At 66.4% G+C, this 132,393-nt stretch overlaps 8 protein-coding genes and 1 long non-coding RNA gene across 16 annotated transcripts in view; 3 read left to right on the forward strand and 6 right to left on the reverse strand.

Annotated features, from left to right (window-relative positions):
• Window positions 1-11,344: 11,344 nt before the first annotated feature.
• Window positions 11,345-24,850, reverse strand: EFNA2 (ephrin A2). The gene is made up of 4 exons (XM_044254723.1): window positions 24,708-24,850; window positions 15,577-15,890; window positions 13,183-13,248; window positions 11,345-12,627 (listed from the first exon to the last, which is right to left on the reverse strand). Exons 1-4 carry the CDS (start codon window positions 24,848-24,850, stop codon window positions 12,506-12,508), a joined length of 645 nt encoding a protein of 214 aa, XP_044110658.1. The 3' UTR covers window positions 11,345-12,505.
• Window positions 24,851-30,071: 5,221 nt separating this feature from the next.
• On the reverse strand, window positions 30,072-32,171 carry FAM174C (family with sequence similarity 174 member C). 2 transcript variants are annotated; one of them, XM_044254731.1, is made up of 3 exons: window positions 31,882-32,171; window positions 31,130-31,246; window positions 30,072-30,443 (listed from the first exon to the last, which is right to left on the reverse strand). In XM_044254731.1, coding segments are annotated over exons 1-3 (408 nt in total). In that variant the 3' UTR covers window positions 30,072-30,442. The 2 variants fall into 2 exon arrangements, with proteins under 2 accessions (XP_044110666.1, XP_044110665.1); XM_044254730.1 differs by lacking the exon at window positions 31,882-32,171 and adding an exon at window positions 31,440-31,874.
• Window positions 32,172-33,018: 847 nt separating this feature from the next.
• Window positions 33,019-37,698, reverse strand: LOC122909966 (cold inducible RNA binding protein). 3 transcript variants are annotated; one of them, XM_044254727.1, is made up of 8 exons: window positions 37,620-37,698; window positions 36,540-36,648; window positions 36,342-36,448; window positions 36,115-36,253; window positions 35,938-36,019; window positions 35,746-35,816; window positions 33,325-33,455; window positions 33,019-33,170 (listed from the first exon to the last, which is right to left on the reverse strand). In XM_044254727.1, exons 2-7 carry the CDS (start codon window positions 36,640-36,642, stop codon window positions 33,451-33,453), a joined length of 507 nt encoding a protein of 168 aa, XP_044110662.1. In that variant the 5' UTR covers window positions 36,643-36,648; window positions 37,620-37,698; the 3' UTR covers window positions 33,019-33,170; window positions 33,325-33,450. The 3 variants fall into 3 exon arrangements, with proteins under 3 accessions (XP_044110662.1, XP_044110661.1, XP_044110663.1); XM_044254726.1 differs by lacking the exons at window positions 33,019-33,170; window positions 33,325-33,455 and adding an exon at window positions 34,609-35,355; XM_044254728.1 differs by lacking the exons at window positions 33,019-33,170; window positions 33,325-33,455; window positions 36,115-36,253 and adding an exon at window positions 34,609-35,355.
• A 4,136-nt stretch (window positions 37,699-41,834) lies between these two features.
• LOC122909973 lies at window positions 41,835-43,579 on the forward strand. The gene is made up of 4 exons (XR_006385202.1): window positions 41,835-41,905; window positions 42,126-42,224; window positions 42,358-42,439; window positions 43,504-43,579. It is a non-coding gene; the product is annotated as an uncharacterized LOC122909973 (long non-coding RNA).
• Window positions 43,580-48,169: 4,590 nt separating this feature from the next.
• Window positions 48,170-54,547, reverse strand: MIDN (midnolin). Of its 2 annotated transcripts, XM_044254717.1 has the most exons (8): window positions 53,918-54,547; window positions 52,783-52,870; window positions 52,536-52,598; window positions 50,458-50,586; window positions 50,058-50,372; window positions 49,763-49,907; window positions 49,250-49,510; window positions 48,170-48,617 (listed from the first exon to the last, which is right to left on the reverse strand). In XM_044254717.1, the coding sequence occupies exons 1-8, from the start codon at window positions 54,148-54,150 to the stop codon at window positions 48,340-48,342; spliced, it is 1,512 nt and encodes a 503-aa protein (XP_044110652.1). In that variant the 5' UTR covers window positions 54,151-54,547; the 3' UTR covers window positions 48,170-48,339. The 2 variants fall into 2 exon arrangements, with proteins under 2 accessions (XP_044110652.1, XP_044110653.1); XM_044254718.1 differs by lacking the exon at window positions 50,458-50,586 and having other exon boundaries at window positions 53,918-54,546.
• A 4,197-nt stretch (window positions 54,548-58,744) lies between these two features.
• On the reverse strand, window positions 58,745-61,063 carry ATP5F1D (ATP synthase F1 subunit delta). The gene is made up of 4 exons (XM_044254729.1): window positions 60,845-61,063; window positions 60,045-60,198; window positions 59,469-59,557; window positions 58,745-59,323 (listed from the first exon to the last, which is right to left on the reverse strand). The coding sequence occupies exons 1-4, from the start codon at window positions 60,983-60,985 to the stop codon at window positions 59,201-59,203; spliced, it is 507 nt and encodes a 168-aa protein (XP_044110664.1). The 5' UTR covers window positions 60,986-61,063; the 3' UTR covers window positions 58,745-59,200.
• Window positions 61,064-65,534: 4,471 nt separating this feature from the next.
• Window positions 65,535-72,281, forward strand: LOC122909971 (CACN subunit beta associated regulatory protein). The gene is made up of 10 exons (XM_044254734.1): window positions 65,535-65,627; window positions 65,715-65,854; window positions 66,082-66,146; window positions 66,477-66,621; window positions 66,864-67,035; window positions 67,232-67,369; window positions 67,853-68,120; window positions 69,248-69,428; window positions 70,309-70,732; window positions 70,820-72,281. The coding sequence occupies exons 1-10, from the start codon at window positions 65,535-65,537 to the stop codon at window positions 71,405-71,407; spliced, it is 2,214 nt and encodes a 737-aa protein (XP_044110669.1). The 3' UTR covers window positions 71,408-72,281.
• A 336-nt stretch (window positions 72,282-72,617) lies between these two features.
• STK11 (serine/threonine kinase 11) lies at window positions 72,618-92,016 on the reverse strand. 4 transcript variants are annotated; one of them, XM_044254710.1, is made up of 11 exons: window positions 91,231-92,016; window positions 82,553-82,636; window positions 81,501-81,590; window positions 80,490-80,622; window positions 80,279-80,415; window positions 79,150-79,277; window positions 77,136-77,193; window positions 76,684-76,880; window positions 74,387-74,551; window positions 73,952-74,169; window positions 73,074-73,158 (listed from the first exon to the last, which is right to left on the reverse strand). In XM_044254710.1, exons 1-10 carry the CDS (start codon window positions 91,518-91,520, stop codon window positions 73,967-73,969), a joined length of 1,485 nt encoding a protein of 494 aa, XP_044110645.1. In that variant the 5' UTR covers window positions 91,521-92,016; the 3' UTR covers window positions 73,074-73,158; window positions 73,952-73,966. The 4 variants fall into 4 exon arrangements, with proteins under 4 accessions (XP_044110644.1, XP_044110645.1, XP_044110646.1 ...); XM_044254709.1 differs by lacking the exon at window positions 74,387-74,551 and having other exon boundaries at window positions 72,618-73,158; window positions 73,952-74,164; XM_044254711.1 differs by lacking the exon at window positions 74,387-74,551.
• Window positions 92,017-102,576: 10,560 nt separating this feature from the next.
• SBNO2 (strawberry notch homolog 2) overlaps window positions 102,577-132,393 on the forward strand; it is a 47,711-nt gene continuing 17,894 nt past the window's right edge. Inside the window, exons 1-4 of the mRNA XM_044254699.1 lie at window positions 102,577-102,697; window positions 115,871-116,062; window positions 121,304-121,377; window positions 121,929-122,040. Of these exons, the coding sequence (XP_044110634.1) occupies window positions 115,943-116,062; window positions 121,304-121,377; window positions 121,929-122,040 (306 nt within the window). The 5' untranslated portion in view covers window positions 102,577-102,697; window positions 115,871-115,942. The remainder of the gene's footprint in view (window positions 102,698-115,870; window positions 116,063-121,303; window positions 121,378-121,928; window positions 122,041-132,393) is intronic.

The raw sequence follows: 132,393 nt of genomic DNA on the forward strand, positions 1-132,393 counted from the left end.
CTCCAGCCCCGGGCTGTCCCCTGCCTCCCAGAGCCTCAGGTCAGATCCAATCCTGGACTGAAATCCATGCCTGTTCTGTCCCCATGGTGACCTCATGTGCAGCAGACGGGGTTAAGGGCTTCTTTCCGCAAGGAACACGGGAATGGGGTCTAGAGTGATGCAGCCTTTCTGGGGTCCAGGGACAGAAAGTGCCCCCCACGTGCGCTTGTGACCCCAAAGGCGGACCCCAGACCTGCGGATAACAGAAGGCCTTCCCGATGAGCTAATCCTACAGCAGGGGGTGAGCGGCTCAGCTGCCTCCCGTGGAAACCAAGAGAATTAAGCCAGAAGCCCCTCGTCAGGCGGTAGGGGAGGGGCTGGCAGAGGCAGGAGGGGTCCCGGAGCAGGCTTGGGGCTTCAGCCGGGGGTGGGTCCTACCCCGAGGCTCTGGGAGGCAGAGAGCAGCTTGAAGACGCCCACTCAGGCCGTCCTCATCTCTGAGGGCCTGGCCCAGGCCCCACCTGGGCACCCCCCAACCTCTCCCTGCCCCTCCCTGGCCTCCACTCCAGCCTAAGCAGCCTGTCCCCAGGCAGCCCCCGCGCGGTGAGACAGCCCTGTCCCCGGCACCACCCTCCCACCTCACCCACCATGGCTCCCCAGTGCCGTCCGCATTAAACTCCAGTCCCCCCGCAGTCCACACAGGCTAGCCTGCCCCCCACAGCTGGACTCCAGCTCCCGCACGTGCAGGGCCCCCGGGCACTGGCGAAGCCGTGTCTCCGTGCACGCCGCCCACCCGGCCCGGCGCGTCGCTGACCTCGCATTTCTGCTGAAGCATCACCTCCTCAGGAGAGCCCACGAGGCCCGCACAGCCCTGGCCCCCGGCCTGAGGACCCCGAGGAGGCCCGCCCGGCCTCCACCTTCCCTCCCTCAGGACCGTGCTCGCAGCCCCCACCCACGGGCTGAGCACCCAGCCTCGGTTTCCCCCCGCTGCCAGACCGGCGGGCTCCTGCCGGCCACAGGTGGCTCAGGGATCGGGAGTCCAGGGTGGACCCTTGCCATGCCCTGGACGCTGTGCCCCCACCCCGCCGTCCAGCCGAGACAGATCTGTCGCATTCCTTATGGCCGCTGCCTGCAGGACACAGGCCCTGCCTGGCTTTGCGCCCCCCTCCAGCCGGCCCAGGCCTGCCTCTCCCCGGCTCCCGCAGCTCGCTCCCAAGCCCCCAGGGTCGTGCCAGTCTCCACCAGCCTCCTCGCTCCACCTAGTGGCGGCCAGAGCCTGGAGCCGCGACGGGCCCCCAGAGGGCTCCCAGGGCACCCCGCAGGGAAAAGTTTCCCGGGGCGCAGGGTGGGGGCGTTGCCAGACCATGACTGCGGCGCCTCGTCCCTGCCCCCGGCTCACCTTGGTCAGGCAATCTCTCCTGACAAGGCGGGGAAACTGAGGCCCAGAGGGACAGGCCGGTGTGCTCCCCAGGTCACACAGAGGGCTGGTGAGTTCCAGTCAAACTCCAGGGACGTGGGATCCCATTTATGTCCCTCCCCCACCTCTGAGAAATGGAAAAAGGCCTGGAGTCGGGACCTGCCACGGGGGGAGGATAGGGGTGAAGGCAGCGGACCGCTGCTAAGGAGTCTACTGTGGGGGGAGGGGCAGTCCACACCACTGTCCTACTGTCCTACTGTCCTACTGTCCTACTGTCCTACTTCAGACTGCGGGACTCCAAACCCCAGCGCCTACCCCGTGTCCCTGGCCAGCAACCTCTTTGCTAGGCTCACTGTTTCTTCATCTATAAAACAGGTGCGATTACAGGGTCTTTGTGAGGTTCCAGGGAGGTGAGGCCAGTGAAGCCCACAGGTCAATGTTGGGTATGCAGTAGGTGCTCAATAGATGTTGGCTGTTCATGATCCCTGGGTGGCACTGCTACCGAGCCTCATCCACCTCCTCCTGCTCCTCTCCTCTCACTGGCTTCCGCCGCGCAGACCTCCTTGTGTTCTTCCCGGCGCCGCGCTCCTGCTGCCCCGGGGCCTTCGCACACGCCGTTCTCCCCGCCAGGAGAGCCCCACATGCCCTCTCACCCCGATGAATCCAGATTTATCCATCTTGCTTCCCACTGTGTCTCTGGCATTCAACATGGGATGGAGGGCACAGCTGGCCCTCCTGAAATGAGGTTGGAGGAAAATAGGGCCGTCCCCAGACAGCCCTTCCCCACCTTCTCAGTCCGTCATTTTGGGGAAACCGAGGCCCGGAAAGGGGCAGCAGCAGTGGAGCCCTCTCATCAGCAGACGGGCTCCGGGATGTAGCAGGGTAGGCTGCGGAAACCGCCGCCTCCCCCTCCCCAACCCTAGGCCCCAAGGAGGGTCGGGCTGCGGAGGCAGAGCCCAGGCCAAATTGAAATTGATTGTGGGGAACAGCTCAGCAGGGTGGAACAGAAGCGTGGCCGCCGGGGAGCGCAGGAGCGCCCGAGCGTGCGAATGCATTCCGGCCGGCGAGGGAGAACGCTTTAGTCTTCAGTGGAAGCTTCTAGCGACGGTCTCCCAGGAGCTGGAGGGTGAGGGGCTGAGTTGCGGCAGCCGGCAGAAGCAAGGACACCCCCTCCCTGGATTCGCTGCTTGCCCCTCGGCCCCGGGAGCACCCTTGTGGCGACACTGTGCACCAGCCCAACACTCATCTCCGCCGCTCTGCGGCCAGCCCTGTGGGGCAGGTGGACACAGAGAGCTACAGCCCAGCTCTGCCCTCGCGTGCATCTTTAAGTGCCTACTGTATGTATGCCTGGCTCTGGCTGGGCTCAGCATGGTTAATGTGGCTCTTCCTGGATCCTTTCTGTGCACTGGGGAGCCGCAGAGAGGACAGAGCTCACCCAAGGAAGGCAAGTGGAGACATGAGCCCAGGCCATGCAGCTCGGGGCACAAAGCTGTCAGCATTTCTTCAGCCCTTGTCCGGGTGGGGAAACAGTGGGAGCTACCGAAGAATCTAGAGCAGGGCAGGTTTCCTGGGGCCTTCTTAGCGGGACCTCGAGGGCCATAGACCCCCATAGCCACCCCTATCACAGAAGGTCCCACCGAGGCACAGAAACCAGGTGCCTTCCCAGTGAGGCCTAGGAACTTCCTGTTTTGAGGCTCAGAGAGGGCAGCTGCTGGCCCATGGCTGCCCAGCCTAGAGGTAGCAGGACCCGCCTTCCCTCAGTCTCTCCTGCGGGCCTCCTCGGGTGGCGACCAGACACGTGGCCAACAGGGCGTCTGTGTTCCCCTGAAGCCTGCGTTCCCTGACCCGGAAGCCCCCCTTGGCGATGGGGCCGGGGGTCACGCCCTGACTGGGCTGTCAGGGCCTCCCCCCCATACGGGCCTCAGCCCAGGATTAGGGGGCCAGGGTCGGGGGTCAACGGTATTTCCCTCGGCCCCTTTCAGGCCCCAAGCGGATCCGTTCTCCCTGCCACCTCTGATTTCCCGGACAAAGGCTCGGGGGAGGGCCTGGGGGATGGGTGGCCAAGCGTCCCTGGGAAAGTCCTGGGAAGGCCTCCACACCCCTGGCCGCCTCTGCCCTCGCAGCCCCCACTGATGCTCTGTAGACACACCCATGCCGCAGACAAGGACACTGAGCCCAGGAAAGGGGCTCAGCCGGCCGCTGCGCAGGAGGCCCCTGGGCGCAGGGTCCCCTAGGGTTCCGTGAGGGTGAGGCTGTGGCTGGCAGGGGGCCCGCGGCTCAGTGGTGGGAGGGGGGCGAGTGGGGGGCGGGCAGCAGACAAAGGAGAGCAGGCTGGGCCCACCGGGGCGCGTTCCGCTCCTCAGCTGCGGTTCCACTTGAGTCCATCCTGGACAGGCTAGATAACCCCTCCCCGACCACTGCTGGGCCGTGACGACTTGAAGAGGCCTGCAGGCCTGACTGATGGCAGGGGGAGGGGGCTGGAGCCCCCCCGCATTTCCCCCCAGCTGCTGGGAATAGCTTCAAGCCATCCCCAGTGGTGACGATGGAGAAACCAAGTCATGGAGGGGCACACACAGCCCCTCACACCACACAGTGAGGCGGGGGCAGCCCAGGGGGGCCCAGACCCTGGGTCGGCCTTGCGGGGACCTCCCCACCTCCACGCAACCTCACCTGGACCCTGGAGGGACTCAGGGGCCGGGGCCCAGGAATCACTCACCTCCTGTTCATTCCCCAGCACCTGGGCGGCAGGTACACACAGGCGGCTGGACCAGAGCCAGACCAGGGGCCCGGGAAGACCCCAGAAGTGGCTGGGTCTGACTGTCCGCCGGACCCGAGCCCTGCTGGGTGGACCGCGCAGTCTCACCTGGCCCTCTGCCCCTCACCCCTGGGTGCCTGGAAGGGTCTCTGTGGGTGAGGGCTGTCATCCCAGGGGGATGGACTCAGAGATCCTGAGTGTGGGATGGGGCAGGGGGCTTGTGGGGGCTGAGCTGGGGAAACTGAGGCCCTAGGGACCTGGGGCAGCGTTCCCACCGTAGATCCTGGGAGGGAGGTCAAGGCCACTGGGGCTAAAGCCTGCCAGGGCTCCCTGCCGCCCTCAGGAGAGACAGACCCCCCCTCTCTGCCGCAACCCCCACGGCCCCAGGCTCCTCTGCGCGATCCTCCGCCTGGCCACGCAGCCGGGCCTCCTCCCAAGCTCCCAGGCGGCTGAGCAAAGTGTGGGCCTGTCCACGGTGACTTCAGCCGGGTCCAGGGACCCTGAAATCCTCGCCTTGGGATCCTTAGGCCAGGGCGGGGGCTCACCAGCAGTTCGGGCCGAAGCCCCTCTTCTGTGGGCTGCGGTCTTTCACCCCATCAAGGCCACCATTGGAGGGGCCCCAGCAGGTGTGCTGGGTCTGGGCCTATCCTGGCCTGTTTCCCCCGGGATAAAACGGTATAAAACGGGCGCCGGTGGCTGCCAGAGAAGACCTCCCTCTGCCTCAAGTCCCGGGCACTGCTCCCCGCAGCCCTCAAGAGACCGCGTCCCCTGTTAATCCAGCCGCCGGCCCCCGCCTCGGTTTCCCCTCCTGGTGGCCTAATCCCTGGATTGTCAGAGGCTGGTTTTACAGACATGGAGAGGCTTTTCGTAATAGCTTTACGGAGCCTTGCCGCCCGGTGATTAGTCGCTCCTTAATTGAAAACTCCCTTCCCACCCCTCCGCCCGCGGGCCAGGCTCTGGAGCAGGGAGGGGGCCTGGGAGCACCGCGCAGCCTCCGGGGGGCCTCCGGGGCCTCCCACATGCTCGAGTGGGGTCTCCCTGGCATCCGGCAGACGGGGGGAGGGGACACTGCGAGGCTGACCCCAGCCCACGAGGGGCCAGGCCAGGACTCAGAACTGTCTGTCCCATGCCCGGCCCCAGGACCACCACCCCAGCCCACCCCACCCGGGCACACAGTGTCCCGGCTTCCAATAAGGGCACGTGACTTGTGCAGGGCCCACCCCCCAGCTGAGGAGCTGGCCTCCCCCAGCCCGGGGCCTACGGACCCCTGGGCTCCTACTCTGCACTCAAGAATGTGGGTGTCCCATTCCTCTTCTCACTTCTTGATCCCGCGTGTCTCCTCTAGTGTCCAGCAGGCTACAGGGCTCAGGGAGTGACAACAGAGAGCCAGTGACGGGTCCCCACCGCTGCCATCGCTGCCGGGTCCCCAACCGGGCGACTTAATTCCACTTGTCCCCAGGATGCGGCCGGGTTATTTACGTGGTGTATATATGTATTTTAATTGAAAGATCTGCCAGCCAGCAGAGCGGACTCCTGCAGTGTCCCACGGCCCCCCTCATCTGAGAGAGGCCGTTCCCCACCAGCGCGCCCCGTATGGGCACTCCCTAAGGAGAGAATAATGGAGAATGAGGCCAACACCCCAGCCTCGCCCGGTTGGTGACAAAGAGCACTTGATTTGGAGTCCATGCACAAAACACACTAACCTGGTCATTCCACACACATTCGGCAAGGGGCACCGACTGTGCCAGCCACTGGGGCCACAGGGAGGGGAACCAAAGGCCCTGGTCTCGTGCGGACACTTCTCCAGCTCATCGAGAACCCGGGCTCCGGGGCCCCACTCTGGGCCACCACAGCCCCATTTTCCAGGAGAGCAAACTGGGTGCCGCGCCGGAACCCAGACCTGCCTGACGCCTGGAGCTGTGCCCTCAGCCGCCGGCAGCGAGGGACCGCTCTGTGCCTCAGTTTCCCCTCCTGGCCACAGTGCCATCTGGAAGTGGAGAGTGGGGGTGGGCGTGAGGAGTGAGGCCAGCCTTGCCCGGGGCCATGAGGACTCCTGAACACTCAGGCCACGGAGGGGAGCCCAGATACTGGGAACCATACCTCTGGCGCCTGGCAGGGGCCGGTGGGCATTCCCAGGCAGGCCCCGCAGAGAGCCCCTCTGAGGGTTCCCCCACGGCAGGAAAATATCAGGCTCTCATTCTGGCTGCTTCGGGCCCAGGAACCCCAGCTCTTGCTGCCTGCTCAGGCGCCCCTTCCCCGCCCCCCAACAGGCCCTCACTGAATCGACCTTACAGGGAACCGGATTCCAGACTCCGGTGTGTTGCGCTTACCGGGGCTGTGAGGTGGGAGGCCCTCCCCACTGGCTGGAGGAAGCACAATCAGGCCCTCCCCCATCCCCCCCATCCCTGCTAAAGGGGGGTCCCCCGCTCAGGCACCGACAGCGGGCTGCCAGCTGGGGGGCCTGGGGCTGGAAGCGCCCCCCACCCCGTTCTGGCCTCGGCTTTGCCACCTGTAAAATGGGTCTCGGGTGGGTTTGGTCCGCGTGCTGATGCAGCACATCACACAAGTGGGGAAACCGAGTCCTCCCCGGGAACGCGGCGCAGAGCGGGGCGGGGGCGGGGCCTCGGGAGGGGTGGGGGTCGCGGCCTCTCCGGGGCTCTGGCCTGGCTCCCGGCGGCCGCAATTGGCTTTAAGCCCTTCGAGCCCGCGGACTGGTGCGAGGGCGGCGGGGCGGGAACCGGGGCCTCTCGCCTCCTCTTCCTCCCCCAGGACGGCTCTCGCGGCGGGGGGCGGTGCGCCTGACCCAGGCCTCGGTTTCCCTCTCATCTGGCCGGGCCGCCCTCGAGGGCTCGTAACCGACGGTTCCGGCGATCGCGGGATCCCGGGGAGGCGTCGTGGCGGGGGTGGGGGGCGGGGGCTCGGGAAGCACCGCCCACGAGGCGCCTCACCACGCCCTCCATCCTCCGTCCGTGCGCCCTGGGGGCTGGCGCTGGAGGGGGCAGAGGGTGGAGCATCCTGGGAAATGGCTCTGGGGCGCCTGTCGGGGATGCTTCTCCCTCGCCCACACTGGGAGTCAGGCCGGCGCCCCCGGGCCCGGAGCGAAAGGCCGCCCCGCCTCGGGTGGGGGTCTGGACTCGAACCCACAGACCTCCAGGGCTCCCAAACCCAAGCGTACATCAGAGTTTCAGGGAGAGGGCAGCCCCAGGGGTCCCCAATAGGGTCCGTCCCCAACAGGAGTCTCCAGCAGGGCCGAACAAATGTTTCCTGGCTGCTGGGGCGGCCGGGGACGGGACCTGGTCCATTCCCTGGGCTGCCCTAGTCCCTCCGGGCAGATCCGAATCCTGATCCCACAGAGGCCTGGGGCTCACCCTGGACCTATCCCAAGCACAAGTGGGGCCTGATGGGGCCTCTATCCTCACCCGCTAGGAGAGGAGCCTACCCCGGCACCCAGTGTCCCCCCCCCAGACTGCACTGTCCATGAGGGCGCCTGGACCCACGGCCCTGGGCCTCTGCGCCTCCGTTTCTGGATCGGGTGGGGTAAGGGGCTAGCAGGGAAGTGGCAACCCTCCTCCCCAGAGTTTCCCCCAATCTCTGGCCTCAGGGGGAGGGGGCTCACCCCAAACCTTGGGGTCTCCACCACTGAGCAGGCAAGCCCTGTGTTCCTGTAAGTGTGCAGAGGGCCCACGGGGGCCACAGGCAGGGGCTCTGCTCTGCCAGGTGACTCCACAGGGAGGGAGGCACCGAGCTGCGCTCCTCCCTGGAGACCACCCAGGTCCTGGTGCTCGTCACCCCAGTCCGCTCCTCCTTGGCTTCCAGTCCTGCCCCGGTGCCTCCCACGGCTCCCCCAGCTCCTCCGCACACCCCTGAGCTCCCCCCACCCATGGCCTCCAGAGAGACTGGGCCACGACTCGCCAGGCTGGCCCTTCAGTCTGGTGGTTGGTGTAGGCCACCTGCCGTAGGTGGGGCATGCAGGCCCCTCCCCCCGGCCACACTCCGCCAGCCGCTGGGGAGGGGGACCAGGAGGGGACAGGAGCCCCTCCCACGGCAGTCCGCCCCGCTGGCCACACCGGCCCAGCTGCGGACACTTCATTTCCGGCTTGCGTGTCATCTTGCTCTGATTTATGGTTCCTTGGGGGCTCCTGGGCTGTGAACTTGCTTTTTAATTGTCCATCTGTGGCCTCCTGGCCACCTGCATCCTGGACCAGGGGCCCCAATACTGTGGCCTCCTTCCGTGGTCCCTAAGTGCCCCCAGTATTGGGCCCGGAGGCCACAAGGGCCCGCAGAGGAGGGAAGGGCCCGGACTGACCGCATACAGGAGAGGTGCCCGAAGTGCCTGCTCAGGGCACTGACCTGGCTGGGAGCGACTCATCTGTCACGTTCTCTCCTTTCTGGTTCCGCAGCTTCTATGCTCCGTCGCCCGTTCACAGCGTTTATGGAGCGCCTACTGTGTACCAGGTGTGCTCTAGGCCCTGACGACGCGGCAGTGACCAGAGAGACAGGGAGGTGCAGGGCTGAGACCGGCAATGGCCCCGTGGCCTTTACTTGCTGTGGAACGCAGGGGCGGTGGGGGCTTCTGGCTGTAGGACTGTAATCGAGGGACTCCAGAGGACCCCCGCAGTCAGCGTGGTCCCCGACAGCCCTGAGGGTGAGGGATGCTGGGCCTTGGGGCTCTTTCTCCAGTGGAGACGGAGAGGGGCCGTGCGGGCTGCGTCTAGGGACAGAGGCCTGACCCCGCTCCTAAGCCAAGACGGCTGCAGACCTGACCAGCTCCGCCAGGACCCCCTCCCCGTAGTGGGGCACTGAGGCAGCGCACACCAGCCTTGGAGCTGGTTCGTGTCGGACCTGCATAGCGACGGCTGAGGCTGGGGTGTGGTCCTCGGGGGCCTCACTGTGCTCAGTGCAGCCTCGGAGGGAGCGGACACCCCACGTGGTGACCGTGGTCCCCAAGGCAGGGGTCTGTGGCTGGCGATGGACGGGGTGGTTCCTGACAGACCCAGCCCCTGCATGCAAGCCCCGGGTTATACAGGGGTGGGGCGGGGGTAGCGTGGCTGTGGGGCTCCTCTGCACATGCGCGAACGCGACTCTGCACGCAGCCGGTGACAGGTCCAAGGGGCGTGTCCCCACTGTGGCCTCTGGGTCCCAGGGCTGACCAGGCAGGCCTGGCCCTGCTCCCCCGGGGGCTCCCAGCCTGCAGGGGAGAGCAGACGAGAACGAGATTCCACTCGAGGCGGGTGGGCTGAGTGGCCCGGAGGCCAGGGAGGCTGAGAGGACATCTGAGTAATCCGAAGGGTCCAGGGCAGACAGCCAAGCAGTGACCCATGGGAACCGTAGACCAGGCAGCGGGAACAGCCTCTGCCAAGACCCTGAGGTGGGAACAAAGCTATTTTTGTACTTATCCACCTGACGTTTCCTTTTATGTTAAAGCTTTGTCTTAAAGGAGTGCCTGGGTGGCTCAGTGGGTTGGGTGTCTACCTTCGACTCAGGTCAGGGTCCTGGGATCGAGCCCCGCATGGAGCTCCCTGCTCAGTGGGGAGCCTGCTTCTCCCTCTGCCTCTGCCCTTTCCTCCATTCCTGCTCCTTCCCTCTAAAAAGTCCCAGGTGCCTGGCTGGCTCAGTGGATTGAGCCTCTGCCTTCCGCTCAGGTCATGGTCTCAGGGTCTTGGGATCGAGCCCCGCATCGGACTCTCTGCCCAGTGGGGAGTCTGCATCCCTTTCCCTCTCTCTCTGCCTGCTTCTCTGTCCCCTTGTGATCTCTGTCTGTGAAATAAATAAATAAAATCTTTAAAAAAAATCGTTATACTAGCTAGCTAGAAACACCTTAAATGTCCATAAATTGGAGAAAGGATAACCAAAATGTGATACAGCCCCACGCTGGGACATCACTTGGCCACCGGCAGCAGTGAGGCTTCCATGCACTGCCCGGGGACAGACGCCGAGCCCATGAGGCGCAGGGAGGGGACCGGACACAGGAGGCCCACGGGGTGTGAGTCCACGCGCGTGACACGTCCCGACCAGGCTCCTCCACGGACAGGAAGGGGGCTCAGGGGGGTCGGGGACTGGGATCTGACAGATGATGGGGAGGGGGTTGCCCTTGGGGGCAGAGAGAATTCTGGATCAGAGGAAGGGCCGGCTGCACAACTTGTGGGTGTACTAACGTTTACGTGGACGGACAGTGTGGTACGGGAACTCAACAACTTTTTTTAGTAAGAAAATTAAAGTCGGTGTTGGGGTCCCACCACGGTCTCGGCGCCGTGTCCCTTGGGTCCCCTCCCCTGCAGCAAGGGGAGGCCTCCGCCCTCTCTGAGCCTCCGGGTCCTCACCATGGATTGGGGGGTCCTTAGGGTCTCCCTCCCCGGTGCTCAGCACAGGTGTCCCTCGGCCACCCCGCAACACTGGGCACGGCAGGTGGGGCACACACAGGGGTCTTTGTGCGGCTCAGTGGGTTCATTAAGAGGCAGGCCCTGTCGCTGGGCTCAGCTCGGCTGAATTAATTAGCTGAGAGCCTTCCCTCCCTGCTAATTGTGCCCAGGAGGCTGCAGTCCTAGCGGGTGGCCCCAAGGGGACAAGCCTCTGAGACGATCCCTGCCCGTTGGCCCTGCTGGGGCGAGGCTGGGGTGAAGGCCACTGGGACCCCACAGCTCCCGACACCTGCCTTTTGCAAAGCCAGAAAGGGATTGAGAGGCAACAGACTGACCCCTACGCGGGCCTGGGCAGTTAGGGAAACTGAGTCACAAAGCAGCAGAGCTTGGTGACGCAGAGGTCAGAGAAGGTGGTTGGATTCTAAAAGAGCCGAGATGAAATCGGGGTTCGCCAATCCCCCCACCCCCGGCGTGGAGCAGGGAGCCGGACGCCTTGACCAGCCCTGGGGTCCCGGCTTCCCCTGTGTGCCTGCTGCGGCCTGGTCTCTTCCCTCCCCCTCCCAGCTGCCCCGAGAGGGGGATGGGGGGTGGGAGGGGGCTCGTTCCCATTTCTCCACAGTGGGGGTGACTGAGGTTCCTGGAGGACAATGAAGAACAGCCGCCTGTGGAGGCTCATCCCAGCCCCTGGCCCCCAAGACCCCCGAGACCCGGCTTTGACGGGCCCCACACATTCCTCGAAGACACCCCTCCCCGGCCCACGCCAGACGCGACCCCACACTGTGCCCCTCCTGCCCCCCAGTCAGGGTCAGTGGCCCCAAGCACACAGGCACACCCTTGAGGTTTATGCTCGTTTTATTATAAAAAAATACAGAATCCAAAGTTGATCGTATCGGAAGGGGAAGCCCCCGCCGCCGGCTCCCGGCGGAGCCGCGCACAGAAGCCGGGTGGCGCCCCGGGGCCGCGCGGTGTAGGTACATAGGATATATAGAAAACACAGGTCAGGAAAGCCGGGTAGAAATAGGAAATCCGTATAAATGCCGTTTGCTTCCTGAAAGGGTCCGGAGTCTCTTTCTGAGTGTGGCCCCCGCATTCTGCGTTGTCCTGTTTTCTCTTATAAACGTAGTTCCTAGCGCCGGGGGAGGGGCTCCGAGGACCGAGCTTACTGGGAAGGCGGCTTCTACTCTAAAAGGCCCCCCCACCCCTGGCCAAACAGAAGTGCCCCCTCCCAGGAAGGGGTAAGAGAAGAAGAAACTCTCCAGGCCGTCCTCGGGAACACAGCAGAAATAAGTCACAGTATGGTTGCGGGGTCTATTTACAGAAAGGTCCTGTCTTCTCGGCCTGGGGGCGAGCTCGGTGAGGCTGCGGGGGGAGGGGCCCAAGCGGTTCTAAGCCTCGGAGGCTGTGACTCTGAAGAGGCCCCCAGCGGCACAGCCCAGATTTCCACTCCGGGCAGGGGTCACCAGGAGCGAGGGTGGGGCAGGGGACGGGGTCTGAGGCGGGTCTGGTTCCTGGACCAGGACCTGCCGGCGGTCGCCACTCACCCCTACGGTCTCAGACCGGCCTGTTCCAGGGCTCCGGGGCGGTCCAGGGTGGGCTCCAGCCCAGACCCGACAGATGGAGTGACCAGACCAGGGGTCTCCAGACCTGTGCCCCAGGGGACTAGGGACCACCCCAACCCCCGTCCACTGTTTCCTTCCCAAAGTCACCGGCAACAGCAAGGAATAAATTAAATTAAAAACTCAAGTGTTTCGGATTCCACCATAAAAGAAAAGCACTGCTGCGAGGTTCTTGGCTTCTCCGGGACTCCAGAAGGGCCCGCCCGTCCAGGCGCCGGCCAGCGACCGGGCCTCTCAGGCCTCGGGGTCTTAGCCACACACCCCCCGGCGCTGGTCGTGGGGCGGCGGGCAGCCCCCAGCCTGGCAGGGGCAGCACCAGTCGTGGGAGAATCGGAGTCTGTCTCTGGTCTCTAGGCCGGGCCGTCCAGGCGGGCCGGGACTAGGAGCCCAGGAGGGTCCACAGCACGGGCACGGCGCCAAGGACGAGCCGGCAGCTCCCCAAGCCGCTGCAGGAGTTGTTGCTGGTGAAGATGGGCTCAGGGGCCTCGTACAGGGTCTCGTCTGGAGGGACACGGAGGCAGATCGGTCATCAGGAGGCCCCGCCCCCCGCCCCCTCCCTAACCAGCTGCACCCCCACACCAGGGCTGATCAGCCTCAGCTGCGCCCGCCCCCCCACCCCGGCTGGGGCGCTTCGGACCGTCTTCACTGGGCAAAGCACAGCAAACAACAGGTGCCAGACCATGCGTGTCCGGCACCTGGGGGACGTCACGAGGGACTGGAGACCCCTCCTCTGTGGATGGGGTTCTGATGGTTCAAGAGTCCAGGACATGGGCCCTTCAGGCAACTCCGCTGATGCTCACTCTTGGGGGAACAGGGCTCTTGGCCTCAGCACAGGGCCAGGTCCTGACCTGTACTCCTGAGGGTCGGAAACGCTGTCCTCATTTACAGATGGGGAAACTGAGGCTTGGGCAGGGGCTGGCGCAGCCATCGCTGAGCTCACAGGACTCCCAGGGCTGTGCTCCGAGCCCTCTGGCCCTGCTGACCACAGAGCGGGTTCTGTGGGTTCAGGACACAAGGGTGGGGGACTGAACCGTGCACGGTGCCCTGAGGACTTACTAGTCGGCCGGACATAAACCTTCAGCCTCAGGCAGGGCCGGTCCACAGCATTGGGAGGCGTGGCAGCTGGAAGAGAGGGAGACGGGGAGCAGGGGACCTCCTGGGGCCACGTCTCATTTCCCACACTGGCAGCTCAACGCCCCCCCCCAAGGCTGTGGGAGGCAACCCCCGGAAAACTCCTGACCATACATCAAAGCCCAAGACACGACGCCCTCTATTTCCCAGAAGTCCTCCTGTGTACTCCCCCTGCCCTTCCCTTTACTGAACCCGGACCCCAGAGAATGGAGGTGTCTGTCTGGTTCCATCTCACCCCACGGCAGCACAGGGAAAGGTTCAAAGGTGACGAACAAAGATGCGTTTGTTTTGAACGGGTCAGCAAAAAAAAAATCAGTATAACCAAATGATTGATCTGGGATCAGATACCTGTTCTCTGGCGCCTGTGGGCAAGTCACCCCCTATCTGGGCCTCATCTGTCACACAGTACGTGCTTTGGAAATGATGGCCTCCATCTGGGAGCCAACAGAAGCCGGTAACCCCTGGGACAGAGGCTGCACTCCCACCTCCCCCCGAGAGGGACCCACACTGCTGAAGGTCACGCGGAGGCAGACGCATGGTCGGGCCTCGTGCCTAACGTCCCATTTTTGCTCCCTGCTTCTTGGCCCACACGAGAGTACTCCGCGGGGGATGGGGATAGTACCTGGCCTCAGCAGAGTCACCACGGAGGGGGGCTTGGGGCCCAGGACAGGGAGGGGGAAGGAGGCCCAAAGGCCAGTGAGGGCCAGTGGGATTCACACATGGGAAGTCTGTTCACGCACACGGACAGCCAGGCCCGCCGCCTGTCCCCCTGGTGGCTGCCTCCTCCGCCCTCCCCCCTAGAAGCCCCTTGTGCTGGGAGATGAAGATAAAAAGGCACGTAATAAAAATAACATTCGTCATAGAGATAGAACGAATAATTACAATAATTATCTTTATGAAACTCCCGTCCTGGAAAGAAAAATGTAATTTTTCTTATATTATGAGGACTTAATTTAAACACCTTTTTCCCCCTTCCTCCACCCGCTTTTTCCGTGAATTAAAAGGAAAAAATCCAAACAGAGCAGAAAGGAAGAATGAGGCTTGTACAGTTTAATTTGACGCAGCGGGAACCAGGGCGGCGAGGGGCGGCCTCTCCCCACAGCCTGGGGGCAGAGCCCCGCTCCTCTTCTGGCTCCCCAGAGGCCCCAAGATGCTGAGCAATGGGGACCCCCATGATACCTTGGTGCTTCAGTGCCTGCCCAGAGGCCTCAGCTGGGTGACAAGGTGGGCACCCAGAGGCTCTCGTGTTGGTGGGGTGTGACGCCCAGACCCCAAGATCCTGGCTAAGGTCCGTGGAGAAGAGCACAGCACAAACTGGACCCAAACCCGGGCTCAGCTCTGCTGTGTTTCCCCCTCCCCAGACCCCACCACCTGGACTTTATGGGGAAGCACACAGAGGCCCCCTGGAAACCGCCCCCCGCCATGGGCAGCAGAGCCAGGGGCAGCCCACCCTCTGCCCCACTGTGGGGCTGTGCGCGCCTGAGGGTCCCAAGCCTTGAAAAGCAGCTTCCAAGGTCCTTGGGGAATCTTGGCCAGGTGGGCCAGATGGGAGACTGGGGGGGGGGGCACCTGGGAAATACCTGCCCAAGCCAGGTGGTGGGGCAGAACACAGGCTCTGTCCTCTCACTGGCTTTGACCATGCTTCCCTGCCCCACCAGATTCCCTGTGCCCGTGTCCCTCACTGCAATGGCAGGGAGCACCCCTGGTCTCGGTATTGGACCAGCCCATGGTGGCCTGGTCCAGAGACTGAGGTCCCAGAAGGGAAGCTGTGGGTTTGGACTCTCAAGGCCTCTCTGAGCCTCAGTTTCCCCATCTGCAAAATGGGGACCCTTGACAGGCCTCTGGGGCTTGCTGGAAGGATACCATTCAAGAGCTTGAGCCCGCGGAGACAAAGGCCAGGGTGGGAGGAGGGGCCCAAGAGGACAGTCCCCCCAGACCCCATCTCCCTGGGTCGGGCCTCTGCCTCCAGCACCCGCGCACAAGCTGCACGCCCTCCCCGCTCCCCCCCGCACTGAGTCAGCACCCCGCCCCCACCCCTGCGCACTCACAGATGTAGCGACCCCCCCCCCGCACTGATCCGCACTGACCGGCCCACCCCCGTACCCCCGCCCCCGCCCCGCCCCACCCCCCCCGCACTGATCCGCACTGACCGGCCCACCCCCGTACCCCCGCCCCTCCCCCGCCGGCCGCCCCGCCCCACCCCCGCACTGATCCGCACTGACCCGGCCCCCATCTCACGTACCCCCGCCCCGCCCCCGCCGGCCGCCCCGCCCCGCCCCGCCCCGCCGGCGGCCCCGCCCCGCCCCGCCCCGCACTCACAGATGTAGTAGTACTCGTGGCCCGGCCGGAACTCGAAGCCCAGCGAGAAGGGCGTGAAGAGCTGGAACTTCTCGGAGAACTTGAGCGGCCCCCCGGGCGCCGCGGGCCGGTTGCACTCCCAGCGCTTGAAGCCGCGCTGCCGGTGGTCGCAGGACGCGTGGCCCTCGCCGTTGACCATGTACAGCACGTAGTGCTCCATGCGCTCGGCCGGCGGCAGCGGCGCCCCGTAGTGCGGGCAGTAGATGTCCAGGTAGTCGTTGATGCTCACCTCCACCGTGTAGCCGCCGCCGTCGTCCGCCGCGCCCGCGTGGAACCTGCGGCCCCGCGGTCCGCGCGGCGGGGCCGGTCGGGGGAGGGGGGGGCCGGAGGGGGGCCGGGTCAGTGCGGGGGGGCCGGGGGCGCGGGGAGAAGTTCCGGGGCTCGAGGCCACGTGCCCACCCCCCACCCCCAGGCCACCGCGGGCGCCCTGCGGTCCGGGCTCGCCCTGGCCTCCCGCCCACCTGCTTGGGGGGTTGGGGCGGTCGCCGGGCCTGCTGGGTGACCGCAGGCCGCGGAGCAGCGGAGCAGTGCGGCGCCGCTGGGACCCCCCTCTCCCGCCCCCCCCCCGGACATCTGGGCCGGTCTGTGGCAAGCTGGGCTGGTGCAAGCTGTTTCCCCCCGTCATGAAATCCGTCTCCAGAAAGACGCTGCTGCCTGACCCCACGCCCCCTCCTCCAGGAAGCTCCCCACACTGCCCCCGACAAGCAGCCCCTTTAGCTTTCCTTCTGCAGATCTGGCTGCCAAGAAGGTACCGGGTGGGGGCGCCTGGGGGCTCAGTGGGTGAAGCCTCTGCCTTCCACTCAGGTCATGATCTCGGGGTCCTGGGATGGAGTCCTACATGGGGGCTCAGCGGGGAGCCTGCTTCCCCCCCTCTCTGCCTGCCTCTCTGCCTACTTGTGATCTCTGTCTGTCCAATAAATAAATAAAATCTTAAAAAAAAGAAGAAGGTGGTACAGGGTGGTGTGCGGACACAAGCTGGGTGTTCTGGGCCCCCGGGGGCTAGTTCTGACCCCTCTCCTAGCCTCAGTGCCCCGTGAAGGACGCCCCCTCCCAGCTCAGATGTGCTCTGGGTTGGACCCCCCAGCCCCAACTCCTTCAGTCCCTTGTGACCCTAGCAAGTCCAAGATCCTCCCTCCAGAGCCCCTAGAATTTGGCCACTGTCCCCTCCAACCTCTTGGTCGTAGCAGCGGCTGCCCCCACCCGACACCTCTGCCCCTCAGCCCTACTTCCCAGCCTTTGCCCTGGAGCTCCCCCTGTCATGCAGCCTGCACCCCTTCCTTGGGGAGCCTCCCCCCACCCCAGCCGGTCAGCTGAGAGGAACAGGAAGCCCCCCCACACCGTCACTGCCTCAGGCTAGAGGGCCAGGAGCCCTTAGATCTCCCTGCTGTGGTCCCCTGGGTCCCTGTCATGTGAGGTGGGACAAGGGGGCCTCCGGAGAGGAGATTAGCACATAAAAGGCCCAAGCTGGGGAGGGTTGGGATGCAGGCTCCAGGCTCCCCGGCTGCCCCTTCTCCCTCTCCGCACAGGCTCGGACGCTGAGCCCCAGTGAGGTCCACGGCAGGGATGGCCTGGTGGCTTGGACTCCAGCTCTGCCGTCCCGGCCGCCCCAGTGCGGGGGACGGGGGAGCAGCGGTGTGGCCCCCATGCCGGGCATGCTGATGAGCACAGCGGGCCCCTGGGGGGGTGGCTGGATTCTCAGGGCACCCTGCGGTCCCTGCGACTGCACCGGGTCGGGGAGAGGGCTCCTACGGCTCCAGCGGTGGGAGTGAGGTGAGCCAGAGACCTCGTTCGCCTGTGCCTCGGTTTCCCAGTCTGCACAAGCGTCTCACGGTGATTTCCAGTCTGTGGCTGAGACGGAGGCTCCAAGAATTCCTGGTCAGAGCGTCGGAGGGAGCAGGTTTGTCACCAACCCCTTCCATGCCCTTGGGGATGTCCAGCAATGGGGAGTTCAGCTCCCCCCACTACAGAGGTGGGCTGGCGTTTACAGACTCAGGGCATAGAGCCCGGAGACTCGGGAAGTGGGGTCTGGTGGGGGCGGCAGAGTTCTGATCAGGCACAAGCCAGCACCCAGCTCGGCCTTGTGGTTCCTTCGCAAAGCCTCAGTTTCTAACTCTGTGCAGTGGGCACGGTCTTTGAGGCTGATGGGGGGATCCCAGGCATGTCCACTGTGGACCCTGCACAGAGGTGGAGCCGCCCTGGGTCAGGGTCAGGCCGCGGCAGGGTGGGCCCGGGGCAGGGCCAGGCAGGACTGCCCTCAGCCGGTCAAGCACGGCTGTCTCCGCCTGGGTCTGTTCTCCAGTTGCTGGGGCACGACCAATGCAGAAGCCCCCGCAGGCTTTTTCAGACCTCACTGTCACTCCTTCCCAGCCCACCGGAAGCCCCACGGATCCGCCCGTCAATGAGGGCCGTGAGCCTGGTGGGCCCGTGCCCAGCCCCGCAGGGGAGGTGCAGAGTACAGAAACCACAGTTGGGGGGGGGCTGCCCGGCAGGGCGTGTAGGGCCGAGCTGCCGTCCTGGGCCTCAGTTTCCCCTCTCCTCCCCGGCATCAGGCAGGGATTGCACACTCAGCCTGAAGAGGACAGCGTAGCTATCCGGGGGGCCCTTCCCAGGAGGGAGGGCGGCCCAAGCCTCAGCAGCTCTCCCCACTCCGCCCCTGCCCGTGCTTTTTCCCACAATGTCTGCCTTCCTCCCCTGCACTGGACCAACGTCCTTGCCCTCTCCCATTTCGTCGTCCAAAAAACGTCCGAAGCGGAGGCTGCTTGCCTGGTTCGGAGTCTGGATGCGTGGGCCCCACCAGGCAGGCCGGGACCGTGGCCTCCCAAAATCCAGGGCTCGCTCTTCCGAATGTAAATCAGACCCTGTGGTCCACTGGCTCACAGCTCCGCGTCGCTCAGAATAAACCCGGACAAACAGCCCTCCCAGGTCATAAGGTCCAGAAGCCCCAGCGTTCCCACCCTGGTTGCCCTGTGATTGCTCCCAGCTCACTCCCTTCTAGCCACACCCACCTTCCGGCTGGCCCTGTCCTGACCCCAGGGCCTTTGCACACGCTGTCCCCACTGCCTGCGCCTTCCACCTCATCACATATCCCATTTCAACGTCATCACACTTTTTACCATCATGCACCCTGCCCTCCTGGGCCATGGGGGTCAGCCTCCCCCTCCACCCCTCCCCGCCGTGCCGCACAGGCTGTGTACACAGCATCTTGACACATGTTCGCTGACCAAACGAAGGCCCGAGACTCAAGGTTTTTGAGGGGCTAGAGTCGTAGGAAGCAGACCCAGTGGGGTGAGGACCCCAGGCAGGGGGGTCCCAGAACCACCCCCACCCAGCCTCTGGCTGCCTAAGTGGACCATTTATTTCCATACCCACCCCCCCGGCTCTAAAATAGCGATGGCCTTGCTGCGTTGGCATTCTGGGTTCCAAGTTGGCGGGCAAACCAGGGGCGGGCGCCTGGCCCCTGCTCAGGGTGGCGCCTGGGCGGGGGAGGGGCCCAACCCCAAAACCAAGCCGGTGCGAGCAAGACAAAGCTTTCATTTTCTCCATTAGTGCAGAAGCTTGATGGGCAAGTGCTCCACGGGAACAGCCGATGGAGACCGCAGTTCTCACTAAGGGGTTAATGACTGCCGCGGGATGGGTTCCCAGACAGAGGGCTCCTGAGGCTTTCAGATCTACACCAACCCCGCCCTACACCACCCCCGCCCCTGCGGCACCTCCACCTGCTCCTGCTCAGTCTGCGGGCTCCACCAGCGCTGTGCACTCCTCCAGGCAGCCCTCCCAGCCCCTGGTGGGCCCAACCCTGCCCCCCCACCTGCCAACCATGGGCCTGCAGCTAATTAGTTTCAATCGGGCCATTGTCAAGTCATTAGACACTAATAGCAAAGCAACTAATTAGGAATCTCACCCAAAATGGGAGCGGGGGCAGGGAGGGCTGCACCATCTCCCCAGACCAGAAACTGAGGCAGGGGTGCGGTGGGCAGGACAGCAAGGCCCTGTGCACCCCTGCTGCACGCGGGACTGTCTCCCTGGTCTGAGCCCAGTCGCAGCTGCCAGCGAAGGGGCCGACAGACGCCTGTCCGGTGTCCTGAGTGGGCAGCAGGGCCGAGGCCCAGGCTGGAACAGGGCCAGCCCCTCTCCCGACTCCCCGCGGGGGGCCCCCAAGACCTCCGCACCCACCCCTAGCTTTCCGAGGGCAGAAGGACATCTCCCCCGTCTGAGACCTGGCCGCCTTCCTCCTAGCGCTGGGGCGCTGAGTGGGGCCTCCGAGAGACTGGGGCCCCGAGGGGACGCAGGGTCCGCCCACGAAAGGCTGAGTCTGGCCTCCCGTGTGCCGGGACAACCCAAAGGGAGAGGTAGAACAATGAGGCAGGGTAGGCACAAGACGTGGGGGCGGGGAGCCACACGGCCAGTCCCGCCTCCGGGCCTGGGTCTCAAGCAGGCCGCAGCCCCGGGGGGGAAGCCGGTCTCGGACACCCCCTGCCCCCCAGGGTGCTCCAGACATGCCTGCCTCTAGGAAGGGGGTCATCGGACGGGGCCACGGATGAGTCCCTCCCTCCCGGCACATGACAGAGTGGGCAGGTCACAAGGGGAGCAGGGCTACAGCGGGGGGGCGGGCAGCTGAGGGGACAACCAGGCTCACGTGGTGGACGGAGCCCCTCGAAGCCACGGTCCCCAGGTCCAGCTGGAAGACCGAAGCACAGCGGCTGAGCCCTCAGCCCTGCGGGACAAGCGTGCAGGCCTGGGGCGAGACCCCGGCCAGGGCTGGCCCCCCAGAGTTCCAAGTCTGGCCAAGGTTGAGACCCCGGCCGCGTCTGTGCTGAGACGCACCCGGCTTTCCGCTGTGGGGGGGCAGGAAGGTGGCTCTGCCCTTCCCCTGGCACGGCGGCCGGCATCGAGGGGCAGGGGACCCGGCCAAGCCTTGCTTTGGATCCAGCTCCAGAAGAGAAAATCCCCCCAAAGTCACACCACGGGGCAAGGCTGGCTGTGTCCCCGCTGCCTGAGGAGGGGAAAGGGGCGTGGGGGGTGTCACGGGGAAAACACGGGTCCAGCTTAGGGGTTGTGGGACGGGCCCCGAGCCTTGGCCTCCCAGACTGCCGTTAGTGCACCTGCTGCCCGGAGACCCAGCCCCGGCCGTGGTCCTGAGGACCCCGCAGGGACGTCCGCTGGGGGGCCCGGGTCGGCGCCCCAGGCAGACGGAGGCTCCAGGCTGTTGCACAAACAGTGTATCCCGGGGCCTCGGCCACGGGTCTCGTTCTTCATCTGCACGCGGGAGCTGCCCATGGCGGTCCACCGTGGGGGGGGGCGGAGGCGGGGGACACAGAGGACCCTTCGCCCGACCCCCGGCAGGTGGGGGTGTCGCAGTGCGGGCCGCCTCACCGAGGACCCCGCCGCCGACCTCTCCGCAGACCCCATCGCCGACCCCTTCACAGACCCCCTGGCGGACGCCGTCCCGCTTTCCTGCTCCTCACCCGCTCTCCGGGCCCCAGTCGCTGTCACTGCGAACGCGGGGCGAGCCCAGAGGAGCTACCTGGGTTTCCCTCTGAGCCCCCGGGGTCACGGCCTCGGCCAGCCCAGCCCCTGGCCCCGCTCCACAGAGGAGAGGGGAGGCTCCCAGCAGCCCCGCCTGCCTCCGGCTCCCTGGGGTTCCCCACGGCACCCCCAGCCCTACGGGGCCCCGCTCGCCAAGCCCTGAACCTGAACGCCAGGCACGCTGACCTCTCTCGAACAAAACAGAAAACCCTCCACGGCCAACCACAGCATCCGCCGGTGGAAGCCGCTCCCCTCTGGAGGCCCGGGCGAGGCTGTGGGGCCGAGGGCCCAGGGACGCCCGGCACCTGCACCCCGGAGAAGACGCTTCTCCAGTTGCCACGCTCCTGTCCGCAGCCCCCCCACGCAGAAGCACCCCGACCCCACTCAGAGGCACATGCGGCCCTCAGTGTGCCCGACCTGCTTGGGGAGGTCGCAGCTCCCAGCCCCGCGGCCGCTGGGGAGGCCGGTCTCCGTCAGGTGGGGCCTCTTGGGGGCGGGGGGTTCCCTGCAGGACGCCAGCCCTGGGCTTCCACGGCCCCTCGCAGCACAGGCAGCCTGCGGCCCCCCAGGACTGACGCACACCCACCCTGGGGAGGACACGGCCAGCTCCTGCGGGACAGAGGGGCCGCCGCGGGGACAGCAAGCCGTGCCGCCTCGGTGTGGACGGTCAGACCCCTCCACGGAGGCTCCGGGACGGCCAGGCCAGGCCGCGCACACAGATACACGTGTGCAGGCATGTGCGCCACACCCAGCCACACCAGACACATGTGTGCGCCCCCCACGGCCCCGAGAGAGACCCACGTGCCCCCAGAGACCACATACATCCCACACGCAGACACGCGTGCAAACACGCCAGAGCCGGGCGCCGTGCACACGGACCACATGCGGCACCCTGCCGCACACGCGGACCTGCCCCTCCTGGGCCCCTGGGACCCCGGCGTGTCCTGGACGAAAACCCGCACCCAGACACGCAGCCCGAGGCCGGGAGGCGCACGGAAGCTCCCCGGCGTGGCACACCAGCCCACGGGAGGGCGCCTGGCCCAGGACCCCCGGCCCCGACCCCCAGCGGCCAGCCCAGGGGCGACCAGGAGGGGTCGGGCCGGCCGGACAGACGGCTGGACAGCCAACCCAGGGGGGTGCCGGGGTCTGGTGACCGGCTGCACCGCAGGGCCCCACCCTGCCACGGCCGAGCCACGGGGTGCGGGGGGCCGTCCGCCGCCGCGGGAGCGCAGGGAACGCGCCGCGCATGGCAGGAGAAGGTCGTTTGGGACGCGGAGCCCCGTCCCTGTACCTGGTGCGGGTGTGAGGCCCAGCCAGGCGAGGGTGGCCGGCCTCCCCACAGCACTGCCCGTGCCTGGCTGCGCCCACTCCCCTCTGAGCACACCCGTCCCTCCGGCTCCTCCACTGACCGCCCGACCCCCACTCCAGTATGCCCAGCCCTCATTCTGACCCCCTTCCTTGCCCGCCTTTTGTGCGTGCCCCTCTCCCTCTCAGGCACGGCCCCCCACCCTGGCCTTGCGTTTCCCCACCTCCACCTGCCACCGCTGCCTGCAGCCCAGCCAGGCCTGTGTCTCGCGTCCCTCCCGGCGGGGCCGCCTCCCACTGCAGGCTCGCTAACCCTGTATCTCTGCTCTGGGCCGTGTCCCTGGGACCTGTGCCTTCGGGAAATCTCCATTCTGGGCGCCGTCGGACCCGAGGCCCAACACCACCCCTCCTCCTGTGTCCGACACACACCTTGTCACTGGCCACGGGTTCCAGGCCAGCCACCCCCGGACGGCAGGCCTCCTCCTGGGGGGTCCTAGACCATCGAGGCCTTTGGTCAGCCGGTCGGAGTGGGGGCTGTCGGGTTCGCCACAGACGGTGTCCGAGCGGCCGGGCAGAGCCAGGCTCCAGGGTGGCCTCCATCCCCCCGCTGGGATCCTGCCCACAGCACCCCGTGGCAGGTGGGGCAGCCCCAAACACTCCCTCCCGTCCCCATCTGAGGCTCCTCATGGGTTTGGTGTTTGGTGTTTGCTAGAACAAAGGACAGGCTATGCCTGGGACGGAGATTCCAAAGCTGAAACCGAAAACTTAGGCCGGGGAAGCCCTGCCTGCTGGGGTCCCCCCCTGCCCACTGGGCTCCCCCGCTCAGCCAAAGGGAAGAGCCTTAATCAAACCCACATGTAACTGGCAGGGCCGGCGGCTCAGGGAACCCGCTCCGTGGTGGCCTGGCTGTCCCTCTGCAGCCCGGGGTCTCTGCCCTCCGCCCCAGGGCCCAACCCCACAGCTGGACAACTGAGGGGGTGTCTGGGTGCGCTCCCTGCCCCCCACAGCAGGACACTGGCTCCCCTTGTCCCAGGGTCTGCCTCAAAGACAGCCCTTTATGCAACTTTCTGCCCGAGGATGGAGAACGCCAGGGGACAGGACCGGGATGGCAGGGACAGTGGGCTCTGGAGAGTGTCTGCCGGCACTCGAAGCAAAGGCAAAGTGACCAGTGGCCCAGGGACAGGAAGCGGGGAGGCTGGCCTCCCCGGCTCCTATGCGCAGCCCCGCCAGCCATGGGAACACAGTGTAGCCAGAAGTGCTGGGGCTGACCCCAAAGCCGTAGGAGCTCCAAGCCCATCTCCCATGGGACCCCCAGTGCACTCCAGCCTCCGAGAGCCAGAGATGGCCCAGAGGCTTCAGCTGATGTCCAGGACATGGTCAGTCACCAGCAAACTTTTCCAACCCTGACTGCAAGGGACTCCTGCTGCCCCCCAAATTGCACTTAGCACTAGACACCGAGGGGGATGTGCAGGACACCTCAGCCAGCCACAGCAGGTTGGACACGAGGTCACCTGGGTCCCCACCGCAGCTCGGCTCCCCTCACCGTGACCTTGAGCCAGCCACTGAGCCACTCTGGGCCTCGGTTTCCCCACCAGCACCAGGCGGACGGGAGAGGATGCTGGGGGCTCCGACTCCCAGACTGCGGCCGGAACCCCATCAGCCTCAGCCTCCCCATCTCTACAAAGCTGGGACCAGGGACCCCCTGGAGTGAAGGCAGTTAGGAGCTGGCGGGGAGGAATACATTAACTTCCCCAAATTCACGTTGGGACCCACAGCAGGACGCACCCACGGGCCCCTCGCCCTGGGGGCCACGGTGCCCCATGTGGCACAGTTTAGGGACAAGGTTCCCCCGGGATCTCCTCCAACTATGACGCCGGCAGGGGCCCCCGAGAGGCCGCAGGATGGGGGACCCCCGAGTCCCGGGAACGGGCTGAGCAGCTCCTGAGGGTGCCGCAGCGGGGGGTGGGGGGTGTCCCCCAACTCCGGGGCCAGCGGCGCTCGGGGTGTGCAGGGCGTCCGGTGGGGCGCGCGGGGCTGGTGGGGATGCACGCGGAGCGGGAGTCCCCCGGACTCCGGGGCGCCGGAACTCCCCGGGGGCTGGCGCGCGGGACCCGGCGCCCCCACTGCCGAGGCGCAGCGCGCGGGGGGCCGCCCCGAGTCGGGGCGGGGAGGCCCGGCCGGGGCGGCGGGAGGGTCGGGCGGCGGCGGGGAGGGGGGGCCCGGGGCGCCGGCGCCGCCTCCCCGCGCGCGGCCGCGCTCACCTGGGGTTGCTGCGGTTCCAGTAGACGGCGTAGCGGTCCGAGTTGGCGCGGGCGGCGTCCTCGGCGCGCGCGAAGGGCGGCGGCGGCGGCAGCGGGAGCAGCAGCAGCAGCAGCGGCAGCAGCGGGCGCTGCGCGGGCGCCATGGCCCCGGTCCGGCCGCCCCGCGCCCGCCTGGCCGCCGCCTGCCAGCCGTCTCCGCCTCCTCCGCCGCCGCCGAGCGGGCGGGCGCGGGGCGGGCGGGAGGAGGGCGCGCCGGCGCTTGGAGATCCGCGGCCGCCCTCGCCGGGGCGCGCGCGACCTCGGGCGCCGAGAAGGCAGGCGGCGGCGGGCGAGGCGCCGGGGTCGCCCCGGGCGCCGGCCCCGGCCGCGCGGACTCTCGCAGCGCGGGCCGCCGCCGCCGCCGCAGCCGCTGGGGAGGGGCCGGGGCTCCGGCCTTTGTCCCGCCCGAGCGCCGGGAGGGCCGCGGGCGCCCCCTCCTGCCGCGCCCCGGCCACGCGGGGGGCTGAGCGCGGGGGTGGGGGGTGCGGGGTGCGGGGGCTCCTGCCTCCAGCGCGCCCGCCAGCCTGGCCGAACCGGGCCGGGCCGGTGGGGCTGCGGGCATCACCCCCGCCCCCGCCCCAGCCCCGCCGGGGTCCTTCCTCGGAGAGGCCGGACTCGGACTCGGAGTGGGCCCGCCTCGTGCCACCCCCGCTCCCCATGATCATTCTCACTAGGACCTGGCCCAGGGTCCCCGAGTTCCTGTCAGTCGGGCCACCAAGGCAGTCTGCAGAGCCTGGCCCCCGGCGAGGGGCAGGAGGCCCAGGGAGGATTCACCCATCTCCCCTCGGTCATTAAACGCAGACCCCATAAACTCCCTGCTCCCCCGAAGTCCAAAGTCCTGGACCACCAAAGCTACTGCCCTGGAGTAGCCAAAGCTACTGCCTCCCTGGGGGACCCCAGGACCACCCCTCATCCTCTCTTGGCCAATGTTTCCTCTTCTGGGAAATGGAACCCAAGTCCCTGCTCCAGCTCCTAAGGGTGCCGGGCAAAAAATAGGGCCGGACACAGGTAGTCTAACCATGCGGCTTGGGGTGGGCGCCAAGCAGCCCCATGTGGGAACCAGGCCAGCAGCAGATTAAGGCGACACACAGGCGAAATCTGTCGGGGGAGGAAGGCAGGGAAGGGGACTTGGGCAGAGGGTACAGCATAAGCAAAGGCCCAGAGTGCCTGGCCTGTTCAGGGGACTCAGAGTCATCGCTCCTGGGCAGCGGACTGCAGGTGAGGAACTGGGGGCCTGTCCATCCACTGCTGTCCTTGGTTACGCCACCGCCCTTCTGTCTGTCGAGGTGCTCTGTTCCCAGGTGCTGGCTGGAAACCGTCATGGCGTCCAGCCGGGTCCCACCGCTCTGGGTTTGTTCCCCGGGCCCAGGCCCGGTGAAGTACAGGGTCCAGGAACCAAGAGCGCTTGAGCTGGAAGTTCCCACGTGAGGGGTTACCACAAGTCCGGAGACTGGCAGAGCAAGCGTCCCCTTGGCCAGGTGGACGGACCCATCCCGGCCATGTACCTCTGGTGCGTCGCTGCTGCACCCCACGTGCGTCCCAGCCCGCGCCCCGGCTGCGGCCTCTCTCCGAGTCTTTCCCTCCCTCTGGCCTTCGGGTTCCCCTCATCCATCAAGGCCTGTCCGTCCCTGCCCCTGACCCCCGGCATGTTCTTGGTCCTCTGCCCTCTGGGGAACTCAGCCGGTCTGTTCTGGGCGTTCTGGCTTCTGGGTTTGTCCTCTTACCTGACTACGGGCACCCAAGTCCCAGGGGTGGCCCCGTGGCTCCAGAGAGCAGGGTGGGAACCTGTCCACAGCCAGTGGCCAGGGCAGGCCCAGCAGGCCCAGAGAAGCCAGAACTGGCTCGCGGTCACCTGGCAGGGCCTTCAAAGACAGCCTCTGGACACCGCGGACTGCGGGCCGGGGGCTGCAGCAGCACAGGCCGGCCTCACCCAGGCTGACGGGTCTGGCTCTCCGGAGAGCACAGGGGGGGTCGCTCCCAGTGGGGAGCTCTCCCCAGGCACAGGTATGGCAGTAGGGCCATAAGCCCCGGGGCCGGGGGGCGGGGCGCGGCATGCCCGGCCCAGTCCAGTGTCCTGCCTGACAAAGAGGGGTCTTCTGGAAGCTCCCTCTGTCCTCCGACTTGATGAGACCTCACAGTTGGGGCTGGGGTCTCTTCCATCAGACCCAGCAGGACTTGGACCCGCAGGGGTGAGGGGAGCTGGGCAGGGCACACCAGGCAGAGGGCACTGCCTGACAGAGGCCCCGCGACAGTGGGTCTGCTCATTTGCATGCAGGGGCCACCAAGGCAAGAACCGCCCGAGCCGCTGTCTGAGCGGATTTGAGCTGAAGCTCTGTTTTTCTTCTGTTCTTGTCTCTCTCTCAAGGTCAGAGCCAGAGCAGGGACAGGAACAAAGGCGTGCGTCCCCCATTCAGCCTCTCTGCGCCCCCGCAGGCAGCTCCTGGAGGAGGGTCCCTGCGGAGGGGAGGGCAGGGCACTCTAGGCCCGGCCCCAGGCAGCGTGGGGGCAGGGGCACAGTGGCTGCTGGGGATTCCTGTCCTGCTGGGGGCCCCTGTGGGCACCTGGGGACCCTGACCCCAGGGCCAGCAGCCGTGTCAGTGTCCAGGTGCCACCGGCCGGGGCAGGAGGGGACGTCAGCTGGGGCCAGGGATCATCCTGGGGTAAGCTTCTTCTGGAGTGAAGAGTCAGAGATCAGGTTCTCTCTGGGGACAGGGATCAGTTTTGGGTTCAAGGCTCAGGCAAGGTCAAAGGTCACTCAGGGTTTGCTGTCAGCCCCAGGCCCAGATCTGGATCTGGGGTCTCTGATGGGGTACGTCCCTGTCCACCTGGTCTTAGAGGTCTGCCCCAGACTTGGGGAGGGTCTTGTCCAGGCCAGGCCCAGACTGCACCCCTGACCCCCACCCCAGTACCCGTCCCCTGCTGCCCACAGGGTGAGTCCCCATGGCTTGGAATCAGCACCCAGTGCCCTTACACCTTCGAAATCTGCAGCGGCAGGGAGAAAGCTAAGGGCTTCCGGGGAAGTTTCTCGGTAAAGAATAGATCAGACCCAAGCTGCCTCCGCCTTGGCTCTAACGGTCTTCAGCGGCCCCGGCTTGGCCAGAGGGAGACCCCTACCAGAGCCAGCAGAGGAGGCCCCTCAGCTCTGGGAAGACACCTGGCCTTGACCCCCGCCAGGGGCCATCAGCCCGGTTCAGCCTGGCTGTGAGACGTCCCTTCGGGAGCGACCAGATGGGGCACTGAGGCTGGGGGCAGGTCCTGTCCTCTGTGAGAGCCCGAGACCCAAACCCGGCCCTTGGCTGTGCCCAGCATGTGTGCCGCTGGTGACAGTGGTGGGTGGTGGGGAACTGAGTGAGGTGTCGGGAGGGGCCTCCAGGGCTCTGGGCAATGGGTCTGTTCACCCCCCCCCCCCGGCGCAGGGACACTGGTGTGTGTATCCACACGCCTGCGCGTGCGTGCCAGAGGTGGAGGGGTGTTCAGAGATCCCCCTCCTGCTCGTCCGCGTGCACACATGGGCCCTGGAGCCGGCAGGCCCTGGGCAGGGACTTTCATCTCCAGCTGACCGGCCCCTCTCCTGGCTTCTAGCCGCTGAGAACTTCCTGCTAATAGTGCATTAACCTTGGCGGGGGCCGCCAATCACTCGGCGCCCACAAGGGGGTGTGGGTGCGCAGGGACACGGCAGCTGATAGGCGTAAGGGCGGGGAAGCTGGCGGGGGCACCCCACCCTGCCCAACTGGGATGGGCACGAGGCGGCCGGGCCTGGGGGGCACATGCAGTGTGTTCCCAGCTCCGGGTGGCAGAGCGGAGGGTCTCTCCTGACCTCATTAGAGTAATTAATGTGCCTTTTGAAGCTTGAAAAACCGCTCCGAGCTGTGGGAAAGGGGCGCAGATCACAGGATGGGAGAGCTGGGGACGGCCTCTGCGTGCCTGTTAAAAATGTGTCCCAGCGGGTCTGATACACGGGGACGGGTGGAAAAGAAGAGCGAGGGGAAGAGACGACGCAGATGGAGAGATACAGACAGGCAGGCGGAGAGTCACAGAGAAAGCCGCACCGGCACAAAATCACAGAGACAGAGACCCGTGGTGGGAACAGATGGAGAAAGAGCCAGGGCCAGAGGAGCAGGGGCTGGGACATCTCCGGGCTGCTCAGGGACACTGGCTATGCTGGACTTTCCCACGGGACCCTCCGTGCAAGACCTTCCCAAAAAAGAGGATGTGAGGAGCAGTCAGGGAGGACTTCCTGGAGGCAGCAGCTGGCCACCAGAGAAGAAAGGGGAAATGTGAGCCCACTTGGGGTGGGGAGGAGGCCAACTGGGATGCCGAGGGAAGCAGACTAGGGACCATCGCAGGAGACGCCGGCTGAAAGGGGGGGGACCAGCTGGCTGTGGTGGAGATGGCTTTTCTGCATGCTGGCAGCAGGCAGGGGTCCGGACTTCACATGGTGGGGCTGGTCAGCCGGCCCGGGACGTGGCCAGGCCCACGGGGCTGGCAGGTCCCAAGCAGGCAGCAGGCTCTGCTCAGGCCCCGGGGATGGGGGACAAGGTGGGGCTCAGGACAAGGCGTGAGAAACGGAGGCCCCAGCAGGCCCTATTTCCCATCTGCACCACAGGCAGTCAGGGAAGACAGGCCGCACCCCCCCAGCCCCCACCCCCGGCACCCAGGCCTGCAGGGAAGAGGTTGCACGGCACAAGGCTGCCACCTGGTGGCAGCGCCTCACAAAGACACAGCTGGGTGGCCACTGGCCAGCCCCTCTCCTCTGACTCTTGGGCATAAACCTAGAGGGTCGGGGGTGTCCGGCCAGAACCGGAATCTGCCCAGAAACCGCAGCTCACAGGGAGAATGAGGCCCACAGAGAAACCCACCAACCTCCTCGCAGGGGACGCTTCCACACGGCCGCTGGGGAAGGGTGCGGCGGGCACGGGGGTCCAAGGCTGCAGAACCTCCAGCCCCCGCACTCCCGCCCCAGGGCTCCTTGGGAAACACCCCCAAACGAGCTGGAGGTGCGAGCGGGGCCGGGCGGGGTACTGGAGAATGGGACTCCGGCTTCAGCCAGCAGAGAGGAGGGAGCCCTTGAACAAGGGCTTTGACCTGAACAGAGTTCTCTCTGGGCCCAGAGACAACGTCCCTGAAGAACCTTGTCCAGGCAGGTGAGGCAGGTCTCCCCCAGCTCACCGTCTACCCTGGGGGACTCACTGGACCCCTCACTGTCACTGTCCGGACAGCTGCGGACAGGTCCACAGAAGCCCGCCTCGGTCACAGACGGGCCCCGGCCACCTGCGCGTTGTCACACAGGGGTGGGCCCTGCACAGAGCAGAGCAGCAGCACGTCCACAACGGCCTTTATTGTCCCCAGCCCCGCGGGAAGACGCCCCCAGACAGGTCCCCCCTGCCGCCCCACCCACCCACCCAGAGTTCGCTGGGGCCGCCCCATCCCCACGGAGCAGGGGGCCAGCACCAGTCACAGTCCTGCCGTTCTCCGGGGCCTCTGATTTCCACCCAGCGTCCGACACGGTCCTGTCTGGGCGAAGGGCCGAGGCGGCTTCGGGCTGAGGTGCGAGCGAGGCAGGACCCGTGCGGGCTCTTGGGAGTCCGTGTCAAAGCCGGCAGGAGGGTCAGAGGGGTGCACCAGATACTGGGAGCAGGGTCCATCGCTGGTCCTCTCCCCGGGGCTTCTGAAACGCCGCCTCCCTGACCGGAGCGTCTGGAGAGGAGGAGCAGACCGTGAGACCCCGCCGTGCCTGGGGTCCATCCTGCAAGGGATGAGCAGAGCCCGCACCTGTCCGGCCCCTCCACTCTGGTCCACCAAGGTCCACCACAATGAGCTGTTGGGCCCTACCAGATGGCCCAGCTCAGGAGGGAGGGGGCCCCCCAGCCACAGAGGATCTCAGACCACACCCACGCCTCCCCTCTGGGCCTGAAAAACCTGAAGGGTCTCCTGGTCTCTTGGCCTCCATGCCTGCACCTCCCACCCCAGCACACTGGGGCTGGGGCTAGGCAGGCCCTCACTCCTGCTTCAGACCGGTTGCGGCCTCTGTGCCCAGTGGGCCCTGATACTCCTCCGGGGCCTGTGGCCGGACGGAGGCCATCCCTGAGCCAGCCCCTCCGCAGTTGCCCACGGTTTCTTCTCCGCCCGGACACTGGGGCCTTCGGGGTCGAGCACAGCCAGCGCCACTGGGGCAAGCACCGCAGCCCGGTGCAGCCTTGGAGAGCTGACTGCGGAGGCCCGGCAGGGGAGCCCTGCTCCGGGGCCACACAGCGCGCAGCCGCAAGGCCAGCCCTGCGATCACAGCGAGGCCTCAGCGGCCCTCAGCCCCCGACCCTCCGACCTGGGCCGCCCCGCTGCCCCGCGACAGGAGCCCCTGGCGCTCGAGGGGAGGCCCGCGCTACCATCTCAGATTCCGCGTCTCAAAAACGACCTCCTCGTCGCTGTCCAGCGATGCCGTCTCCGCGGGGTCGTCGCTGCTGGCCAGCAGGCCATACCTCCGTCTCTGCGGCTTCTTCAACCTGCAAGCAGGCCCAGGCAAGCTCGGGGGCCACGCGCGGGCGCGTCCAGGGCTGGGGTGCTGACACCCCGTCCGGCTTCGCGCCCGCCCCGCGGCCAGACCCCTCCAAGCCGCGCCACGGAGCTGCCTAGTCTGCGCCCTCCCCTCCCGCTCCGCCCGCCACAGGGACTCTCCGTGGCTCCGACGGTCCTCACGGAGGCCCGGATCGGGGAGAGGCCCCGCTCCCGGCCCTCTCGCCACGCGCAGGAAGGGGACACGGCTCCGCGAACGCGGCCCGACCGCCGGGGCCGCGGTCACCGGAGCCCGGGAAGAGCCTGTCCGGGGGGTCTGGGCACGCTCGGCGCCGCGGGCAAACGCCCCCCGTAGGACCCCGCCGGGCTACAGGGCCCGCCGCCCAGCGCGGGGGCGACGCACCGAGGTCCACCACGGACGCGCACCCAGCGGCGCCGCCGGACTGGCAACCGCAAAGGGGCGGGGCCCAGGCCGCCCCCGCCCCGCCCATCCCGCCCCGCCCACGTGACGAGCGCGCGCCGCCAGTCCGCGCCGAGGGGCGGGGCTAGGCGCAGACACGTGAGGCGCCAGGCGCACGACGACTGGCCGCGGCCGGGCGGCGGGGGCGGTGCGCGGCGCACGCACCTGAACGCCCGGATGAGGAAGTAGAGCGCGGCCAGGCCGCTGAGGCCGGTGAGCACGTAGAAGGAACGCAGCAGCGCCGAGCCCGGCGAGCCCGGCGGCCGCGAGTACGTGCTGTTGTGCGGCGAGCCCGGCTGGCTCCCGTTCGTCACGGCGGGCGTTGGCGACGGCGTGGCCTGCGCGGGGCGCGGCGACGGGGGCGCGGCCTCCTCGGCTCCGCACAGCAGCGCCCGCGGCAGCAGCACCAGCAGCACCAGCAGCAGGAGCGGCCGCAGCGGCACGCGCGGCCCCATGGCCCGGCGGAAGCGGTGGCTGCGCCCCGCCTCCGCGAGCAGTTGTCACTCAGTGGCGCGGGGGCGGCGTCAGCCAATGGGCCTTGGGGGCGGGGCCTAACGCCCGCAGAGACCGCCCCCACCGCGCGGCTCCCCGGGTACTCTCGGGCGGGGCCCGCAGGGCGCTGCGCTCGGCCTGCTGCGCGCGCACCTCGGGCTCCCAGGCCCCCAGCCGGCCCGCGCCTCCTCCCTGGGGAAGCGCTCCCCGCACACACGGTGGGACCCAAGCCCACGGCCCGCAACACCGCGTGGGGCAGTGCTCTCCAGGCGCTCGGTCCCGGGACCTGCGGCTGCTCTCTCCCCGGGCAGAGGGTGGGGATCCAGCTGGTGGGGGCACCTCGCTCTCAAGGGCCGCAGGCTACACTGACCGGGCTCTGGGCTCCCTGCCATCCCCCTCCCCACCCCACCGGCAGCTGAGGTGCGCAGAGCTCAGGGCCCAGGGCAGCGCCACCAAGGGTCAGCCTCAGTGCTCTGCACCCCAAGACTGGGGCAGGAGGCAACCAGCCCAAGAAGCAAGCTCCGCCCTGCAGGCAACTCAAAATGGGAGGCTCTGGGGGTCACTGTACCAAGACCCCGGGAGAGCGGTGCCGGCCTCAGACGAGGGGGGCTGGGGACCACCACCACCTGGCACCCTGCCTGCTGAACCCACGAGAACCGCCCAAGGAGACGACCGAGTGAGGAGGTGGTCACTCCTGCTTGGGCTCAGCTTGGGCCCTGAACAAAGGCCAGGAGAAGGTTTCTCTGGCAGACTCCCCCAAGTCCCACTCCACCCCGGGCTCTGCGGCCACACCCCCAAGGCAAACTCAGATTTCCGTGTGGACACACCAGGCCTTTATTCAAATCCAACGTCCAGGTCCCGCTCCCGTCGAGGGAGAGTCCTCGCTGCGGTGCACACTGGCACACGGCTGGTCCTCCCGGCCACGTGCACCCAGCACCTCAGCCTCCCCAGGGATGCACCTGCTGGAAAACAAGAAGCAGGGGGGATAAGGAGGGATCCAGTGGGAAGCCCAACCTCCTGCTGGGGTCACAGTGGGGCAGCTCAGGAGAGAACCCACTGGATGGGCCGGGCACAACCAGGGCCAAGGGGCCTCACCCACCCCAGAAGAACACTTACAGGTACATGGTCAGAGGTAAGCAGCCGTGCCTCTGGCTCTGGCTTCCAGGTGACGGCCCTCCTGGGACATTGACCCCAGGTCATCGCTGTTCTCTGGCCACCCTTTCAAGTCACACTGGCTTCCTTTCAACCTGCCAAAGCAAAGAAGCGTTACGCCCGGTGTCCCCCACCACGGCTTGCATCTGCCCCGTCCCCTCTCCCCCGAAACCATCCACAGCTCCTAGGAGGGTCTCAAGCTAGTCATCAGGGGCATCCTGGCAGCGGCCCCGTCACAGGCTGGCGTGCCCGGGGCGGGCCTGCGCCTTTCCGATGGACCAGGCCACGTGCCGCCCCTCAGCAGAGCCAGCGACCCAACTGGGACGGAGCTGCTTAGAGAAGAGAGTGGGCTCTGGGGAAACTCGTGGTGGCAGCAGACGTCAGAGAACGCTAGTTAGGAGCCTGAATAAGGTCTGGAAAAGACGGTCCTCGGACGAACAAAAATTCCAAAAACCAGGGCGTTCGGTGGCCTCCAATCCTGCTTACGGATCGAACCTCTTCCTGAGGCGTAACTGCCTGGCCGCACGCCTGGCTGCAGGCGGGGAAGGGTCAATGGCCAAAGTCTGACTCTAGTGCAAACTTGATTAAAAAAAAAAGAAAAAAAAAAAAAAGGAAAAAGGAAAAAAAAAAAATGGAAAAGGAAAAACCGTCAAAGGACCATTCCCCAGGTATCTGACTTTACTTCCAAACGAGCTCTCGACGAGAGGAGGGAGGCGGACGCGAGCAAAGGAGTTACCTCGGATTACAGGGCTACTTCCACATAGAGCTAGCCAAGGGGGCAGCTTGCGTCTCAGAGGGTTCTGTTGGGCGCACAACACGTCTGTCCTCCGAGGGGCTGCAGCTTCCATAGGCTAGCGGTGAGAGCTCAGAACTTGTAAAGCAACAGCAGAGCTAGCTAACGAGCCGGTCAGTCTGCGGTCGCCCAGGGACGCTGCCTGCTGCCCGCTCTCTGGCCTGCCTCTGAACTAAGGCGGTCTGGGTCGGCGTCACGTGCCCGAGCGTCCACCGGCCCTGCTGAACTGCTGTTCCCGTCACCCGCCTCCTCGCCTGCACCGGGACCCATGGCAGTCCGCTGTCACACGGGGCCCGGCAAGCAGCCGTCTGCCCTGCCCTCCCTGTCTAGCTCTCCGGGGGCCTCTGGCAGGACGGGCAGACCTCCTCCTCAAACTGCTCTCCGCTCCGTTCCGACCGCCTCGACCCGGAGCAGGGCGTGTGTTGTGCAATGAAAGGGAAATTGTCAGAGCAAGGTTCATTTCAGACGGTCTTTTAATCGGCTTCGTGAAGCCAAAGAAAACTGCGTACAAGAATTCCTTAACCACTTCAAATACAACATCAATAAGATATGCATACGTCTTCCAGTAAAAAAGGACAATATAAATAAACATTTTCAAGAACCTCTCGAGGGACGTCTGCGATCTACTGCGGGTCATACATAGCATAGAAGGGCCGTTCACGCCAGGCCCAGGGCAGCCGGAGCGCCTCTGTGGCTGCCGCAGGACGGGTCCTACCACGCGACACTCAGAAACGTTACACAGAGTTGGAAAAAGCCACAGCGTGCTCAGCTTCCGACAAAAAGCGGATTCAGAGTCCGTTCAATCTTAAGAGAAGAAACCGGGGCGCCCAACTTCAGGGGCCTGACCCCGCTAAAAAGAGGAACAAAAACGGCAACACAAGCCCCAGTGATTTCCTAAAAAACTTATGGCTCCTGGTAGAAACAACAAAGGAGAATCTGAAGTGCTTCTCAAAACGTTTTTAAAACCCTTAAAAACGGACAGCGCTTCCTTCAAAAGAAAGGTCTAGCAAGGAGGCCAGCTGGGGGTCAGAAGCAGTCAGGCTGTGTTTGACAAGATCAGAACCGAGAAGACTACAAAAGTGGGGTACAAGGAGGTATGTTCACTACACATCAACGATTCAGCGAAGCTCCCAAAATCTTTAAATATACAGCCATTGGAAGGACGATCTTGAGCAGGAAGGATTTTTACTCGTTGTGTGTAGCTGAGAACAAGAAGCAGGTACAGTGTGAAAGCACGGAAGCGCGCGACCAGATGCAGCATTCCACTCTCGGATGGGACCTGGAGGGCTGGGCCCTGAGCCTGGGAGTCACCAACCCCCCCCACGGCTGAGGGCAGGGCGGCAGGGCCGGGCGGTGGCACATGCACAGATGCTGCCCGCTCGGGGTGGGGGGGGGCCCTCACTCTCCCTTTCCTCCTCAGTCAGTCTGGCTTTGCAGTAGAGACGGCGGCTGGCACAGAGGCCCAGAAAGCAGTCTTGTCCCTTACGGGCAAGGACAGTGGCAGAGTCTGAGCGTCGCTTGCACGGGGTGCCAAGGCTTACTGAGCCCCCACCGCAGACCCCGCAGCCTGGTGCCCTCGGAGCAGGACTTACCGTAACTGTCGTAGCTGTCTCTGTAGGACCCACCGGAGCTTCGGTCACCATAGCCACCGCCTTGACTCCGGCTGAAAAAAAGACACTTCAGGCCACGCACGCCGCTCCTCCGCCTGCCCGCCCTGCCCCAGCGTCCAGAGGGCAGCCTCGCCCGCCCCCCCCCCCGCCCCCCGGCGGGACCTCAGCCACCACCTGCTGTAGTAGTCTCTGGAGCCTCCGTAGCCCCCACTCCTCGACTCAAACCGGCTCCCCCCGTAGCCTCGGTCCCCTCCTCCTGCAGCCAGAGACAAGGAGGCGGTCAGCCCAGCGCCTACCAGCACCGGCCCACCGGGCTCCCGAGGGCCAAGGCCCTGAGCATGCAGCACTCACCTCTGGAGAACCCGCGGCCCCGGCCTCGGCCCCCTCGGAAGAAGCCCCGGCCCCCCGCGGAGCCACCTCGGTACCCACGGGACCGGTTGTCGGACGACTTGCCGGCCTGGTCTACCCGGATCTGCCGCCCGTCCACCGACTGGAAGCGGAGACGGCGCGGTCAGCGTCCACCCTCCCCGCCGGCTCCGCGCACCCCGACCCGCACCCCGGGGGGCAGCCGCCCTCACCTTCCCGTTCATGGCCATCATGGCGTCCTTGGCGTCGTCGATGTTCTCGAAGGTGACAAAACCAAACCCTCGCGACCGCTGGGTCTCCCTGTCTTTCACGACCACCACTGTGCGCGAGAGACGCGGGGTCTGCGGTCAGCGCCCCCGGCGGCCCCGCCCGCCCCCGGCGCCCGCCCCCGCCCCCGGCGCCCGCCTCACCTTCGGAGATCTGGCCGTACTTGGAGAAGACCTGCTCCAGCGACTGCTCGTTGGTGTCGAAGCTGAGCCCGCCGACGAAAAGCTTGCCTTCGTCCGATGCCATGGCGGCCTGCGGCAAACGCGGTTGAGACCCCGGGACCGCCGGGGGGCGTCACGGGCCCCCAGCCCACCTCGCGCGAACGCCCGTGGCGTGTGGGATGAACGCCGCGACCCTGCGCGCCCGCCTCCGGGGCACGTCGGGACCGCTGGGTTCACGGCGGCCCGCGCCTGCTCTGCGCACAGCCCCGCCCCGCCCCGCCCCGCCCCTCCGGGCTGCGGACTCCCCGCGGGCCGGCGCTGCACCCCGGCCGCCCGGGCTGTCCGGGCCGAGGGCCCCAGGGACGGCGTCGGCCTCCATCGTGAGCGGCTGCGCGCAGCCCGGGCTTCCCCTTCGTGAGCAGGACCATGGGGTGGGGAGGGGCAACGTGCTTGGTCCACTGTGGCGCCCCGTGAAGGCCGGGGGGGCCGGGCACTGGGCGCGGGGGGCGGGGGCCTCCCACGTGGAGCCTGACGTGTGGGGCTGCGGCCCGCTTGGGCCGACTCTTTCCCGGCTGCGAGAAACCCCGCCGAGCAGCGCCGGAAACGGGCCGCGTCTCTCGGACCCTAGTTCGGGGAACTGGGAGGGCGCCGGGCCCGAGCGGCCTTCGCGCGACTCCAACGGGAAACCGGGAGCGGCGGCCCTGGCCACGCATCGTGGCCCCGCCCACCGCCGCGCGCATGCGCCCCGCGCACGCCCTGCGCCACTCCATCCGGGCACCCGGCACTCCCGCCATTTCGCTGGGTGCAGCCTCGCGCTCGCGGCCGCCATTTTGCTGTGGCGTCCCGCTCGCGGAGAGCCGGGCCCGAGGGAAGGACGCTCTCCGGCCACAGCTTGGCCCGGTATCCCGCTGCCCATCGCCGCCGGCGGGGCGGACTCCACCCCGGGCCCGCCCCGGCGCCGCCCCCGCCCAGGGGCGTGCCGCCGCCGTCCCGCCTCCTCCGGCCGGCCGCAGGCCACTTGCCGCCCCGGGCCCGCGGAGCCGGCGCCGCCAGGGCCCTCACCACTGAGTCGGGAAGGTCCCTGACGCCGGCGGGAACAAGGCGCAGCACAACGAGCCAAGCCTCCTAACGCGCGACTGAGGGGGGGCGCCGAGCGCCAAGCCTTATGTACGCCGCCGCGGTTCCCCGCCCACCCCGCCCCGCGCCAGCCAATCCGAGGGCTCGGCAGCCGCAGCCGCACCTCATATTCATGAGGCAGGGGCTGGGCTTGTCCCGGCTCCTCCCCACTCCCGTGCGCGCGGGTACGGGCGCGATAATTGGCGAGGACGCGCCTCGCCCGCAGTCCTCCGCCCACGACCCGGAGGCGGGCCCGGCGCGCGGCGGGGCGGAGCTGACCCACAACCGCGTGCCCGCCCCCTCCTCACCTCCCGGTCTGTGGTCCTGAACAAAGGGGTCTCTGGAGGCCAAGGCCCCAAACCTCCCGGGCATCTCCTGCTGTGGCTCGAACTCAGACTTGCGCTCTGCTCCGGCGGTCGCCGCCAATGCAGCCTTGGCCAAGTCGCTATCCCCACCGGAGCCCCAACTGTCAGTTCACCTGAACCCTGACATCATTCTGATATCCACGCCAAATAACCGGATACCCTGGTACTCCCGGGACCCCACTACTTCATGGAGTGGGCCCCAAAGCCACCCCAGACCCCAAGGCTGAGACAACCCCACGTGTGTGGATCCCAATACTCCCCAAGCTTCCATTTTCTCCTACTTCGTAATTTTGGGGCACCCCAAACGCACGCAACCTCCTTTGCCTACAAACCTCCACCAGCACCCACACCTCCTTCCACCCCAGTCCTGACATCTGCTTGGTGCTGTGCCCACATCCCCACACTCACCTACGCCTCTGTGCATTGCAGCTCCGGAGGGCTGACTGACCCCCTCCTGGGCACCCAGCCCATCACTAGGGCCAGCCCTGCACCCAACATTGGTCTCAACCCTTGGCCTCCCCTCCAGCATGCGTTCCTGCTTCCTGCCCGCACATGGAACAGACTTATCACCCGTGGTGGGGTGAGCAATGCTCTCTTCCTCTCCCGTCTGGGGGTTCCGAGACCTCTGCTGTCAGGAGAACAAGCTTTGCAGGCACCCTCACCTGTAAGATTGCTCTCGGAGAGTCCCAAGGCCACTTGATGGGAGCACCTGTGTGGCCACCATTTGCCCCTGTGCAGGCTTTGGCTTGTGTTGTCTCTGGTGACCCTGGACGCCTCCACGGGATGGAAAAATCTAGTGCAGAACTTGGCCTGCCCACGCCCTGCTCTAGACAGTCTTCAGAGGGTAGACGCCATGCAGAGGACTTGGGAACAGAGGACACCCCCCCCCCGCTTTGTTGCCCACCACAGAGAAGTTCCAGCCCCGCTCCAGACCCCCTCAGACTTGCTGACACTGTCAGGCGGGCCTAGCTGACCAAGTAAGGAACACAGGCAAGGACATGGTCTCCTGTGACAAGATCACTGGGACTTCTCCCCCATTCAGGAGCCCCCACCTGCAGAGAAGCTCCTGACTCATTGCCACCCCGCACACACGTCGCTGCCCCGTGCCACAGCCCTCCCCGTCAGAGGCAGCCCGCTGCTGCGTCAGCCTCTCACGCAGGGTGGTTATTAAAAGGAGCAAAAAGAGACGCCAGCTCTCAGCTCCCTCCGCCTCCCAGGCCGCGTGCAGGGGGGCCGGTGGGCTGGGGCCAGGTCAGCCCAGCCCGCGAGCACTTGCCCGCCACCCTTTTTGGTGGGCTCCCCTAGCAAAGTCAGGTCAAGGGCTCCTGGTTCCAGCCCAGACCTGGTGTCCCCGCAGCCTTGGTGGCCCAGAACCATTCCCTGGCCTAGGCCCCGCCCCCACGGCTCCGCGGCTCGCAGTCTGCCTTCCCCTGGTTTTGTGAAGCGCTCCGTTCATTCATTCTTTCCTTCCACCGGCACGCGCTTATTAAACATTTACTACGAGCCTGTTGCTGCGTCTCCATGTATACCCATGACTGTCCTGGGTGCCCGTCTCAGCAAGGCCCCATGCCTGGGGACACCTGTGGCCAACTCTGCCCGCTCTGGGCGTTGTGCGGGGACTGCGTGCTGGGCCTGTCTCCGTCCCAGCCCGCATCCCTGCGGTTTCCTGCATCTGCTCTTCCGTGGGTGGGGGGCGGCTCTCACACCTTCCTCGCTGTCGCGACCGCTGCGCCACCCTCTCCCCACGGACACGAGGCGGCGCTGCGGCCTCGCTGTCACCCCAGCCAGGGGCTCCGGGTCCCGCCGCGTGCTCCAGCGTGGGACGGGGTCCTCGTCCAGCCCCAAGGCCTGACCCTGCGCCTCTGCCAGCGCGCTGGGAGGGGCGGGTGGCGGAGGGGGCGGGAGGCTGGGTCTCAAAATAGCCGCGGGCAGGGGAGAGGCTGCTATTCGCGGCCTGGACGCGCGGGGCTCGCCGCCTGCCCGGCGGGACGGGGATGAGGCCGGGAGGTCCCCGTCGGCCGCGTCTACAAATCGCCCCTCCACGGAGGGGCGCCCGCCTCCGGGACCACTTCTCCCACAGCGGTCCAGCGGCTCCCGGCCTGGACGCCCCACCCGCGGACGTCGCCATGGAGACGAGGGCGGGGCCATCTCGCTCCCGCGGCGCCCCCTCCGCCTTCCCGCCGGGCCGGGCCTCGGGACGCCGGGTCCTCCCCCGACCCTGGCTAATGACCGGGCGGGAGGCGGTAATGAGCGTCTGGGTCCAGGACGGGCGTTGGCCGGGATGAAAGGCGCGTGGGGGGTGGGGGGGGACGACCCTCGGGCCGCGTAATTATCGCCCCCTCCCGGTCGACCAGGCGGGGGCCGGGACAGTGCACCTGGCGGGCTCCCGGCGGGGGCGCACGAACGGGACCGTCCTGGCAGAGACTCGCTGGCCCGCCTGGCCCAAACCCGCAGGGCCCAGAGCCAGGGTGGGGGAAGCGGAGACTGGATGAGTGTGCGCGTTGCCAGGTGTGGTGCACATGTGTGCTGGCGAGCTGGGAGTCGTGGGTAAACAGACACGGGATGGCAGGGGACCGTGCCTGCGTGGATGCAAAAGTGGGGCTGTGTGTGCCTGGGTATGGAAGTGTGTGGACAGTTCTCCGTCCACAAGACACGAGGGAGGCGTCCATGGACTCCAGAGCGTGTGCATAGGGGACACGGACGTGGGACCAGTGAGGGGCAGGCCTCACAGAGAGGTGGGCACCCCCGCGGTTGGAGGCGGGACTCTTGCCCCTGGGGTGGGCCTTGTGCTTTGTGTCAGCAGTGGCCAGGGTCTTGCAGGGCTGAGGAGAGCTGCAGGAGGCCAGAAGCCCGACAGAGTCAAACTGTCCCCCCCTCCACCCGGATCTGGCTCCTACCTGCAGGAGGTGTGGGCCCTCTCTCGTCTCTGAGGGCCCAGGTGGCTGCTGACCCTGAACACAGGAAGCTCAGCTCTTTGCCACCCTGAAGCGCTAGAAGGGGCTGCCCCTGGCGTCAGTTTCCCTCCTGTTCCTAGGAAGGGGTCTCCGCAGTGGAGAATGTGCAGGACAGGGATGGGCGGAGGCACCCAGTGGAGCCCCCTGTGAGCGAAGGCCCAGGAACACGGAGGCTGGCACCGTCCTGCTCTGGGAGCCCTGGCTCCCACCCCAGGCTTGCAAGGGCCGGGCACTGGATGGTTTGTGGCTGTGAGCACAGGCTGTGAGGTGGGGCCTAGGGGGACCTCAGAGACACGCTGGCCCACCTGTGTGAGGGCAAGTCCTCTGGATGTCACACTCCCAGCCCTCGGGTTTGCACGTTTGCTCTTTTTTGTACTCCGGATGCCCCAGAGGCCCAGACGGTGACCCTGTCCTTTCTGCAGAGTGTCCCGGAGGCGCGTGTGTGGTGGACAAACACACAAGTACATCAAACATGTGCCAGTTGTCTGAGAAACGCCAGACCTTGCACACAAAGACCCCCTCTGTGAGCTCATGAAAACCCTGAGGCTTGCCTTGGGGGGGCCGGGGCCACAGCTTGCTGGATTTTGAGGCTGGAAGGGGCTGAGGTTCACACCTCCTCACCCCTGGCGGGTAGGAGGAACTGTCCCCCACAAGTGTCCTATCCACTCACTTGACCTTGGCCCCACACTCAGGATGGCACTCACACACAGCCTCCCTATGGGCACAGGAAGGGGCAGAAGGACCCCTTCCCGGGGGGCAACACTGGAGCGGCCAGAGGGAGACAGAGCGGCCCCCTCCTGTGGCAGTTGCCAAGGACTCAGGGAAGACAGTTGTGTCCATGTGGCCTGGGCAGCGCCAAGCGTCCGCCGCACAAGTTGCTGGTGTCCCACAACTGTGCTGCTCTTCCTTGAAGGTCAGTGAGGGCTGGGGGCCCTGCTGGGCAGGCTGGTGTGGCCCGGGCCCTCTCAGGGCCTCAGTTGCCCGTCTGAGACGTGGGTGCAGCAGCAGGGATTCCTGGGGTCAGTGAGGCTGACCGGGGACAAGAGCCCCCCAGGAGGCACTTGGGGTTCTCTGCCCTTTCTTCTGTCGCAGGCACACGGGAAATGGTCTGACGCCCATGCCCCTTCTTCCAGGTCCCAGCAGGGATGGAGTGAGTGAGGGCACACACCCCACCTGTCCCCAACCCAGATCAGCAGCTCTCTGCTTCTCTGGCAGGCCTATAGCCACAGACGGTATGGTGGGCTGGAGTGTGTGGCTGGAGCGAAGGGCCGTGTTCTGGGAGGGTGCTGTTGTGGGTGACAAGTCCCTGAGGCTCTGGGTGCCTGCCCTGCCGGGTGTGACTTTCAATTCTGCGGTTTTCTTTAGGGAGGTCTTGGTCCGGCGTGAGAATGGGGGCTCATTGTTTTGAAAATCATAGCGTCGAGGGACTCCGTGGTGGCATCAAAGTGTGAGTGGGGCCGTGTGTGTGTGTGGGGGGGGGCTGCGTACAGCAGAGCCAGGAAGGAGCCTGGCACTCAGGTGGGAATCGGTATCGGGCCCCTAACTGTTGGAGGGTGCAACTCTCCAGAGCGTGGGCGAGACGGCGGGTGGGGGGGGTGGCGTGTGTGGGACGGGAGCCCGTGGGCAGTGTCGGGGGGGTGGGGCGCGGGCGGTCTGCTCGCAGCCAGCTGTCTAGAGCCCTGTTTCCCCCCCAACCCTGCGGGCAGCCCTGCCTACATTCCGGAGGAGGGGATGCCCCCTACAGCCCCTGCCGGCACCCCAACCTCTGACCCAGCCCTAGCCCACTCCCTCCCGCAGCAGCTGGCTCCAGGGAGGGGCAGCCAGGCGGGGGTGGAGGCTGGAATGTGCGCCGGGGGTGATGGAGGGCTCCCCCCTCTGGAGAGGGGGCGGAAGTGGGGGAGGAGTCAGTGGGACAGGGACCCAGATGCCCACAGAGACAGACGGAGACACTGAGGAAGGCCAACAGAGGAGAAGACAACCCGCTGCCTGCAGGAGAGGCAGAAAAGGAAGTAGACAGGGGGCAGAACTAGAGGGGAGAAGGAGAGGCGGCGAGCCAGGGACCGGGACCCGGAGGGAGGGCCGTCACAGGGGCAGTTGCCCCAGGTGACAGCAGCCCCGCCCCCACACCGGAGCTGGCCTGCTCACCCGTCCCGGGTCACACCAGAAGCTGCCTGTCCCCTGCCCTCCCAGGGCTGGGCAGCCGTGGGTGGGGCTGGAGTCAAGACTCCGGGGTTGGGCCCCAGCACCCTTGGCTGTGGCTTGGTAACTCCCATTCCCCAGGCGTCTCGAGAGGCAGGCAGGTCCCACTGTGCCTGGTGGGGGCGGCTGTGCCCAGGCACCCGCCCGGTGCTGGGGCTGCGGGAGCTGGCCCCGACGGGATACCGCTCACTCCTGTCTCCCCACATGGCTCCTTTCCAGAGGCCGGCTCCTCCCCAAGCCAGGCCCTGACCCCGGCCTTTGGCATTTCAAAATCGTGGAGCCAACCCCAATTATCCATTTGGCCACCCCCAGGGGACTCTGGCCTGGAGCAGAAAGCAGTGACCCCAGTGACCTTCTCCTGCTTGCCCACGGCGGTCGCATCAACCAGGAGCACTGTCCACCGGGACCCACGCCTCCAGTCCAGACTCCACAGCTTGGCAGCCACACCAGTGCACAAGACCCGCCCGACCCGCGACTGAGTCTTGCACCTGCCCAGCGGGGGGGCTACCCTTGGACCCGAAGTTCCCCACCTGGCGGGGCCTGCTCCTGCTCCCACCGACCGCTGCCTTCTCCGAGGGGGTCTCCTGATCACAGCAAAACGTGCTCCCGCTAGCCTCCCGCGGCCCCTTTGCTGACCACCTCCGCCGCCTTCGGACAGCGCTTCACCAGGCGCTCCTCGGGCCCGGGCCCGGCCGTCCGGCCACCTGGGTGTTCTGGGCCCTCTTCCCCGGGGACCCGTCTCAATCCCCAGCCACAGATTTGGGGACTCCCCCCTTTCGGGTCCTCGCCTCGGCGTTTTCCTCCCGCCCTTTGTTTCCTCTCCCCCATCTCACTTCGCAGCTGTTACCAATACACCTGCCTGCGCGTCTCCGGGTCGTGGCGCACGCTGTCTCCCACCTAGGGGCACCCCTTCCCTCTTCCAACGCTTGGCAAACTCCTATTTCTTTGGCAAGGCCTCAGGCCGGGGGCGCTCCCCCCCGCCCGGGGGCCGCGTGCTCCCCCAATCCGGAGGTCGCGCCGCCGAGCCGAGGAGGGGGCAGCACACAATGCCGGGACGTGGAAGGAGGGGTGCGAGCGAGCGCGCCGGTGCGGGGGTCCACGTGCGGCGCCCTCCGCTACGCCCCCTCTTCCGTCCGGGCGCTGCGGAGCCGTCAGACCCTCGGCGCGCCTCCCGCCCCCAAGTTTGCAGACGCGCGACCGCAGAAAGGCCCCCCCCCACGCCTCCGCGACGCGCATGCGCCCTCGGCTGGCCCGGGCGCGGTCCCACCCTCCGGCGCGGACGCCACGCTGCCATTGGCGCGCGCGGAAGAACGAACGGCCGGGCCACCAATGAGGCGTCCCCCGGGATGAGGGGGCGGGACCCGAGCCCCCTCCCCGACGCGCGGACGGGGGCGACCGGGGCGCCCTCCCCGCGGTGACGTCAGGCCCGATTCGCGGCGCGTTGCCGTGGAAACCGCGATTCCATTCCTGCGGGTTTCCGGGGGCCACCCCCTCCCATTCAGCTTTTTCCTCAATGGGAGGAGGGGGCGGCGCAGGGCAAACACCGCCCCCTGCGATCTCCGCAGCCCCAGCCGTCGCTGGGCCTCAGTTTACCTTACTTTCGCGTGGCCTAGCTTGCAGCCCCTCTGGCCGCAGCTCCCTTTGGCCGGGCACCTGCCCCCAGCGAGGTGTGTGCGCTGCGCAACCTTCCAGGGGGAAGGAGGCCAAGAGCCCGCAACCCCCACCGTGGTGTTGTCCCCCTACGACCCCAGGGCAGGGCCGCGAACTTTGGACTCCTGAGCTGGGCTCCAGGTAGCGCCCTGAGGGGTGGGTTCCCGGGAGCAGGGCAAGGCCCCCCGCCCTGCCGCGTGCACACACAGCCTGTGATGCAGCCGCCGGTGATTCAGCGGGCGCCTCAGCCGACACCTCCTTCCACACCCCCCACCCAGCCCTGCGGAGTCACCTGGGTACAGCCCTCAGCCCTGACCCCCAGGGGCAGCTGCGTGGGCGGAAGTTTCCACCGGAGGCGTCCCACCCACACCTCCAACCCGTAGCCGTTGACTCTAAGGTCTGGAGGGATCACCCTGACAGGTGGCACCCAACCTTCCTGCTGTGGGCTTGGGATGATTTGGAGGTGACTGGACAGGGAGAGGGGCAGAAGGGCCTTCCGGAGATGTTCCCAGGACACTCCTGGCACAGCACCTGTGTCGCTTACCCCTGGGGTCCCTGGAGCTGGGGCTGGGAGGGCAAGGGCTTGGGCCACCCAAAATCTGCCCAGGAGTGAGTGGTCACCAGTTTGACAATCCTCTAGGGCGACTGATGGTTTCTCCCTGGGCTCGGAGTTTTCTCACCCATTAGATGGGACTGTTAATTAGTTGTAACTTCTAGGTGGCGGGGTTCGGGAACTGAGGAGGTACGGGTGAGGATGCTGGTACTGTCCTCTCTCTGCCCAGCCCCAAAATGGATGACAGGGGGACCCCAGCGGACTGGCCCATGGCCCAGCCTTCAGGAAATGCCAGTTGAGGAAGTCCCCAAGCACAGCAAGGACGCGCAGGAGAGGGGTGTTCCTGCGTAGGGCATGACCGGGACAAAGGCCTGAGGCATGACCGTCAGGGCTGGGAAGCGCTGGAATGCAAGGCCAGGGTGAGGCCAAAGGGGTGAGAGTTCACCCAGGGCTGTGACGGCCAGGCCGGAGGCCTCGAACACAAGCCCCAGGCCCTGGGGAACCACTGATTTCCACTAGACAGCGGGGGGAGGCCCGGTACCCAGGAGAGGGCTCAGGTCAGCGCTCCACCCACGCAGCACCTCCTGCCTGGCCCAGCATTTGAAGCAGGCTCCCAGTCAGTGGCTGGGGACATCGAGGCCCCGAGAGCGTGGTCAGGTAGCCCTGGTGAGAGTCCCAGGGGTCAGTCCCCGGCCCACTTCCCAGAGCCGGGAACGGAGGCCCCACCCACGGCGCGGCTAGCAGGCAGCCCCGTACCCCACACCCTGCAGGACTTCCGGCCTTGAGTACCGGGAAGTGGCCGGCCCCTCCCTCCCCTGCTGGGGCAACTTCCTGCCCGCCCTCACCTCAAGCCGGGGAGGGAACGTGGGAACCATTCTGGGATCAGGCCCCACCCACTCCCCAGCTGCCACTACCTGTCGGTCTCGCGGGGGCCCCCTCTTCAGGGGACACAGCCGCCCGCCGCTCCTAGGCTTTAAGACCACGCATCGTACCTGGGAGCCCCCTCTGTGATGGCCAGGACACCCCCCCCCCCGCCAAGTGGGCAGCACATTCACTCGTTTCATCTTCTGTTTATTACTTGAAATCACGTGTTTGTATAGGTTGAATCTTTCCCAACTTTGTTTTCATACAGGAAACTCAGGCAAGGTGCTTGGACACCCCCCAGCCCGACCCCCGAGGGTGGGTAATGCTTTCTTGGGGGAGCCCTGGTGAGGGCAGAGAGGGACGGGCTGCCTGGGCTCCTGCCTGGGGCCTCCACCCTCAGACCCGCGGAGGCACAGGTGTTATTTAAAAATCGTTTAAAAAACTAAAACAAACAAACAAACAAACAAAACCCGACAAAACGGAACACATTTAAATAGCTATCCAACACAGTTCTTCAAAAACAAACCCACTCCTTTTTTCTCCTTTTTCTTTTTTTTTGGAAAATGAAAACAAACAAAAATCAGTGACCCCTACCCTCTGACCCCTCCCTACCCACCCCCCCCACAAAAAAGTTTACAGAGCTACAATTAACACATGATGTTCACATCTGAAACCATTAACTTTAAACACATAATGGGGGGGGTTCACCTACAATAGGATGAAAGGAGGAACAGGCAGGGGGTGGGGGTGTCTGGAGGACAGAAAGGTGGGGCAAGGACAAGACTTGGGCAGGTGGCAGGGCCTGATCATCTCCATTATCAGTAAAAAATAAGTGAATGAAAAAAAACTCTACCCCCATTGAAATGGCCCCAGTAGAGGGCTTGTCCCTCTGCCCCAGGGCAATCTGGGGGTAAGGGCACGAGTGGGGAGGGTCCAATTTAGACCAGCAGCGAACCCCCCCCCCCCCCCCCGGGGGTTAATGCTACACAGCGTCACCCCTACAGGGGCTTCACAGCTCAGCACCCCCTCCCCTCCTGACTGCCTGGGGGCCCTCCAGACACAGCCCACAGGCCACATCTCTCTCGGGTTGGGCCAGGAAGGAGGGCTGGGGGGGATTTCCCCGTCCCCCAACCATTTCTCTCCCAGTTTCCAAGAGACTCCCAACCACTATTGGCTCAGAAAATTAATAGTCTATAAATACCCCAAGCTCAGAACAAAAAGGGGGTGGGGCGGGGGGAGATGGCACAGTGCGTGGACGCAAAGGCTAGCGGCTGGTCTGTCCCCCTCCCTCCCTTTCCTATTAGGAGAGGGCCCCATACTTCCCCCTGAACCCCAGAGGCAGGCTGGGGTCAGCCTACTGAAGCGCCCCTCCTCTTTTTTTCCTGGAAAAAGAGACCAAGAGAAAAAAAGCACAGGTGTGGAGGAGACCTGGCCGCAGGGGCAGCGCAGCGGGTCTCCGGTGGCTGTGGGGCCTGCCCGCCGCCCTGAAGCCCAGGGTGCAGCTGCAGTGGGCCTTCCCTCCTTGGCCCTGCCCGTCTGTAAAGTGCATCATGAGGCATCTACGTTTTTGACTTAAACCTGAAGGGGTGGGGGCGGCTTCCTCGTCTCGTCCCACTCTCCGCCATCTGGAGTGACTGCTACATCTCTGGAGCTTGGGAAGTGGGCGGGGAGGGCCCGGCTCGGCCGAGGACGGGAGCCACCACGGGAGGAAGAGGCGGGGAAGTGTGAGCTGAACCAAGGAGGCAGGAACCAAGTCCAGGGAGAGTTCAGAAAACCATGGTGAGAATGGAAATTAAAAAACAAAAACAAACAAACAAAAAAAAACCCCAAAAAACCCCCAACAAAATGAAAAACAAAAAAACAAAAAAACAAAAAACAAAAAAAAAAAAAACCAAAACCAAAAAAAAACCAAAACAAAACAAAAAAACAAAACCCAAAAACAAAACAAACCAAAAAACCAGAAGGAAGCTGGTGGGGAGGGAGGGGCCTCCCGCTGCCCTGACCCCAACTGCCTGCCCTCCCGCACGCAGGCTGGCCCAGGGGACTCTCCACTCAAGGTGGCCAGGCGAGGGACGTGGTTCCTAGGCCACCACGAACTCTGATTTAATGTCAGGGTTGACTTCCGGCTTCCAAACGGAGTCCTCGAAGTCGAGGCCCAAGCCGGAGGCCTCACTGGGCCCGCCACCCCCACCGCCACCGCTGCTGTCGCTGCGGCCGGCCTTGCGGCTTGGCGGCCAGTGGTAGGGCCCGCGGGCATCCCGCCGGGCCTTCCTGCGGAGCCGCTTCTGCTGGAGCAGGAGCTGGAGGCGCTCTACCTTGCAGCGGGTGGCCCGGTTTTCCGTCTGCCGCAGCCGGTCCCCTGAAAGGAGGCAGTGACCATGAGCCCTGTGGCCCTTGTGGGGAGAGGCCAGACAACCCCGAACCCCCACGGCATGAGATACCACCCAGCCTTCCCAGTCACCAGGAGGGGTCTCAGACTCGAGGCTTCTCAGGCCCTGTCCACCGCCAAGACCCGGCCGAGGCGGACGCTGGAGCACAGCGCCAGCCCACTGCTCAGGTGGGACCATGGCCCTCAGGCTGGTGGCTTTGTTTCCCTCTCATGACCTGGGCTGGAGGCCCGCCAAGGTAGAACAGTGACACTGTTCCACAGGGCTCAGGATTTCCTGGGGTCGGCTGGGTCTCTGGGGGACTCAAGCCACCCCTGGAGCAGCTCTGCCCCCCCCCATCAGACCAGGCCATTCACAGAGGCCCCACCTGCCATCTGGACAAAGTGCAGGGGGGTGGGGGGGAGGGAAGGAAGTGCCCCTCTCGGGAGAGGACAAGGACACTTTGTGCCCCGAACACACATGCTCCGTTCTCTCCACTCTCGTGCGGAGCAGGGCAAGCAGCAGCTGCTGGCCCCCCCAGCCCGCCGGCGGGTCAGCTGCTCTGAGCCACGCACAGAGGGGCCTTCAACAGCCCAGGGATGGGCGGGGTGCGCTGGACACTCACCCAGGGGCTTGCACATGCGGGCCTGGCTCAGGGAGGCCGGGGCCGCAGCCGCCAGCTTCTCGCAGGAGGTAGTTTTGGGGGTGAGGTCCGGGGCAGGTGAGGCGGGCGCGCACTGCGCGTGGCAGCGCAGCTGGGTCAGGGACGGGGGCATGCCCTGGTAGTGCCGCGTGGCACTCAGAAGGTCGTTGAGGATCTGCAGGATGGTGCCGATGTCACGCCGCGGGCGCCCGCTGCTGTCCTGGCAGTTGGGGTGCAGTGTGCCTGCAGGAGGTGGGGGGCTGCCGGTGAGTGCAGGCAGGAGGGACACGTGGCCTCTGAAGCGCATGCGTAGACAGGTGGGCCCCCAGGGTGGGAGTGAGCACGCGGGGACCTGCGCCTCCTGGGGGCCCGCAGCCTCCTGTGTGGTGGGGCACGGGCCAGGAGACCCCGGGGGGCGACGGGTGAGATCGTACCCCCACCCAGCCACTGCATCTGGGTGGCAGGGGATCCCCGCAGGGGTTCTGCGACACCTACCAGAGAAGGTCCCTGAGAAGACCCCCGGGGCATGGTTCACGAAGCTCTCGATGACAGCGCCAGGCTTGCGGGAGCGGGAGGTAGGGCTCCCCCCGGGGGTAGAAGTGGGGCTGTTGCCGGCACTGGCAGGGGGCGAACAGTCCATCTGCAGGAGGCCGGGGAGAGGAAGGCAGGTCAGCTGCGGCGGGCGGGGGGGCGGTGGGGGAGCAAGGACAGTCCCTGGAGGCTGCAGACCTGGGGCTCTGAGCCCCCTCCCTCCGTGAGGTGGGGCACAGCCCACCTTCCCCAGACTCACCTCAGGGCAGGCGGCGGAAGCGGAGTGGGATCGGAAGGAGCCGGCGGTGACAGACGAGGGGGACGTGGGGGCAGGGCTGCTGGCCATCGGGGGGACTCGGGCAGCGCCGGCCATGGGCCGGCAGGGGGATGACACGGGGGCGGCCATGCCGGGGTCCCCGCGGGCGGCAGCGGCGGCGGCGGCGGCAGCGGCCAGCACGTGGCGGTGCTGTAGCGGGGCGTGCTGGGCGGCCAGCTGCAGCTGCACGAACATCATGTGGTCCCCCACGCGCAGCGCCAGGGTCAGCGGCGAGCGGCCCGACAGGAAGTCACTGACCTGTAGAGAGGGGCCCGTCAGCGCCAGGGCCCCAGCCTGTTGTGCCCCCAGCCCGGCCCAGCCCCGGCACCCCACGCTGCGTGACCTGGGGCCTCTCGCCGCCCCTCTCTGGGCTCTGGGGTCCCTGTCGGTGCCACGGACGCTTAAATAAAATGAATCGGTATTTCCGGAAGACGCCTCCGCCAGCCCGGCCCGGCCCGGGCGCCACTGGGGGCTGTGGGGGACAGAGGCGGGTCAGATGGGGGGGCCTGGCCCTCCCTGGCCAGCTTGGTTCTTTCAAGGGGAAACTGAGGCCAGAGGGGGCAAGACCCAGTCAGCAGTCGCTGCCCTCAAATAACCCCACCTCCCAGCTCCCCATCCTCTGCCTGTGAATACCAGAGGGAGCCAATCTCAGACCCCCTCCCAGTTAAGCCACCCAGGCAGCAAGTGGGCGGGAATTCCTGGACAAATTCTTCTTCCTAACCTTTGCTTTCTCAAGATAAATATTTATCTGTCCTGGGTGGGGCTGGGGCTGAGGCTGAGGGGGAGGCTTCGCAGCTGGAGGGGGCCCTGATGGTTCTGAGGCTTGGGTCCTGCAAGACCTCTATGCAGCCCCAACACAAACCCTCAGATCTGGTGGGTGGCGGTGGCAGGGGGTGCATCCGACACCCAGTGCAGACTGGGTCCCTCCTCTGGAGCCTGGCCAGTGCTGAGCTTTCCCCAGGGGCGAGGATGGGGGGGGTGGTGGAGGTTTCTGAGAAGTGACATAGGCCAGGATGACTCAGAACCACCGCCTCCCAGCCCTCCGCTGGCAGCGGCAGGCGTAACCTTCTCTGCTTGGGGGCCGCAGGGAGGCGGCGAGGAAGGCGGGCAGTGTGCAGCTCCCCCAAACCCTGAAGCCTGGTCTGCAGGGTACACCCCCCCCCAGGTCCAGAAGCTCCCCTTGCAGGAAAGGCTTGAGGTGGCTCCCCAAGAGCAGCTGGGGAGTCCCCCCCCCCCTCTGCCCTGCAACTTCCTCCCTGGGGAGGGCGAACAGGCAGGCATGACTCGGTGCCAGGCGGGGAAACAGCCCTGGGAGCCAGTCACTCCGCCCAGCGGCCCCCCCACCCTGACGCAGGCACTGTGGGGCGGATGTGAACCAAAGACACCCCTGGCCCCCCTGCCAACCGCAGGCCCCCCTGAGAGCCGAGAGCTCAGTTCCTATCTTCACCAGGAGATCCAGTGCGGCCCCCACCCAGCTTCTGGGACCCCAGCTCTGCCTGTAGCCCACGGACCCTCCTGATGGCGGACCACCCAGCACCAGCGCCCCTCTTCCTCCTCACTACCTAGCTGGTGAGGACAGGATGCTACATGTCGGGGAGGGGGCGAGGGCCTCCGGGCAGGAGGAAGGGAAGCCGCTGAGCAGGTTTCCTGCGGCCAGCCCAGCCCACCCCCTAGCCGGGGCGGGCAGCAGCCTGCTTCCCCCACCCTGGCAGCAGTTGGATAGCTGAGGCCTGTGTCACCCTCCTGGGAGGAGGGCCCTGCCGCCAGAAAAATGAGGAAAGGAAGAGGTAAAAAAAAAAATAAATAAATAAATAAATGCTGCAACAAAACCGGGAACCCGGCCGTGGGCCAGTCCCTGCCTTCCTCCTCAGCTCCTGGCCAGTTGCTAAATATTTCCCCAACATCCTGTCTAGGCTACGGCCCTGGGGTGGGAGCCCCCCTCCCCCTTTTGGGGCAGAGAACAAAGGCCAAAGGGAGAAGGGGAGGGAGTCACCCCTGACAATGGGGTCAAGGCCGGAAGGAGTGTCACCCAGGCCCCTCCAGCCCTCCTCCCACCCACCCACAGACATGAAAAAAAAGAAAAAAGAAAAAAAAAAAAAGGTCGCCCTAGAGAAACCGCAATAGCTGTGGAGGGAGTGCTCCTCAGTATAGGGCTGGGGCCCCAGGCCCAAGGTCACCCCGGCAGGCAGGCTGGTGAAAGCCCAGCCCCCTCCCCCAGGGCAGCCACCGTGGGAGAGAAGGCCCTCAAGGTCAGGTGGTGAGTGCGGAGGGGGAGGAGGAAGAGGAAGCTGGGTGACCAGGCCAAACTGGCAGGAAGGCTGGGCGGTGCGTCCCCTCCCTCCCCGTGGGTCTCCTGGGAGCGCAACTACCCCCACTCCCAGGCCCTCCCCCTGGTCTGCGAGGGACCGGCGCGGGTCTTACCTGTGTCTCCGTCAGGCTCTCCAGGGCCTGCATCACAGACTGCTCTGGCCTCGAGGCCTGGGACTGAAACAGAGGAGATGCCGCTCTGAGCGGGCGCTCCGCTCCAAGAGGGCCCGGGCACCAGGGCGGGGAGCTGCTTGCCGGTGGGGGCCGCCCAGGCAGGGTGTGTGCTGGGAACCAAGCTCTCAGGGGAAGGGGCTGCCCGCCTGCGCCAGAGCCTCTGGGGCACTGTGCCCCAGCCATTTACCATGAGGCCCGCCTCCACGGTGGGCACCAGCGTCAGCTTGCTGCCATCCCCCACGCCGAACTCCTGCAGCTTCCCCGAACTGAGCCGGCTAGGGGGAGGAAGGAAGGAAGAGGGTGAGGCCAAGGAGACACGGCGGTGAGGCGGAAGCACAGGGCGGGGGGGGGGGGGGGGGGAGGGCTGTGTTCCTGGGGGAGAAATGGGAGCCCTACCCACCCCTATCCCTTCCCAGCTTCCCAACCGGAGGAGTGGTATGTGTGTGTATGTAGGGGGGAGTGTCAAATATCTGGCCCCGAGGGCCCGCCATGCAAGTGGCTCAAACCTTCTTGGGGAAGAAACCCCACTCTGGGCTGGGGCACCACCTCTGCACCTCAACAAAGCACTTTTTCGTCCCCAGGCGCCAGTGCACCCTGCGGTCCTCTGCCACTCTCCCCTCACCCTACGGCCGGCCCTTGCCTGTAACTCCGGCCCCGAGCTTTTCTCTGTGGGAGCCACAGGCCTTAGCCTTTAGGGTCTTTTGCGGTGCCGGGCTCCCCCTCCTCCCTCCCTCCCCGGCGCCCGGCGCAGGCCGCGGCGGCTCAGACAAAGGAGACCCTCCCCCACCCGCCCCTCCCCCACTGGGGCCCCTCCGCTGGGGATGGACACTGCGTGTCCCTGGAGGCCCGCGGGGGGAGTGCTCCCCGGCCTGGAGGCGATTTAAATACCAGGGGGGAGGGGGAGACTGCGGGAGTGCTCGGTGGTTAGAACAAAGGGGGGTAGAAAGATGCAAGTAGGGGAAGAAAACAGCCAGACGTAAGGGGGGGGCACCGAACAGATGCGGAAGCCAGCGGGAACGCAGGCAGAGAAGGAGGCGGCCGCACCCCCCCACCCCCGCTGCCGAGACCCCCAAGCTGACCCGGGACTCCTGCCTTCCCAGGAGGGAGGGGGACGCCCTCGCAGCCGCCTTTGTGCAGCGACCCCGGGCGGGGGAGGGGGCCGAGGCAGGCAAGGCCGAGCAGAGGGCGCCCGAGAGCGCGCGGCGCGCCCCCGCCCCCCGTCTGGCCGCCCCCTTCCTTCCCCGTGCGGCGCGCTCTTTGTTCCCGCCCGGGGGCCGGGGCCCGAGGGGGCGGCGGGTCCGAGGGCGGCGCGCGATACCTACGTGTCTTTGTGGAGCAGCGCCAGGCGCTCCTTGGGCACTTTGAGCCGCTGGGACAGCCGCTTGCGCAGCCCCTCCACCGTTTCGTCCGGGGGCACCGACAGCTCATAGCGGGTGCCCGTTGTGCTGTGGATGGCCAGACTCATGGGCGCCGCCTCGGCCGCCGGGCCTAGTTCGCAGGCGCCGCCGGGGGCCCCACGCCGGCAGCTCCGGGCGCCGCCGGGCTGCGGCTCCATCCCCGGCCCGCGCTGGAGGGCTGGGGTCCAAGGGGTGCCGCCAATCCTCGTCGCGCCTCCGGGCACTGCGGGGGGGTTGGGCTCCCCGAACCGGGGGTCCTCGCCGTTCCTAGGGGAAGCGCACGTCCTCTTCGATAAAGTCCCAGTAGCGGAAGGTGAATCAAGAATCAAAAATCCGAGCGGCGCTCCGGGGTCGCGCTGGCTCGTAGGGGCGCCTTCCGGGGGTGGGGACTGCACTCGCGGCTCCTTTCAAGGACGCTGGGCGTGGGGGAGGGTCCCGAGGAGGGGGCGCCGCTTAGGCGGTCGCGCTCGGTGCCGGCCGCCGATCGGGCCGCGCTTCCCCGCGCGTCCCCTCCCTTAGCAACAGCCGTCCCCGCCGCCGCCGCCGCCGCCGCCGCCGCCGCTTGAAAGATCTGGGGGTGAAAGTAACAAGAAAAAAAAGTTATAATGTATCAACGTTCCAAGGGGCGGGACTGCCGCCCCCTCCCATTCACTACTTACTCCGCCGGCCCTGAGTCGGCCAATCTCCGCGCACCGAACGCCCAGTCGGCCGCGCGGGCGGGCCAATAAGAAGCGCCGTGGCGCTGCCCCACGTGGCCGCCCGGGCCCGCCCGTCGCCCCGCCCCCGGTCCCGCGGCCAAGGGGAGCTCGGCGGGGGCGGGGCTGGCGCCGCTCCGGCCCGCCCCCGCGCTCCACCCCCGCAACAAAGGGCAGGCGGCCCGAGGGGGATCGGTTGAGTGGGGGAGCGGCGGCGCGGGGTCCCGGTCGCGGACGGCGCGGCGTGGGGGCAGGCACTATCCCGGCGCCGGGAGGGGCAGGAAGCCGGGGTACCTCCCCCCGCGTCTGTCCGGGAAGCCGCCGCGAGCGGAAGCGGGAGGCGATCCCTGCGCTTCGGGCCCGGGCGGCTCTCAGGAGGTTCGGCCGCCGGGCGTCCCCCATCCGTGGGGCGTGAGGTCCCGGCGAGGAGCAGGGCTGCGGGCGGGGCCTGCACCGCGGTGACGTGGGCCGGAGCCGGGAGGGCCCTCCCCCTCCCCCGCCCGCACCCTCCCGCGCCGGTACCACCTCGCGTCCCACCCCTGTCCCGCGGGCCCGGCCCGCTTCCCTAGTCGCGCCCGCCCGAGCCGTGACGTGACGCGGCGTCCCCGGCTGCGCCCGCGCGCGCCGCTTGGGGCTGCGGTGAGTCAGCAGCGCCAGCGCGCCCCCTGCCGGCCCCGTCCGGGAGCGCTGCCTGAAGTCCTGGGGAGGGGGCGAAGCAGCTGCCCCGGGGCGGGAGAGAGGCCTACGGACTGCTGGCGAGGTGGGAACCTTCGCTAGGGGTCTGGAGCCTCTAAGGCGGGAGGCCAGGCCGCACAACTGGAGAAACTGAGGCTGAACAGCAACTTGCTCAAGGTCACTCGCGGGGTAGGAAGAGTGCCCGGTAGGCGGGGCGGGGGCTGAGGTCTTGCCTGGGCGGTGCTGCTTGCGCCGAGCCCCTCCCATCCCACGACCCTAGGGGCTCGCCAGGGCTGGAGACACCCCGAGCCCTGCCTGCCCCGAAAACAAAGAAAAGTGGGGCACCTTTAAGAGCCTAGAGTGGGGGCCCTCCTACTAGTCCGGCGAGATCCCACCCGCACTCACCGGACGCGGCCGGTCCAAGGTCTCAACAGTCCTGAGTGTACCCACGTCCGGGGACGAAGCGCGGTGGCGGGGCAGGTCTGGGGCCGAGCGGGCGGCCCCCAAGCCTTTATCCGCACCGCCTTCCCTCGGGGTGGAGTTTGGGCGGGCAGGGGGCGGAGGGCCGGGCGGCCGGTGACGCAGGCGGGCCCCCGCCCCTGCCTGCCGGCCGGCCGGGGCCCCGGGGCCCCTTCGGTTCTCGGCCACCCACCCCGAAGCCTCGCCTCGTATATTGGGGGTCGCTCCATAATTGCTGCTGAACCCAAGGTCACGAACGGCAGCGCCGCTGGGTCAGATCCCCAGGACGGGATTTCGGGGTGCACAGGTTGGCTCCCGCCCCGCCCCCTTTCCTACCGCTCTTGTCCCGGTGCTTCCGCCTGGGGGCGCCCGCGTGGGGGAGCGCAAGGGGGGGGTTGCCTGAGTCAGCGGCCACGATCCAGGAAAACAGGCTGGAGTCACCTGCCTGTTGTGGGGGTGCCCAGCCAGCTGCCCCAGCAGCCTGGCCTCCTGCATCCCTTAACGGTGACCTCAGAAGGCATTTACGGAGCGATTAACCTGCGCCAGGCCTGCCTAGTGCAGCTAGTCACCACCCAGCGCGCTGGGACCTTTCCGAGCCCGTTTCCGCGGTTCTCCACGGCGGTGGACGGATGGGGAAAATCCAGCTCGGCTCACTCTGGGGCCCCGGCGTGGGCAGGATCACCCCACCCATCCCACAGACCAGTTAACTGACGGCAAACAGCAGCACGCGGAAATGCGGCCGTCCTCGTTGTCCTGGCATGTGCTCTGGCTGGGCAACTGAGGACGACCCTGAGGGGTGTGGGGTGCTCAGCCTTCCTGCTCCCCTGCCCCTTGTCCACTTATCTGGCTTCTCACTGTATCTGGCCTGACCACCCCCACCCCACCCTAGTCCTGGGCGCCCCTCCCAGGGCTGTGTTCCTTCCCAGGTCTCCATCCTGCTCCCACCCAAAGCTCCTGCAGCCTTCCACACCTGCCCCTCCCAGCCTCACCAGCACCTCCACACCCAGAGGCTCCCAGCCCCCCAGTGAGGAGACCCTTGGGAGGGGGCCACTGGGGACTGGGATGGAGAAGTGCTGAGGGCCATGCTGCTGCAGGAATGTGGGGGTGGCAGAGGGAGCTGTGTGCCCCTGAAGCCAAGCATCTGGCGCTGGGTCCGGGACTTACGGCCACGGCAGACGGGGCTGTGTGATCTGCGGAGGGGGGGAGACCTTGCCCTTCAGGTCACCAGGGGAGCAGCTGGTCCTCCCGGAACTGGGGCCTTGAGGGTCCATGCACATTTAGGAGTGGGACAGCGCTCTCAGGAAGGGACCATGGCCCCAGCCTGGCTCTACAGGTCCAACTTAACAAACACACCCAGTCAATCCACTTCCTGCTTTTTTTTTCCCGTTTCAAGCATCCCGTGCTCTAGTCAGCACCTGGGTGTGGGCACACACACAGTCCAAGGGGACCCCCTTCCTCCAAGGAGGACAAGCCCTTGTGTGAGCCTGCTTTCGAGGGAAGGGTGGTGACCTCCGCTTCCTGGTCTTATGACCCACTCCGCCCTGGGTGTCTCCAGCCCAGGACAAGGCTCCGGGCAACTTAGGCTGTCCCTGCAGACCCACATCAGGTGTGGGCATCCCTAACACCCCAAGGCTCCCATCTCCCCCAGGAGGCCTGCTCTGTGCTGAGGAATCTTACTAGGTTCAGAGCTGTCCCTGGCCAGAGGCTGAACCCTCTCGGGAACAGGGGTATGGCTAGAAGGACCGCTGGTGTGGGTGCCCGTCCAGCAGCTTGGCTCAAAGTGCTGCCTTGCCTATCCGTGGTGTTCTAGTTCCCAAAGCGTGACCATGAACCCCAAAACCCAGAACAGGGAGGAGTGGGCCTGCTCCTGTGAGCCCATGGCTGTCACAACACTCTTTGGCCTGGGGAGAGCCAGCTGCTTGGCCTACCAGCCTGAGTAGGAGGGACCCAAGGAGAAAGACCCCATGGCTGTGAGCTCACGACGAGGCTTCCACAAGCAAGGCTCCCGCCACGGAGCACCAGTGAAGCCAGGGGACAGTCACTCGCACGGGACCGTGACACACAAATCCACAGTCCATCTGTGCTGACAATATGCCCGGGGGTTGGGGGTGGCCTCCCTGTCACTTCCAGGCTGCCAGTGACACAGGAGAAGGCCCAGGCTCTCCCGCACACTCACCACTCTGGAACCCCCTGTCAGTCCTGCTCATGCCCAGGGCTCAGGCAGGGGGGGTGAGGAGAACCCTCCCCCAAAGTCTCCTGCTGGCCACCTGGAGCCGGCTTCTGGGCCACCCCCGTGCTTGCAACAGAGAAGAAATGGAACAGCACAGAAGCTGCCCAGAGCCAGGGCTGCCCCCGCCCGGCAGCCCCACCCCATCTGGGGCCAGCCCAGGGGCCTGGATGGCACAGAGATGCCAACACCACCAGGGACGAGGCGCTCGGCCAGCCAGGCCACCCACAGGCCAGGTTAGCAGAGGGCTGGGCCTCTGTGGGAGCAGGCAGGACCCGCCTCTTCCCAGCGTGGCTGGGGCGGGCCAGGGAGCCCACAGGGCAGACGGCACATCCTGAAACTTGGCAGAGCCCCAGGTGGCTGTCCAGCAGCCCAGGCCTGGCCCTGGAGCAGCAGCCACGCCCCTGCCTGCCATCTCCCCACGCCCCGCCCACAGCCTGTGCCAATCCCCGCCCTCCTGGGCTGATGGCACCCCGCCCACCACCTACCCTGGTTTTACAGGCCACGGCCCCTGCACACCCCACTCCCCAGTTTACTACAGACCCTGAGGACCTTCCGGCCCCAGCTTCTAAGCCCTGGAGCCTGAGGCTGGTGTTTAACGCCTGATCCGCGTGCAGAGACACACACGGCTGGGACAAAGGCCAGGGAAGGTCCTGAAGACAGTTCCAGGCAGCACACAGAAGCAGCGTACACGAGTCGGGTCCCTGGCTTTTAATGGGGGGCTGGAGCTGGGGGCTGGCCATCCCTCGAGGCGGCTGGGAGCGGGTCTCCAGGGCAGGGGCTACAGGCTCAGGGGGATGGTGGGTGACACATGAGGTTGGGGGAAGGGCCCTGGCAGGTGTGCGGGGGACACAGCCCCTCCTCAAACAGCAGAGCAGGTCTCTGGGCTCATCCCCAGCCACCGGGCCTGGCCGCCCCGGCGAGGAGGCGGGTTCCTCGCGTTTGCGGGAGGCGGGCTCTGGGCGGGACACTAGAGCCGTGCTGCCCCCTGGCGGCCTTCTCTGGCGACAGCGCTGCGGCCACAGGAGAAGCCCTGCGGGCGGCTCGCAGCCCTTCCCGCCCAACCCACCCCGCCAGTGGGCTCAGCCTGCCCGGGACACCCCTGCCCAGTTCTGGGCCTCGGCTTCCCTGCTGGCCAGGGCCACGCACCGCCTACTCGAGAGCCTTCACCAGGGCCTCGTTGGCCTCGACGCGGATCTGGATCTCAGCCCTGGAGGCCTCGTCCGCGGCCCCGGACAGCTCCGACTGTGCCTTCTCCAAGTTCACCTTGGCTGCCTGCGGGAAGTGGGGAACGGGTGAGAGCCAAGCGGCGACGCCAGCCTGGTGCCGGCCCCTCCACCAAACTCAAGTTCCCTTCCCCGAAGCCATCTCTAGCACCGCCCCGGCCTCCTTGGTGCATCCGTGTCCCCGGGACACTCACCCCCACGTCGAGCATGTCCAGCGTCACGGCCTCTTCGGCCAGCAGCTGCACGGAGGAATCCGCATTCACTGTGACCGAGCCGCTGCTCACTACAGGACGAGAAAGACGTGAGACTTCCACACCCCCTTGTGGGTGACACCATCGCTCCCAAACCAGGAAAGTGGCTCCAGGCTGTAGCCCTAGACTCTAACATGGAAAACAAGCAGCCGAAGAGAATGACACACGCACATGGGGCTCAGGGGCACCCACTGGGGGCTGGATGTAGGGGACACCCACGAGCCCATCGACGAAGCCAGCATGAGGACGGAGGCGGGAGCCGGGTCGAACCCTGCTGCGCCTCGCAGCTGTGCTAGTGGAGGCACGACTTGGGATGCAGGGGCCTGCACCTCCTAAGGGGCCCCTCCGGCACCGGGCTTGACTTCTTTGTGAGACCCTGTCCCCCACCCCGCCCCCCTACAAGCTTCTTAACCCGCAGTCTGCTCTGTACCCTTTACTCTTCCCAAGCCAGTGCCCAGACACGGGATCCGGCCTGAGGAAGTACGCGGCCCCTAGCCAGCCCCTTCCCACCAGACTCACCAAAGTATTTGGAGATGGTGCCGTCCTCAGCATGGACAACCACCAGCCCCGGCCGCAGGACCTGCAGGGTGGGCACGTGGGCCGCAAGGATGCCAAAGGCTCCTGTCTGTGTGGGGACATCCACCTGCCGGACGTTGGCCCCGTTGAAAAACACCTGGAAAGACGACACGGATTGCGTCACTGCAGGCCAGTCTTGGGCGATGGGACCGGCTCCCCTGCAGGAAAAGGGCCAAAGGCAGGAAGGAACACTGACGGCGACACAGAGACGCCCCGCCGCGCGAGACAGGGGTTTTGGCCCCCGCAGCCTCTCCCTGCTGGCCTCGAGCGCAGGGCCCGTCCACACAGAAACGCTGTAGGAGCACAAAGGGCGCACCAACCCGGGCGGGCACCCAAGAGAACGAGTGTCCGACGCTGTGGGACATGCGGAGGGGGCGGGGGGGGCGGGGAGGTCGAGTCCGTGGACGTTGGCTTCCAGAGGACTGTACAGGACTCGGCTTCCACACCGCAGGGAAGAGCGTAGGGCTCGGGCAGGAGTGCGGGGGCGACCCCGAGGTGGGGGGCTCGGAAGCCGGACCCAATGAGACGGAAGGGGCGCGGGTCCGGGATCCCAGAGAGGTTGGGGGCCTCGGACAGCCGGAGGCTGCGGAGCCCGGATTCTGGACGACACCGGGGAGGGACCCAGGGAGCGGGACAAATGGGGATCGACACCCCAAAAACGGGGGTCTCCGACAGCGGACCACTACGGGTCCGGACCGGAGACGGCGCCCAGGCGGGGTCCCGAGCCAGACCGGCCTCCGAACCTGCGTCGGTGAGGCGAAGGTGAAGGACATCTGTCCCGGGCCCGCAGCCGGGGCGGGAGCAGCGGCGGCCTCGGCGTAGGCGCGGGCCTGGCGTGCGAGGGAACGCAGGCCCGGACGGCGGAGCAGCGCGGCGGGTAGCATGGCGACGGCTGCCGGGGGACTCCAGCCGAACGCGGCAGCTGGAGGACGAGGAGGACGACGCGCGAGGACCTCTGGGAAGAGGAGTCCTGGCCAAGGCGCACGCGCGCACTACGACTCCCAGCGAGCCGCGCACACGGACGATGCATTGCGCCCCGCGCGCGGCATGCTGGGGCTTGTAGTTTCCTTCCAGTACCCGAGGCACCCCCCCCGGGGGGGGGAGGGGTAAGATGAGGTATGTGCCAAAAGCCTCCGCAGAGCAGGGATTACTTGAATTCAAGATTTGGGGGGCGCTCCTTGGATGCCAGGCGCTAGAGCCATCAAGAGGAATACCAAGATTTCGGCTTTGGTTTGGGGCGGTGGGGACTTTAACAAACATCAGTGTGACGAATACGCAAACCGTATGGCACATTGGAAGCTACGAAGTACTCAAAAGAGCAAAGAAAAGCAGCGCTGGGGGCGCTGGGGTGGCCTGCGACTGTCGGACGCAGGCGTGCTGGGAAGGGCATCCTGGGCCTATCTATGCGGACAAGCGCCGGGCGCCGCGGGCGCGGCTCGGATGCAATACTCGACGGCGCCGGCAGAGGGCACTCGGCGACCGGAGATGCACGCGCCGCGGCCTCGTCCGGTCTCCGCCCCCGCGCGCCGCTGACGCACGGACGCGTGCGCGGGCGGCCCGGGGCTGCGCTGACGTCACCTCGGCTCGCGCAGCCTCGCTCGCGGCGTTGACGTCACCACTCCGCCCCCGCGCTCACGCAGGTGGCGCCCCGGGCCAGGCCTCCAGGCTCACATCTTGGTCTCCGGCAAAAAGCGGAGTGTGGGTTGGACGGGGTCGGGGCCCACACCGGGGAGGGCCTCGGCTGAGGGGCCGAGGGGTGCAGCCACAGGGGAGGGGGTGTCACTCCTGGGCCCGGGGCTGGGCACATGCGTTGCGACGCGGGGTTGTCCCCGTGGCTCCCCAACCCCAGAGGCTGCCTGCATCCTAGCTGCCTGCCTTCCAGCATCTGGGGCGCCTGTGGCCAACACAGGGGAAGGATGCAGACCTAGTGCCCAGACCCCCGCCGCCTCTGGGCATCCCGGCCCAGGGTGTGTGTGCGCAGAGGGAAGCCGGTTCGCACTTCTAGGGGTGCGTCCCGTGTGCAGTTCCAACCTTTCCCAGAGCCCCGGGCCCCACATGGAGGCGAGCCTAATCTACCTCGTCAGTCCGTTACTCGAACCCATCCACTGGGCAATTTCTCTCCCATTCCTACTCCAGGGGGGCCAATGAGTAAAGGCAGCACCTGTTACTCAGGCCCCAAACCTAGGGTGACCCTGGAGCTCCCCAGTGGACCCCCGTGGGCATGGCCTGTCCACTCAGTGGCCACTCACTGTTTTGCACAGCCCCAGCCTCCTCCCCTATCCTCGAGGCAGGTGAGTTCACACAGCCAGCGGCACCATGTCATTCTCTTGCTGAGAACCACAAAACGGCTTCCCTTGTTCCCTCCAACACAACACTTTGATTTCCAAACCTACTTTCTTACCCCAGGTCCTTTGCACATCCAGCTCCTGCTCATTTGAGCCAGCTTTTGCCTGGGTGTTCACTCGACTGGCAGATTCTTGTCTTTGACATGCGGGCTGGTGCTATGCCTGGGGACCCAGCTCCTGACTTGGAACTCACCCTGCAGTGACGGAATGGGTGAGGAGGACACGACACACTGCAGCAAATAACAGGCGACATGCAGGGCCACAGAAAGGGGCAGGGTGGGAGCTGCTGTTACCAAAGGTAGCCAAGAGGACATGCACTGAGACTTGGCCATTTAGGAATGAGTTGAAGGAAGCCAGGGAACGACTCTTGAAGCTGAGTGGGAAAGAAAGAGCCTTTGAGGCTCGGCACCTGCCAGTGCAAAGGCTCTGAGTTGAAGTGGAAGTGTCAGTTTTCACTGGAGGGGAAAGGGGTGGCACTGTGTTGAACATAGGGCCAGGGGGCTTGGGCTAGGACCCAGACCACCCTGCTGCAGGTTGGTGTCCTAGAAGGACATCTAGAAGGACAAGTCACGATTCTCTGAGATGGAGAATGGAGGCATCTTTGTGGGTCACCAGGCCTGGAGTCTCTGCTGGAGTAGTTCTGATGTCACCCGGGGCTGGGCAGGCCATGGTGGCACTCAGCACAGGTCATATTCTATTATCGTTGCTCGTTGTTTGTCCCAACAAGACCCAGCGCCTGGTGAACCTGGCAGTGCCACATATTAGGGAAGGGGGGGGCATATATCCAACCCCACCCCCCAGACTGTGCATCCTGGGGACTCCCAGGTTGGGGGAGGCGAAGGAGAGGAAACCAATGGACGGGACTCCTCCCCCTCGCTCCCCATCCCAGCGGACCCTGGGAAGGGTCAGAAGCTGCGTCTCAGGGGAGGGCGTGGAGACTCAGCCACCGCCGGGAGAGCCGCTCGGCGTGGGGAGGGGGCGTCCGGGAGCGCAGGCTCCGCCTCCCACTCCCGCCGGAAGGGAAGGGGAGGCGGTGGCCCGCGCGCAGTGAGCCAGACGCGGCGGCGAGCGCGGCGGGGGCGGTCGGCCCGGGACCGGGTGGCACCCAGCGGGTCGGAGCGGGCTCGCCGCCAACGCGGTCACGTGCGCGGTCCCTCCTCTTGCGCCTGCCTCCCCCGCGCGCCGCGCTCTCCATTCATAAATTCTCCGCCTGCTCCGCGGCCACCGGGCACCGGAGCCCGCCGGGAACGCCGCGCAGCCGCCCGCCCGCCCGCCCCCCATGGGCCGCGCGCCCCGGCGCTGAGGTAGGCGCGGCGGGCCGGGGGATACGCCAAGGCGGGCGGGGGCAGGCCGAGGCCGCGCGGCCCGTGGGATCGCCGCCGGCTCCCGACCACCCGCCCTTTCCGCGACGCGGCGAGGCCGGAGGGAGGGAGTGGGGGGGGGGAGCCGGGGCGGGCGTGCGGGCCAGTCCGCGGGGCTCTGCATCCCCCGTTAGCGGCCTGGAGAGGGACTCCCCCACCCCCGCCCACGCCCTTGCCCGGCCTCAGTTTCCCCTGAGATGCAGCGAGCGCGATGGCGTCTCCGTCTCCTGGATTAGCCCGAAGCGGCGATGTGCCCGGAGCCCGGCTCTCTGCCTCTCCGTGAGGGCCATCCCGTCCCCGGGGCTGGTTGGGGGCGCAGGGATGGGCGCGGTGGCGAGCGAGCTCGGGAAGGACCCGCTGGACCTCAGGGGCGGGCCCGTGGGGAGCGTCCGCCCTCGGGTCTGGTCCCCGCCTACCCCTAGGAGTCCACCTCTCTCTCCCCTCGGCTTCCTGCCATCTTTTCTGGCCTCCTGTCACGGCCCCTGCGCGTCTGCCCCCTCCCCCAGCCGGGACTCATTTCCCGACCTACATTTTGCGCGCCCCGTCCCCTTGAGGATACCGGCAGCCTCGGTCGTTCTCGGACCGAGCGCTGAGAACACCTGGCTTTCGCCAGGGCCCCCCGCCCCCATTCTTGGGGCCTGATTCCCCCCGCTGTCGAGTGGGGTTACAACCCGCAGGGGCCGGGGACGCGGGAGCGGGCACAGGCTCCCCCTCTCCTCTGGGGAAAGGCCGAACGCGCGCCCTGCCTACTCAGGGATGCGGGGCATCCCGGCCCAGACCCTGCTCCCCGAGATTCCAGAGTGCAGTCCCCGGTCCTTCCCACCGGGAGGAGCTGGCGTAGGGGAGGGCGGGCAGGTGCGCTCTCCAGGCAGCCCCTTTCCCGAGGGCTGAGCTCCCCTCCCCGGCCTCAGTTTACCCCGAGCCCGAAGCAAACGTGGAGGCTGGCGTGCTTGGCCAGAGGAGCTGCTCGTGGAGGCGCAGGGCCCCACGCTGGGCACTGGCGGGGAGGCGGCTGCAGCAGCCATCTTGCCACCCAGGACCGGCTCAAGCCGCCCTGCAGGAGGCCTCCCTCCCCCGCACCCCCTCCTCTCCCCCAGTGCGCCCTGGCAACACCCCCCCTCCCCGCTCGGCCTGCTCGCTCAGTCGCCATGGGAACCGGATTCTTCAGGGCTGGGAACAGATGCGCCTTCTTTGGCCTTTTCGCTCCCGCTAGCACTGGGTGGAGGGGGACAGCTACCTCCCGGAGTTGCGACTTGTAGGCACGGAGCTCAGTCCCTGCACCCCGGCCCACAATCCTGGCACCACTCCCTGTAGAACCAGTCTCCGCGACTGCGGCAGGCCCCTCCTCTCCCCCCGATGCGGCTGGCAGGGCCCCTGGGGTCTCCCGGTAGTGAGCCGACAGCCTCAGTGTCCCCGTTCCTCCTAGGGCTGCTTCCCCCTTTCTGGGCAGGGTTCCCGGCCAGCTGCTGCCTTGCTGGGCCGGCCCCACCGGCTGGGGAGGTGGTGGATAGCGTCCACCTCCCCCGTTTTAAACATGGGGAAACGGAGGTCCCCGCGTTGATCTAAGCGGGGTGGGGGCTGCCTCGGGGCTCTCCTCCACCTCCCCGTGAGTCACTGCCCGGTGCGGACTCCTACTCCCACTCCCAGGGAGCTAGGAGAGGGAGGGGACAGAGGAGCCGGTCTGAGGAGGCCCTGCCCCCCACCAGGCCCCTCCTCCTAGCTTCAAAATGCAGCCCACGCCCACCATGGCCACGGCCGCCGGCAGCGCTGCCACTGTCGCCCTGACCTCGAGTTGGGACAACGCCACCGGCAGCCCCACCGTGAGTGAGGGGTTTGGAGTGGGGTGGCTGGGCCGGGCGGGCCCCCAGAGGCCACGCCCAGCGGTCCTGACCCCTGCTGGCCCACAGGCGGAGCCTGACCCCATCCTGGATAACTACGTGCTGCTGGTGGTGGTCATGTCGCTCTTCGTTGGTGGCACGCTAGTGGTGCTGTCCGGCGTGCTGCTCGTGTGCAGGCGCTGCTGGGAGGCCCACCCGCGCTTCAACAGGTGCGCAGCCCACCCACCCCAGCGGCCTCCCCGGGGCCCCGGCGGGCCTGGAGCTGGGGGACCGTGCGAGCGCGCACACGCGCGTGCGTGCCGACGGCAGGCGTGAATGTCAGCCCGCGTGGGGTTGGGGGCCTGCTTCTGAGTGCCTGGGGAGCACGGTGTGTCTGCCCCGGGGCCCGGCAGGCGGGGCCTCCGACCCACCTTGCTGTCCCGCGGTCCCTCCCCAGAGCGACGGAGGAAGCGGAAAAGACCGCCACCACCTACCTGGACAGTGGCGCTCGCCCGGCCCAAGGTGCGGCGCCCCGCCAGGCCCGCCCCCTGCCCACCTGCCCGCCCTCCCGCCCGCCCCCTCGGGCCGCCTGACCGGCTGTGTCTGTCTGTCTCCCCCACCAGACTGGGCGCAGCTCGATTCCGACTCATCTCTGTTTCCTTAGAGCCCGCGCGTAGGTGCTCGCAGGCGCGTGCTGAGCGAGTGAGTGTGTGAGCGGATGTGTGCGTGCCCGCCCCGCCCCCGCCGGGCCCCGCCCCTCGCCCCCGCCCCGCCCCGCCCCGCCCCGGCCGGCCGCCCGCCCAGCGCCAGGCGCGGCCCGCCCGGGGCCCACCCTCTCGGCTCTCCTCGTAGACCCCGACTTCAGGGGGGAGGACCCCGAGGGCCAGGACGCGGAGACGGAGCGCTTCCTGTCCACCAGCTCCACCGGCCGCCGGGTGTCCTTCAACGAGGCTGCCCTGTTCGAGCAGAGCCGGAAGTCGCAGGACAAGGGCCGCAGGTAAGGGGCGGCGCGGCAGGAAGGGACCCGGTCCCTAAGGGATGTCCCGGAGCCTGATGCCCTGTGGCTGCGCTCCCTGAGCGGTGGGTGCCGGGCGCAGGCCTTGCTGTCCCCCACAATTGACGGGGCGGGCCGTGGAACCAGGGACAGCAGGTGTGGGCTTGGGGGTTCAGGCTGTCCAATGGAGGGCGGAGGGGGGGGTTGCTGGCTGGCACGGTGACAGGCAGCCGTGCCGGCCGCAGGTACACCCTGACGGAGGGGGACTTCCACCACCTGAAGAATGCCCGCCTCACCCACCTGCACCTGCCGCCCCTCAAGATCGTCACAATCCACGAGTGCGACCTGGGCGAAACTGGCGCAGCCACCCCTCCCCACGCCGCCGCGGCCCCCAAGGCCAACCTCGCCATCTTCCAGGTGAGTGTAGGGGTGGCAGTTGGCTTGGGGCTCAGTGGACAGGACAGCGCCCCTGCTGGCGGTCCCTTTCTCTCTGGGCTGGGCCCCTCATCTTAGGACAGGGAGGGGGGCCTGGCTGGGGTGCACAGTGGGCTGTGGGTCCAGCAGTCCCCTCACCCACCCATGCTCTTTGACCTGTTACTGCTTCCTCCCCCAGCCCCCGGGGAAGGCCCTCACCGGCCGCTCCGTGGGCCCCAGCTCCGCCCTGCCAGGTGACCCCTACAACTCAGCCGTGGGCCCTGCTGACTTCGAGATCAGCCCCTTGGCATCCAGCGACTCCGGGGAAGGCACCTGGGTGAGGGCCCCCGAGCGGCCCCTCCCCTCCCTGCCCCACTCCAGGACAGAGGTCAGCCCGTGGCCTCCCCCACCCTCACTCCCCTTGCTCCTGCCTGACCCCCTGCATGGGAGGAAGAGGGGTAGGTGGCACGTAGACCACACAGCCACCCCTCACACGCACAGAGTGTCCCAGCGGCTGGAAGGGGCAGGTCAGGACCCAGCCCGAGCCAGGGTGCCAGGGCTCTCCGATGCTCACCCTCGGGGACACCTGTCTGGGGCTGGGAGGACCAGATCTGGCCGGCGCCCGGCTGAACCCCTAAGCTCAGCGTAGCTTCCAGCCGGCCACCGAGCGCCCTTTGCTGCTCCTCTGCATTCCGGGTGGGGCGCGGTGGCCCTGTGTGCTAGAGCTCCCCACTAGAGTGCAGAGCTGGGCCCAGGCTGGAGCCGGTGTGCGGGGCAGCAAGGGGAGGGCCTGCCTGACAGTGTTCCTCTTTTCTTCCAGTTGGATCCAGGCACCAGGAGCAGCAAGCCTGCTGGCCCAGGACCCGCGACGGGGCGCAGCGAGGCCGGGCGCGGGGAGGCAGGCCCTGCTCTGGGGCGCAGCGAGGCCGGGCGGGGGGAGGCAGGCCCTGGCTCTGGGGCCGGACCCGTCCTGCAGTTCTTCACCCGGCTGCGGCGCCACGCCAGCCTGGACGGGGCCAGCCCCTACTTCAAGGTCAAGAAATGGAAGCTGGACCCCAGCCAACGGGCATCCAGTCTGGACACTAGAGGTGAGCTGGGGCCCTTGGCAGAAACTGGGGCCCAGGGGGTATAGCTCCCACTGCTGCCCCAGGCAGCCTTCAAGTAGGAGGTTTCACACACCCAGGGAGGGGTCGGTGCTCTCGGAGCCCAGGCGCGCGCCCCATGCTGGCCAGCGGCACCTGTCTGCCGGCAGGCGTCTTGCCCAAGGGTTCCCAGCTGGTTGGGTCGCACACTGGCCCCAGTGAAGCAGTGGGTTGGCAGATCGGTGACTCTCCGTAAGGCACGAGACAACAGTGGCTTTGGATCTGTCGTCAGCCTGTCTGGTCTGGCAGTGTGGAAAGAGCTGCACACTGTGTGTAAATGAGTGCACGTACGCGCCAATAAAACTTTATTTACAACAACAGCTTGCGGGCCCGTTTGGCCCCTGGGCCTGAGCATCCCCAGGCCTGAACTACCGAGACCAGCCCTTCAGTGCCGCAGAGTCCAGGACACAGGGCTTCCGCATCCGCAGCCCAAAGCAGGAGCAGGCGTCTGGGTTGGGGAGGAGGGCACCGACGTCTCTACGGACCCCTGCCCGGGGGACTCAGCCAGCACAGGACAGGCTGCGGGGCTGCCTGCTGCCTGCAGGGGTGGGCCCCAGTGCCAGGACAGCTGAGGAGACGGCACAAGCCCCCGTGCCGGGGGCCGGTCCAGCTAGCGCAGGGAGAGGATGGCCCACTCCACTGCCTTTGGGAGCAGAGACGGAGGCCCTGATTCCTGAGGACGAGGAGAGTGGAACGTAGGCGCGCAGGTGCCCAGAACCTGTCTGCTGGCTGACTGGCCTCCCCACACCTGCGGCTTTCCCACCCAAGCTTCTCCCAGGCCCTGCAGGGGGCCCATGGGCAGAGGAGGAGCTGCAGGAGAAGGACCCCCCCCGCCCCGGCCCCTGCCAGCCTGTCCGTCACTCTCCCGCACACTCCGTTCTGCACTTTGCTTCGGGGGGTGGGGGGGGCAGCGCGGGTCTTGGCTCAGGCCGTGTTTTTGGCCAGAGGGGCTCTGGGGTACTGTTACCTCCTGGACAGCCCGACTCACACCTGTTTGTGCCTCGGTTCCCCCACCGCCGCAGAGCGGAGGAGCCCTCCCCTGGCCCCGGGCTGACGCGCCTTCCTCTGTACAGGCTCCCCCAAACGGCACCAGTTCCAGCGGCAGCGGGCAGCCAGCGAGAGCACAGAGCAGGAGGGGGACGCCCCCCACGGGGATTTCATCCAGTACATTGCCAGCGCAGGCGCCGCTGTGGCCTTCCCGCCCCCCCGCCCCTTTCTGGCCAGCCCCACCAGCCCGTCCCCCACCCTCGGCAGGTATTTTTCAGTAGATAGAAGTGCTAGGGGTGGACCTGTGGGCCCCTGCCCCCTGCAGTCCCCTCCCCCTTGCCCTGGGGAGGGCTCTCCTCACCCTGCAGACCCGGGGTTCCATGCCTCCGGTAGCACCAGCCCTCCTAGGGGCTGCCTCACTGGGGCCACCTCTCCAGCATGCATCCCCAGAGGGAAACAGGGGGAGACAGGGTAAGGGCAGAAGGGCAGGTGGGGCCCTGGACGATGGCCCCAGGGTCCCCAAGACAGGATGCCTGCCCAGTCAGGGCTGTGAGGGGCATGTGCCTGCTTGGATGTTCCCGCTTCCCCGTGGGGTCCACAGCCTGATGGGCTCTGCTGTGGCCTGGTGCTCCTTCCCACCTGCCTGTGTTCCTGACAGCTGCATGGCCCTTTCTCAGAAACTGTGACCCCTTCTGCCAGCAGCACCCCACTACTGCCCCCGTGGATGGGAGGAGTGGGGTGGTGAGGTCCAGGACTAGAGGCTGAGTGGGGCTACCCTGATCCAGTCCATCCCCAGCCAGTCCCTTCCACACTGAGATGTTAGGAAGAAAGCAGCCCCACAGGACAATGTCCCTCTCTCCAGGTGAGAGCTGGCCACCTGTGCTACAAGCAGGTGCTTGGCTGAGACACTGTAAAAAGTGACCTGGTTGAAAAGCAGGTCCCAGGAAGACTCAGATTTACCCAGAAAATATACCCTGCAACAGGGACTGGCAACATTTTTCTAAAAATAAATTCATTTTCCGCAGAGCCTGGCCAAGCCTAGGGGGTCCCCACCCATGCCCGCCCTTCCGGACCCAGAGTCAGGGGGGCTGGGGAGAAAATGCAGGGGCGTGCACAGCCTTCTTGACCGCTGCGGCCTGGCTTGCAGGCTAGAGGCAGCCGAGGAGGTGGGCGCCGCGGGAGGAGCGAGCCCCGAGTCTCCCCCAGAGTCTAGCGGCGGCGTGGGGCCCGAGCAGCTGCAGCCGCAGGAGTCCGACGGCGAGCGGGACTCGGGGCCGGAGCAGGCACAGACCAGCTACCGGGATATCTGGAGCCTGCGCGCCTCCCTCGAGCTGCATGCCGCGGCCGCCTCGGACCACAGCAGCAGTGGCAACGACCGCGACTCGGTGCGCAGCGGCGACAGCTCGGGCTCGGGCTCTGGGACCACCGCGCCCGCCTTCCCGCCGCCCTCGCCGCCGCCCACACCGCGGTCCGCGGACGGCGAGGCGGGAGGTCCGCGGAAGCTGCTTCAGATGGACAGCGGCTACGCCAGCATCGAGGGCCGCGGCGCGGGCGACGACGGGCTGCCCAGCGCGTCCGAGAAGCGCTCCTCCTTCACCAGCGCCGGCCGCACGGCCACTGTGGGCAGCAGCTTCGACGGGGCGCTGGCGCCCACGGAGGCGCCCGCCCGGCCCCGCAGCCCCCGCGCCTGGCCCCGCCGCGCCCCGCGCCGCGACTACAGCATCGACGAGAAGACAGACGCGCTCTTCCACGAATTCCTGCGTCACGACCCGCACTTCGACGACGCGCTGCCCTGCGCCGCCCGCCACCGCGCGCGCGCGCACCCGCACCCGCACCCGCACGCGCGCAAGCAGTGGCAGCAGCGCGGCCGGCAGCACAGCGACCCCGGCGCGCGCGCCGCCCCGCCCGCCCCGCCCGCGCCCGCGTTCCGCCCCGACCCCCGGCCCCCACGCGCGCCTCTGCGCCGCGGCGACAGCGTCGACTGCCCGTCCGAGGGCCGCGCGGGCGAGGACCCGGCGGCGCCCGCCATCCCGGTCATCGAGGAGGAGCCCGGCGGCGGCGGCGGCGGCGGCGGCGGCGGCTGCCCCGGCTCTGGCCTGTGCGTCGGGCCCCCGGGGACGCTGCTGGACAAGCTGGCGGCCGGCCTCGACGACAGACTGTTCCCGCCGCGCCTCGCCCAGCCCATCGCCGCGGCTCCCGCGCTGGCCGCCGCCGCGCCGACGTCTCCCGACCACAGCCCGGCCTAAGCCCCGCGCCCCGCACCCGCCTCGTCAGCTTCTCGGCGCCGCTCGGGGCTCGCGCCGCGGGACGCGCCTCCTGCCGCCCCCCGGTGCGCGCGCTCTCGCCCTCGGGTCACCCTCGAGCGGCCTCCGGTGCGCACGCGCACAGCCCCACCCCCGGGCACGGAGCCGGGGCCCTCCGCGGCTCCTCAGCGTGCGGGCCTGGACCGGAGGGAGCGGGGCCGCTTCTCCATCTACCTTTGGCCTCGACGGCAGCCGCGGCGCGGGGCCGTCTTGCGCATAGAACGCCCGGAGGCGCGCGCCGGTACCCGCCCCCGGGAGGGTCCGGGCGGAGGAGCCGAGTGAGGCGCACGAGAGGGGCCCACGGAGCCTCGAGGGGGCCGGGCCGCACGCGCGGGAGTCTGCCCCGGAGCGCACGCGGCGAGCTGGGACCGCTCCGCGGCGGCGCGGGAGCCGGGCGCGCTGGCCCTGGGCTGGCCGGGTGGGTGGAGGCCGCAGCCGCCCGGGCCCCGAAGCTGTTTACCTCACCGCGGCCTGTGCTCGCGACCCCCGGCGCCCCCTGAGCAATAAACCCCGGCCCGCCCGCCGCCCCCTCGTCCCCGCGCCCGCCCCAAGCATGTGAGCGGGCTGCCCGCCGCCCCGCCGCCGCACCGTCCAAAGAGCTGCCACGACTCCCGTTTGGAGACACACGAAACCCAAACGGCCAAGGGTTCAAGTTTCCCGAGCTTTATTTATTGCCAAAAGATGGGGCTGCCCGCGCCTGCGGCCGCCCCGCCACACCCCGTCCCGTCCCTCGGAGCTTCCTGCCGTCTGTGTTCCATCCCGTGATGGTGTTTCTCGTGTTTGTTTTCTGGTTGATTATAAACATTTACCGCACATGCTTGCTTAGTCCGCGTTTTCTCTGGGGACCCAGGAGCACAGAGCCCTCGGAAACGGGGCGGGGGTCCGGCGATCAGGGAGTCCTCCCGCTGCCCCACTGGGCACTGGCGGGCCCTGGGGCTGCGCTGAGGGTCCTGCTGAGCTTTGGGGAGACCGGTCGCCACTGACAGGACTGATGTCCAGCCCGGCTGAAGGCTGACCCCCAAGGAGGACCCAGGTCCCACCACTTGCCTGCCCGCTGGGCTGGGAGGTCCACCGAAGGGTTCGGACTCAGACCCACTGCCTGCAGGACAGCGCTGCCGCCCGACAATTCCCACACACCCTTCACAACCACAGCTCAAATCCACCGGCTTTATTTTTTTCTTAAAAAAAAAGAAAAAAGGAAAAAAACCAACCAAACAGCAACAGGGCCGCGGCCCAGCTCCCTCGGGCTCGGGGCATGCATCTCAGCGGGCAAGCCTGTTCCTCCCGCGGCCGTGGTCTGGGCACACCACCAGCTGCGGGAGGCGCCAGCGTGGAGCAGAGTGAAAGGAAGTCCGGGCGGGGCGAGAGCCAGCAGGTCTGAACATAAAGTGCACGGCAAGGGCTTCCCGCCTGGCCGCGGGCCGCCATGCGTCCTCCTCCTCCGGCCAGGGGAAGGGGCCCAGCACATGGCTGCAGAGTCATCAAGAGGTCGTGTCTGCTGGCCGTGAGGGAAAGGCCAGACCCCAGACCCTGCAGTCCCCCAGCCACAGCCCTCCAAGGCCCGTGGCTTCCCGAGGGGCAGTCAGCAAGGAGGGTATGGCGGTGGCCTTCCTGGGCAGCAGGCGTGGGCCAGCAGTCGGCGGGAAGACTGAGGACCTGGGCCGCGGCACCTGGCTGGGGCTCCTTGAGACGGACTGCAGACGGAAGACACGGGTCACTCCTGGGCCAGCAAACAGGTTCTGCGTCCCAGGGGGCAGGCCCCACCCCGATATCAGGGCGGGGAAACTGAGGCCTGCTCATACAGGGCTGTCAGACATCCAGAGAGACCAGGAAGGGCAGTGCCGACTCCTGGGGTCACCCTGTCGTTCACGCGCTGCCCAGCGGAGTCGCGTACCAGCCTCCACAGAGGAAGCCGGGGTCCCAGCCCTCCGAGCTGGTTCTAATGCCGGCAGGTAAGCACCGCAGGGCCACTGCGGCGGCGAGCAGCTCCCCCCGAGAGCGCACCCCGCCTGCAACCTGAGCAGCCTCTCCCGCTCCCCTGTGGCACGATTTCCCACCACACACACCTCAGACTCGGGCAGGCAGAGGCGGGAACGGGAAGCGGAGGGTGGCGGGGCAGCCACCAGGATCACGCCTGGGCCAAACTGTAGCCATCCCCCCCTCCCTCCCTCCCACCCACCCACCCACCCACCCACAGTGCCTCCTATGCCGCAGGGTGGAGTCCAGCATCGCCAGGGGCTGGCAGGACAGGCTGCCAGCCGGAGGGACCTCCTCCTGCACGCGGGAGTGGCTGCCCCAGCTCCAGCTGCCTGGCCAGGGTCCAGACGGCCGTGGGTCGGACTGACAGAACTGGGAAGGCAGACCCGGAGGCCCCGGCCAGCAGCGGCCGCAGCGGTGTCGGAGCGGCGGGAGCCTGAGCACGGTCCCCCCCACCCCAGCCAGAGCCTGAGCACGGTCCCCACCCCACCACGGCCCCGCGTGACCCACCTGCGGGTGCCGCCCTCATTGCTGCTTGCAGGCCGACAGCCGGCGGATCTTGCTGCCGGCGGAGCAGGCCTTGCGGGCGGGGTTGGAGGCAGCGCTGGCCCGGCGCTCGGCCCTGGATCTGGTGCCCAGCGGCGCCGACTCGGTGCCGTTGGCGCACAGCACTTTGGGTAGGCCCCGGCTCTGCCCGTTCTGCCCAGACTCCTCCTCTGGGACCTGTCCTAGGAGGGAGAGGGCGAGTGTGGGCTGACGGGAGCCGGAGACGGACAACCTGTGCCCCCCGCCCCGCCCCGCCCCAACCCCCAGGCCTGGGTCCTCTCCAGCCAGCCAGCCCAGGCCCCTCTACCACCTGCCCCCCTGCCCGCCCAGCTCATCCAGCTAGAAAAATAAATGCCCTCGGAGTCGGCCAGCCAAGGGGGGTGCCCAGCCCTCGCTCACCTGCCTGCCCCTGTGCGAACCGGGTTTCTGCACTCAGGAGGGCCTGGCCTGCCCCGCTCACCCTCCACCCCAGCACATGGTGGAGGACCAGGGTCCCGGGGCACAGGGCCCTACGCTGGGCCGGCTCACCTGTGTGGAGGCCAGGCCTCACTGGGCCCTGTGGGGCTGAGAGGAGCTGGGCTCAGGCCAGGCAGGCAACACTCATCCTTCCCCTTGAGGCCAGCCTCCGCTCCCCATACTGGGCACAGGCCGAAGAGATCAGAGCCAGGGGCCTGCTGTGTCCCTACTCGCTACCAGGCAGCACCGGCCCTTGCTGGCGTCCGGGGGGCGGTCACAAGCCTGGAGCCGCTCGACTGCCTCCCTCCTGTGCTCTGAGGAGGAGGACACCCAGGAGGAGGGCACCCAGCCGACCTGCCAGGGCCCCCAGAGCTCATTCAGCGCACGTGGAAAATCGGCCTCTTGCCCACACCCCACCCTCCCCGGACTCGGGTGGGAAGCTGCCCTCAGCCGCCTCCAGTCCACCCCTTTGCCAGCACAGAGCCCCCTCTAGGCCAAAGGTCCCCACTATCTGACTCAGCAGCTTCTGGAACTTGCCATGAGCCACCCCTATGCACCCAGGAGGCATCCTAGATCAGAGCTCGTCACTGTTGACAGGTTTCTGCCAGGGAGAAGCCTTGTGTGGGGTCAAGAGCCCCGCTGCGACAGGGAAGGGGCTCCGCAGGCACCGAGCCCCGCCGCTCCACACAGGCCACCTGGAGCCCAGCTACGGGCACAGCCACTGTGGCTGCGGATCGGGGCAGGGGGGTGGGTACAGGATCCGGCCTCCTGACCCTCAAAGGACTGGCGCATCGCCCACGACCACCCACCTCTGGCCCACGGCCCGGCACCCGGCTTTCAGGGCAGGAGGCAGACCCCCACAGTGAGGACAGTCCCGGGAGACCAAGGCCAAGCAGCTGAAAGCCTCGGAGGGCGACCACAGCACTGGGACCACAGCGAGGAGGGACGAGGCCTCAGCACAGCCACTGTGGACCCACGAGGGCTCCGAGAAAGCGTCAGCGATCCTGGGAGAGGCTCTGCTCCTTCTAGCACGGACAGACGGTCGGGCGTCGGACTCCAACTGGAGAGCCGCTGCGACATGAGCCCTGCCCAGCCGCGACCGGCAGCTCCTGGCCTCCCACGCACAGTCAGGGGTCCGGCAGGGGTCTGGGCATGTGGCAGAGTGCTCGCCCCGCCTTGCTGAGACAGCACATGGCCGCCAGCGAGGGCCGCTCCCAAGGCCCCGACACGAGAGCCCCGCACCTCTGAGAGGCAGGACGGCTCTTTACCGTTCTACAGAGGACCTCTCCAAGGCCACAGACACCAAGCACGCATCACCTCCTGGGACTCTACTGGGTTCCTGCTGAGCCAAAGCCACTGCCACTTGGGGTGCAGCTCTCCAGAACGGACATCTCAGACCCCTAAGCATGCCCCCTGCTCAGGTGGGATGCCTGAACCCCACCCCAGCTCTGCCAGGAAAACAGCTCTGGGCCCCCATCATTACTGCCTAGTGGGGCGTCCCCAGGGGCCCCACCCACCACACAGGCCACCCCCGCACACCGGGTTTGTCTACAACAAAAATCTAACATTTGGCAAACGAGCCAGAGAAAGGCAGAAAAGGGAGACAAGCGTCGCCCGCACAGGCACAGCGGGGCAAACCTTTATGATGGGAGCCTGCGAAACCAGCCCCAGAACGCAACGGTGAACACTGGGGGAGGGGCGGCTGCCCTGGCCGCCCTCAGACACCTGGGCAGGGTCAGGGAGGGTCGGTGGCCAGGCACCCAGGCCTGGCCTCTCCGGCACCGGCTGGCACTGCGGGGGGCATCGCTACACTATGGCCTCGAGCCCTTCTGCGCCCCTGGCCTCAGCTTCCTCTCCAGAAAGGTCTGAGCACTGGCTCTTCTGCGTGCCTCGCTCCTCTCTAAGCCCTGCCTCGGACGCCTCCTCGCCACCTGGGGAAGCAAGGCGACACGCATCAGGGTGGGCGGCCCGGTGCCAGGAGGGCCACTGGACCCTCTCAGGCCCGTCCGAGGGGCTGCCCCCACTCACCACCTGGCAGGATGTGCTGTGCACTCCCCAGAACACAGGAGAACGCCCCGGGGGGCCTCTGCCCTCCAGGATCCCCACCGGCCTCCGGGGGAGGCACGGCCACACCCCCAGGGCCGTCTGTGCCCGCCGGGGACACCGGGGACGTGCGCTCTGCCGCGGAGGCAGGTGACACGGAGGCCAGGCCCTGAGGCGGCGGCGGCGGCCGCACTCACCGGGCACCGTGAAGTCCTGAGTGTAGATGATGTCATCCTCGATATCGAACAGGCTCTCGTCGCCGTTGTCGTCGGCACAGCCGTGCAGGTCCTCCAGGTAGGGCACCACAGTCATGCCGCGCCAGCGGTCCTTGCCCTCCGCGCTCGGCGGGATGGGCACCGGCTCCTCGGCCGGCGCGTGCTTCTTCCGGAACCAGCTGTAGGAGTCCGCGCGTCAGGACAGCCCGGAGGCTCACCCAGCTCCCTGTGCCGCTCGTGCCCTCGGGACAGGGCACCTGTCAACCTCCGGGCCCACCCCTAAAATCTGTATGGGGGGCGGGGCGGGCAGGAGACTGAGGGCCAGGAACACCCCTGTAACCCCAGACCCCCAGCACCCACCCATGCTCACCCAGAACCTCCCCGTCTATGCCCCGAGGACGCCGACCCCACCGCGGGGCCGCGCAGGCGCTCACCTGTGCTGCCTGATCTGCTGAATAGAGAACCTCCGGGCCGGCTCGTACTCCAGCATCCCTGGCGGGACAGCAGTGGCCGCGGGGTCAGCGCTGGGCACGGGACCCCCCCCCCCCCCGCCACCTCAGCCACTGCGCAGACGACAGCCCCGGGAGGAAGGGCCGCTGGCGTGTGCGAGTGGAGCTCCGGCTCGGGGTGCTGCCGGCCCCTCCCACCGCGGTCCCCCCGGCCTCCACCGGCAGGGCTGAGCCGGGCGAGGGGCACAGACGCAGAGTCCGCGGCTGCGTGAGGACGAGCGGCCCCAGGAGGCGGCCCGGTGGGGAGCGGCAAAGCCACAGGCAGCGCCAGCGCTCGGGAGAGAGCCAAGGGGCGGCAGGTGCTTTTCAGGACGCCAGAGGGAAGCGGACAGTCCTCTCCCAGGGCCGCGCAGCCTGTGCGCACGCAGGCCTCGCTCCCGCAGGGGCCCCCGGGCCGGGGCAGGGCCCACCCGAGCCCACCGCTTCCGCTTCCGGCTTCCCCAGAGCGGGCGGCAGGAGCTTCTCGAGCGCGGCCGGAGGAGGGGTGGGGGCCCAGTTCTGAGAGCCCGGCACGGCACCCACGAGGAGGGCAGCCCTGTTCTCGGGCCACGGGCGGCGACTGGGACGGCTGGGGACTCCGAACCCTGAAGGTCTGAGTGGGGCCGAAGAGGAGGCGAGACCATGGGTCACGGCCCCCGTGCTCAGGGGCAGGAGAGGACCAGACCTCAGGACCAAGACGGTGCTCTAGGAGACACTGGGAGCCACCCCACCAGTCCTGGCTATGGGAAGAGCCTCCAGGGCACGCACCCCCAGCGCAAAGCTTGGGTGCAGGCAGGCTTGGGTGCAGGGGGATGAGTGGACCAACAGCCCTGGCCACCTTGGCCTTGGGTCCAATGAGGTGGAGGGGGAAGGGATGAGGCGGCCCCGCCTGGATCCGCGCAGGGGCACCCTGAGGCCCTCGGCCATCTAGATCACCGGCCTTCCTGAGCACTGAGGAGGTGAGGGCAGTCGTGGGGCGAGCAGATTCCTCTCAGGGACGCTCCACCCCGCCCGGGCCTGCCCCTGTGGCCCTCCAGGCAGTGATCCCTAGCGCCTCGCCCTGGGCCGGGAGGGCGGTGGGGGAGGTCAGAGGCCTGTGCTCTGGGCGCACTCGAGGACAGGGACAGCTGACGTCCCAACCCTTCCACAGAGCGTGCCCGAGAACTTCCACCAACTTGACGGGAGGGAGAAGGCTAGGTCTGAGCAGCGGGAGGGCTGCACCCACCCGGCCATCTTTCGGGGTCCCAGGGGAGAAATGGGGAGCTGCCTGTGTGCCCAGGGCCGGAGTCCAGCCGCTGCTGGTCAGCAGCCCAGCTTGGGCTCTACTTCACTCACAGCAAAACGTAAAAACCAGCCTGACTCTGTTCTAGAAAACTCTCAAGCGCCTCCAGGGTCACGGGAACCTACTGTCCCGACCGTCAGCTACATGCGGTCTAGGAAGGGACGAAGGCTCCAACCGGAGGCAGCATCTCCGCGAGCACAGGAACCGGGGACAAGTGGGGGCGAGGGTCCGCACGTGACAGGCCAATCAGGCTCCAGCCCAGGGTCAGGACGCAGACGTCGCCCACCCACCCCCTCCCAAGCAGCCGCATCCGGCGGCCCAACCCCGACAGACCCGGCCGTGGCCACTCGGGCGCCACCCGCTGCATGGCCTGGGCTGCGCAGGAAGCCACCCAGGGACTCCGCAGCCGCGGTGGGGTGGGGGGCACCTAGGGTACCGGCTGCTATGTTCCTCTGGGGGGTAGAGGTCGGAAGAGGCAGGAACAAAAGGCCCAAAGCAGCTGTAAGCAGGCTCCAGCCTCAGCCGCTGTCCGCTACCCGCGCCCATTCCCTGGAGGGGCTGCTGAGAGGGGACCCAGAGGCCCCCAGGGGTCAGCACAGCACGCCCAGGACCCCCATCACCCCCGGCAGCCTGCTCCCAACCCCTCCAGCCCCACTGGTGCCGTCCCGGGGGCCTCACCTCTCAGCAAGTCCGAGAGTGGGGGTCCGCAGTCACCCGGGATCGTGTAGTCCCCCTTCCCGATGTTCTCAAACAACTTGTAGATGTTGTCCCCCTCAAACGGGTACAGGCCTGTCGTGATGTTATAGCTTCGCCCCCAACGGGAAGGAGAGAGGCCGGTCAGTCAGGGCTCCTCCTGCAGTGCTGGCCGGGACCCAGCCTGGCACAGGAGCCTTGAAGCTCCCTCACCCGTGGGGCCCCACGCTGGGCGGCGGGAATGTTTGGAAGAGACGGCGGCGCAGGCTATAGCACTCGGGCGGGCTACCCAAACCCACTGCGAGATACATCTCACAAGGGGGGCTCTTGTGGTATGTGAATGCTCGCTCGATCAGGACATAAAACGGGTCGCCTGGGCGGCTCAGCTGGTTACTTGCCCAACAACTGACCTCACCCCGAGGTCCCGATCTCTGGGTTGAGTTCAAGCCCCGCGCTGCGCCCCGCAATGCCCAGCGTGGAGCCTACAACCAGTCAAATAAAAACAAAATAAAATGGAGGCCTGTGCTGGCCAGAAGCTGCCCTACAAGGGGTGCAGGAGGGAAGGTTCTGGGCTGCGCTGGTCAGTGCTGGGCTTGGCTGGCACATCTCTGCAGCCCACACTCCACTCAGGACGAGGGTTCCAGCGAGCCCTGCAACCCAGTCAGCTCTGGCGCGTGCTCAGGGCTGTGCACCGTGGACAGGAGGGCAGAACCCGGGTGGGGGCCTCGCAGCTGGCTGGGCAGCACTGCAACCTGCTCCCGGAAGCCAGCAGGAAGAAGACGGGGAAGCGCCCTGAGCGCGAGGCGGGAGGCCGGGTACGGCCCAAGGACGGCCAGTGTGTGCCCCCACATCAGGTCTCTGACCCTGAGGACCCCACAAGATGGGAAGGAGCCCCATCTGCTCCTACCCGCGGGGGCCCCCACTCCTGGCCCCACAGCCTCTCTGGCACTCTGGCCACCCCAGTGTACCCGGGAATGGTATCTGGGGAACCCATTAAGAGGGGCAGGTTCTAGAAGCCTGGAGCCCAAACACGGTTCCTGAGTCCTTGGTGGGTAAAGGAAGGACCCCGGGACAGGGAAGCAGAGCAGGGGGACCCAGGCCCCTGGGCACTTACAGAGTGACCCCAGCCGACCAGATGTCCACCTTAAACCCGGAGAAGGTGTCCAGGCCATTGGCAATCTCTGGGGGCTGGAACGCCGGGGAGCCCTGGCTCGTCCTGCACGTGTCGTCCTCAGCAAAAGGGTGCAGGGCCTGCGGCAACAGCGCGGCCCTCAGCAAGCGGCCCTCGGGCCCCCGCCCCCGCCCCCCCGCGGGAGGGACACTACCTCGGCCACACCCAGGTCGGAGATCTTGAGCGTGCCGCTGGTGGTGAGCAGCAGGTTGCCTGGCTTGATGTCCTTGTGCACGATGCCCTGGCTGTGCAGGTACTCCAGGCCGTCCACCAGCTGGCAGAAGTACCTGCGGGGGGCGGGACTCCGTAACTGGCCCCGCCCAGAGCCCCCGGCCCGGCCTGGCTACTACCGCCCCTGGGGTGCGCCTGCCAGGGCCAAAGGCAGGACATTGTGGCTCGGCAGTCCCTGCAGCCGGGTCAACGGGAAGGACAGGCCAGGCAGCCCGGCCAGGCGACTGCCGCCCCAAAGGCTGATGCAGCCCTCTGACCCGAGCCTCCCAGGGAAGGTAGAGGAGGGCTCCCCGGCCCCCAGCTGCTCCCCAAGCCAGCCAGCCTTTCTTCCTGCTCCCTACGAGCCCAAGGGCCGTGCCCTGTCCTCCACAATCAGTCCGCCCTCTATGTGACCGTGTCGCCTCCCTGGAACTGCCCCCTGGGGCCAGGGACACGTGACCCCGGGAGGGCCAGCTGGCCTGTGGCAGCTCCATCCTCATCGGGGACATCTCAGGGACCGAGGGGTCTCCAAGCCCGAGGCAGCGGGCGCGCCCGGGTGGGCAGCTGGCGAAGGGGCTGCTGCCCCGTGGCCGGGCTGGGTGGGCTGCACACGGAGCTCCCAAGGCTGAGGCGGAACACACACCAGAGCGTTTGTCACACGGACGACACAACACCTGACCCAGGACCGCCGGGGGGCGGGGGGGGTGTGCGGTCAGTTAACTGTACCACTCTTGGTTTCGGCTCAAGCCGTGATCTCGGGGGCCTGAGACGAGCCGTTGGGAGCTGAGCCCCGCAGGGAGTCCGCTGGATGTCCTCCCCCTCCGCCCCCCACCCACCGACCCGCGCGCGCTCTGGGTCCCCACCACGCTTCCGCGCTCTCTCGGAAAAGGAAATGAAAGAGCGTGCGGCTTGATCTCGGGCCGGACCCCCGGACAGGCCCGCAGCAGGCACTCACCCGTGGGCCTGGCACACGGGGAAGCGCTTCTCGGGCACGCTGTCCAGCATCTCCTGCATGCCGCACACACAGTACTCCATCACCATATACGTGCGGCGCTAAGGAAGACGCCCGCACGCAGGGCCCGGGGAGGAGGAGGACCCCGACGCTTCCGGGGGCTGCGTTAACAGAGGCAAGCAGGAGCCCCCGAAGACAGCGAGAAAGACGGCAGGGGTGACAGCGTCTATAGGGCAACTCTGCCCTCCCGCTGACCCGCCCGGGGTCACCTCGTAGAGGCCAGTCGCTGCCTCGTCTGGGCTCGGCGCCCTGGACCCACAAGGAGGCCTCCCCAGGGATTCAACAGCCTGAGGAGCTCCACCCGCCCGAAGCCCAGGGGGAGGTGAGGAGACACAGCCTGCAGGACAGAAAGGAGGGGTCACCGGGCCACACAGGAAGGGGCCAAGTGTCTCAGGCCAGCTGGAGAGGAGGACAAAGCCCCCACTGTGTCCCCAGCAGGGGTGGCCCTGAGAGCAAGCTGGAGGGGAGCCGTGGGCTGCACACCCCATCACCCCGTGCCCAGCACTTCTGTGGGAAGACACCTGTCCCCCAATGAGACCTAGGGCCCCCACAGGCCTGCTCCCGAGACCTGGAGCTGCCCAGGGCCTCACCCCCCAGAAGAAATGGGGCCCATGCCCAGAAGGGAAAGGGCAGAGGCCGAGGACACTCCCACAGAAGCACTCCTGCAGAATGACACACCGAGTTCTACCCGCACCGAGGGGCCCTGGATGCCAGAGGCAAGGAGGGGCCCCCAAGCTCAGAGCCACCCGGGCCCGGCACTCCCACTCCCGGGCACAGGGTCACGCGAGGGCTCAGCAGCCACACAAGTAAGGGAGCTCTGAGACACTGCGGGGGCCCCGCAGATGACCCAAGGGCTTTACGGTCCACGCCCTGTGGCACCAGCTGCTGCTGCCTTCGGGGCCCCCAGCCGGAGTCACAAAGGGGCGGCTTCAGGGTCAGGAAGACGGTGCTCGAGGCCCACCCCTGCCCCCCCAGCACAGCGGCCACAAGGATATATTTTTTGCTTCTCTTCATTGTATAGCACGTCCACCAGCTGGATGACGTTTTTGTGCCGTAATCTCCTCAGAAGTTGGATTTCCCTGAGGACAAAAAACAGGCATGAGCAGGCCCACCAGTGAGCACGGCTCGGCCCGCGCCCTCGGCGGGGGAGGAAGAGCGAGCCTGCCGTCCGGGCGCCGTGCGGAGGACACAGCGGGCTCCGAGCCGCGTGGGCGCCGGGAGGGCCGAGCTCTCCTGCGTCCCTCCGACCGCGCAGTCCCTCCCGCGACAGCAACAGGGGCTCCCCCCGAGTCTGCGGCTTCAACAGGGACAACCCCATCCGGAAGCTTTCTGAACATTTTAACGGAACGGTCCTTCCGCATGAGGGACGGCAGGGTGCGGCACAGGGACGGCGGGTCCAGTGCGGAGCGGGCACCTTCTGTGTGCCACGGCCGCGGCTCGGCTCCCCGGCCACCCAGCATCCCTTCCGTGCCTCCCCGGAGGAACGAAGCCCCAGGCACCGCGCCACGGCTGGACCGGCTCCGTGAGGACCCCCTTCCTCTCCCCTGCGCCCCACAGCCCTGCGGAAGGATGGAGAACCCTTCTCCCGAGAGCCCCGGAGACCTCCGCCGCTCCAGTCCCGGCGTGGGGAGAAAGCGGCTGCACCGGCCCCGCCAGGAGGGACACCAAGGCACAGCCATCCGCCTGGCGCCAGCCTCGCCCACAGGCCCGTGCCAGCGCCGGCTGCTCTGCAGATGGTGCTTCACCTCTCCGGGCTCTGGGCAGGCGCTGGGGGCGGGTGCGGCCGAGCGACCAGCCGACTCGGCAATCCCATGCGAGTGTGCCTGTGCACACCGGAGCACGTCCCGCGGAAAGCCCTATGAGCGCGCTCGAGGCAACACGAGCCAGGGACCCGACGCGGGAACAGCCCCAGGGCTCGGCACCGGGTGGACAGACCAACAGTGTGTCCACCACGCACAGGAGCGTCCTTCTGCCACGAGCAGGGCGAGGCCCCCATGCGCCGCCCCCGGACGGCCCCGAGCCCACGACGCGCAGGGAGGGAACCAGACGCAGGAGACCACACGGGGTGTGAGTCCGCGCGTGTGACGCGTCCCGACCAGGCTCCTCCACGGACAGGAAGGGGGCTTGTGGGGGCCGGGGGCAGGAGTGGAGAGTGACCGCTGATGGGGAAAGGGTTGCCTTTGGGGAGATGGCATATTCTGGAATACGATAAAGGGGACCCCTGGGGATACACTAAGTGCCACCAAACTGTGTGACTATGAACATCTCGATGAAGTTCTTTTAAAACTCCTCAGCTGGCCGCCCTAGCTGGGACCTAAGAATAGCTCCTCAGGGACTCGGGTCCCATCCGGCCCGCTGTCCAGGCTCAGGGAGAAGGCTGCCTCTTCCAGGAGGCCCTTGCTGACAGCCTCCCCCGCCCAGTGCATGAATCCTGTGCCCCGCACCCCGGGTGCAGGCCCTCTGTAGGGCCCTGGAGCCCACAAACACCCGGCAGCCACCGCCACAGAGCCGCAAGGGCCCCAGAAAGGGCATCCGTGCACGGCACCCACCCCAGACGGGAGACCCCAGGCCCAGAGCCCAGGAGGCCATCGACTCGCAGAACGCAGCACAGCCTCTCGGCCACTGTCCCCCAGACCCGCCGACAGAAGCCTGTGCCCACCCCCACCAGAGCGCTCCAGGTGAGACAAGAGTTCTACCCTGGTTTTCCCGGGTTCTTAGATGGCGCCCTAGCCATCGGGCTCCAGAGGTCCTGGGACACTGCACGCGCTTCACGACACACGCTGAGTGGGGGCGACTCACAGGCGCTGGGGTCGCCCTGGTTTGTACCCTCTGACCCCGGGGATTTACTCTCGTGCCCGGCGTGAGCAGGGACCAGACTCAATCTTTTTTCCCAATAATTAATGCAGGGTTTGTCCCCCTTGGCCCCGCTGACATTCTGGGCAGGTCCGTCTCTGTGGGAGTGCCCCAGCACTGTGTGGGGGGGTGGTCAGCGGCATGCCTGGCCCCCACGTCCTCGGCGGCAGGAGCACCCCAGTCCTGCCGACCACAGACGAACCCAGACCCACCCGCTGTCCTCGGGAGCAGGACCACGTCAGGTGAAAGCTCTGTGTAAGGGACCCAGAAGGTCCCTGACGGCCTGGCGCCAACCCTCGAGCCCCGGAGCCAGTGCAGGGGTCCCTGGAAGCCAGGCCCCACCTGCCTCCCCCGCCCCTCCCCACCCGGCCCTGACTCTCGCGCCCGGGGCTCAGAAGCTCCGTTTCCATCTGACCAATGCGTGGTGGCAGCGACACCCACTTCTGCGACGCGGTGCCCCGTCAGCCCCCCCGGCCCGCGGGCTTCAGGGCCACCGCCACGTGCACCCGGCGCGCATGCAGAGCGGCTCGTCTCAGAGGCCATCGTCCGGCCCCTGCCGCCCACCCAGGCAGACCGACACCCCCTGAACCACCTGGTCAGCGGCCAGGCCTGGGAGGCAGCCGCGGGGGCACCTGTCCAGGGTCTGCAGCCAGGGTGGAGGCAGCAGAGGCCCGGGAGCGCCTCACAGACGCTGGGCTCGCCCTGGTTTGTACCCCCAGACGAGAGGGGCATCCATGAAGGACGCAAGCTAGTTAGCAAGCCCTGCGGGGCCAGTGGGAACGGAGGGGTCGGCCACGGAGACAGGCCCCAGCTCCTCCAAGCTCCAGCTTCCTGGGACTGCATACGGGGCTGGGAACCATCAGGGCGGACCCCGGCGCTGGAACGAGATTCCCCGACACACTGGGGCAGCTCCGGTCAGCGGATGCAGCCTGGGGAGCCAGGGGCTTCCTCGAGCCGTCCACACCAGCCTCCCCAGTGCGGCGGAGACTCCCTCAGGACCCTTCTCCTCTCCATCCAGAGACGTCCCCGCGGGTGTGCACGACACAGACTAACCCCACGAGCTGACGGCGCCGGCCGGCTCCATCTGCAGCACGGGACGGCCCGTCGGCGAGCTGAGCTCAGGCCCTGCTGGTGCGGCGCGTACTTGAGACTAAAGTAACATAAAAATCGCAAGAATAAAACTAAAATCACCTGTGCTGGGACAGGGAGGCCTTTCCTCTTTGCAGCCGAGCGGCAGCCACCGTGGGGGCAGGTGCCGAGGAAGCGGGGCCCCCCGGCCTCCGGTGACCGGCCGGCTCCCGCCCGGTAAGAGGCCAGCCCACGGCTCCGCTCTCTCTTCTGGCTCCAGCCCCCCCAGACCGTGCCTCCCCCTCGCCCTCGGCCGACAGGGGAACCACCGCCGTGTCAGAGTCCCTCTTCTGGGACGAGCTCACGTCACACACTCCACGAAGCAGAGGGCAGCGCCCTCTCCTCTGCGAGGAAACCGCTGTCCACTCCGGCCCCGACGCCCGTAAGGCGCCCGTAAAGCGCGCTCTTCGTAGAAACAGACAAGGCCGGGCCGGCCCGCCACGGGGGCTGCCCGCTCGTCGGCTCACCGGGGTCACGCCAGCCCCCTTCGCCAGGCCGGGAGCGGGCGGACACGACGGCCGACCCCACAGGAGGGGCCGTGGGAGCCACGGAGCTTCCCCGGAGACCCCGCGGGAAGGGGGGCGCCCCGCCATGCGGCCAGCGCCTCGAGTCCCAGCGTTCCCTACGAGGGACAGCTCGGGACCGAGGCCAAAAAGAAACGACGCGTAAAGAGAAAGGCAAAGCGGGCAGCTCGGCCAGGGTGAAGTGAGGCACAGGAGGCGGTGCCTCCCGCCCGCGCCCCCCGCACCCCGGGGCTCCGCACTGTGCTCACTCGCCCTGCCCCCGCCCCCGCTGCCGCCCAGAACCTTCCCTGGGGTTGGTGCCGGACCCAAGTGGGCTGCTTTTGAGTTCACTGTTGATGAAGCAGAAGAAAAACTGAATGAGGCTCACGAAGCCGTGCAAACTCCGAGAACCACCACGTAGCTGCCTCCGAGGCCGGCCCCGGACAGAACACCCAGGGGCCACGGCCACTGCCTTGAGACGCATCAGCTCCACACAGCCCAGAATGAGACGGAGCCGCCGAGCGAACCCCCGTCACTCCCCTCCGCACAGAGACGGGCCAGGGGCCAATGGCCCTGCCAGAGGGACACTGAGCAAGACCCCCCCCTCACCTCCCAGCCCCTCTGCTGATGCTTCTAAAAATATGACCAGAGACCCCAGAGGTCCAGGGAGGAGACGAAAGCAAGGGAAACTGCTAGAAGCAGAGCTCACTGCGCACACGTGCCCGCACGTCCCCAGCAGCACAAACCGTAAAAGGCATCAAGTGGACTCAGCGCCAAGACCCATGGGGCTGGACGGACAACAGGACGCGTCCCCACGCGCGGGAGTGTCCCCGGCCCCGGCAGGAGCGAGGAGCGCCCACGCGCGGCCCCAGGGGCGGACCGAGCCCACAGCGCCCAGGCAGACACAGGAGGCCCCGCCAGGTGTGAGTCCACGCGGGGACACGCCCAGAGCAGGCTCCTCCGAGGCCGGGAAGGGCCTTGCAGGGGCCGGGGAGGGCGAGCCGGCTGACGGGTGGGGGCTGCCTGCTGGGGACGGGACGCAGAGTGGATTCTCAGCCGCGTGCGCGGCACTGCCAAGTGCCTCAACGCGAGGGTCACGTACCGGCGAGGCTGTCGCAAGCACGAACCAGAGCTCGGCCACGCGGCGGCTCTGGGATAGAGGGCAGCTCTGGCAGCGTTGCACACGCTCCCGGGATGGCACACGTCCCTACGGCCCCCAGAGCCCGGGGTGGCCGGGGGCCTCCCGCATTTCAGAAACAAGACCCCCCGCCCCGAAAGGCCAGACATCAAGGAGGCCGCCAGGACCTTCACGGTGGGGGAGCGGCCTGGCCCTCCTGCGGTCACCTCTGGCGGCTGGCCAGCCAGCCCGAGCTCACAGTGGAACCCTTCCCGATACGGGGCGGGGGAGGGACACATGCCCACTTGGGACAAGAACAAGAGCCAACAAAGCTCAGAGCTCTGAGCGGGGACACGCTAAAATTCCGACCACTCACTCCACAGACCCACTCCGCCACTCACCACAAGACAGTCCTGGCCTCACTGAGGCCCCCGCCCGGCCACTGGCATCTGCTCAGAGCTGCCGCCACATCTGCCAGGGACTGGGAGGGCCAGGTGCTCCTGGGGGTCACTCCAGATGCAGAAGCCGCTGGACGAGACCGGCTGGGAAGGCTGGAGGGAGCAGCAGTCTGGACGCAGCTTCTCAAACATGCACACGCTCCTCCTGACCCAAACCTCCGCTTGTGGGGACATGCCCTTCAAACACCCTCGCACTTCTTACGGGACCATGACATAAAGTAACCCACCTCCAGCGCAGAGCCACCAGCACAGGGTGGGTCAGAGCTGGCCACAGAGCCCCGCCACCGCCAAGGCCACCAGGACGCCTGATCTCAGAAAAGCAGCCTGGCTCAGGCAGAAGGACAGGGCTCCGAGGGACCATGGCCTGATGGCCAACGGTGATGGCCCCTGTGCCCATTGCACAGGCAGCAGCAAGCGATTTCTATCCCCCAAACAGTCGATGGAAGATAAAGCCCCACGGAGAGCGTCCCGGCATCCAGGGCACTCTGCGGAGCGAGCCGCGGCGTCACGGCCTCGAGGGTCCGGCTGCACCTGCCGCCCGCAGCCGCCCTCCCGCACAGACGCCCGGCAGGCGGCCTGCACAGCCGAAGCCACCGCCACCTGCCCCCCGACCGGCACCAGCCCGGGTGCCTCTCCCTGCATGAAACCCCGCCGGCAGGACCCACAGCCACAGGTCACTCTCGCTGCCCCCAGGGAGAGGAAGACCCCACTCACATCCTCTCCCAACATTCACGGGGCCAGTGCATGTGACTCTACAGCCTCTCAGAAAAACAGGTACGAGCAATTTTCTAAAAACTACGAAGGATAAAAATATAATAATAAAAATGATAGGGAAGGGCGCCTGGGTGGCTCGGAGGGTTAAAGCCTCTGCCTTCGGCTCGGGTCATGCTCGGGTCCTGGGATCAAGTCCCACATCGGGCTCTCTGCTCTGCGGGGAGCCTGCTTCCTCCCTCTCTGCCTGCCTCTGCCTGCTTGCGATCTCTGTCAAATCGATAAATAAAATCTTTTAATTAAAAAAAAAAATTAGGGATATATGAAAAGTGCTTGGACAGACCTACAAACACCCAAAAAAGACCGGAGGAAACCTGGCAAGATGGTCAGTTCCAAGACCACGAAAGATTCTTTTTTTTCTTTCACTTGAAGCTTTCTGAAACCTCTTTGCTTTGTAATGAGAACCTACTAGTTTCGAGAGGCGTGAGGGCAGAGGGGGCTAGCACAGGCCCTCGGCAGTCCCAGAGAGGAAACCACACCGAGGGGGATGCCCCGCGCAGCCCCCACTCTGGTCACAGACGTCACTCTTGACGAAGAAAGCTTCTGACTCCTGACACTTGTCTGGAAGGTTCCGGACACTTCGCTTGCAGAAAAGCTACTGGAGTTTATTAAGCCTCTCGGAGACAAAAGAGCCCTTTTTCCGGGCAGCCGGCTGGCAGCAAGGCTGTCCCGGGAGCCCAGACCTCCCCTTGCAAGGACACCCCTTTCTTTCCTATGAGAGCCGGGCCCTGAGCTAATGAAACGGGCCCAACGCCCTGCGGCTGGGACACCTTATGCTCACGGCCAAGCCAGCCGGGGCCCCCCCCGCCACCGCCTCCCAGGCCTCCGTTTCCCCTCAGAGTTTTCCGACGCACACTGCGGGACTGAGCTCCTTGCCGCTCCAACACTGCACACCCCGGTCTCCACAAGCTCCGGGGGCCCTGGCTGAGTGCTCGGGAAGGCCGAGACTGGGACCCCGGTGCTCTCCAACCCTCCGGTCGCCGTCTGGGCATGTGCGTCTCCCACGGAGCACAAGAGAATTCCTGGGGGTGGCAACCGGTCCCCTAACTTGACCTTGTCACACACCTCGTCCCACAACGAGCGCCCTCGCAGGACGCACCTGCCCACCCCGACAACACCCGCCCCCCCGGGGCAGGGGTCCAGAGAGATCCAGGACCCGCTCAACTCTGCGGCTACCCAGTGCCCCAGGACAGCCAGCAAGGTGGGCTTGTGTGCCTCTGAGTGCACATCAGTTGCTGCTGGAATCCAGCCCGAGCCCTTGAACGGGACTCAGGGACTCCGGGAACCTCAGGGTGCTGCTCCCCAGAGCCTGGGGCCTGGGGCCCAGAGCAGCACAGAGCCACGCGGCCAGCCAGACCTCCTGCACGCACACGCACCGCCTCCAACCAGCAGAGTTCAACCACGCAGAAGAGACCAGCAGCCTGCTGCCCAGGCATTATCCGGGATGGGACCTGAGAGGGGCCAGGGGGACAAAGATGGACCCGGAGCCTGGGAGAGGGCTCTGTTTCCAGAGGCAGGACTCAGGAAGCCAGGATACAGGTGCTCACAGCCCCCCCAACCCACAGCCCCCAGAAGCTTCTGACTTCGAAGCCAGCAGCTGGGGGGGGGGGTGGATCCCTGAATCGGGGGGTGAGTACATCGGGGCCCCTGCCCAGTACCACCTCACAGGTAAGAGATGGGCCCCAGGGGACCGGGCCATCCCTGCTTCACGTCCACAGGCTGGGGCACGAAAATCGTCAAGAGGCCTCAACATACCGCCCACCTGCCTTTGGACCGCACTGGCAGACGACGGCTCTGACTGGCCCGGCACCAACGCCGGAGCGGGACCAGCTTCGATTCCCCTCTCTGTCCACCGCGTCGCCACGCCCAGAGCCGAGCCGGCCCGGAGCAAGCGAACAGAGCTGAGCGAACGCTTGAGTGCAGGCTGGGCAGGAAGGAGGGAGGCGAAAGCGGACAGGGGAGCGGCAGTTTCCAGGATGGGGTTGGAGGGAGGGCCAGCAACAGGACGGCCAAGATCGTCCCTCAGTCCTGCCTCAGTCCTGCCGCCCGCAGCCTGGCCCGTTAGATAAACCCCTTCTTGGAAACTGGAGGCTGGGAGGAGGGTGAGCCCAGGCAGGGCGGGGTCCCAGTGGGTGGCAGCCACAAGCAGGGGCGGAAAGCAGCGCGAGTGACTGACACGGGGCTCCCACCGTCCGCGGGGCCGGGGAAGACTCCTGCAGGCGGACGCCCACACCTGTGCGGTGCCTCGGCGCTGGCCCGAGCCTGAAGAAGTTCGGGTAGAAAGTTGGCCAGGAAACAAGCTGATCCCTCTCCCGGGGGGACCAGCCACCTGGGCCTGCAGCCATGGCTGTGTCCAGTGTCACATCCCAAGTGAGCGAGAGAAGGCGAGGTTACCTCCTGCTGACCGACAGGCCAGTGCAAACAATTATTTTTGGCAGCCGCAGGGCTCCCCTCCAACAGGGTAAACAAATCGCATTTCGTGGGCCCTGGCCCTGGTAACAGCTGCCCGCTGCGCGGAAAGCCTGCTGGTGGCGGCCCGGGCTGCACTGGAACACAGATTCCCGGAGCCAAACGAACACTGGCTGGTTCCACTGGGCACAGCTGCGGGGGTGAAGGGGGATGGGGCACACACCCCCAAGTGAAGGAAGGGGACACCGGGCTGCAGCGAGGCGGCCCGCCTCCCTCGGAGTCCTTCAGCATTTCCAGCAACACTTGCCCTGGCAAGCAGCACCCGGGAGGGGGCTGGTCACCTCCAGGCTCTAAGTTAAGGGGGAAGGAAGGAAGGGAGGGAGGAAGAGTAACGCCCAGCCGGCCACACGCTGACCCAGGAAACCCGCGCTTACTTCTTGACGTTGGCCTCCCCGTTGGGGATCCTCCGCAACTTCTTCTTCTTGAGGATCTTGACGGCCCTCCGGCACAGCGTCTCCGAGTCCAGCACCTCCTTCACCTTGCCGTACGACCCCTCTCCCAGGAGGTCTCCCATCAAGTACTTGCCGATGAGCTTGGCCCGCTTGCGCCGCGGCTGGTAGATGACCTCCGTGGAGTCGATGCGGTGAATGAACGTGTCCATGCCCACGGACATCAGCTCCCCCTCCGTAAACATGCCCAGCTGCTGCGGGTCGGCCACATCCATCCTGGACCCGGCCTCCGACTCCCGCCGGCGGCCCTGATCTCCCTTATCGACCGCCCCTGGCGCGCGCGCGTCTTCCTTTTGTCCCCCTACAATTCCCTTCTCAAGAAAAACCCCCAAAACCAAAAACGAAACAAAAAAACAAAACCGAAAAGCCGAAAGTCAACAAAAACGCAAAGGAAAAAAGAAAAAGAAAGAAAGAAGGAAAAAGCAGAAAACGCTTCTTCGGGAAGAAACGATTGTACTCGTCGCGAGTTCAGAGGGCGCGCCTGGCCCGGAGCCCCGGCCCCCGAGGGCGCGGAGCGTCGCAAGTCTGGGTGCCCGTCCGCCTCGCAGCGTCGGGTCGGGCCGGCGCGTCCGCCGGGGCCGTCCGCAGGCCGCTGGGGCTCCCGCGCGCTAGGTCATCCTCCGGGGGCGCACGGCGCGGCGGCCAGAGCGAGTCTTCCCCGGGCCGGGCATTACCTGCGGGCCGCGGCGCGCGCCCACACCGGGCCCCGGGCCGCGCCGCCGAGCTTCGCCGGGCGCCGGGCGCGCTGCCGGGGGCGGCTCCCGGCGGGGTCCGCCGTCCCGGGGGCCCGAGGCCGCGGCAGGCGCCTATCCGGACCGCGCGGCGGGCACCGACGTCCGCCCCCGCCAGCCCCGGCCGCGCGTCGGGGGGCCGGGGGGCTGCCCGGGGCCCTCCCGCCGCGGGGAGCAACTTCCGTCGGAGCCGGCCGCGGCCGCGGCGCCCCCACACCGGCCTGGGACCCCGCAGCGGCCGCCCCCCGCCCCAAACGGCAGCCCGCGCTCGCTCTCGGCCGCGAACGCCGTGCGCCGCGGGCCGCGGGGCGCGGGGCCCCGCAGGGCGCCGGGCGGGCGGGGGGGCGCAGGAAGAAGGCCCGGGCCGGGAGTTCCCGAGGCCGCCGGGGCCCGGACGGCGCGCGCCCCCGCCGCAGCCGCCGCACGTGTGGAGCAGGCGGGGCGGCGCGGAGGCCCAGCCCATGCAAGGCGGCGCGGAGCCGGCCGGCGCCCGCCGCCGCTGCCTCCCGCGCCCCGCCTCAGTCGCGGACACCCCGGGCCGCCTCCCCCTTCCGCGCCCGACACGCCGCCGCCATCTTGTTTACCTCCCGCCCCCGCCCTGCGCCGCCGCGCCGCCGCACGCCCGCCGCGGGACCCGGCCCCCCCGCCGCCGACGTGCCCGCCCGTTGGCTGACCCGGAAGGCCCCGCCCCCGAGGCCCGCCCCGCCGCCAGTGCCGATTGGGCGGTTTGGACCCCGGCGGGCGCCCAAGCAGGACATTGGTTCACTCTCGGCCCCGCCCCGGGGGTGGCCCCAGCTCGGCTCATTGGCCCGCGGAGGCGCCCGTCACGGGGCGGGGGGGAGGGGTTGGCGGGAGGCGGGCGCGGGGAGGCTAGCCCGCGGTGCTGACCTCGGAGAGGCTCGGGTTTGGGGTCGGAGGTCGTGAGCCACAACGGCCGCCGGGGAACGGCTGCGGGGCGGGCAGAGCCCTCGAGGGCCGGGGGCCTTGGTTCGGGGACCCCGGGGGCGCCTGCTGGGGCCGCTGAGCCCAGGCGCCCCTTCCAGGCCAGGTCAAGGGTCAGGAAGGAGCCCCAAGCCAGGGGCGCCGGCCAGGCCGCGGAGCCCGAGCCTGGATGTCGGGTCGGAGCCCTACCGGCCCGCGCGCTGGGCACGGAGATGACCTCAGAGATCAAGAAAGACGTGGCGCGGAGTGGCCGGTTGCAGGCCACAGGCCTCGGCGGAGGCTCCGGGGCCAGAGCCCGCAGGGCAGCTGGCCCGGCGCTGGCAGGCGCTCTGGCTTGGGTCCGCGGGGTGCACGAGCTTTGCCCTCGGTTCCTCCCTTTCTGCTCTGGAGCCGGCGGCCGTCAGGGCCATTATTTCGCCGCAGCAAACCGCTGGTCCTGGGAGAAGCTCCTGGTTGGCTGCGGCCCCAAAATGGGCGCTTTGGGAGCGGACCCCATCAACTCCAGGCGGAGTTCTGAGCCCAAGACCTGTGAGCTCCCCAGCAGCTTGTGAGGCCTTGAGTGTGGCCCCAGGAGTCCCATCGCATTCCCAAATGACCCGGAGGGGGCCATCTGTGTAGCTTGCAGGGGCAGGGAGGCCACTCCAGCGGGACCTGCAGCCCCCAAACTCCTGTTGAGAAGGAGATGGGAGGATGGGAGCAAAAGCCAAGAGTAGAATAGGAAAAGAACCAGGAAGATCGTGAAACCCAAAGATGTTCTTTGAAGTGATCTTGAAAAAAGGACAAAAGTCTAAGCAGATTGACCGAGAAAGAAAGATGACCAACGCCAGGAATGAAAGAAAGGTGGTCGCTACAGACCCCAGAGCTATTAAAAAGGATTACGTGCTAGAAACAATGTACGCCCATAAATTCCACTCTAGGGCCGTAAATGGCACCCAGCTTCCAAACACACCAAAATGAAAACTCACCTACAGGGAAACATAATCAGCATAGCCCCGTAACAGAGAGAAAACTTTTCAACAAAGACGATGAAGACCTAGACCTTTCAGTGGCAAATTTTCACCAAACATTTCAGAAGAGGTATCGTTTCTAGACCGTCTCACCCATAAAGCAGAACAGGACGGGCTTTTGCCTGACTGAAATCCCTTTGGTATCTTAAGCTGCGCTGGCTGCCGGCTTACACTCCAGATTTTTGACATCTCTGTGTCTACAGGCGTCCTATTCCTTCACAGAACCTACTCTCCTCTCCTGAGAGACAGACACCGCGGAAGGGGCTCAGGACATGTTTGATGACCATTGTAGAAGAATCATTGAAGGCACCGCGCCGGCTGAGAAGCCCCCTGGGTTGTTCACTAGAGCACAGCCGCCATCAGTCTGATTTCCTCTTCCAAACTTGTCACCACGAGAAACCATCTCATGTACTTCTTTTTTTTTAAGATTTTATTTATTTGACAGAGAGATGACAAGCAGGCAGAGAGGCAGACAGAGAGAGAGGAGGAAGCAGGCTCCCCGCTGAGCAGAGAGCCCGATGCGGGCCTCGATCCCAGGACCCCGAGATTATGACCCGAGCTGAAGGCAGTGACTTAACCCACTGAGCCCCCCAGGCGCCCCTCATGTACTTCTTTATCCATTTTTCTTCCATCTCGGACACTAGACTGGAAGCTCCCTGGGACCAGGGCTGACTCTGTTTTGGTCACTCTTGTGTCCTCGGCGCTGGGAGCTGTGCCTTCCGTGACCGTATCGCTGGCCACGTGTGTCCGTTAAGCTCTCGTAACGTGGTTGTCCAAACTGAGATGTTCTGTGTGGCCACACACGATTTCCAAGACTTTGCGTGAGAAGGTATAAAGGTATACAGCATATTGTTAATAATTTGCACTGATTGCACAATGAAATGACAATCCTGGACATGGCGGATGAAAGGAAATACGTCACTACGATGAACCATTTCATGCCCACAGGCATGGTTGTGACAAAAACGACAGACAGTAGTCAGTGTTGACGAGGACGCGGAGAAACTGGAAATCTGGTACAAATAGTGTGGCCACTTTGGAAAAAAAGCCGAAAGGTTAAATACAGTGTTTCCCCGTGGCCGGGCTTCCAGTCCCGGGCATGAGCCCGCAGCCCACCCAGAAACTCCTGCGCTGTGCCCGACAGCACGAGTCACAAGAGCCAGAAGTGGGGAAACACAAACACCCATCCACAGGTGAACGGACACACACTGGGTCCCCACGCGTGGGAGGGTCCCTCGGCCGCGACGAACAGGCTCCTGCATGGACTGGGGGGGCTCAGGGGGGCGGGGCTGCGGGAGGGCGTGGGGAGTGACGGCAGATGGGGACGGGGCTGCTTTTGGGGTCTTGGATGTTCTCTCACGGTGAACTGAGGCTTGCGGAGAGGAAGCCGCCTGCCTAGGCCATGGTGGGGCTGGGACTGCCGGGGATGGGGGGTGCGGGGCAGTTTGCAGGGGGGCACCGCTGGTTATACGTGCGAGCTCTAGGTTGCGGGGGGGCCCCGGTTATAGAGGAGTCCAGATTGCAGCCGCTGTGTCTCAGATAAAGGGCCCCAGGTTACAAGGGGGACCTCAGCTTGTAGGTGGGAGCCCTAGGTTGCATGCCCAGGCCCCCAGTTACAGGTGGGGGACCCCGTTATAGGTAGCCAGCCTCAGATTATCGATGGGGGGCTCCGGGGTACAGACTGTAGCCCCAGCTTACTGGCAAGGGCTCCGGGTTATAAAGGGTGGCCTCAGGTAACAGGTGGGGGCCCACCAGCCCCTCCAGAGCTTAGGCCTGGCCTCTGGCCTCATCTCCTCCCCATACTCTGTCCCCCTCACCTCTCTTTCCTCCGGCCCACCCCATGACCCCCATACACATAGACACTTGTGCCCAGCTGAACCCCTTACCCGCCCCCCGACCCTCTCACGCCCCCAGCTCTGACGCCAAGACTCCCTTTACCCCCTCCCCAAACCAAGGACAGAACGGACAGATGGCCGTTCTGACCAGTCTCTTGGCTGGCCGCTCCATCCCGGATTTCCTTCTGCTCAGGGTGTCTCTTCCGTGTGGGGTTCTTGACCCCAGGCCCGTGCCCCTGCATGGACCCAGCTCAGCCCCATGCCCACAGAGAAGGGGCCCTGGGAGCCCGCGGAGTCCTTTCAAAGGGAGGTTGGCCCCACTGGGAATGCAGCCAGGGTTCCAGGTTAGGATGTGGCTGGGAGGGGCAGGGTGTGGGGGCCTCTGCGGCCGCCAGGGGGCAGGCAGGGTTCGCAGCCGAGTCTCTCCGCCCTAGGTGGGGGGGTTCGAGGGGGAAGGACTTGCGGCCACGGGTGCCTGTGCATGGTGGGGGGCGGGGGGAGAGAGTGTGTGTCTCTGGGTGGGAATGGAATCCACTCAGGACCCCTCAGGGCAGGGGCATTCTGGGTCATTGCCATGTCCCCCCCTCCCTTGTTGGACCTTGTCACACACTTGTCACAGACAGAGCAGGGATTCCCGGAGTCACACAGCTTCCCTGTAAGCCGGGTCCCTCCGGCTTTCCCAGACAGAATGTACCTCCTGAAGGATTCGGGAGAAAATGTCCTGCTACGGCCCCTCATGTTTTTATGTTTAAGTAGGGTTTTTTGGGTTGAAAGGTGGTCCCTGAAAGAGATGTTCCCGCCCAAATTCCCAGAGTCTTGAATGTTTGGAAATAGGGTTTTGGGGGCGCCTCAGGGGCTCCGTGGGTTAAGCCTCTGCCTTCAGCTCAGGTCATGATCTCAGGGTCCTGGGATCGTTCCCTGCATTGGGCTCTCTGCTCCGCGGGGAGCCTGCTTCCTCCTCTCTCTCTGCCTGCCTCTCTGCCTGCTTGTGATCTCTGTCTGTCAAATAAATAAAATCTTACAAAAAGAACCACATGAACGTCTGTTCCAATGTCATGCAGCGTTTACAAGGAAGGGTGACAGGCTTGACTTGGCCTGCAGACCTCTCCAGGCAGCTACGCGCTTTGAGCTGCTCTCCAGAGGCCCACGAGAAGGACTGAGCCGTGCTAGACAGAGGGATCTTGGTGACATTCTTTGAAGGCTGGATCTAGCCAAGCCTGAAAGCAGTTGGATCAATGGGTCTCATGGGGGGGTGACTCTGCCCCCCATGGGACACTTGTGCTGGTCACATGGTAGGGGGTTCCTGGCATGGAGGGAGCGTGGGCCAGGAACGATGCTCAGCTCCCCCACCCCAGCACTGAGGACAGTTGCTCGATGCAAAGAACCATTTGGCCCCAAATGTCAGCCGTGCCTACGGGGAGAACCCTGAGTTAGATCTATCCCTGGACCTTTCAGTCCCATGAGCAAAAAAATTCCCATCTACACACACACACACACACACACAGCCGGTTTCAGTTGCAGTTTCTGTCACTTGCAACCAAAAGATTCTAACGGAGAGCTGGGAGGGAAGATTCCCGCCGGGACTTTTAGACCGGGACGTGCGGACCGCTGGGGCAGAGCGCCCGGGGCAGGGGCCACGGCAGGGGAGGGGCAGGCGCCAGGCCCGTGCTTTATGTAGTTATCGGCCTAGTTTTAGATCTATGGGCAACTGGGAAAGGTACTGTGGGGGCTCCTGCGTACCCGGCACCCTTCCCCTCGCTGAGAACCTCTCCCCTTAGCGTGGGACACTTGTCACCCATACGCTAGTGACTAATCTCCATTTAAGATTTCTGTAGTTCTCCCCAGTGTTCTTTTTCTGCCCCAGGCCCCCGCTGGGATCCCACAAGATGCTCAGCTGTCGTGTCTCCTTAGGCCCCTCTGGGAAGTGACAATTTGCCAGACTCCCCTTGATTTTGAGGACTGGACCGTGTTGACGTTGGGAATTTCATGAACCCTCCTGTGATTGGGGCTTGTGCAGTGTGATTCTCTGGTGAGACGGGGACATGGGTGTTGGAGGAAGACCGCAGAGGTGAGGGGCCCTTCTCATCTGGTCCTCTCAGGGGCCCCTGCTGTCCACACAGCCGACGGGTCCGTGGCCACGGCACTGTGTGAGCACAGGCGCGTCTGAGCCAGAGCCCCGACCGGACCCACCAGCGGATCCGTGACTGCAGGGTCCAGGCCGCCTCTGCTGTGACATCTGTCATCCCACTGTCGGTGGCGATGTTCTTTCTGTTTTCAAGAGGTGGTGGTGGTTTAAGTCAACCCTACGCCCAAGCAGGGCTGGGACCCACGACCCTGAGATCAAGAGTCACACGCCCTGCAGACTGAGCTGGCCCGGCGCCTCTCAATTGTTCTCCTCTTTTTCTTTTGATGAAATTCCCATAAAATCTGGCATTTTAAGATTATATATATATATGTACATATTTTTAAAGATTTTATCCATTTCTTTGACAGACAGAGACACAGCGAGAGAGGGAACACAAGCAGGGGAGAGCCGGAGGGAGAAGCAGACTCCCCGCTGAGCAGGGAGCCCGATGCGGGGCTCCATCCCAAGACCCCGGGATCATGACCTGAGCGGAAGGCAGATGCTTAACGACTGAGTCCCCCAGGCGCCCTAAAATCCAGCATTTTAAGCCACACCATTCAGCCCCACTGGGTGCATGCACAGAGCCCCACGCCACTACCTCCCTGGTTTCAGACTATTTCATCATCCCTGAAACATCAAGTTCCCATCACAGGCACCCCCTCCCCTCCCCAGCCCCCGGCCCCCATGAGCCCCCTTCCTGTCCATGGAGGAGCCTGGTCGGGACGTGTCACGCGCGTGGACTCACACCCCGTGTGGCCTCCTGTGTCTGGTCCCTCCCTGCGTGTCATGGGCTCGGGGACCGTCCCCGGGCGGTGCATGGGAACACCTCGCTCCTGCTCGCGGCCGGAAGACACTCCCACGTGTGGGGGACCGCGTGTGTGTCCCTTTACCTGTTTGCCCTTCTTGGCTCTTGGGAACCGTGCCTCCATGAGGTGTTTTGCTTTCTTTAAACGTTGTTGCTATAAAGTGCTCGCCATACCCCATGCCCTACTGAAGGGTCTCTCCCCAAATTCTCACAAGAACTCTCCCTCGGGGGGGGGGGTACTATGATTATCCCCATTTCGTAGATGGGGGAAACTGAGGCACAGAGAAGTTTAATAACTTACCTGGGGTCACACAGCCACTGGGCAGCAGAACCAAGATTTGAACCGGGGGAGTCTGAACTCTGGGGTCCTACAGCTAGAACTCCCCCAGCGGGCAGGACGGGAGGTGACCCGCAGAAGCGGAAGAGCCCAGACCAGCTCAGGTACCACCCCCCAAGCCGGCACATTCTCGCCTGTCACACCCAGACTGCCCTGCAGACTCGGAGGGTGCGTCTGACTTAGGGCTGGGGATTCTGGCTCCGTCCTAAGCCTGCGGAGATGGTGGGTGCTGGGGTCCCACGAAGTTCTCCAAGTGCCCCTGACATGCCTCGTCCCTTGGCAGCCCGGCCTCTGTGCTCCTGTTGGACCTGGATGTGAGTCAGCCCAGACCCGGACTTTCCCTTCAGGGCAGGGCAGATCCAAGGTGAAGGTTCCGGAAGTCCCGGTGCAGGGGACCTCAGTGCCCGGGACGGGCTGCTCAGCAGGGGATGACAGGACGGCCAGGGTGGGGGCGGGGGCGGGGGTTTCATCTAGCGGCTCAGACCCTCATGGGCAGGGTGTCCTACTATCTCTGCCGTGGCCTGGGAGCTTCAGGGGGCCTGCCCCGCTCTCTGCTTCCCAGAAGTGCCCCTGTCCCCCGCCGTCGCACCGCCATCGGCCACCGACCCCCTGCCTGCCTGGAGCCCCCCCCACTTCCCTCCCAGTCACACCCGCAGCCCCTCCCCGACCCAGCCCCCACTGCATCTCTGCTGGTGCTCCGCCAAGCCCAGTCCCCTGTGACTTGGGGCTGTAGGTTAACCCCGGGGGAGGGGCACTTGAGGGCCCTCACCCACCCCCTACCCCAGCTCTTCTCCGGTTCAACCCTGGCTCACCACAGGCCCTTGACAGAAAGGAATCCAAAGTCTGGCTCCTTTGTTGGGCTTCGGGGCAGCAGCTCAGTGTCCTCAGAGCTGGAGATGAGGCCCAACAAGCGACCCCCAGGGCCACCCTGGCCGAGCTGCTCCACAGCCTTCAGTGGCTTCCAGGTGCCCGTGGGATGAAGGCCTTGCCCTAGCTTTGCAGGCTCCCCATCGGCCCACTGCCCCCCCCCAATCCTGCTCTCATGGCCTTTGCTGCTCTGGACCCCTGAGCGTGCTGGGCCATCTCCCTGCCCCTCCCCCCCGGGGGTGGACAGCCGATCCTCCTTGTCTTTCCTGCCTGTGCAACCCAACGACCTCAGGGGGTGGCAGGGGGGGGGGTTTGCTCAGAGATCACCGTGAAGCCGTGACGCCCGGCAGCCAGGGTGTCCCAGCCCCAGTGCAGAGGTGGGAAATCCTGTCCGGGGCGGATCTCAAACCCACTGGACGGGTTTGCTGTTCCAGGAAGTGTCCTGGCTCCAGGCCGCCCTCGTTGGGCGGGCGAGAGCCTATTCTGGGCTCGGGCCGGGCCGGGGCAGTAGGGAGACAAGGGAGCCAAGGGTCCCTGGAGCCAGCCAGCCAGAGCTGCCTGAGGACACGTGGGGCAGGTGGCCGGTGGGCCTGGCGAGAGGGAGGTGGCTGGACAGGGTGGGCTCAGCCGGGGAAGGTGGCTGGGCTAGCAGGAGGCAGAGATAGTGGGTAGGACAGATGGAAGGACATGGGGACAGAGACAGGAAGGGATGGAGCAGGAGGGTATAGACATGGTTCGGCTCCTCCCTCAGTTTCCCCTTCTGCTCCATGGAAAGGGTTGGAGAGGGAGAGAGAAGAGGGGCATGGGGGGAGGGATGGGGAGGCAGGAGCAGAGCCACAGACGGGGGGGGGGGGGCGGGGGCGCCAGGGGAACCGGGCACAGAAAGGAGAAGCGGTGAGGGACCCTGAGCCAGGAGGCGGGCAGGGAGGCACTCCCACTGCTGGGGAACACTGGGGCTTTCCAGAATGTGGAGAAACAGGAAGCAGCTTCATTCCCCACCCCCAGTCGCACGGCCCCACTGGGGCCTGGCCCACCTGCCCCACCGCCCCTGCCCAGGTCTGAGGGTCTCTGTGGGAACGGACAGGGGGCCAGTGGCCAGGCTCCTCCTCCCTGGCGAGCCCTCCTCCCTCCTCTGTCTCCTAGACGGCAGGATGGACCGAGCCCTGGAGGCCTTCCCAGGAGGGAAACTGAGGTTAGGGGTCTCCTCAGTCCTTCCCCAGATGGGGAACCTGAGGGGGAGCCCAAGACTCTCCCCTCCTCGACCCACAGGGAAGCCCCCAGGGAACCTGACTCCCGGGGGGTCTGGAGTTCTCTGCCCTCTGAGTGCGTGCACAGTGTTCTCTGTGCTCCCTCTTTGGGCCCTGCTCTTTGACGGCTGTGCTCCCTCTTTGGGCCCCGTCTTTGACGGCCCCAGCCTGGCTCTGGAATCCCATTTCTGCCTGTGGTCTCCCCACACTGGGTTGCCTGATCTCACCAAGAAAAACACGGGACTCCCAGTTAGATATGGATTTTACAGAGTTTTGTTTTTTGTTTTTTGTAAGATTTTACTTACTTATTTGACAGAGATCACAAGTAGGCAGAGCAGCAGGCAGAGAGGGGAAAGCAGGGTCCCCGCTGAGCAGAGAACCCGATGCAGGGCTCCATCCCAGGACCCCTGAGATCATGACCTGAGCCGAAGGCAGAGGCTTAACCCACTGCGCCCCCCAGGCGCCCCTAGATATGGATTTTAAATAAACAGATGCAACTTCTTCAGTGTAAGTGTATCCCAGCTACTGCCCGGGATGTACTTAAACACTAAAATATTATTCTTCGCGTACCTCGAATTCAGATTTAACTGGGTGTCCTGTCCTTTACCTCGTGGTCCTACTTCCTCCAGACATCAAAATGCCTGGGGGAGGTTTGGGGTGGGGGGTCTCTGCGTGGGACCAGGACAGAGGGAGGGCTTGGGGGAGGCTCTCTGACCCCCAGCCAGCCAGACCTTCGGCCTTCCATGAGCCTGGTACCCATCCTGGGGGTGGGGACGTGGGGCACGTCTGACCCGCTGGGCATGTCCCTGCCCTCAGAGGGAGTCCTTCTGCAGCCCAAGCCAGAGAGCTGGGGCTCTCCAGGGCCCCCAACCCCACTGTTCAGAGCCTTATAAAAAATCCCTCCTCCCTGGACCTCCAGCCCCAGGCTTCCTCATGATGATTGACTCCTTCAACACTCACTTAGGTGACTCTGCGGCCTTTTCTGAGGGAAGATCCAGAAGTTATCTGGAAATACTCGTAAGGGCCAGATACTAGGCGCTGTTAGTTCACAACTCAGTAGCCTAGAAGGCAGCTACGCTCATTACTCCCATCCCCATTTTACAGGTGGGCAAAGGGAGGCACAGAGAGGTTAAGTAACTTTCTGGGGGGTCACACAGCGCAGGAGCCAAGCTGCCCCGAGGCCGGGCCTCCAGCTCTGCTGCTGTGTCCCTTCAGCTCTCCCAAGCCGCCTCTTGCAATTCCCTGGAAATCCCCGAATCTGACTAATTCCCTAGACATCCCCAGACTTGGCAGATTGCGCCCTGCTGAGACGGCTGGACCCACCCCGGCCTGGGCAGACTGCCCCCATTCCAGGCAAAATTACCCAGAGGGACCGCGTGGTTTCTTGAGGTGGACGTGGCAGAGGCCGAGCCCATGCCTCCCCACGGCTCACCCTGCCACCCCGTGCCAGCTACCGGACAGCCCCGCGTCGCCGTTCACCCACCGGCCAAAAACAGGTAACAGCACTCCCTGCCTGGGAAGGTCACGCTGGGGACAGGGCCAGCCTCCTGGGTGTGTGACTCTGGGCCTCGCCCAGGCTCCGCACCCGGGGGCGCTGCTGTTGCCGTATTGACGTTCTTAATACTTTTTGGACGAGGGGCTCTCTGTCTTCATTTCTCACTGAGAGCCGCAAAGTATGTGGCTGGTCCTGTGTGGGGGGAAATGGGAAGATGCCCCCGGAAGCCATCTACGCCCCGTGTCAGCTTATTCTTGCTTTTGACCCTTAACTGTCCATCGCTCGGTATGGCTTATTTTCACTAGCTATGAAAAATGGTTTCTAAGTCAAGGCTACAACCCAAACTGGTGAAAACTACACATACCAATGCAAAGCTTGTTCTGAATAAACCATTTCTCCTCTCTGGGTCTCGGTTTCCCCGTCTACTTCCTTATGCTTGCGGGTTTGGATACCGGGAGTCTCTGGCCTGGGCTCTGTGGGGCAAACAGGTTTTAAACATACTCGTCTCCTTTACACACCCTTACGGGTCTGTGAACTGCTTTTATTTGCCCGGACCACCCTTCCTATGCTTGTCTATGGGCAAACTCCTACTTGAACTTCAAAGCCCCAGCTTCAACCCCCCACCCCATAATCTGTGAGGCAGAGATTTTACCCCTCCCTTGGCCCCAGGCCTGATCTTGCAGATGGCGGTATCTGGTCCTGGCTCTGTCTCTCCTGGACTGGGAGCTTCCTGAGGACAGGCCTGAGAACCGGGCCCTTTGGGGCCCCAGCTTTGTCCAGCCCAAGGCCAGACTCAAAAGTTTGTGGAACCAACAAGCACGTGGAGAGGTCACCTGTCATTTCAGGGGGCTGGAATGGGCACAGGAGGGCCATTCTGGCTGGGGACGAGGTGGGGCAATGGTCCCAGGGCTTTCCGAGTCAACACCCAGCTAGGGAAGGGCTGGTGGCTCCCAGACTGGATCTGCCTGAACCGGCCTGGCCCCCCGCACGGTGATCCAATGGGCTCAAGTCACAGGGACTCGACGGTCCTGCCAAAGCCCAGTCCCACCCGCTTCCTGGCACCGCTGCGAATCCCCGCCTCATTTGCATCAGGCCCCAGGAGGCCCTAACCTGGAGCAAGTCAGATAGATGCCCAGGCGCGGTGCGAGGACCCTGAGGACCCTGCTCTCTCCTGGGACTCACCAGACGCCTGCCCCGTCCCCCACCCATGTGCTGGGTTCCCTGCTAGGGGGTCCCCGAGGTCTCAGAACTCCTACTTGGGTGGAGACAAATTAATAAGCTGACAACTACTAGTGGGGAGGGAGAGAGCACGGCGGGCTGGGCCGTCTCGCAGGGCTTCGGGGAGTATCTGAGGTGGGGGCTTCAGAGCTAAGATCTGGGTTAAAGTTCCGGCGCGAGAGTGCAGGGTGGGGTGAGCCCGGAGGCGGCGCAGATTCAACTCGATCTCCGCGTTTGCAAAGGAGGAAACTGAGGCCCGCAAGGAAGCGACGTGCTAGGGTCCCAACAGAGGCGGGCGGGGTGGGACGCGAACCCGTGGCCCCGTCAGGGAGGCGTCAGGGCCTCCCGCAGACCAGAGACCCGCCCCGCCCGCCCCGCCCCCCAGGCCCCGCCCCCAGGCCCCGCCCCGCGGCATGACCGGAAGTGAGCGGGGCCCCCAAGATGGCGCCCGAAACCCGGAAGTGAGCGCGGCTGAGGCGAAGCTCGGAGAGACGGAGGCGCCGCGGGCTCCGCGCCCGGCCGGACCCAGGTCGGAGGTGAGGCGCGTCGGTCCGACGCTCGCTGCGACTCCGCCGCTCCCGCCCGGCCCGAGCTGCGCGCCCCCACCCGCTCGGGCCCCGGCCAGCCGCGGCCGCCCGCGCCCCGGGCCAGGGGAGCCGGGGTTCCGGGGCCGCGGGCGGAGGGAGCGCGGCGGCGTGTCCCCGCCTCCCCCGGCGACCCCCCGACCCCGCCCTCCGCCGCGAGCCCCGGCCCCGCCCCCCTGTGCGACCCCCCCCCACCCCCTCCGACCCCGCCCTCCGCCGTGAGCCGGGGGCGCGCGCTCGCCCGGGAGCCCCGAGCTCGCCCTCCTCGGGGACCCCCGCCGCCCCGCCGGCACCCGGACCCGCGGCGCGGCGCGCTCCCCCTTCCCTCCCCCCGCGTTCGGTGCGCCCGGTGGGGGCGTCGTCACGGCTCTCCCCCGCCCCTCGCTCCGGGTGGCCCCCGAGCCCCTGCACTCCCCCGGGGCCCCACCCCTCGCCTCTGGTGGCCTCTTCCTCCGGGGCCCCAGCCCCTTCCTTTCCGACCCCGGGCCCGCGGCGACTCCTGCCCTTTCCTCCTCTGCGGGCTCGGGGGCCCGGGCTGCCGCTCGCCGCGCTCCGGGAGGGGCAGACCCTCCGGTCTCGCGGCTTTGGCGCGGGGGCGGCCGGCTCTGGGCCGAGTCCGCAGAGCCTTGTGCCTGCGTGGGAGCCGCGAGGACGGGGTGGCGAGGGGGAGGGACGCGGGGGGCGGCCTGGGGGCCGGGTGGGAGGGGATGCCCGCCTCCCTGCCGCCCTCCCCGGGGCGCTGGGTCTGGGGTCAGCGAGCAGGAGAGTGGGCGGCCGGGCCGGCGCTCCCGGGAGGCCTCGGGAGTCTGCCTGCCTGCCCTTACCAGTGGTCAGGAAGGGAGGAGAGTCTAAAAAGTGTGTCGGGGCGCCCCGGCTTCTGCTTCCCAGCGTGGACGGGGTCCCGCCTGCTCTGAAGGCCCTTCCTGTCTGGCCGGCGCCGGGCCGGGCTCGTGGGTGCCGTGTGTTTGCGCGCTGCCCGGGAGGGTGTCGGCCCGAAGCTGGCCACGGGGAAGGGCGCCGGGGTGTGGGGTGTGATTTCATGGTGCGGCGCGGGGGCTGCTGCCCGGCCTGCGGGGTCTTCCCTGTGGACACTGGGAAAGCCTCGAGGGGGCTGGGACCGGGGCCCCGGGGGCCGCGGACCCCCAGGAAAGAAAGATGGCCACCTGTCAGAAGCAGGACACCCCGAGGCCGTCGGAGGGCGCCTTGGTTGGGTGGGAGGCCTGACCCTTCTGCAGGCCGGCGGTGGAGGGCTGGTCCGGCTCTGCACTTCACCCCGTCCCGCCCGCCTGGCTGTGGGGGGCGCTTGTGAGCAGGGCCGCTGAGTGTGTCCCTCTTTGAGGCGGAGACCCTGGGCCGGTGGGCCGGCTGTCTGGTTTTTCTGGGCGGGAGCCCCCTGCATTTCCCCAGGGGAGGCCCCAGAGGTGGGCGCTGGCCGCTCAGAGCTTTGTGCTCTGGACCACAGTCCCCCAGGACATCCACCTGTGGAGTCCTCAGAGGGAACAGGGACCATGAAATCTGGGCCCTGGGTGGGCGGGCCAGGGAAGGCAGGGCAGGCCAGTGGCCCCAGGGCCCCACGTGGTGGTGGAGATGCCGCCAGCACCCGGCAGACCTCCGAGGAGCCCCCCAAGTGCAGGGCACTGACGTGGGACAGGCCGTCGTGGGGGGTAGGGGGAGGCGTGCGGGGGGCTTTGGAGGGCGACAGGGCACGTTTGTTGAACTCCGAGGATCTGAGCAGACGTCTGTTCACAGCTGCCCCCGCCAGCACCTGCAGGGGTGTGCGTGTGTGTGTGTGTGTGTGTGTGTGGTGGGGACATCCGTGTTGCGGCAGAGGGCTGGGGGCACGAGATTTCCAGGAGAGCCTGTCCTGCGGAAGAGGTAGTGCCCTCGCGGGGGCCGGGGCCAGGGTGGAGCCGTGTGCCGTGTCAGGCGGACAGCCCAGGGCCAGCGCCCTCCAGCTGCGTGACCTTGGTTCAGTCACTGCCTGGGCCTGGGGGGACACCAAGGCCGGCTCCCCGTCCGCTGCGGGCAGGGCCTCTGCTGGGGCAAGACCAGCTCGGGCTGGCCCGGCTTAGTTCCAGCGAAGTGTCCGAGGCCCCTCCAGCACGGGCCAGGCCAGAAACGCTGACGGAGCGAGCTTGGCTGGGAATAAAGAGGCAACTGTGTCCAGTCCCCAGAGGCCGTCTCCCTCCCAGGATGGCCTCCTCTGGATAAGGGGCCTTTAGGGCGGCGGGGCGGGGGTGGGGACCTGCTTGCGGTCCGGGGTGGGTGGCGGGTGGCCGGGGCAGACGTCACCTAAAGGTGGGAGCACTGCGGGGCCGAGTGTGGAGTGGGGAGGCGGTCCCGGGGTGTTCGCGCGTGGGCATGTGTGTGCAAGCGTGTGTACATGCACGTGTGCACCAGCTCGGGCGGCGCCCCCGTGAGTGTGGGGGCACGTGGCGCGCGAACACGCATGTGCGTGTCTGTGCGCCCTCCCGTGCTGCGTGCCTTTGTGCGTCCGTGTGTGCGCGCGAGAGAGGGTGCGTCCCGCGTGTGGAACTGGAACGGTCCCGCGTGTGGCCTGCAGTGTGTCAGCCACCGCTCCCGCAGCCAGGGGCCGTGTGCTGGGTCGGCAGGGAGGGCTGGGTGCGGCACAGCCCCAGGGAGCCAGACGCTGGGGTCGCCCGGGTCGCTCTGGCCCGGCTGTGTCCTGCCCTGTTCTGCCCAGCCCTGCATGCAGCGTGAGTCCTCCCCGCCGAGGGGACCCCGGTCCCTGTCCCTTGGAGCGGCCCTCCCCCACTCCTGCTGTGCAGACTCCTTCACCTTCCCGCCCTTGGTGACAGCAGGCCCTCGAGGCCCCGCTTCCCTGCTGCTCGGCGGGTGACTCGCGTGAGGGTGGGGGCTGCGTTTCTGGTGCTCGCCCGTCCCAGCGCGCCCGGCCCCCAGAGGCAGAGAGAGCCTGTCGTTTGCTTACGTGCTGTCACGCGGGCAGACCTCGAAACGCGACAGGTAGGGAGGGAAGCAGATACAGAAGGCCCCACGGCGTGGGGGTCCACGGGTGTGACACGCCCACACCGGGCTCCTCCACGGGCAGGGAGGGGGCTCGCGGGGTCGGGGGGCTGGGGGGTGGCGGCTGATGGGGACGGGCTGCTTTCGGGCGGATGGACTGTCGCGGCGGTCGGCGGAGAGGACGGTTGCCCGACTCGGGGACGTTCCAAAGACGACAGCTGTGTACCTAAACGTGTGACGTGGATGGCTTGTGGATTGTGCCTTCCCCAGAACCGGAAAGCGTTTTTGAAAGAGGCGGGGCCTGTCCTCGCTGCTCAGATGCCCGTGTTCTGCGGCCCTGGGGGTGAGCCCCGAGCCTGGGCCCTGCTGTCCCCTCATCCAGGCACAGGTCGGCCGTTGGGCGTCTTGCGGCCTCCGGGGGACAGAGGATGTGCCGTCTCTGTCACGTGTGTGAGGGCTGGACGCCCTCCGCAAACTGCTGCTCTGTCCCAAACCACCGCCCCGGGTGGACGTGGAGCGGGCCTTCCCGTGTCGGGGTGCCTGGTCAGCCCTGATTGCCTGAGGACCCCCCCGCCGCCCCGCGAGGCCAGGTGACGGGGACAGGAGTGATGCCGTATGCCCAAGTTCATCCGTTCGCTGTAGGCCCTCGGGCAGCTGCAGGGGTGCCCACCCCGTGCTGTCCACGCGTGCTGGGTGGGCACGAGGCCGAGGGAAGCCGCGAGGCGCCTGTCAGGGAGGTCGTGTATGTGGCCCTGCTGTGTGGTAGGGGAAGCGTTTGGCCTTGGTGCGACCCTGGGCACTCACGGTGTGTCTCTGCGTCTCGGGTACCTGCTCCTGCGGGTCCTGCTCCCGGAGCATCAGGGGAGCCCCCGCCGTCCCCAGGGAAGGGCTGGCTCACCCGCCGGCCCTCGGGGTACACAGTTCCCGGGGTGCCTGTGCCTCCCGGAGTGGGCTCTGTGGGCTGCCAGCTGCCGCGGGTGCCGTGTGCTCCTTGCGGGTGACTCCGGGCCGGCGCTCAGACGCCCCGTCTGGGTTGGCCTCTGTCACCTCCGGAACAAATCCCCGAGTGAAACTGAAAGAGGCCTTCCGTGCCCTCGTTCCCAGGTCTGCTACGTCTCAGGAGCCACGTGTGTGGCAGGTCACCCGTTTCCTGGGAGTCCCAGCCCGGAGGGTGGGAGGCTGCTGGCGCAGGGCACTGGGACGGCAGGGGAAGGGCTGCAGTGGGCCGTCAGCTTTTATGGCCCTGACTCACCAGGTGGGGCCACCATCCCTGTGGCCCAGATGGCCCAGGGGTGCTGGGAGTGGCCAGTGTCCTGCCAGCGGAGCCGGCATCTTCCTCGGCACGTGGGGCACTGAGGGGGGCCGCCCTGGCCCCGGCCCCAGCCCCATGCGTGCCCTCGTCAGGCGTGGAGCTGGGAAGGTGGGCTCGTTGGCCAGTTCAGACCCTTGTCTCCCCTGCCAGGGCTCCCCGGGCATCCGGATCTGTCTGTGGCTGGGTTTGCTCAGGGGCCGCACGGGTCTCGGTGCGGCCTGGGACGGCTCTGGGTGTCTGGGTGTCCTCCTTGGCCACTCGGCCTGGAAGCTGTGGAGTGGACGCGGAGGACCCCCCTCTCTCCCCTGCCGGGTCCCAGTGAGGTTCTGAGCTTGGCGCTTGCCGCAGCACGGGCCATTGGAGGCTCTCCCGGTGTCATTCGGGCAAACAGGAGCCCGTCAGGGCATTTTCAGGGGGTTTTCGTCAGACTCCAGCCGTCCAGGAGCTCCCACAGTTTTGAGGTCGGTCGCTGTCGGGGGCCGTCAGGAACAGCTGTGGGAAGGGTTCTGGGTTGTCACGGGCTGGTGGGTGGGGGTTCTAGGTTGTCCAGGGCCGGCACTGTGGAACCTGGAGGAAGGCGCCGCGTACAGGGAGGGTGTGGACATGATGCTGGATTGCTGCCTTGGAGAAGTCGGGCCCGGCACCCCCAAACCTAGGCCTGCCACTTCTCTTGGAGGACCAGCCCATCTGACGCCCTGGGTCGCATTCCTGCATGGCAGAGGCTGTGTTGCCCCAGCGGGGCCCCTCCCCACCTCTCTGAGGCCTTGGGGAAGCCCCCCCCGCAGAAGGGCTTGCTGGGGCTTCTCTTCCCCAGACCCTGTGAGCGTGGGAGAGGCAGGGGCGGCCTCGCTGCCCACCGGTCCGCTTACGAGCTGTGCGCCAAGGTCCGCGGCTCCGTGACGGTCCCAGAGAGCAGGGCCCTCAAGGCCCCTGAGATGGGGGTGACCCCGGATGTCCCCGGGCCCCGGCGTCCTCACAGGCCCTCGGAAGCAGAGAACTTTCTCCACTGGGGGCCGAAGGGGAGCGAGAGACTCGAAGCCCGAGTGGGCCTCCGTGTCTGCGGCCGGTGACGGGGACCTGGGCCTCCTGTCCTGCTGACGGCTGCGCGGGCTTGCCGGGGAGTCTCCGCAGAGCACCCGGTGTGAAGCCCCAGCCCCGTGAGGCCCAGGGCGAGGGTGGCGAGCCAGCCTGGACCCCGTCCTGTGGGGCGTGAGGCAGTCGGCAGCTGCGTGGGCTGCTCAGGCGGGGCCGTTGGCCACGGGAGAGGCGGAAACCATTCCGGCTCTGTTGGCAGGGGTCCGGGTGCTGCTGCCGCGCCGTGGGGGCTCCGGCCTCTTCCTAGCAGGGGGCACAGCATCCAGCCCGGTGCCGGTGTTCGCCGGGGATGGAGCACGGGAGACTGGGGGGCATGGGTGCTGTGGCCCAGACCAGCCCACAGCTCCGAGGGGCCTTCCCCTCCTGTGGGACACCAGGAGCTGGTGTTTGGGCAAAGGCCCCTGTGATGCTCCTGGCGCCAGGTGGGTCTAAAGGGGCCTGAGGGCGTTGCTGACTGCTCAGGCCGCTCACCCAGGACTCAGGGACCCAGCCATGGGCGGCAGGAGCCCCTGTGCTGCTCGGGCTCTCCGGGGCTAGGCAGAGAGACGTGGCATGCGAGCCAGCCTGAAGCAAGCCCGAGAGCAAGCAGGGGTGGCAGCGAGCCCTGGCGGGGCAGGCCACCCTCCGTGTAGACAGACAGAGTAGGGCACACCGGCGTCAGTGGGCCAGAAAGTCTGGGGCCAGTGGGATTTGGCCTAAACGTGCTCCGGGGAAGACGACATGGGTGTCAGAGGAGACCACAAGCTCAGTGTATGTAGTGCCTTTTAGAAACCGCGGGCGAGCCCGAGACCGAGGAGACGCTTCCCAGAGGTGGCCACGTGGAAGGTGCCCAGCGCCTGTAGGCGGCGTCGGCGTGGACAGAGGTTTAAGGGCCTGGGCCGCTGAGGGCGGGTAGCGGGTGCCGGAACAAGCGGGTCGTACCGCCCCTTGGCAAACCGCATGCCTCTCCCCGCTAAAGCTGAACTGAATCCGGAGGTGGGGGGGCCCTGGGGACCCCCGAGATCCGGGCTCAGATGCCCTCAGCCGTGACTGAGGGGGCTCCACGTTCTGGTCCCCATGCCCTCTGGGCCCTTGGCGGGCAGCATGAGGGACTCTGTGCCCCCGAAGCCGTGCCCGTAGGGCTGCTGGGGGAGGGCAGCGACCGGCCCCCTAGGGCTGCTCGCCTCTGGCGTGTCCTGTACACTCAGGTGCGGCCCGAGCACCTGGCTCCCTGCAGGGCCGTCAGGCAGCCCCTTCGCCCCTCCCGTCACGGGGTGTCACCGCGGCTGCCCCGAGGGAGTTGGTCTCTCCTGGACCAGGGGTGCGTCCGTGGGCCCACGGCGGGCAGAGGCGGGCAGCGAGCCAGAGGCGAGCCCACATCTGTCTCCAGAACCCGGTCCCAGGCTGCCTGCGTCTTCCCCGGGGTCGTCTTCGCCCGGCGTTCTGCTTCTCCAGGTGCAGTTTCCCCGGGGCCGCCGTGCGCTGCGTGTGAGGAGAGCGCGGGCGTCCGCTGCGGGCCTGGCGGCGCCGGCGACGGGCACGGGCCTGTCCCTGCACTCGGCTCCCGGGGTGGCGTGCAGCGTCCACGTGCGTCCCCCACACGGTCGAGCCCTGCCGCTTCTGCTCTCGGGGGTCAGGCTCGAGGGACAGGCCGTGCGGCGGTCCTCCGGCTGGGCCCCCTCTGCTCCCAGTCCGCTTCCTGGTCTGGCGTTCAGCCACGGGTTGACCGAGCCAGGCCAGGGCTGAGGTGTCTGGTGTGGAGGAAATGTGGGGCCTCCCCGCGGCCCCATGCCTGTCCCCAGGACGGCTCTTGCTCTGTGTCCCAGGAGCTCGGGAGGTCTTGCAGGAACCCTTTCGGTTGGGACACTGCTCCTGGGCAGCAGGTCTGTGGGGGTGGGCTCCGGGGTCCCGCAGGCCAGCTTTCGCTGCATTGACAACAGAGCTGGAACCCCAGGCCCTGGACGGCTGTGCTCCGAAATGGGGATTCTGGGTGCGCTCACCTTAGGCTTCTCATCCCCCTTCCTGCCCTGCCTGAGCTGTGCACAGGGGACCAGCGCCCCTGCTAGGCTTAGGCATCCCAGAGCCTGTCATTCCAGACGCGTGCCGGGAACTCTGTAGAAATCCCAGGTCACACGCTCGGTGCCGGCCTGGCCTGGAGCTCTGGGTCGGCAGCGCTCCCAGCCCCCAGGGCTTGCAGGGCTCTGGGCAGAGGGTTGGGGCGGCTCCAGCTAGGGTTTGCTTCCTCCTCCAGGCCTAGTGTCCCCGGGGGCGGGGGGCCTTAACAACTGACCATACTCTGGGCCGCTTGAATCACAGAACTTTGTTGTCTCTGGTCCCAGAGCCCATAAACCTGAGCTCGAGGTGTGGCAGGGCCGAGCTCCCTCTGGGGGCTCCAGGGGAGGGTCCCTCCTGCCTCTGCAGCTCCCGGGGCTCTGGTGCTCCTCGGCGCGCGGCGGCGGGGCTCTGGCACCCGTCCCCGTGGCGCACGGTTGTCTCAGGATGTCCGCCTCTCCCCCTCCCCCCGCCCCATCCTGAGATCCCAGGACCTTCCCTCAGAGCCAGGTGGGAGGCGGGCCAGAAAGGCTGCCATCTCCTGCCCAGGGGGAGGCCAGCAAGTCCCAGCTGCCCACAGACAGAGTTTCAGGGCAGCCTGATCCTGGCCTGGCGGGGCCCGGGCGAGGGAGTGAGCCGCGGTGGGCCTGTGCTCCGGGCGGTCGGGACAGCCTGCTCAGAGTGTGTGGGGGCTGAGCCAGCAGAGCCGGGGGGACAGCTGAGGGGGTCAGCAGAGGGGCTGGGGGCGTGTCGGGGTCAGCCTGTCCCAGGCCGTGGCCTCTTCCCGCACTGCACTGCCCCGTTGTCTTCTCTGGGCCACCGAGTCCTGCTCTTTTCGTTTTACAGTGACTCATTTGAAAACCCGATCTCAAAAGGAAATTGTGGGAACGTAAACCACGACCGTGAAGCGCGGGCCTGTGTGGGCACCCACGCTTCACCTGTCATGGGATGTTCTAAAAATACACCCCGGGCCCACTAGGGTGCCGAGCTGCGAGCCAGCCCCGCATTGTCTGGGTTTTGTCCCCCCATGCCTGAGAGCCCACCTGGTGCCCACCGGGGCTGGTCCCGAAGCAGCTGGCGCCTCCCAGGGACTGGGCTCGGGGGCCCGGGCAGGGTTCTGCGGGCAGGGTTCTGCGGGCAGCGCTGGGGAGTGGGCAGTGGGGGAGGTCAGCCGAGGCAGGAGAGCAGGGGACGAGGGCAGGTGGGGTCCTGCGGGTGTGCAGAAGCGGGGGCTGGCCGCGTGCCCTGGGGGTCCGGGGGAACAGGAAGCCTGAGCCTGTGGAGGCTCTGGGGTGGTGGGAAGTGACGTCGGAAGTGACATTGGATGGGTGTTGCAGGAAGGGGGCTCTGTAGGGCGGCCTCCGGGGGGATGAGGTGGGGGTGGGGGTGGTGGGAGAGTAAGGGAACCTTCAACATTTGCTCTTTTGAAGTGTGCGATTCAGTGTCTTTCACTATATTCCTAGTATCCTACAGCAGCGCCACTACCTAATTCCAGAACATTCCATCAGCCGAAAGCTAGTTGTGTCCCCATCAGCGATCACGTGGCTGGTGGCCCCCATGAGGTCCTTCCTGTCCCTGGAGGAGCCTGGTGTGGGCGTGTCACACGCCTGGACTCACACCCCGTGCCCTTCTGTGTCTGGTTCGGTCCCTGAGCGTCGTGGACTCGGGGTCAGTCCCTGGGCAGCGCACAGGCGCCTCGCTCCTGCTGGGGCCGAGCTCACGCCCGTGGGCAGACCGACCACGCCGTATGTGTCGTCTCACCCTTTCACGGACGCTGGTGTTCTGTGGCCGGTGTGAGCCCTGCCTCTGTGGACACGTGTGGACAGGTTTCGTGCGGACCAGTGTTCTCATCTCTCCTAGGGTTCCGGGGAAGCTGCTTGTGGGAACCCCACGCTCCCTGGCCTCGGGTGGTGCTTCCTAACAGAGTGGCCCAGGGCTCTAGCCGCAGAGCCTGGAAGCAGCCTGCTAATGGGTAGGGGTTCAGCTGCATTCCAGGACGTGGCTGCGAGAGAGGGAAGCTGTGGCAGGCGGGGGCGTGGACAGGGCTTACCCGGAGGTCTGGCGGGGGCGTGCGTGAGCACCTGCTACCGAAGGGGGACACCCGAACCCCGGGGACGAGGGCCAGCCGGCCAGCACCTGTGGCCAGCTGCGTGCGCTTTCTCTGTTGGATAAAGGTCATTCCTGCCTGCCTCTGTCCCAGGTGCTGGGAGCAGAGCCCCCTCAAGGGGTGTCCCCCAAATCCAGGAGATTTCTGGGGCCGCAGGAAGGGAGTGGTCACTGGGTCGCCGCGGCCTTGTGCTCTACTGGGTGCCCGGCCAGCCTTGTCCACGGACTTCCACACAGCCCATTTCTCCTGATGAGCAAAACTGGGGCTCAGAGGAGCCAAGGTGCCCCTGCGCTGTCAGAGAATAATCCATTGTGAGGAGGCTGAGCGGGGTTTTGACCCCATCTGCACGATCCCAGAATCTTTAAAAGGAACGGCCGAGACCCTGAATCACCGCTAACTGTATGCTCATCTAGGAAGACCCCAGGACTTTCCACTTTTGGCTTCTAAGGCTGTGTCCCACCAGGTCCCGGCTTGCAGGAGCCAGGAGGGCACAAGGACAGGCCGGGGCAGGCCAGGGCCTCCAGGCTGGGGGAAGTGCCTTCCTGGCAGCAGGGGTGAGCCCGTGAGCTTGCAAAGCCGAGCCGGGCAGCGGCAGGTCCTTGGGGCCCAGATGCATCCCTCTGCTGGAGCTCAGGCCTGCGGGCCCCTTTGCTGGCCAGGAGCTCTGGGTAAAGGCAGCCCCTCCCCGCCCCCTGAGGGATTGCATAAGCTGCCCGCGTGCGGACAGTGATTACTGGAAGTCCCGAGGATTTCTTCATCCAGGGCTTGGCGGGGCGCGGCAACTGCCTCCCCTTCCTGCCTCCCTCGGTGATTAATGTCCTCAGCCACTGCCGGCCTGAGGAGCTCCAGGGCCAGCCTAGGGTCTGGGCTCCCAGTGGCGGTGGGTGGGGACCAGGGGAGCCTAGGGCACAGGCCACGGGGCAGATGGAAATCGAGTGGGAAGCCTTGTGCCTCTGTAGTCAGCCCCGGTGGCATTTTCTGCCTGCCTTCTAGAACAGGACCGTTCTCAGTGGGGAAGCTGTGTGTCTGTGCCCCTGCCTGGCTTAGCTTGGCCCCGACTCCCCCAGAGACGCTCCTGCGAGCCCAGTTTGGTGGCAGAGGGACAGGGCTGGCGCTCAGCTTGGAGGTGCTGGCTAGGTTGGACTTTGACTCCCAGCCTCAGACTCTCCAGGTCACGGAGCTGGGCCCGTGGGATGGGCTGAGGCTTGTTGGGCGCACCAGGGCCGGGGGCTCTCTTCGTGGGTGGCAGGAGCAGACCCCTGGGGCCAAGTTACTTGTTATTTGGTGGGCCAGGCGGCCCTCGATGGTCGTGAGGACAGCGGAGGGAGGGGCGCGGTGGGGCAGCCCAGCCACTCTGGAAGGGCCGCCGCCATCCTGGAGGTCCGTCCCAGAGCTCATCTTCGTTCTGGCCCGGGCACTGCTCCATGTGGCCGCGAGCCCCTCTGGGTGGCACTTGCTGCCGGGGCAGGCCCTGTGGTCAAGACTCCAGTCCCGGTGTCCGCAGGGGGTGCTGTCGGGTCGTGGTTGGGGCCTCCAGAGGGCTTGGAGCACGGGCTCAGAGCCCAGCCCCAGGGGCTGCTCCAGTGTGCTCAGGCTGCACTGGGGGTAGAGGTCCCCTCCCACCCCGGCACGGCCCCTGGCGAGGGGCGCCCCAACACCGCGGTCAGGGGAGCCTCCGCGCCCACCCTCCACTTCAGAGGCGTGGCTTGCTGTGCTGAGCCCCCCTGCTCTGTGCCCACCTGACCTGGCCACCCCTTAGCCCACTCTCCCTTATCCCTTGGGCTGTGCCCTCACCTGTTGGGCCTCCAGGGTGACCTTGGGATGTGCCATGTCTCTCCCCAGGTCATGATGCCGCCGCCACGGAGCAAGAAACCCAGATAGACGCACCCGCGGCCTGGGTCGCGGAGCCCCCCGATGCTGGTGGTGGGGCCTGCCATGGACGGGCAGCTTCCGCAGCGTGAGCCCCCTCCGGCGGGCGGCACCCTCTACAGCCCGCACCCCCTGCAGACGCCGCTGTGCGGGCCCGGCGTCCAGGTGAGTCTGCCCCGCCCCCAGCGTCAGCCTGGGCGCAGGGGTGGGGAGGGACACGCTGCTCCTGGGGCTGCAGCTGCGGCCATCCCTGCCTGGGCCTTGAGCGGATGTCCCAGCCCCCACTTTCCAGGGAGGACCCTTAGGGGTGCCCAGCTGCCCCCAAGTTTCTCAGACATGAGCCACTGGGTTAGTTTCACCAAGGTCGGGACTGGCCCTTAGGAAGATGCTCGGGCCTGGGCTGTGGTCCTCACCGGCAGGATGAGGGCTACGACCTCTGCAACATATTATTTTGAGGTTTTTTATTTTCGATGTAATGGACCTTACGTCTTTGAAGGTTTATTTGAGAGAGAGAAGGGGGAGGAGCAGAGGGGGAGGAAGAGAGAACCTCAGGCAGAGTCCCTGCTAAGCGTGGGGCTCGGTCCTGAGACTCTGGGATCACGACCTGCACCGAGATCAAGAGTCCGACCGACCGAGCCACCCAGGCATCCCCCAGCGTTTATGTCTTAAGCAGTTGTAGATTTACAGGAAAACGGAGCACAGAGTTTCCACATACCCCGCTTTCTGCGTTGTTAACACGTGGCGTTAATGATCACCCCGAGTTGTTACGGCTGACGGACCAGCTCGGGGTCGTGAAGGACGACGGGCCGCAGGGGACGCCAGGGCTCACGGTTGGCGCTGCACACCCTGTGGGTTCGGACGAACGTCATGGACACCGAGCCACCATCACAACGTGGCACGGAATAGCTCCCGGGCCTTTCGGCCCTCCGGGCTCTGCGCTGTCACCCTCCCGCGCCCCGGCCTCCAGGGCCCTGGCTTTTCCAGAACACCCTGGACTCAGAACCCCACAGCATGCGGCCTCCTTGGCCCGGCTGGTCTCGCTCAGGGACACGCTGCCGAGGTCCCTCCAGTCTGTGCCGGGCTCAAGGGCTCGTTTCCTCTCCGGCTGAGGACTGCGCCCCGTCTCGGCGGGACCCCGGGTGCTACCGGCTCGCACACAGAAGGGCATCCCGGCTCCTCCGAGCTTTGCCGACTGTGGCTAAAGGCACATACGTTCCAGCCCGGCCTGCTCAATGGCCGAGTGTATGCAGGGTCCAGAATTCTGCAGCAAGTCAGGCTTGGAGCCTCCCTTTTCTGGGGCAGAACAAGGGTTCTTTCTGCCGTGAAGAGCGGACTTTCTCAGCAGGGAGGCTCGAGCTGTCAGGGCAGGGGGTAGAGGGCTGGCTGGGGCTCCCACGGGGCCCTGCTTCAGGAGAGTGTCAGCTGGTTCCTTCCCTTCCATCCTGCTGGCTTAGGGCTGGGAGGAGACCAGGTAGCAGGAGAGAGCGAGAATCAGGCTTGGATTTCAGAGGAGCCGGGAAGTGGGCCGCTGGGGTCAGGCACTGCTCAGGGTCAAATGCCCAGAACCATCAGGGGGCGTCCCAGATCCGTAATCGGAACGTTGGAAAGCAGCTGGGTGGCGTGGACCCAGAGTTCTGTCTGTCTTGGTGCACCCACTGGTGACCTAACAGGTCACAGGCCTGACCTACACAGTCACTGGCGTGACCCACAGCAGTCTGGGACGGCCGACCTCCCCGTCTGCGCTACCACTAAAGATGCCATGTCCGCGCCCTCGGCCGGTGGCCAGCACCTCTGGCCAGGGCCCCAGACACCGCCGTGCGCCTCCTCTCTCTCCCCATCCTGGTGAGCTGTGTCCACACGTCCTCTGACCTTCCATGTCCCCTGCCTCCCTCTGAACCTCCGTCCGTGCCATTGTACCTAATGCCTTCCTGTTCCCGTGAGCCACCTGGCCCGGGGCTGTGGGTAAGTGTGTCCTGGGGCTTGGTCTCGTCCAGTTTTGTAGGCTCTGCAGTCTTGGAGCGCACGCTCGTCATTCCTGATAGTGCTACACGGTTCCTGCTTGTCAGCATCCCCTAATTTGCTTAATTGTTTCCCTATTGTTTGGCTTTGGGGGTGATTCCAGTTTTCTGCCACTATAAATACCGCCCTTGCATTTCCCCCTTGCGGATGAGGCTGGGAGGGGGGTGTCCTTCCGAATCAGAACTCCTGGGTCAGAAGGAGCCCCGGGTAGGGCCGCAGAGGATGGGGCTCTGCCATAGGGATCCTGCTGCTGCCACGGCCCCTTTATGGTGGCCCGGGACGGTGGCTAGGGTGCCGGTGCTCCTTGGACAGCCCGGGACCAGCCATGCTCAGAAGCAGGTGTGGAGGAACCTGTTGGGGCTCCCATGTGGACCCAGGGCCAGGGAAGTGCCTCTCGGGCCCAGCCCCCTCCAGCTGTCAGAACTGGCGGAAGTCGGCAGAGCGCTCTCCATGGTGCTCTGTGGGGCTGGCCTGGCCCTCCCAGGGTGTCTGCGGAGCCTGTCCCCGCAGGCCTCCAGCCGGGAGGGCACCTTCCTCGGGCCACACTGGGTCCAGCCCGTGCTGACGCTGGATGTGTGCACGGCCTGTCTCTGTGGCTGGGACGCTCAGCACTACCCCCCCCCATCCTGTCGGGCCGAGCCAAGCTCTGGAGGAGGGACCTAGGGACTGTCGCTGTCACTAAGGGTGGCCTGATCGAGCAACTGAGAACGCAGACATGTAGCGAACGTTAAGTTTCACACAAAGGATATCTGAATGTGTGTGTCCCATGCAGTATTTACTCTAAAAATTGCTTTTTAAAAAAAGATTTTATTTATTTATTTGAGAGAGAATGGGAGAGAGAGAGAGAGAGAGAGAGAGAGAGAGAGGACGAGAGGGGGAGGGGCAGAGGGCGGAGCAGATTCCCTGCTGAGCTCGACCCCAGGACTCCAGGACCAGGACCTGAGCTGAAGGCGGTCGTTCAAGCAACTGTGCCCCACCCCCGGGTACCCCTGAGTTTCTCTGTTTTTTAAAGATCTTACTTACTGAGAGAGAGAGACTGTGTGAGCACACGGGGAGGGCGCAGGGAGAGTGGGAGAGAGAATCCCCAGCAGATGCCTCGCTGAGGGCAGAGTCCGGCGTGGGGCTCGACCCCGGGACTCTGAGATTGTGACCTGAGCCAAAACCAAGTCGGCCGCTTAACCCACTGAGCCAGCCAGGCGCCCCTAAAAACTGTTGGCTGTTTATCAGAAATTCCATTTTTGCTAGACACCCTATTTTATCTGCCCTAGCAAAAGCGTTCTCGTGCTACCTGGGCTTACAGGCCCTAGGGCGTTCATCTCCCCGGCAGAAGCCAGCCTCTGTTCCCACCTGGAAAATCCCCAGGCAAGCTTGCCTTGGCTGGCCTGGGGGTGGGGTGGGGGCGGGAGGCAGGCGCCCGGCTCTAGATGGGTCACGCCCAGAGGCCTGCTCTGGAGAGGCAGAGATGCGCCTGCTGTGCGGGGCAGGTCCCGGGGAAGGCTCCCGTTGGCCTGTGTTGGCGGTGTGGTGGCACCTTGGGGAGTGGGACTGGACTGGCGGCCTCCCAGAGCCCTGTGCTGGGGGAGAGGGTGCGGGGGTGCGGGTAGACAGAGGCACAGTGACTTCACGCCGTCCAGCTTCCCGGGTGAGGTGTGGACAGAGCAGGAGAGGTGGGGGGAGTGAGGCGCACCCCACAATGGCCTGCCCGGCCTGGAAGCCGCCTCCGAGCTGGGTCTGCCTGCTGTGTGCCCAGAGTGGCCCACGGTGCGTGGCTTACGCTAGTTCGTGAGATGTTCTGGGAGTGCCTTACGTCCTCTCTCAAGTTGGAGTTTTCTCCTTTCTTTTAAAAGATGTTATTTTTAAGTTCTCTCCATACCTGACGTGGGGCTCGAACCTACAACCCCGAGACCAAGAGTTCACTCCAGGGACTGAGCCGTCCAGGCGCCCCCGGTGCCTCTCCTTGCATGGGGCTGGAGAGGAGAAGTGACATTAGACTGGGGCGCTCGGGTGACCTCATTCTGCTCCCCTGGAGGGGGCCTTCTGGAGGCTTCCGTAGTTACTCTCCAGAAGTGCCGCCAGCCGACATGCGGGGGGGGGGGCTGGGCTGCTCCTCGGGACTGTTCCGGTAGTCCGGTAGTGTCTCTGCCGCGTGTGCCAACCCTGGAGGAGTGGGCGGGACCCCTTCCCTTCACGTCTCCCCCTCCCCTTCCTCCCATCGGCTGCTCTGGGCCTGCGCAGCCCTGCAGGGGTCGGGGCTGGGGGCCGGGCGCAGTGATGGGAAGTCAGAAGTCAGGGCCGGCGCCCCGCACCCCTAGACACAGGCGCCAGGGAATGGCGCCTCTCCTCACCCAGCCATCTGGGCTGGTTCCGGGCCAGCTCTCGGGCCAGCTCTCCGTCAGTCAGTCCCACGGAGAGGGAGGAAGCCGTGGCTAGGGGAATGCTTCCTGCCGCCTGGTGGAGGAGCCCGGCTCTGGGGGCCCCGTGGGAAGGCTGCTGCCAGGGCCAGCTAGGACAAGTGGGGACACTGACTACAGCCAGCGGGCCCCTCCCCAGCGGTGGCCGGGGCCTCCCGGACGTGCTCCCACACAGGCCATGGTGTGGCTTTGGGGAAGGGACCCCTGCTCGGCAGGCCTGTGCGTCAGGGTGGGACAGGCCTGTTGTGTAGGCGGCGTGAGCGTCCACTGTCCACGCCCCCAAGCTGGTCCTGTCAGAGCCCAGTGCAGGGCCGTCAAGGCCCCACTGACCTCACGGTCACCCTTCCAGCCCACCAAGACTGTTTCTCAAAGCGGGCTCCCCAGAACCCCTTCCAAGCCGGCTTGGCCTGCGGGAGCTCTGAGAAGGACAGGCTCTCACCCCCCGGGAGGGGGGAGCCCCTCGGAGAAGCCCTCGTTGCCACATGGACCTCCCTTGGGCCTGGATCAGAAGGTGCCCCAGTCGCACCCTCTACTGTCTGGAAGCAGGGGGGCCTCCAGACAGGGTCCCTGGCCCTCCAGCACACCTGGGTCCTGTGTTGAATGCAGGTTCCCAGGTCAGACCCTGGGGTGGGCCAGCAGTCTGGGCCCTCCAGAGTTGAGGGGGTGCTCCCAGTCTACAGGTGGGCCGCGCCCCCCTCCCCCATCCCGCCCCGCCCGTGGCTGGGTGCCCGTGGCTCTCGGCCGGCCCGAGCCCTCCACACGCACAGATGGGTTCCTCCATCTTCACGGCGGTCCCCTCCGGGGGCTCTCCTGGGCGGATGGGCAGACCGACGCACGGAGCGGTGGTCGCTCCCCGGCCGCCCGGCTGGGGGACCACAGGGTGTAGTTTCTGCCCAGGCCGTGGTGGCAGCGGCCTCCCTCCTCCTTGCCGACCGAGCCCCCAGTGGCCGCCCCTGACGCTCCCACTCTGTTTCAGAGCGCCATGCTGCACTGCCCGTGGTGGACCGCCTTCTCGCCCGCGCCGTACCCAGCCTTCTCCAGCGAGAGCCCGTAAGTCCCTCTGGCCTCCGGGTCCTAGCTTGCCCTGCCGCGCCATGCCCTGCGGCCGTGGAACCCTCCAGAGCTTTCACGGTTCTGCGGTCCCTGCCAGAACAAAATAGAGCTCATGGCCCGTGGGGGGCTTCAGCATCCCGCTCAGGGGCTTGTGGGCTGGGCCCTGGCCACGTGGAGGCAGCTGCGACTGACTGGCTATGGCCGGTCTCAGAGCCCACCAGGGAAAAGGGCAGAGGGCTCTGTGGGTACCCTCGGGGCTGGGGGTGAGAACTCTGAGGGTGAAGGAGCTGGGAGGGCACGGCGAGTGGGGTTTTGAAGAGTAAGTAGGAGCCTGCGGGGGGTTGGCTGGGAGCAGGCCAAGTGCCTGGCTCAGGAACGGCCTGTGGAGGAGCCCGGCCGTGCCTGGCGACTGCAGGGCACTGTGTCCTGGGATGCGGGCATGTGGGCCTCTCCAAGGAGCTGAGTCGCCTGGACGCTGGAGCTGGTCCTCGGGCCGGTGGCTCCTGCTCCTGTCCTAACGGCCACCCTCTGTCCCCATCTCCCTGCAGCCAGTTCATGAGCTCCACCTCCTTCCTTGCCAGTCAGCCCTGTGTGGACACCAGCTACGGACCCCCCACCACCACCCCCAGCTTCCTGCCAAAGACGGGCGACTTTCCTCAGGTAGGGACCTGGAGCCGCGGTCCCCCAGCCATTCCCGTGAGGGTGCATGGGCAGCCTTGGTCCAGCTCAAGTGCCTGTGGTCTGTACTTGGGAAGAGCTGCTGCCCCCGTAGCCGAGGGCTCCCGGGTCGCCCTGGCGGCTTCCCTGCAGTGAAAGAGCCGGCCGGAGGCGTACCCCTGTCCGCTTGGTGCTGGCGCCCCAGGCGTGGCTGTGGGGCGGCGTCTGGGGGGCGCTGGGTCTGCTTTTCCAAGCATAGCCCCTCCCTCTCCTGGGCACAGGCCCCCATGCTTGCCCCGTCCGGGTGCCGTGGCACCTCATGCCCTGTACCCCTGGCCAGAGCGATGCTCCATTGGGTGCGAAGACCGGACTGGGTGCTCGTGACCCGAATGGTGGCCGTTTGAAGAGTGTAGCCCACCCGCACTGGAGGAAGAGACACGTGCGGTTTCATTTTGGGGGGGTCTCCGATGCACCCTCGCCGGCCGCGTCTGACGGCTTGCCCTAGTTGCGGCCGGCCCCAGAAGCCAGGCGCCTCCAGAGAGCATTTGTGGGAAGGAGCCCAGGCAGGATCTGTGGCTGGGACGGGGGCAGCCTGGGGCGGCACTGAGTTGCCCTCAGAAACGTGCGGGACTTGGTTTTGCCACAGCTGGGGTACTCCGGCACGCAGCTTGGGAACTGTCCGTCCCCGGGGGCTCGGGTTCCCGGGGCCTCAGCTTTCCTTGTACAGTGGGGGCTTGTGTGGCCCCTGGGGAGCAGTCCGGGAGGATACGGCTCAGACCCGCCAGCTGGAATCCCCTGGACCCAGGCAGGGTAGGTTCCGACCGGCTCCCTCCGCGGGGAGCTGCCCAGTGTCCCTAGAGCGCCCCGCAGGGCCTGGAGCCAAGTCCAGAACGGGAGCTTCCTTGGAAACAGGGTCTTTGCACGTGTTACTGAGTTGAAGTCAGGGATGAGCTGATCATGGAGCAGGGAGGCCCTAAGCCCAGTGGGTCGTCAGCCACAGGCAGGGCTGCGGGGAGCCACGAGGGGCGGCTGCGGGGTGCAGCCCGGGAGGCCTTCACCCGGACCGCGGGAGCATGTGCGTGTGTGGCTCAAGCCCTCCCTCCCTCTCCAGCTTGGACCCCGTGTGGCCCCCCAGGAAGGGGCTTGGCTGGGCCTGGAGGACATGTGAGCACAGTGGGCTCAGCTGGCCCTCGGGGGCTCGCGGGCCTCATCTGGGCCCCAGCTCTCCCAGGGGGAGGGGGCAGCGGGAGAGGGATGAGGGGTCCCCGTGGTGGCGTCCCAGCAGCCTTTGCAGGCGTACGTGGATTCTCCCGCTGGCCGCTCTAGTGTGGCGGCTGCCGTCGCCCCGCCTGCGAAGCACCCATGTGCCCGGCAACGGGTGCGGCCTGCGGTCCACGGCCTGACCCCTCCCTGAGCCGCTGCCCGTGCTCTGAGCGCTGATCGAGTTCTTCCGCTCGGGTCCAGGACAGCTCCTCAGCCAGCCCCAGCGTCTCACGATGCCGGCTCCTGGCCAGGGCACCCCTTGCTCTCCAGGCCGGGCAGCTGAGGCTCCTGGGAGGGGAAGCCCCAGCTGGGGCCGCCCGCCCGGCTCGCTTTCATGCGCTCAGTTCATACCGCTCCTCTCGGCTCTGCCCAGAGCCAGTGCGCTTCCTCGGACCCACCCTTGGGGCCACCGCACCCCCGTCTCACCGCGTGTGGGGGTCGCTGCTCTGCGGTGCAGCTCGGCCGCGCCCGGCTCCCAGATATGTACCAGCGCCTGCTGAGCTCGGCAGCGGCCCACCCTGCCGGGGGCTGCTCGGACCCGATCTTTCTTCTAAAGCAGTAGAACCTTCTTCGAACAGAATCTCCCCCCGGTGCTAAGTGTGGGATTAGACAGGTGTGGGACCAGAGTCCAGTTGGGGTGAAGGGTCCTGAGGCCCCGTTAGCCTCCTCCACTCCCTCGTGACCGTCAGGCCTGCGGGCCACGCTAGAAAGGGGGCCAGACCCTGCTGAGCCTCAGCCAGTGGGCCTGCCGCGGACACCCTGTGCTCCTGACTGACCGAATGCCATCACCATGACGACCAGCAAAGTGATAGCCTCGGAGACGTGCCCTTCCTGGTCCCGGGACCTGTGATGTGTCCCCTCCCGCGCCAGAGGGGACCTCATCAGGGCCGTGAGCCGGGGGTGACCCTGGGTTCCCTGGGTGCCCGGCCTCTTCACCAGGTTCTCATGAGAGGGAGGCAGAGGGCGGGGGTCCCGGAGACGGGCAGACCCCGCGCTGCCGGCGGGAAGGATGGAGAGGGCCACGGGCCAGGAAAGGGCAGGAGCCGGGTCTCCCTGGGCCCCGGGGGGGAACGTAGCTTTCGTTTTGGACTTGTGATTTCCAGGACCACAAGGTAATAAATGTGTGCTGTTTTCAGCTGTAACATTTGTGGTAGCGACAGGATGGTGACGCACCATGTGAAGCCCACTTGTGGCCCACGGCACGTTCTGACGTTCTTTCTTCACTGTGCTATTAATCGGAAGGAGTTGGAGCTGCGCCGCAGCCAGGAGTGAACATAAACCTACAGGCCTTGATATCCCTCCTGCTCGCTAAACCCGAGCCCTGAGTTTCCTGGCAGCCAAAGCAAAAAGAGAAAGGAGATGAGCTGTGTGACTCTTTCTGCCTGCAAGAGAAGCCTTCTCTCCCAGTCTCCTTTGGGGCATGGAGCAGTTCCCGGGATCAGCATCCCTCCCCTCTCTTCAGGGAGGGCATCTGGACTGGGTTCCCAGGCCTGTGCCTAGTCTTGGCTCCAGCTTCACTGTCTGAGGGCCTTTGTTCCTTGTGTTGTGACAAGGGCTGACACGCTGAGCACTGGGGGGACTGGGTCCCTCCCTCGGTTCCACGCAGGATCCAACCCAGACCCGGGACATTGGCAGCGGGTTGACTATGCCTTTGTATGGGTTCCCTGGCTTTTTGTTTGTTTGGTTGGTTTTTGTTTTAATTTTAGTTTTATTTTTAAGTAAACTCTACACCCAAAGTGGGGCTTGAACTCACAGCCCTGAGACCAAGACTCACATGCTCTGCTGACTGAGCTGCCCGGTGCCCTGGCGTTCCTAGCTTCCAGGTGGGGCCTGCAGCCCGTGGGACCCGCTCTCAGGCGTGCAGAAAGTCAAAGCTAGTCCTCACTCAGAGACCACTCTGATCCCCTGCGTAGTCGCAGCTGGACCCGCTGCAGTGGCCCAGAACCCAGGGGCCAGTTCCAGGATGAAGGGCCCATGCACCCAGGGGTTACCTAAAAATTTCAGGGCCGATACTCTTTTCTTGTACGTGTGAGGGTTTTGTGACAAAATGAACTTTACGGCACTTCAGGTGCCTAGGGCGGGTGGGAAACAGTGCCGGCTCTCCGCCCTCTCACGCGCTGCCCCGGTCTCCGGCACGGTCTCCGGCGTGTTCTCCTCGGGTGGCGCTGCGGTCCGTCCCCCGCACCGGCCAGCAGACCAGAGCGCCTGGCCTGGAGCGCAGAGGCCCCCGCAGGGAGCTGGGCCCCGCTGTGCAGGCTGGCCTGGGGCCTGTGCGCTTCCCAGGGTGCTGCGTTCTCGGCAGGGGTCCTGCAGGCGGGTCCTGCAGTCTCTGCTGTCCCTGTGTGCCTGCCCTTCCACGTGTCTTCCTGTGCGTGGCGCTGACCTTGAGCCCTGCTCGGGGCAGTAGCGCTGGGGCCCTCTGCTGTCCCCCGGCCGTGGTCAGGTTGCTGCTGCGTTCCCCTCTCCCCCAGGGCGCGTGCCTTGAGGCTGCTGGGGACCCTGGCCTGTCGTGGTGGGGCGTGGCTGGATGTGGCCTGCAGTGACCGTCACTGTGGTGTGTCTCTAGCAGACACCGCGGTCCCTGTTCCTCCACTGTTTGTCGGCTGGAGGACTTCTGTGGGGAGAGCTGGCCCTCCGCACTCGGCCACCTGGCTGTGACATGACGGGCCACCATCTGGGGCTGCTTCAGTGCTGCTGCGTGGGCTGCTGGGGTGCCTGTCTGTGTGTCCCCGCTCGGAGCCGTCTGGGGTGACCCAGACTCAGCCCTTGAAGACCCCGCCTCAGCCTGCACACCACGCGCTTCCCCAAGGAAGGCCTCTTCTGACCGTGGCTGGCATGGAGCCGCCCAGGTCCCCCGGCTCTCACTGGTGCCCCCAGTAGGTGAGGGGACCCCCGTGGGGTCTCCCACCCCCGGCTGTGAGTGCATGGCTTTCCTTTTATTCCTTGCTTTTGATGTAAGCTGTGATTTGCAAATCATACAATTCAATGACTCTTAGCAAATTCGGAGGGTCGTGTAACTGTCCCCTCTGTGTAATGCCAGAATGTGCCATTGCCCCAAAAGGAAACCCCACATCCAGCAGCATTCCCCACTCCTCCCTGCTCCCCGGCCCCGCCCTCACAAGCCCCCTTCCCGTCTGTGGAGGAGCCTGGTCTGGACGTGTCACATGTGTGGACTCACACCCCGTGGGGCCTCCTGTGTCTGGTTCCCTGCCTGAGCGTCGTGGGCTCGGGGTCCGTCCCCGGGGCATGCGCCGGGGGCGTCTCGCTCCTGCCGGCAGCTGAGGGACGGGTCCGCGTGTGAGGGACCCACTGTGTGTGCTCTTTGGCTGACGGGCATCTGGGTGGTTCCCGCAGTGGGATTTCTGTGATCCTGAACCCTGCTGCGGTGAACATCCGTGAGCAGGCTCCTGTGCGGACTTGTGTTCCAGGTGGGCTGAATCTGATCGGGGGTGTCTGGGGACACACTGAGGTCGGCTGGCGCTGAAGGACTCAGGGTCACGGACTGCCTTGCCCAAGACCTCGTGCCTCCAGGCCCTGCCCTACGCTCTCCCGACCCTGGGATCTCTGGGGTCCTGGTTGTGGGTGTGCTGCCCGGCCCATGTGTCTCCTGGAAGCGGGTGCTGCCCTGACCCCTACCCCCAGGTCCACCTGGACCCCGAACGTCCTGGCCGGACTCTGGGGGAGGGCCCCTGTCTCCACACCAAGCCCCCTCATGCAGTGAGTGGGGTGGGCACTGCCCTGAGCGTCGCTCCCAGCATCTCGGGTGGGCCCTGCACCCCCCCAGTAAGGACACTTGCCGTGCGCCGGCCCGGGGCTTCTGGGAAGCCAGGATGAGGTCACACTCAGGAAAGCGCTTTGCAGACTCTCAGTAGCTCTCCGCTGAGGGGCAGGCAGCAGTGCCTGCTCTGCAGAGGTCGCAGCAGCCCCCAGCAGCCCCTGGTAGCAGCAAGAGCCAGCAGGATGCTGCTTCTCTAAGGAAGCTTCCCGGTTCCCGCCGAGCCGCAGCCAAGAACCCAGCCCCCGCTCCGGGGTTTGTCCCGCGGGCCCCTCTGTGGTCTGCCCAAGCACCACAGACCAGTGGGAGCAGGAGCATGGGTGTCTCCATAGGGTCGCTGCACAGAAGCTGGGACAGCCAGGAGCCCGGGGACGAGGCAGTGAAGGGTGGCCAGGTGCTTGGAGAGTGGCCCCTGCAGAAAGCCCTGGGTCGGGGTCCAGCCCCTGCCCCCCGCCCCAACTACAACAGCACAGAGTGCTCAGGGTCAGTTGTCCTCATGGCAGTGGGCTAACAGAGCCGTTTCTTTGGGGGCCGTGTGAGCCAGGGCCGCCCCCACCAGGCCCCACAAACGGAGTGACCTTGAACCACAGAGAGCATGCCCTCACTGTGCTGGGGCCAGGCCCCCCAGATCCTGGTGTGGCGGGGCCGCGCTCCCTCGTTGGGCTCCAGGGGACGGTCCCTCCTGCCTCTCCCAGGTCCGGGGCCTCCAGGCATTCCCGTGCGTGCGGCCACATCACTCAGAGCCTGTCCCGCGGGCATGTGGCGACCTCCCCATGCATCTGTCATGAGGACACACCAGTCATTGGCTGCCTCCCAGCCTCCCCCTTCCTGTACGACCTCACCTGAACGGACTGTCTGTGCAAAGATCCTGTATCCAAATAAGGCCCCGTTCCCAGGTCCCGGGGGACAGGACGTGAGCGTGAGTCTTTGGGGCACGTAACTCACCCTTGACAGGAACATCCCGGCAGTGAGGTGTGCCTGAGGGGACCTGCAGTGCCCAGCCCACCCTTCTGCCCCTTGTCCACCCCCACCTCCCCGGAAGTGGTGGCCTCAAGCCCAGCAGGGCACGGCTTGTGGGAGGGCCAGCGAGGGCCTGCGAGGCAGGGAGGAAAGGAGGCAAAACCCCAGCACAGACTGGGGGTTCTTGGGGAACAGGGCAGCTGGGCCGTGCCCGCCCCTCTTCATCCCTTCTGGCCCAGGGCAGAGGGTCACCCCGGGGTCAGAGGGGGCTCTGCCAGGCAGCCCCCCAGCTCCGAGGCAGCCAGATGGGGACGGAGCCAGTCCTGTCCTTGGGGGCGGCCCTGCGCACACACCTGACCTGTGTGTAAGTCACTATGTTTGACTTCCGCCGGGGCCTCTGCCCAGGTCCCCACTCAGCCCCTTTGCCTCCATCCAGGCACGCATCTGACCCCCAGCCTGTGGCCTCCGGTGGGGGGGACAGGGCAGCCAGGGGCCCAGCGGGTGCTGGCTTCCCCGTCTCCTCAAGGCCACCCTTGCCCATCGGCCAGCCGTCTGCCACTGAGATCTGGGGGGCGGATAGTCAAAAGGTCAGAAGCTGCTGAAACCCGACAGACCTCGTGGCAGTTGGATCTAGTCATGAGAACCGGCCGTGTACTTCGTGCGCCTTTCTGGTTTGGTTTCTAGTCATTGTTTGGAACCTCAGTCCAGGTCCACGTGCCTTGACATCCGCGCTTTGGGGGCATCTGGCTGGCTCAGTCAGGAAAGCGTGTGACTTTGTTTTGTTCATGTATTTGACAGAGAGAGACGCAGCGAGAGGACCACGAGCAGGGGCAGTGGGAGGGCAGTGGGAGGGGGAGAAGCAGGCTTCCCGCTGAGCGGGGAGCCCGATGTGGGCTGGATCCCGGGATCCCGGGTCACAACCTGAGCCGCAGGTGGATGTTTAACCACTGAGCCACCCAGGCGTCCTAAGTGTGTGATTCTTGATTTCAGGGTCTTGAATTCAAGCCCCATGTTGGGCGCAGAGACTATCACAAAAGAAAATGAGTGACTAAAAACTGTTAGAAAAAATAAAATAAGGCCACCTGGGGGGCTCAGTGGGTTGAGCCTCTGACTTCGGCTCAGGTCATGGTCTCAGGGTCCTGGGATGGAGCCCCGCATCGGGCTCTCTGCTCAGCCGGGAGCCTGCTTCCCCCTCTCTCTGTCTCTCTGCCTGCTAGTGATCTCTGTCAAATGAATAAATAAAATCTTTAAAAAAGTATAATAAAATACACCTTTTTAAGGTAAATTCACAGGGTTGTGCAACCACAAGTTCTGTCCAGTCCCAGAACTTTCCATCAGCCCCGAGGAAACCGTGTTCCCATCTGCCATCCCCTGCCCCAGCCCCTGGGCCCCCACGAGTCCCCTTCCCGCCCGTGGAGGAGCCTGGTGTGGACGTGTCACATGCGTGGACACCCCGTGCGGCCTCCTGTGTCTGGTTCCCTCCCTGCGTGTTGTGGGCTCCGGGTCTGTCCCCAGGGCGGGGCGTGGGGGCCTCGCTCCTGCTGGGGCCGGCGACACTCCCGCACGTGGGTGGGCCACATCCACCTGTGCCGGGACACTGTGCTCGTCACCACCTTTTGGCTGCCGTGAGTCGTGTCGCTGTGGACGCGCACTTAGGGTTTGGTGGGACATGTGTTTCCGTGTGTCTCGGCCCGCGTGCGCAGCCGTGGACTCGCGGGGTCGTCGGGTGAGTCCGTGTGCAACTGTCCGAGCCGCTGCGGGACTGTTTCCGAAGAGACGGTCCTGCGTCACGTCCCCCGCCAGCGGCGTCCGCACGTCCTGGCCGGCACTTGTCACTGCGTGTCGGGGTCGGGCTGTCCGGGGGGCCGTGACGTGGCGTCTCCCCGGCTCTGGTTCGCATTTCCCTGCTCCCGACGGGGTGAGCGTCCTGCCGGTGTCCTGCTGCTGGGACTTTCCCTTCTACAGGCCGTGCTGGGGCCGGGAGGGGGGCGGGGGTTGCAGGCTCTGTGGTGCAGACCGGACGGGAATGCCATAGTGGCTCTGTGGGACTGGAGCCCGCGATCTCTTAGAGTCCCCGACAAGGCCCACGGCCCAGGGTCCCCCCGCAGCCGCGGCCCCGCAGGTGCTCCTCACCCGAAAGCACGTGCAGGGAGCCCGGCCTAGCCAGGCGGCTGCTGTGTCCCATGGGACAGGGCACCGTGAGGTGCTCGCGCAAGGTCTCTGACCCACGGGGCGCTGCCCGCCAGCCCGGCCTGTGCCCCGCTACCTGTGTGGGGCTGAGGGTGCGGGGCTAGGCAGGGAGAGGAAAGAAGGGGGTTGGGGAGAGAGCCGTACCCTTGGCAAAGTTCCAAGAGAAGGAGCAGAGTAGGGGGCCCCGGTTCCTGCGGGGAGGCCCCCCAGCTGGGGCTAGAGGCCTCGGGGGTGCCCGGTGAGGCCTGGAGACAGGCTCCAGGGTGGCTGGGGAAAGCTGGGGGGGGGGGCGTATGGGGCGGGCTGGGCCTGCCTTTTGTCCCTGTGGCGTGGGGACTTGTGCCCCTCCCTGCCATGGGCACCCCAGGAGCAGGAGCAGGTCCCTGCCCGCCGGCCAGGACCGTCTGCACCCGGAGTACCCGCGGGCTGGGGAAACCGAGGCAAGGGGCCGGCGGGGTGCGGGCTGGGGGCAGCCCGGAGAGCTCTGTGGCTAGATTCCGCCCAGTACAGGAATTCTCGCTCTGCCGGTAATCAGCCTGACTTCCCAGGCTGCCATCATTTCCTGAAAGTCAGCCGCCTTAGGGGAAGTAGGCGCCGGCGGTGACTAACCCAACATGCAAATGCGGCCGGGCCGAGGGCGGCCCAGCGCTGCCGCGGTCCTGCGGGAGCCGCCCGCCGCCGTCCCGGGCGCCCTCCGCGGCCGTCGCCCCCTGGCCATGTCCCAGCTGCGCTTCTGGCTGCACTTCGCGGCCCTCAACAAGGTAACTGCGCGCGGCTCGCTCCCGCCCGCCGGCAGCCGCCACCCCCCTCCGCCGCCGGAGCCCGGGCAGCCGGGACCCCGGAGAGCGCCCCATGGCGGCCGGCCCGACCCTGACTATCTCGGGGTGTCCTGGGCCGGAGCTGGCGGAGTGCGGTTTGAGGTGGGCTCCCAGCGGCCAGGTAGGAACGGCGCCCTCCCTCCGTGCCTCCTCGGGATCCCCACGGGTCCCGGACGGCTTCCAGCCACTAACCCAGGGCTAGCGGGACAGAGCCTGTCTCCACAAGGGCGTTTCTGGGGTCTGGGTGGCGCTGAGCAGCTGCGGTTCCCCGAGGGAAGCCCAGGGTGAGGTCCGGGGTGGGGCCATCATGTCCTGTGCCCCCGTTCTGTCGGGGACACTGTTTGGCAGGTCTTCATCTAGTCCAGGGAGCCCCAAAATGCTGAGAGACAGTAACCATGGCAGGTGATCCTGTGACCTCCCTGGTCCCCCAGAATAGTCAGGGTGACCCCCCCATTCCCTCCCCACTGGGGGTTGTTGCTGACGGAGTAGGGTGGAGGTCTGGCATCTCAGGAGGCACTTTGCTGGGGGTCCGTGGAGGGTGAGTTTGGGTTTGGGTCATCTTGGGGATCCGCTGGTGGCCACTGGGCATCTGGTCCCGACCCAGGGGTTGGTGAGCCGCCCACCTGGGAGGGGTCAGCCCTCGCCTCATCCTGCCACCCTTGCTGGGCAGGGAGTCCAGCTGGGAGGGACCCCGGTGCCCCACGTGAAGTCCTGCCTGCCTTGGACCCAAGAATCGAGTGGAGCGGCGCCCCAAAGTGGGCAGAACCCTCCCACTTTGCTAGTAGCCTTCTTCCGGAGCAGCCGTGAGCGGAGTTCCCGCACAGGACAGAGCTCCCGGGGCCCCACGCGCGGGCCCTCCGCTCACACCGCACGGCCGCGCAGTGACGGGCGGCCCCGTCCCCTCCTTCACCCGAGATCCTTGCTCTGTCCCGGGACCCCGTCCCGACCCCACGGGATTCCCGTTGTCCCTCTGCTTCGGACCCTCCGGGCCGGGACCCTGAGTCCACTGTTCCTCGTGTGGTGCCCTGGGAGGTCGCAGGAGGGCTGGCCGGGGGTCCTGCAGGACGTCCCCAGGCTGCGTTCGTCCCATCGGGTCCCGGCTGCTCACACGGCTCCTGCCTGCGGACGCTGGCCCTGTCTCCTGGCCGGCTGTGCTGGTCGGGACCACACCATCCTCGTGGGAAGGGGTCGCTCTGCGCCGCCCACGCAGGGGGGCCCACAGCACCCACCTTCTGCCAGGTGCCATTCCTCTTCTTCAGCCCTGGTCAGGGCCCCTCCCCACCTGCGTGCACTCCTGCTGTGACTGCTTCACCTTCAGGAAGCAGGCCCACCCCTCGGGGCCTCCTGGGG

The sequence above is a fragment of the Neovison vison genome, chromosome 6, assembly GCF_020171115.1.
Source record: "Neovison vison isolate M4711 chromosome 6, ASM_NN_V1, whole genome shotgun sequence".
Lineage (NCBI taxonomy): Eukaryota > Metazoa > Chordata > Mammalia > Carnivora > Mustelidae > Neogale > Neogale vison.

What these genes read in the sequence shown, in the direction of transcription:
- EFNA2 (XM_044254723.1), bottom strand. Translation starts at nt 24,850, where the DNA reads ATGGCGCCCGCGCAGCGCCCGCTGCTGCCGCTGCTGCTGCTGCTGCTC. An exon ending in TGGAACCGCAGCAACCCCAG is followed by an intron (nt 15,891 to 24,707) that starts GTGAGCGCGGCC and finishes GCGGGGCCGCAG; the next exon opens with GTTCCACGCGGGCGCGGCGG. An exon ending in CCACGAGTACTACTACATCT is followed by an intron (nt 13,249 to 15,576) that starts GTGAGTGCGGGG and finishes CCTCTCTTCCAG; the next exon opens with CTGCCACGCCTCCCAATGCT.
- FAM174C (XM_044254730.1), bottom strand. Translation starts at nt 31,747, where the DNA reads ATGGGCGGGGCGGGGGCGGCCTGGGCCCCGCCCCTTTGCGGTTGCCAG. An exon ending in TCTCCCCGATCCGGGCCTCC is followed by an intron (nt 31,247 to 31,439) that starts GTGAGGACCGTC and finishes GCCTGCTTGCAG; the next exon opens with GTTGAAGAAGCCGCAGAGAC.
- LOC122909966 (XM_044254726.1), bottom strand. Translation starts at nt 36,642, where the DNA reads ATGGCATCGGACGAAGGCAAGCTTTTCGTCGGCGGGCTCAGCTTCGAC. An exon ending in TGATGGCCATGAACGGGAAG is followed by an intron (nt 36,254 to 36,341) that starts GTGAGGGCGGCT and finishes CTCCGCTTCCAG; the next exon opens with TCGGTGGACGGGCGGCAGAT. An exon ending in TCCAGAGACTACTACAGCAG is followed by an intron (nt 35,817 to 35,937) that starts GTGGTGGCTGAG and finishes TCTTTTTTTCAG; the next exon opens with CCGGAGTCAAGGCGGTGGCT.
- MIDN (XM_044254717.1), bottom strand. Translation starts at nt 54,150, where the DNA reads ATGGAGCCGCAGCCCGGCGGCGCCCGGAGCTGCCGGCGTGGGGCCCCC. An exon ending in GCGCTGCTCCACAAAGACAC is followed by an intron (nt 52,871 to 53,917) that starts GTAGGTATCGCG and finishes TCCTCCCCCTAG; the next exon opens with CCGGCTCAGTTCGGGGAAGC. An exon ending in CCGTGGAGGCGGGCCTCATG is followed by an intron (nt 52,599 to 52,782) that starts GTAAATGGCTGG and finishes CCTCTGTTTCAG; the next exon opens with TCCCAGGCCTCGAGGCCAGA.
- ATP5F1D (XM_044254729.1), bottom strand. Translation starts at nt 60,985, where the DNA reads ATGCTACCCGCCGCGCTGCTCCGCCGTCCGGGCCTGCGTTCCCTCGCA. An exon ending in CCTTCGCCTCACCGACGCAG is followed by an intron (nt 60,199 to 60,844) that starts GTTCGGAGGCCG and finishes TCGTCTTTCCAG; the next exon opens with GTGTTTTTCAACGGGGCCAA. An exon ending in TGGACATGCTCGACGTGGGG is followed by an intron (nt 59,324 to 59,468) that starts GTGAGTGTCCCG and finishes CACTTCCCGCAG; the next exon opens with GCAGCCAAGGTGAACTTGGA.
- LOC122909971 (XM_044254734.1), top strand. Translation starts at nt 65,535, where the DNA reads ATGCAGCCCACGCCCACCATGGCCACGGCCGCCGGCAGCGCTGCCACT. An exon ending in GCCCACCCGCGCTTCAACAG is followed by an intron (nt 65,855 to 66,081) that starts GTGCGCAGCCCA and finishes GTCCCTCCCCAG; the next exon opens with AGCGACGGAGGAAGCGGAAA. An exon ending in GCGACGACGGGCTGCCCAGC is followed by an intron (nt 70,733 to 70,819) that starts GCGTCCGAGAAG and finishes GCGCCCACGGAG; the next exon opens with GCGCCCGCCCGGCCCCGCAG.
- STK11 (XM_044254709.1), bottom strand. Translation starts at nt 91,520, where the DNA reads ATGGATGTGGCCGACCCGCAGCAGCTGGGCATGTTTACGGAGGGGGAG. An exon ending in AATGAAGAGAAGCAAAAAAT is followed by an intron (nt 81,591 to 82,552) that starts ATATCCTTGTGG and finishes TTAGCGCCGCAC; the next exon opens with GTATATGGTGATGGAGTACT. An exon ending in AATGAGGGCGGCACCCGCAG is followed by an intron (nt 73,159 to 73,951) that starts GTGGGTCACGCG and finishes TTCCGTCTGCAG; the next exon opens with TCCGTCTCAAGGAGCCCCAG.